General features: G+C 35.6%; 2 protein-coding genes across 4 annotated transcripts in view; one reads left to right on the plus strand and one right to left on the minus strand.

Moving 5' to 3' along the window:
* The window catches only part of LOC145668309 (uncharacterized), a 53,468-nt gene extending 32,925 nt beyond the window's left edge, over window positions 1-20,543 (plus strand). The window contains exons 13-15 of the mRNA XM_081736035.1: window positions 11,946-12,125; window positions 14,907-14,983; window positions 16,563-20,543. Coding sequence (XP_081592161.1) covers window positions 11,946-12,125; window positions 14,907-14,983; window positions 16,563-17,042 — 737 coding nt within the window. The 3' untranslated portion in view covers window positions 17,043-20,543. The remainder of the gene's footprint in view (window positions 1-11,945; window positions 12,126-14,906; window positions 14,984-16,562) is intronic.
* A 21,858-nt stretch (window positions 20,544-42,401) lies between these two features.
* On the minus strand, window positions 42,402-116,741 carry mor (SWI/SNF- related protein mor). 3 transcript variants are annotated; one of them, XM_081736036.1, is made up of 16 exons: window positions 116,556-116,741; window positions 102,981-103,100; window positions 99,297-99,401; window positions 89,761-89,929; window positions 88,704-88,903; window positions 78,295-78,393; window positions 77,744-77,856; window positions 73,637-73,666; window positions 68,544-68,671; window positions 66,706-66,830; window positions 62,686-63,012; window positions 61,587-61,798; window positions 59,695-59,915; window positions 53,443-53,600; window positions 49,996-50,091; window positions 42,402-43,915 (listed from the first exon to the last, which is right to left on the minus strand). In XM_081736036.1, the coding sequence occupies exons 1-16, from the start codon at window positions 116,667-116,669 to the stop codon at window positions 42,827-42,829; spliced, it is 3,306 nt and encodes a 1,101-aa protein (XP_081592162.1). In that variant the 5' UTR covers window positions 116,670-116,741; the 3' UTR covers window positions 42,402-42,826. The 3 variants fall into 3 exon arrangements, with proteins under 3 accessions (XP_081592162.1, XP_081592164.1, XP_081592163.1); XM_081736038.1 differs by lacking the exon at window positions 73,637-73,666 and having other exon boundaries at window positions 68,544-68,665; XM_081736037.1 differs by lacking the exon at window positions 73,637-73,666.
* Window positions 116,742-131,460: the final 14,719 nt, after the last annotated feature.

Raw genomic sequence — 131,460 nt, forward strand, 5'->3', positions numbered from 1 at the left:
TATACTCACACAGGTATATTGATTTACTCAATTGTAAATTTAAAAATTGCATTTCTTATATTAACATTTCCTATGTTAATTTAGCTTTATTTAATAGTGCCTGCGTTAATAATTTGTTTTATTTAGGTTATTTAATTTGATGTTGAGATTTTTTTCTTTTCCATTCCCTCATTTGACATATTTGTTATTAGATAGGTGGACAAGAAATAACATTCGTTTTGAGGTAGTTACAACCTATTATATTCAGAAATGTAAAAGTGTATGAAATTTACACGAAGTGTGTGTATATATTATAGTTTCTACGTAAGTGCAATGCATAATAATAAAAAGTTTCTACGTAAGTAAGCATAAACATACAATGAAATATACATCGGTTTGAAGGATATTTTATGCAGAATGCAAATTAAGTTACAGAAGTTATCTATATCGGCAACAATGGGATGATACTTTACGAAATGTTACGTAAATGAAACAAACCAGGCTTTCCGAATGTTCATTTCATGCTCAACCCGATCTAGCTTACTGTGACTTCCTCGCTCGACTATTTAATCCATCCATCAATCGTGCAGTACCATTCTTCTGTCCATTCTCGTTGTGCAGGTGGGTGTTCAGGATTACTCACATGGAGATTCAGGCATCCTTACACATTGACAAGAAGAAAATACATACTATGTTACATAGTCGCCTAAACATATGGAAACTTTCAAGTCGTTGGATTCCACACAACTTGACCGAAGCTCAAAAACAGCCTCTTGTCAAGCGGTGTAAAGAAATGCTCAAAAAATTAAACCGAGGTCAGTCAGATTTGGTGTACTACATCGTTACAGGGGACGAAACTTGAATTTATTCATACGAACCTGCAATTAAACAGCAGTTCACTGTTTGAGTGTTTCAAAGTGAGCCGAAACCAACAAAAGTTGGTGGTTCCAGAAGTGCTGCCAAGCAAATAATTGCTTGTTTTTTCGGTTATACCGAACATGCGGCACTATCATTTTAAAAGATCGAGGAGCCCTAAATAACTTGAGTGTTATAAATTTGTTTGTCAGAGTTGCATAAAGCAAACCCAAATTGTCGCATCATTCTTCACCACGAAAACGTCAGTTTCTATTCATCACACTAAACTTAATTTTTTGTCCAGTAAACATGTCGACTCTCCGAACTCACCTAATGACTTCTTTTTGTTCCCACACATGAAAAATAAGAAGCATAGTGAGCAATTTGTGTCGTCTGAAGCAGTTGTTGACGCATTCCAAACAGAGGTTTCTGAGATAGCAGCCCCAGAGTGGAGAAAATGTTTTCAAACTGGTTTGTGCATATGCGAAAGTGGATCGATCGATTACTGATTAATACTATTAGAATAAAAAAACTAAAACCATTTCCAAAATTTCACGTGTCTTTTTTTGTGTTGATCACAAGGACTTTTCTAGCAGGCTTCGTATCACGGAAGCAGTTCAAGCTCCCATAAATTTAGTGTATTTTTTAAAAATGCATAAGGTAGTAGAGTGTAGGCATGCATATCCTACATGAATAAGGAAAGTGTAGGCATGCGAACTATTGTTGATTCTATTTTAAGATGAATAGAACAATTATTAATATTATTGGGTGTAATTGCTAGAATATTACCAAACTAGGTTCGGGCTTCGTCTGTTTGCATTAATAATTTACCCCATGTCCTGCCCGGCCTTATGATTGAAAGTATTAATACACCGGAATATACTACAAGATATAGCCGATACTTGTTTTTATTATTATTATTATTATTATTATATTTATAGATTTTTTATTACTATTTTATTAGTTATTTGAATTGTATTTCAAAGCAGAAATATAGGTCTTAGTTTTCAGTGTGTAACATAATAATACATTGTAGGTTTGAAACCTTATTCGTGCACACGATGTCGGAGATTGTTCAGCCGAAAGTATCACTTGGAACGTCATATTATCCAGACAGGTTGTGACGGTACTCCTAAACCAGCCCACCCATGTCAGGTAAGTTGCGATTAAAATAATATATTTCTTGTAAACTATATTTGTCTTAAATATATTGATCATAATATGTAAGAAACTCAGTTTGGGGTATCTTATAAAATATAATTACACTTTCTTCAGGACGTAAATTAAACTTGCTTTGTTTGGTTTGGTCACTCGTTTGTGTCGACTTCATACTTTATCAGGAGATAGAATTAATGAAAATTCAAACAGTGAAAAATCGAACCCGGGCATCCGAAATACCATCACAGTATACTAAAAACTACTATGCCTTGTCCGCTTTTTCACACAACTACCTATTTCCTCTCATCGAGTTTGCTGGATACACGATGGAAATACGTGATTGGTTAGGGAGCAGACTGCCTTAGTAGTTAATGGATTTCCCAATCTAATCAAGCCTTTTTAATTTCTACAATATTTACTAAATTCACATCTATACTGTAAGCAAAATACCTGTTGATTCCTATAATTGCTATACAATTAATATCTAGATTTATTGTTTTTCTGACTGATATTATTAGAATTTTCTTTATTTCCTTATTACTAGGTGTGTGGACGAATGTTCAGTCGCAAGGACAATTTAAGAGAACATCTGAGAGCACATGCAGGCCAGGTGAAGAAAAAGAAGAAATTTTCTTGTGAATTTTGTGGTAAAGAATTCCACGGAACTTCACTATTGCAGGTTCATATCCGCACACATACAGGTTTGTTAATTTTAATGCTTTCTTTCATAAATTTTCTGCACTAAATACATAGTACATAGTTGCAATCATGATAGTAATGTTGAGGTATTTCTAATAACTTCCAATAATTGTTAACCTTGAACCTAATACTTCTGATACTTAAAGGGATAATACAAATCCGGAAATGAGGTAAAAACACATTGCTTAATTTCTTAAGAAATTTTATCAGATAATGAAATTTAGTTATTTAGATAGAACTTAATTTGTCGAATCGACTTCCTTGGTCCAGGATCGATATACGTTGCCTTAAAATCGAAGTTATTGCTCCAAACTTTATACAGGGTGTCCGAGAAGTCCTTCCCTGATTACAGAAATTGATAACTCAGGCTAGAAATAAGATAGAAATATGAAACTGGTGTTGAATTGTTTACAAACTATAAAAGTTTTGGTCACATCAGTACACTTCCACATGAGCACCCTTGGTAGCACATCTAGGCGATATTCAGTTTCCATCCACACATTAGCCAACATCAGTGGAGGGATCGATGCAACGACTGTGGTTATTCGTTGCTGCAGGGTTTCAAGATCTGGTACACGTGTTCGGTAGACCTCATCCTTGACATAACCCCATAAAAAGAAGTCTAATGGGGTTATGTCAGGAGAGCGTGGAGGCCAAGCTGTTGGTTCATCACGACCAATCCATCGCCCAGGAAATGTCCTATCGAGATAGGCACGGACGTCCAAACCCCAATGAGGTGGTGCACCGTCTTGCTGAAAAACGACATCGGGGCGATACTGAAGCAGCTGAGGAACAGCATACAGCTGCAACATATCCAGGTACACTGCAGATGTGATGGTATCCTCAGCGAAGAAGAATGGCCCGATAATTCGATCGTGCAATAACGCGCACCAAACATTCACCTTTGAACTGCCTCTGGTGAACTCCCTGACCTCCCTGGGGGGTTCTGAACCCCAAATGCGTACATTATGGCGATTCACTACTCCACTGACAAAGAATGTCGCTTCATCGGAAAAGGCAATTCGTCTGAGATAACCATTATCGTCCTCAATACGTGATAGCATTTCGACCGCAAAGTCATATCGACGTGTACCGTCGTCGGGCAACAAGGCCTGAACGAGTTCCACTTTGTAAGCACGAAACAATAAACGTTTGTGTAAAATGTCATGGATAGAGCTTTTTGGCATCTGTAATTCACGTGAGGCCCTGCGCACCGATTTCTTAGGACTTCTCAGAAAAGACTGCCGCACAGCCTCCACCGTGTCTGCTGAGGTTCTTGGTCGACCAGACCTCGGAAGGTCAGCAACCGACCCTGTGTTCTTGAACTTCTCATACCAGGCTTTAATGCTCTTGACATCAGGTGGAGTCCTCCCAAATGTTGTCTGGAACTGTCTCTGCACCATGGTTGGTGATCGTGTCTCATGGTACCACAGGACACACTGTGCCTTCTCCTGATTTGGTTGGCATGGCTTCTTGGGCTTCTTACTTACGTACTACAAACCTAAAACAAAAAAAATTGAGACTTGGTAAAACAGAACAAACCTAACACAGACAAAAACTTTTATAGTTTGTAAACAATTCAACATCAGTTTCATATTTCTATCTTATTTCTAGCCTGAGTTATCAATTTCTGTAATCAGGGAAGGACTTCTCGGACACCCTGTATCTGTGGAAGGATTAGTTTTTTTCTCCTGATTACTGGCTTTTTGTAAGAGTGTTTACCAATCTTCAGTCCATTTTTTAAGATTTTCCAAATATTGAGAAATTCAAAGAAAAGTTTCCTAGCAATAAACAATGAGGACTGAAAGTTTTATCATTATTGTGGATCCATGAATCAATGTAAATATTCCTTAATTAGCACGCACTGATGATGATGGCAAGCAGTCATCGAAACGTATACGAATAAATTAATAATACAGGTGCTTAAGTAGAGTTTGAGTAGTATTTCATTAAAAAGTATGTATCGTGACTGTTTATTTAATAAATGCTTTTTCATTTCATTTTTATTTTTTAGGAGAACGCCCCTTTATCTGTGAATTTTGTCAGAAGGGTTTTCCTTCTAGTGGTGCCGTGAAGAAGCATCGTCGAATGCATACTGGAGAAAGACCTTACGAGTGTAAAGAGGTAGGTGACAGCAACGTTCATTTTTAGTTAGTGTGAAAGGAGTGCATTCAGCAGTAAATTGCAGTATTTCCAGAAGTATTTATCAATAACGGCCTCTGAAAGTGTACCTGAAGTATAAACTAAAGTTGCATCTGACGTGCATATTCAAATATGCAGTTAAGGATAGTTATCAAAATAATGTAAACACCACGGACATCAATACGCAGTCTATATATTATATAGGTTAGCAACGCTATACATTTGTGCACTGACTATTACTGTTGCATGGGTAGTGGTGATAGTACTTGTTTGGTTTCTCTGTTCAATTTTTCTTTTTCTTTCAGTGTTTTACTCCCCTATCTGATGAAGTGTTTTAGCGATTTTTTTTTTTTTTTTTTTAAATAAAGTAATTCATTATATGTATGTGATCAAAATGGGCTGCTGCTATTTCTTGGTAATGCATAAAAGTAAAGAATATTGAATGCTAAAAAGAAAAAGTTACGAACGTACCACTCAAATTGACCAAATTGTCTTCACTAAGTTTAAAGACCCATCGTTTTATATTATTATTATTATTATTAGGGATAACAGGAAAGATAAAATCAATAGGAAAAAACAAAAACGCTGCCTAGACCTACAAATTCAGATACATTTTTCTCCTTCACCGTGTAAGACAGAGAATTTATTTTTTCCGTCTAAGCGATATCTTCGTGTTTCTACCTGGTAATTTTATCTTTCCTTTTCTTTATAACCAGCCCAAGGAGCCCAGTGTGCTGTGAAAATTAGTGGAGATAATTTGCCCAGTTTGAGAAGTAAGTTCGTAAATCCTTTTACTGCGAACAACTTTGTAATCAACCTCCAGTAGAGACGGAAATTATAAGAGCTTAGTGAGCGCATTGCTCTTTCAAAGCTAAGTTCACCTGAACGACTATTGAAAAGGATCTAGTAGCTTTGTAGGGTTTATTTAAAGTTTATTTTTCCTTTCATGGGTAGGAAATTATATTGAACTGAATTCCTTTCCGTATTAAGTAAAAATATTGTAATATGTATGATTTGTTTTCAGTGTTTCTCTAAATTTGCTGCCAAAGAAACCTTAAATAGGCATGTGAAGACGCACACAGGAGTAAAGCCTCATGTTTGTCAGTATTGTGGAAAAAGTTTCATTCAAGCCTCTCAACTTAGGGCTCATATATTTCATCATACAGGTAAGATAATTGTAATAACGTCTAAACCTGAAAGAGGCGATAACAGTTAATACTAACCTTGAAAATTTTGAAGAAAGAAAGGAAAAAAAAAAAAATCAGTGAATTGAATAAGACGATTAATCCAAAACATACATACTGTAGGAAGATAGTTATTTTTCATCGTATCCCTATGATGATTTAATTTTTCACATTTTTATTCTCGAATACTTTTAGAATTAAAATATTAAATAAGAAAACTAACTCGGAAACAAAAAAGCATTAACAAATTTTCAAGATTATTATTAATTATGATGTTGTAGTGTGAATAAATATTTATAATTGTTTCTGTACTTACGCGTTGAAGTTAATTCAGTTTCACAAGTGATAATGTAACTGAAGAAAAAACTGTTATGACCAAGGGTAGGATCTTTAGAGGATAATTTTCATAGGAAAAAAAAAAAAAGGGGGGAAAAGGTGCTAACTCCGTAATCTATTTAGCAATTACTCTTTTATCTAATAGAAAACAACAGAAACTACGTAATCCCTATATCATATATATCTATATAATGAGTAGACTTCACATCTATATTAGTTTTCACCACAGAAATATATGTACTTGACAACATTAAACACTTCCAAGGTGCCCTTCAGACTACGGGAGACGGATGATTAAGGCAACTGAATGATGATGGAAGAAGTATTGGAATGATAATGTGGGAGGAAACGGGAGCGCCCGAGAAAACCCATGGACACTGTTGTCCACCATAATCTTACTTGCCCGGGAATCGAATTAGGAACCCCAAACACCAGAGGTAAGCGCTCTACCACTGAGCTACCGTACCCCGATAAACACTAACAGTGAATGACTACAGACCAGAGTAAAATTTTGGAAAAAAGAGAGAGAGAGAGAGAATCGTTTTGAACCAAGAATAATGATAGGTAATATAAACAAATTGAAACTGAAAATAACAGTATCCTGCATAAGAGGTTTCTAGCGTCTATTATTGTGTTGCACACACAGAATAACACAAAATAAATTAACTAAAATAAAATTCGATTTCTAATGCAAATCATTGGAATAAAATTTTAAGAAATAGCAGAGAAAAGGAATTAGAGGCAGATTAAGGGGATAAAGGGGTAAAAGTCCCCCCCCCCCAAAAAAAAAATGGGATATGATCTAACTCCCTCGTAGCGTAATCGCTAACACTCGCCTTTAGTACGAGCAGTTCCGGATTCGATTCCCGGGGAGGACACAAGGTCGAAAATGTGTAAAATGTTTTTGCAGGCCAACCATCGGGAATGAAGTTCTCATTAAATCCAAGTAAATGCCGGGATGGTACCTAACAATTTTCACAGGGTGTTTTCTTCCTGTCCCATTCCTTTCTTCTTCCCCAAGTAGTGTGATCGCCGAGGGACGTCATTTCTCATATATGATGGGCTGATACCGAAAGCGCAGAAATCTCATTTGGAGGCAACATTTAGCACATTGGGTACTTTTAGAATACCCTTTTGAATTTAAAAGAAATAGAGCGTAATAAAAACCCTAATCTTAGTCATGACGAAATGTTACCTCTCTAACTCGAATGAGGGCTCAAAATTATTTTTGAGTAAACTATATCAAAATACACTTTTCCGTCGGTTTTACAAATCTTAATTGAATGGATATCGGAAACAACGAACAAAATCTGGAGCAGCCACTTCAGTTTAAAAGCTCAAATTTAAAACTAAAAATTTTAAATGTTGAGTAAAAATTGTTATATTTATAGTGTGTTCGTATTTTACACTATCAAATTGGATAGTGTGCTTAATTCAAAGTACATTACTGTATTATTTGTCTTCCTTTCGCAATGCAATTATGGATATTAGCCATTACAAACTCAGTGTCGGAACTTATGGATAATCGACATCGGACCACTATTATCCCCTTTTTTTCGTTAAAATAAGAGGGGGTGGAATCATTGCTTTTTTAATTTGCGCATATAAAATTCAATATACTTTAAGTGTTACTTACCTGAAATCGTTTTAAATGCATCACAATGAAACACTATCTTGTTATTCATTGCCAGTTGTTGTCTATTTGTTATTGTCAACTTTCAACATCAACTGTTTATCAGAATTTCGTGTTTTGACAATTTGTTAAGGTTTCGAATCAGGGAAGTTCGCGTCCTAACAAATTGCCAAAGGTAATCTTAGCAGCTTCTTAAGCACACCACACAGCAGCATAACATTTTCATAGTATTTTAATTCGAATGTATAAGGTTTGAGACCTAACTTCACTTCAGTTACGAAATTGTATTAAATGATTTGGTTAACAGTGTATCACATAGATTCAGTTAATTCAATTGTAGAGATTGATTATTTATATTGAGCCAAAATGAATGTAAAACTGTACCACGCATGCACAACAAATTGCCGTGAAATTGCCACGAGCCAAGCAACATTATCGTTAGTCGCTAAGTAGAGTATTGTAGTCAAGCGTAGTCCTGCAGTCGAAACTGAACAGATTATGGGAGTAGGTTCATTGTGACCCTTTCCAACACTAAGTTCACGGCGTCAGGCAACGTAGAAATGTATAAAATATGTAGTTTTTGTGTAAAAGTAGCACAATGAACCGTATTATACGGAAATATGCAGCACAGAGACCTGTGTCTACCAGATCTACGCGACTAGCTAGAAACCGGCGTCCGATGAAGAGTACCTCCCGCTATTGTACGTGAATTAGCATATGGTGACCTCCGAAAATTTCCCACACAGTGTGCTATGATCAGCAAATGCTGCACATCGTAGGCGACAATTGTGATGTTTGCTCTGCTTGGATTACCATCCTATGGAGTAAACATCACACAATCAGCTGCACCATTCACATGAATGTACACCTTACGATCGTTCGCAAGAGCAGTGTGCACGTCGTGATACCGTGCCACGTGGCAGAGCAAGAAAGGAACTGCAGATGGTTGTATGAACGTCTTCTTGCAGGTGATCGGTGGAAGTTTGTTGTTATTCTTTGTGAGGTGTGGATTTGTCTCACAGACTGCGGTAAAGTTGTGCCATTATACATAGACCTGTTGATGGCAAAGGCAGAAGCACGTTTTCCCGCCACTTCGCAAACTTTCACAACAGGGTTCTTGAGTATGGCCGACTTTAAGTTAATGGCCTTCAAAGCTATAAATAAAAGGCAACCTTTTAGGTCGCAATTTGAGTCTCCGAAAGGTAAAGCGAAACGTCAAAATCAATACTGCATACTACCAGATTCATAACAGAAATGTACCAGCATGAAATCTCAGCATTGTACAGATAATAAGTGAACCAGGTTGAACTGCACCAAGACAAGGCATTCAGCCACACGGCGAAAATATCGCTGTATGGAAGAGGAAACTGGAATTTCGGCATTTTCGTTCCGTAACGTCCCTGTCAAGAGTCCAGATGCCAGCCCAATGGACCATTCTGCTTTCGACTTCTCAAGCAGCGCCTCTCCCATCGTCGAGTCCGCACCATCTCCGGCCTGTGGAAAGCCTGTAAAGAGGAGTAGGATGCAATACCCATGGTGGCAAGGTGCAACACAATCCTCTGCAATGGAAACTGCGACAGCAGGCAATAGTCAATAGAGGTGGCTTGCAGATCGAACACAACCAATGGCGGAAACGTGGCATTTACTAAGTAAGTGACACATTCAAATTCGACTCAATATAAATGAATCAGCATCTGTGTAATCGCAATGTACTCAGGGTTATAAATATAAAGACTAATATCATACAATTTTATACTTACTTTCCATTGTAAATTGCGCCGAAAACGAGTTAATTCACGATTTTATCACACATCACCCAAATTTCATTTAAACATAACAGATTTTTACCTCAGTGTCCTAAATGTAAATTTATCCTTTTAACATCATCATAACATCACCAAATTTATTTAAACACATTTCTATGGTAACCGTTGAATTATACCAAGAAATATTCTCAACAATGTAACGTATATGTTTTGATTATTGATACTGAACTTAGTTAATATAGGTATAAAATATGCATTCAGTTACTTTAGTTAATATAGGTATAAAATATGCATTCAGTTACTAAGTTTCATAAAATTCGTTGAAATGTAAATGCCGATCGTTGAAATTTATGTGCCTTAATGTGAGGGAAGTCTTACGCGCCAATAACATCAATAAAACGCTGTATGAATTAATTTTTAAAAAATAATAAAATAACTCTGAAGTACTTAACTACGGCAATCTTTTATACCTTAAGGACTCACATATTTTCGTGATTTGATGTTGAGTGGTTTCTTTAAATGTTTGAAAATTTTAAGTAATCAATGGAAAGGGCTAGTTTTAAACTCAGTGATGAACACTGTTTCAGATGTAAACATATAGTGAATACTCTGTTTCACATTTCTGCTGTTTTTCTCTTCGTCAACGAGATAAAAATATACTGTTGCGAGAGCTACGGTGTAATATGAATTATGAAATCTTGTAATCGTTGTAATAAATTACTCTTGATAATTTATGATTATTATATCCATGTTCTGTTTTGGATCACCGTTATCTGTGTTCAGAGACACAATTTCTACGTATTTAGTATGATTCTTAAGAGTACTTTTCACTCTGTGATTTGAATTTGTGCAAGAATTCTATATCTTCAGTTATGTAGATCTATATAAGAGGATCTAAAAGCAACTGTTCACTGGTCAGCACAATCTACAAAACTAGTTATCACAATTTTTATTTTTTTTATTTTTTATTTATTTATTTTTTTGTTATGTTTTGCAGTAGCAAGAAGAAAATCTTACATAAGAAGAGTTGTTCGAGGATTTACATCAGATAGTGTTTTAACTTTTTATTTTATTGGAAATACGCAAAAAAAAAAAAAAAAAAAAGTGCAAGATGACACTGAGAAGTGACAAGTTTCGCGTTGGGTTCCCAGAGCTACCGAGGAAGGGGACAGGGATTGCCGAAACAGTATAATAGATGCATACAGCATATATATATATATATAAATGTAACCTATAAGGAACATGGAAGGATATTTGTAGAAAGATATAAGCAAAAGTTTCGATGTAAAGGCACCCGCAGATTAATTACAACCACATGAATTATACTATGACAAACTAGTTCATGATTCTTTAATGTTGGAAACTACAGAAGGTTGTGCTGTTCATATCCAACCTATTTAGCAGCGTTGCTTCACCTGTGTAGTTGTAAGCAGAAAGCGTAGCTTAAGGGTGCCGAAGTATCGTTTTGTGTTAATGAAATGCTGCCGAAAGTGAATTGTTATTGGAAGGGTATATTATGCCTTTTTCACGCACATTTTTTGTGTAAATTATGTAGATACCGTGAACTTAATACACTATGAACCACTTACATATCTAAAGCTTGTAGACTGTAACATGAAGTTACGATTGAAAAACATTGTATCTTGACAAGTTTTTGTATGTATCTAAAACATGTAATCATTTGATGTACAGTCATATTCAAATGGGTTTTATAACCATATATATATTTTCCCACACAGTTCATTATTTCTACTTTTTGCAATAATTAACATGCACTATTTACAATATAAATAATTACACAGTTGCTAGTATATCTTAAATATTCAATATATTATCAATATTTGCATTAAATATCACAGCAAACTTACATATATCCTTGTAGCCTGTCGTTCTAAATCTTATATCGTCGCTAACATAAATAAACAAGTACCTAGATACCATTCGTTGCCATAACAACCAGTAAGTACAGAACTCAACATACAATCTTGGAATTATCAACATACAAATCGATATTCATCAGTACATTTCAAGTAACTTTCTTTTTCTTATAGTTAGTGCGATATTTAAAAGCACTTCTGCCCTTAAGCTGGTTTTATACAAACGTTATCGTTGCAATTTCCTATGTGTAAGCTCTAATTTGCTTATTTACTGTTAGGATATAAATATCTGTATGTTGCAAAATTGTTTTTCTAGGTGAAAATGGCTTTACATGTGAATACTGCGGAAAGGCGTTCAATCGTCGAGCGAGGCTTCATATGCATGTGAAGTATGTTCATGAGGGAGCAAAACCATATGAATGCGAAAGATGTACAAAAACATTCGTTCGGAAAGAAGACCTTGCCAGACATTCGATCCTTCATTCAGGAGTCAAAGGTAAATGAATACTTGATGTTGGCCTCTTTTGATCTTAATCATTTAGGAGTGTGGCTCACTGATCATTACCTATGCTTTAGTTATAAAGCATCAGAAGCACAGAGAGCTGGACTCTCAATATATATATATATAGAGAGAGAGAGCTCGGGGTTCGAATTCCCATCATACAATCACTTTATTGTATTTAACACTTTTGATTGTTGTATTTGATCAGGATTCCCACAGAACTGGAAAATCAAGGAGTCAGCGAATTTGATTTTTGTCAGGGAAAAGCAGGGAAATTATTGAAAAGTTCTTTAATGACTGAGAAACCAAAGTAGTCGTTCTCGATAACGAAGGTAACTTTAAAATAATGTCATTTGGGATTTAGAGATCATACAATTCAACAATATAGGATAATATGACGCATTAAGTTATATCAAGGTCTGTTGTGCCATAATTTGTGGTTAGGTTCTTAACTCTGAAATCAGTTGAGGTACAGCATCTTGAATCCCTTAATGTGGACAGTGTGTGACATCTTTGATCTTCAGAACACTGAGATACATACATCTTTTTAACCAGAGAGAGACGATACGAGGTTCTCAATTTGACCCATATATATATATATATATATATATATATATATATATATATATATATATATATATATATATATATATCCAGGATCTGATGATCGTCATTGGAGCTAGACATGAAACTCCTCAACGGTTGATAGTGTTAATATCGTAATTAACTGAATTCATTGTGTCCATGCTCACGTATAACTCCAGTTCAAGATGTACTAATTTTGGTTATTGTTTTTCAGTTTAAAAGAGCGTGGGAGACCCGGGTTCGATTCCCGGCGGAGCTCATGTGGTTCGGATTCCACGTTAATCAGTAGGTCCACGTCTCATATAGCCTCGCTGCTGAAAGGGACGCTAAACTAAAATCAACTCAACTCAGTTTAAAAGAGTGTACTTTCTCTCAGATTCTATTTAAATTTTGTCAGCATCTAATAATAGTCCTTGGAGTTGGACTGTGAAATTCCTCAATAACTGACAGTTGTAATACCTTGTGTATGTTCACATATTATTCCGTATCGCGTAAACCAATTAAAAAATATATATATGGATTTGAACACGCATGTTTTCTAGACCGACCATTTTATAAGAAGTTAGTGCCCTATCTTTAGTTTAGGTATCTAACTTAACTAACGGGATTACGAAAAAGTGGAAAAATTAAACAAAGTTTTGTCGGGAAAAAATCAGGGAAAGTCAGGGAAAACAGTTTACAAAATCTGTGGGAACCCTGTTTATATAATTTGTAACGTACCACCGTTACAACTGTTCATTTTGTTTTATCGTTTGCAGTTTACTGATTTTTTGTTTGTTTGTTCTTATTACATGTTTATGTTAATTGTTTTCTAAACAAAATTTGTATCGATTACCTGTAATACTGTTTTCAGAATATTTCTTAAGTTCTAAAAGTATTGGAGATCCTTGTAACTTCTGATTTTCTGAATTTCCGTTCTGCAATTGTTGAAATCAATTTTAATCATAGAAGAAAAAAGGAAAGAATATATATACACAAAATATGCTATGATTGTTGCATCATAGGTGTGAGGAGAATCTTGTTTTCAAGAACTATGAATATCTGCATTATAATTGTATATTATTGTTTATTTAAAACAAAACTTATTAAATTTCTGGCTCCTAACTCGATATTTGTTTTGGTGTGTGTGGAAGTAGATAAACATGATGGAATTAAAGATTTCGTCGTAGCCTCTCGTAATTGTGATAATGCGTTAACCTTCCCAGTTTTAACTTAGTACAGATAATTTCCTTTCTGATAATATCAAAGTAGTATTTTTGTGATAGGTTATATAAAAATTTGAGTAATTTATTTAAGGAGAAGTAAGCTGTAGTTGTTAGGCCTGTCACTCATGTTGCTTTATAGTACTGTGGAAGTCGATAATATGTGCCAAAACAATCCATTGTTGGTCAATTATTTCTTGTAATGTTCTTCGTAATCAGTTCCTGGACTTCTGGTTGAAATTTTTAATAACCAATGTACATTGTTACACTCTGGACTACAGGAGAACCAATCAGTATTTATGAACATACCTATTTATTATAAAGTGAAATCATACTTATTATTGACTCATCCATAAGTCTGGATGAGTGACGTAACACACAATGTACAGTATATATAGTGATGCTTGTTGTTTGTGATTGCATCATAAGGAAACGGCTGAACAAAGGGCACATACTAAGGGGAATACTGGGGTTTCAAAATTGATGTAAAAAATTGCAATATGTCACGACCTCGTCAGGTTAGAAAGATGAAACTCGGTATATAAGCTCATTAAAAGTAAGGGGATACGTGTCCCAGCGTATTTGTTTCAAGGGGGATATTTTCTACAATTTCTTTCTTTACATTGAAAGCAGTGTTGCCCTTTATTTGCAATCGGATCACGGGGAAACGATTGAACAGTTTGAAATGAATTTTGGAATATTACTATCTATGTCAAGCTGGTTTTTACCATGTTGTATTGATTGAAGGGCGTATCCGAAAGGGGCTAGAAGAGGTTCAAAATTTCAGCCAAAAGGACAATATCTTACGTGGTGTTTGTTATTACTTTTTAGTTGGTATGCACATTCTAATAGGGAGAGAAGGCTAAAATATTTTCCATGTAAGTACTTTTTTATTTATATTTAATTTTCGATATATACATACTCACGTTGGAATTTTTTGTTCTAACTATATATATATTAGAACTGTATTTTCATTTGACACTTTCAGCTCACAAGTGTCCAATATGCGAGAAGGCATTCGCCATGAAATCATCTCTAAAAATCCATCTCTTAACTCATACAAAGGTAAGTTTTCACAATTCAATTTACATTTTTAGAAAAAAAGTAGCTGAACCTTGTAATGCAACGGAAATTGTATTTTGGGAAACACTTGGCAATATTCTGTTTTACGTTGTCTTTTTATTATTTATAAACATACTAGCCAAGATGTAAAACATAACATATTTTAGCATGGGTCGCCACTTCTTATAAAAAGAAGAAAAACTTATTAAGGAACTAATTTTACTTCACGTATTTAGGTTCGTTGCTTTTTTCAATACCTGCGCTTGGAGGGGCTTTCTCTGGCTACACCAATACTGCAAGTTCCCAGTGGGATCTCACGTAGTTCGGAAGGGACGCTAAACTTTGCATCAACCAACCAAACCAATTCTGCAAGTGTGTACATTAGAAGTAACCATTATTTTACTGAGCTGCATCATTATTTCCGATTTGCAACAACCATATAGGAGAATTATTTTCAGAGGTTTCCTACTTGCATGCCATTATATACTGTTTACGGTATGCAACACGTATAGTACGTTAAGTAATGCGCTACCATCTTTCGTCTGTGGGAAATACCGATATGTTTTATACTAAGCACGTTTCTTTATGATCTATCTTTTCATATATGCTCATTTGGACCGACCTACCTTACGATTCCCGAAAATTCCTTACTTCTTTAGGAGAATTTCATGCTCTGTGTTTCAAAGATCCTGAAAACTCCGCTACAGAACTTCAAAGTTTAGTTTTGCAAGATAGCTGATGTTCATAATTCTGACAAAAGGTCGCTTTTGGCGTTTGTACACATAAGACCGTTTTCTTTGTTTCCATACGTAGAATAATTTCATCAAACGCTGCAATAGGAATATCAGACCAACCCTGTATATTTATAAAATGATTCATCATTCGAAGTAGTGCACACAGATAGCGTTTGACAAACGATCGTAATCTCGGTTATGCGTAACATGTATCTAATCAACAATCAAAGAAACAAATCAGCATTGCTCCACTATAATAAAATATGCAAATATTGTATTTAAGTGAAATAAAATGCATAACAACCGTTTTCCAAATTTCCTTTATCTTTGGTTACATTTTACAAGTAACGTTAGAATAGACGGGCAGATTTGAGAAAGTCTTTTTTTGATATTCGTGTATCCCTCTGTGGCAAAGTAGCTAACCTATATTTTCTCTCGTCCGTGATACCGGCTTTAATTCCAAGTAATAGTACCGTGAATAATGATGGTTTGGTAGTGAATACTCTACAAATTGTTTCGATTATTCTGTTTGTGTGTTATTCTTACAGTATGTGGCCAACATCTCATAATTTAAGTACTATTTAATGTTAATCAATTACCCATAGTTATTTGAGTTTAGTATATTCATCGTATTTCATACTTGGAATGATTACGGTTTTCGAATATGTTTTCGCTGAAAATACATTGGCATTGTAAGCTTAGTCATGCCATATGGTTAAGAAAAACTTACCAGATGGTTTCTATATAAGAACCTTTATTTTTACGTTCTTTTGAGCATTTTTTAATTTGTTTTTATTTTAACGTCATGTGTATATGTACATATTATGTAATGCTTTTTATTTACGCAGGAACCTCCTCGATCGTGTGATGAGTGTGGCCGTGCATTCATTCGGCAAGATTGCTTATTACGACACATGAGAAGTAAACATCGGGATATGCTGGAAGAAATTTTGGCCGAAGCAGAGAAGAAAAAATTGCAACAACAATTATTGGCTGCAACAGCCACCCCAGGGGAAAGCGGAACAGCTATGGCAGAAGGTGCTTTGGCTGATTCTGTTCGAGAGCTCCTCACATTGCTTGTGGATGAGGCAACGCTGAAAGCCTTTGGTTGGCCTGACGCTCCCGTGGATCGCTTATTGGAAGCTGTAATTCGTCGTTGTGGTCATCAGCCTGTCAGCGCAGATGATTATGGTTACACAGACAGGTTACGTGAGAATGCTAAACTTTTGTTTACCGTAGTTATTGATGATTCTGCTGTAAAAACACTGCTGAATAACCAGACGGTTGATGAAGTAATTCTTCATGTACTACGTTTGGCCAAATCTTAACAGGGGTTTTGAGTTATTGGATATTAACACAATGAGGTAGCATTTAGTAAAGACATTAATTATGAAGATATTTGTAAAAGGAAGCAATAAGTTGTATTTATTGCGTGAGGAACATAAGAGTGTTTTATGACTGTTCCGTAACAATAAGAGAACTCATTATTCTTAAACTTTTCTTGTTACAGGCAATAACTTTCTACTGTTAAAAAAGTTAACTAGATAATTTAAGAGAACACTGAGTGTTCCTACTACTTTGTCTTCCGAATACGCTTTAAACTCTTAAGACAAACCGATGTAATATACACTTTGCAAATACTCGCTCTAAGCTATGAACAGCCCTAATTAGCCAATTTCGTTAAAAAGAAATTAATATACAACCATTAGTTTTAAGTAATGAAGAACAATTTTTGTTTCGTGAGAGTGTTGTGCGTGTCAAGAATGAGTTCCAGGATAAAATAATAGCACAACTTTTTTTTATTATTATTGTTTACTTAGAATTTTTGTTTTCAATTAAATCTTTTCGAAATTCTGGTGCCTTAATCTGAAATCTAATTTTGATATGCATATATAGGAATGTGTGCAGATTTATATTATATTATTATAATTAAGTGAAAAGAAAAATATTTTGATATTAAAATACAGGTACTTGAACTATTATACTTAATTTGGACGGAGTTTATATACTTTCATTTTTTTTAGCAGACCAGTGAAAAGAGTGTTACTGGAAAGAGGTCTTTGTTTTCTTTCTCTAATCTAAATCTTTTGCGTTTATATGCTTGTTAAATTTTCCTCAAACAGTGTGTTTCAAAATAGCTGGAGGAAAACATTAGCATGTAATGTCGATACTTGTTCAATTTACCTCAAAACAATGTATGTTTCAGAATGGTTTGGGGGAGAGGGATATTGAATATGTAATGCCGAAGAACTTTAAAAATGTTAACTAGAAGTAATTTAAACACAACATAATTAACTAGCAGTAATTTAAAGTATAGTGTAAATTACCTTTTTTCTAAGTACGTACATAGGGTGGATCATTTATCGTGATATCCCTTTGTAACCATTAAACTAATAGACAAAAAACGCTGACATTTTATACCATGCAAATATCGGCAGGGGGACATTGTTTGGTATACCCCATGAGACTACAAGGTTAACAGTGTTGTCAGTCCAACATAAAGTTATATTTTATTTAAAAGTTTCTGTCCAGTACAGATCTTTCTTAGTCCCTTCCTTTTGGCATAAAAATTATGCTTTTTAGTATCATTCCACCAAATGCAGTCTATTCCGCGTCTCCTGCGCTCTCTTTCTTTCTTTAATGTTCTGTCACATCTCAAATAAGTCAGTTTCTTCTTAATGTTCTAACCAATCTTTTTCTCTTTTTAATACTTCCAATAGTGCTTACTCTCCTAACACATCCTCATTGGTTTAACTACTTTATCAATAAAACTAGTAAATACAGTGTTTCGCTCATTTTTACCGGTGCATCCTGAATCATGGCGTTTTGAACATTTACTTTGTTCTGCGTATTAACGCTGGAACTGCATTTTGAAGACTTGTAGTTAAAAAGTCTCTAAAACAAAAACCTATAAGTTGTAAGATAAATATTATACTCACTTGTGTGTTGATTTCTCTATCATAGATTTTTTTATTATTATTATTTTAATGTATAAATATTTCTACAGTAGTGTTCATTATTTAGTTGTTAAATGTTTATGCCTTGTATTTGAATGAATACATTATTCTTCAGGTGCCCTAATTTAGAAACAGACAAAAAAAAAGTAATAAAATATTTTTCCGGTTCAAACCAAAGGTTTGGATTGCATATATGTTTGAATGTATTCTGTTAATAAAGAAAATAATTGTACAATATTGCTATTCGTTTAGTCTTTGGAAAGTGTGAAAAATAGACATGAATTGTTCCCTTGAACATTATTAAATAAGTATATCGGTACATCAAACCCAGTCAAGTGGATATGAGTGGGCAGTTTAAGTATACTTGACTTGAATTAAGTGGAAAGTTTCTTGAGACACGTGACTTTTTTAAATAGTGCAGGTGTATGAGTTTTAGATCATGTTGTATTATGGGGATTTTAGCTGGTAATAACAGCTGAATAGTAAATAAGACTTGATATAGAATGATAGATTGTTTGAAGTAGTTTACTGAATAATAAAAATTATAACTTGTTACTTTAATGCGTAGTGTTAATTATTCCAGCCAGTAATTTCGTCTTGCCGTCCTGCAGCGTTCTTCGGTGGATCTGTTTTTCGGATGCTAGTTGCTACTAAATTTCCTTTACAGCTTGAATTTTTGAATGATTTCTTAAAGTAGTTTGGTGTAAAACACAAATGCATTTTTGTGTACCTAAAAAGAATTTGGATCGTTTGAATTATGCAAAACTAATAGTTTTAAATCAGAATAAATTGCTTGCACACTTTTAACATCCAATAGCACAGGTAGCGACATTTATTAGCCTGACTTTGTTATTGAAATTAGCATGCAGCACAAACCTGAGGCGTTTGCGTTTAATTATTAGGATATACAAAAATATATGTTGCACTACACATTATGATAAAAAGTTACAAACTTTATTATTGCGTTTTGCGTAAAAAGCGTTCGGTAATGTGTTAGTTTAAGCTTCCATAGATGTAAATGATGTTGATACATACGAGTAAAAACAAACACAAAAAATCTGTTATAAATATTTCGATTCAATTTAGAGCAGCTCCACTAGCATTTTTCAGACAAAATGTTAAAGCAAGTTTAATTTGCTAAAGTTTGTATATTAGTTCTTGCAAGAATGTGATAATTCGTTTTTCCTTATTTTATGCAGTATACTAAAGATATTCGAAATAGCTTTTTTTCTCAAACTATTTCAAAGCTTCAACATAATCTCTGATTCATCTATTATTTCTGGGGAACTAAAGATAATATGAAAATATTTGTAATATATTGATATGTGTCTATACTGGAAATTCATCCTCTTCTAAATCATATTAATGTAGTTTTTTTTTTTTATTTGAGTTTATATACTTTCGGCAGGGTAAATAATCCCATATTTACGCAGAGTGTAAGCCTGATTTATTATACATTAACTTATAGAAATTAAGGATGGCTTTGGTTTCAAAATCGTCATTTAAATAAATTCGTAAGAATATTATCACATGTTAGTAACATTTCTTCTTCCTATGTTATGCATGTTTTTGATGTGATTGCGGGTAGGTGCACAGACGCAGACACGAAGTTTTTCGGTGTTGACAACAACTCTGAAACTGAATGAAACAACTCTGGTGATGCTTGAAGTAAGTATTAACAAATTCTGGTTTAGAAAGCTACAAATAGTTGTAATAGAGTTTATATCCGGATCCAAAAAAACAAGCGTCTTGTCAAGCCATTTTTGAGTTAATATACGGTGCTTAGTCATGTACAAAACATGCTGGTCAGTTTTCTAAAATTAAAACTAAATAATGTTTTTTTTTTTTTTTTTTTTTTTTTTTTTTTTTTAAGTTACATCAATACATCGAATAGTACTTTCCAAAGTTATCAATACAATTGATTATGTCAGCAGCAATGCATATTGTAAACGAGTTAATAAAGAAACATTTTGTCTGTTTTTATTACGCCTATTAAAATATGCACGAATATAAAATTTCCTCGTGGTATGGTTAGTGTACACGCTATTGGCGCAGGAGACCCGGGTTCCATTCCCGACGTCTCATATAGGCCTAACCTCGCTCTCGAATTCAACTCTATACGAACACAATTGTCATTCTTTGTAAGAAGAAAATGTTTCCAAAAAAATCAAGTGGGCTACGGCTATGGACTTACAAACACTGCGGAGCAAAGATACAATATTTTTCTGTTGCACATGTTAAGCAACACGCTGACTTTCAGAACTCCGCGTGAAAATAACCAAGAATATTGCTGTAAAATATCAGTATCAATGTAATTTTAAAATCCATTATTTGAAAACATCATAGGCAAACAAAGGACTAAAGCAAGAATTTAAAATTTAGTTGTCTTTGTACCAAACCTGTATTAAGTATTTCTTTAGATATACTTAATGAGTAAGTTTATAACATTTGTAAATAATTAGTGAATCAAATAGTATTTGTAAAATTTATGTCTGTATCAATACGTTGTTACACTGTGTAAAAAATACATCACGTTACTGTATTGTTTGTAAGACTACGATAAGTAGAAGCACATCTTTCAGTTACGTTACGCGACATTTGATGATAATATGTTTGTAGGATGCAATAATTTTTCTGAGTTTTAATGTATTGATAATACTATCATCCAAAACGCACATCAATACTTAAATTACAAAATAATAAGTCTGTCCATTATATGATAAATGTAGGTGTTGGAAAGTAATGCAACAATTTCATCACTTCAGATAGATTTAAAGTATTTTTTCCAACTTATTTTCCCATTATTCAGAGATAAACATGAAGTTATATTGATTACGATGTGCCTTAGTATTAATTCTAAGTTTCGAAAATATATATTCTCTAAGTATGTAATGCAGTATTGGAAAAGATCCTGTTAATGTAAAGTTACTGGCGTAAATGCATTTTCAGTGGGAAGATCACTCTTTTAGAAGTACATAGTTTATGTATATGTATGTTGCATACTGTAAAAGCAATATTTGATTAAATGAAATTGTTAAACTTTAATGATGAAAGCAACCAAGTTCCTGTGGTTTGTTAAGTATTGTGTTAATGCAATATCGTCAATATTAAAAGATAATAATATATATATTTCGTATAATATACCTTAAAAAGAGATAAAAAGTTGTACAAAATCTTCCATGTCAATACCAAAATGGAATGCTATTAAGTTTTATTAGTAGTATTGTTGTGTAAGCTATATTTTTTACTATACTAGGTTTGGTAAATAATAAGAAACTGTGCTAAAATATACCAATATATACCTTAAGTTATCACATGTACTTTTTGAATAAAGAGTTGCACAGGATATTTTTTTTTCTCTCTTTTAAACCTGTAAATGGAAGCACCAGTAAATCCCGTGGTTTCAGAAATGAATCCAAATGTCAGCATATGAACAACAAAATAATATTTGCTTTCCAAGTTACGTGAATAAAATACACAGAGTGCGCGGAATTAACTCGTTATAGAAAATTGTTTTTAACTTCTTTTAATACTAAACGAATTTTCCTAAAACGAAAAATAATTTGTTCCGTACAATGGTAAAATTTATTATATATCTCATTTGCGTTATTGCAGATAATAGTGGTGGACCATGGCATATAACGTTTAACCTTGTATGAGCGAGTTCACCTTGCATCTCGGTACGAACTATGACAGTCAGTGGTACAAAGATTATGTGAAGTGTGAAAGGACCTCGTGCCTCGGTAGATGCAAGTACCATAAAGAATTGCAATGCAAAGCTAATGGCACAGGTTCTATATCATTTATTAGGAGACGCGGTCGCCCTGAACATCTAGGACTGAGGAAAATGTACAACTGGTTTCAGGAAATCTTCACTCGAAGTGAATCACAAAGACATATATTTCGGAAAGTGGTTTAACCCGACACACAATTCGAACTGTTTTGGAGAAGAGTTGCATTTTCGTCCATGGAAACACATACTGACACACAATCATAGTCAAAGTCGTCCGAATAAAATCTGAAAAATAAACACATTGCTGAACAAGACTGCACTTATTGTATATAAAAACACATTTACACGTGACGTTTCGATCTTCTAGCCAAGACCCTCATCAGACGTGCAAAAACACGTGTAAATGTGTTTTTATATTAAGTAAGTGCAGTCTTGTTCAGCAGTGTGTTTATTTTTCGGAAACACATAATTGTCAGGAATTATCGCCGGTACAATTATTATTATTATCGGCCAGGATGGGATCCGAGGTTGAAAGTTGAAAAAAAAATCGCCTGAAGATCACAGTCTAGTGCAGCATGACATTCACGAAAGTTGTGGGTCCATTCGTCATTCGGGACACAATGAATGCAGAACGGTACCTTGCTATGTTTGAAGATTATGTCACGGTATTGCGTCAACATGGGCCAGTTACAAGGACCTAATCTTTATGCAAGATGAAACCCTGCCTCACTTCGTACGCCCTCTCTGTGCGTGATTCGACACCCATTTTCCAGGACCGCTGGTTGGGACGTCGTGGCTCCTTGAATGCCCAGCAAGGAATCCTGCGATTTCGTCGTCTGAGAGTGAGCGAAGGAGAAAGTTTAACGCACAAAACCAAAAATTCTTGACGAATTGGAGAAACGAATCCACTAAGTTCTTGCAAACGTACCGTTGGAATATCTGCAGAAGTCTGTCGCAAACATCTCCAAACTTATACGAAAACTGATAATGATTGTGTTTGTGGAATTTTAGCAATGCGTAACAATTCTACAATTTTAAGGAATAAAATGCTTTTGGTTTCACGAAAATTGCTTTAAGTATTCAAAAAATTATGAACAATTTTCAATAGGGAGTTGATTCCCGCCGACCCTGTCACAGACTTACAATGTCTTTGGTATTTGAAAAGTGCTGCTTATATTATAGTGTCCCGAAAATGTGCCCTTAAATTGTTTTAAGCAATGGTAGCCCGTGACTATATCGAGCATGATTGCGTGGCGCAAAATAAAGTAACTATTTTCCTAGAGGTTTCCAAGCTAATGATTTTCTGGTGAACAGCATGTCGTTGCTTTATTTGGATTGGGTTGCGGAAACTAATAATGGATATATATATTAATTTAATAGACAAACCTGAAAAAAGTGTAACCTGCCGGATTAATATGGCGTTAAACCATCTTTCGCTCGCAGAACACCTGATAGGACGCGGAGTGGAGTCTCAAAGATCGTGGATGGTAGCAAGTGCAATATTACATTAATTTCCGTGAGAGGCGAAATTTGCGCTGGCTTCATGTCTCCTCAATTATCTTCAGGTGCATTTTCCCCTGACTTTGTCGATTCTTCCAGTTTTATTTATGGCAGACGCGACGTGCTTCTGCCTTTTTCTGTCTCTGTTACTTTATAACTTCTATTCGGCTTCAACTACTGTTCGTAAAACTTCAGCATGGGAGGTGTTCAGCTTCATCCCAATGTTCCTCAAACCACGCCGCAAGAACTCCAGCTGTGTGAATGAACACATTGTTATCCTGGACTATGGCGTCATTACCGGAAATGTCTAGATCATACGATGTACATGGCCCCATAAAATGGTGACATATCAGGCAATGACGCGACAAGACCCACTAAAAACCGGGATATTGCGGTCCAAAAGTGTAATGATCCCTTATCAGCGCTTTTGCTCTTGCAGCTTGACTCCGTATGTTCACGTCAGCGGACTATAATTGTCCACAGAGGTTGTGGGAGGTGCTATTTGAGTTCCTCCGTCACTTGCACCGCAGTTGAACAACGGTTCTGACAAGTAAACCTTACGTTTGGGTGAATCGAGTTGCTGACTGAGACACATATGAGAAAGTAGTACTAAATGTGGTCAGTATTTCAGTGAAGTTTTAGGTGCGAAGCTCCAGGGGTTTAGGAGATACAGCTACCAGAACATCATATGGAAGTACAGAATAGTCTTCATACAGTTGGAGGTAAAAGCTCTGTAAGACCTCTTGTAACGACAAAAGGTGAATAACAAATATATGGGTACATATTAGGACTAGGGGGAAGTCATATAGTAAGGATATACCGGACGGCGGCCATCTTGAAATCCGCCATTTTGAATTAAGGTTAAGTTTTTAAAATAGGAATAGAGTCATGTGATACATAATTTAAGGCGCAAATTTAATAAGCAGAACAACGGTGACGTTAATTTTGATTTACGCCCAAATGGTAAAAAGTTACAGGGAAATATTATTGCAGTATGTGTATTAGTCCTTTACCCCACCTTGTAAATTTTGTGTTAATGATAATAACTAAATAAAAAGCAGGTGGATAAATATTAGGTCTATGGTAAAAGTTGCCTTGATGGCGGCCATGTTCAAATCCACCATTTTGAATCAGACAAAAGTTTTAAACAAAACGCATAACAGTGACACCTTATTAATAGCAAATTTTACCATAACTCCAACGGTATAACCATTTTTGCTTTATCATTAACCAGCATTTGTTATCGCATAAACAAGTTGCTAATTTAAGGAAAAATGACCAAAGTGGAATTGAGTCATAATTGAACTTGGGTCTTTCTTCCAGAAAATCCTCAATTAGTACAATCAGTATGTAATTCAGAAAAGAGTGCATGACTTGCACAAATGCTCTGCTCACAGTGAGCACACCTGACAAAGGCAATAGAGTTACACTTAACACATTTGTCGTTAACAATTCCGTAAGGAGCGATCCATTTAATTTTGTGCTGGTTAATGATAAAGCAAAAATGGTTATACCGTTGGAGTTATGATAAAATTTGCTATTAATAAGGTGTACTGTTATGCGTTTTGTTTAAAACTTTTGTCTGATTCAAAATGGCGGATTTGAATATGGTCACCATCAAGGCAACTCTTACCATACACCTAATATTTATCCACCTGCTTTTTATTTAATTATTATCATTAACACAAAATTTACAAGGTGGGGTAAAGGACTAATACATATGCTGCAATAATATTTAATTTCCCTGTAACTTTTTACCAATTGCGCGTAAATCAAAATTAACGTCACCATTGTTCTTCTGATTGAATTTGCACCTTAAATCATGTATCACATGACCCTATTCCTATTTTAAAAACTTAACCTTAATTCAAAATGGCGGATTTCAAGATGGCCGCCGTCCGGTATATCCTTACTATATGACTTCCCCTAGTCCTAATATGTACCCATATATTTGTTATTCACCTTTTTGTCGTTACAAGAGGTCTTACAGAGCTTTTACCTCCAACTGCATGATGACTATTCTGTACTTCCATGTGATGTTCTGGTAGCTGTATCTCCTAAACCCCTGGAGCTTCGCACCTAAAACTTCACTGAAATACTGACCACATTTAGTACTACTTTCTCATATGTGTCTCAGTCAGCAACTCGATTCACCCAAACGTAAGGTTTACTTGTGAGTACAATTTGCTTTAATTCTCAGCGAGGCATGTCGCTACGGGTTTTCTTCCGACTACTGTTCGTGTTTCCCGATGTGCTTTTTGTTATGAGTTTTGTAGGCTGTCATCTTGAACACACCCAACACACTTGTCACGTTCACATTACATAACCGAACGTCAACAACTTATCTTCTTTGGAAATCAGAAAAGTCGACCATTTTACACTAACATCATCCGCTTAGTTCACTGAACACTGCTTGCTATTCTGCTGCTTCTCACGTAGTACAGAATCCCAGCCGCTGCGATCGTCACCTACCCATTACCAATTCAAACTTCTGAAATTGTGTTTCCATTAAATAGATAAGTATCTGCCCTTTCATCTATTTTCGTGCCTAAGTAGACAAGACGTCAAAACACGATTTTCGCAAAATCTATTATAATGTCTTTAAACTCTGTCGCAAAGGGGTCCAAACAGCATGAAATATTTAGTGAAACTCTGTATCACATTTATAAGAAACGGTAATGAGAGCTAATATGCAGTACAGTGCAACGTTGGTTCCAAAAATTATGCCGTAGACATGCTTAGAAGATAAGAGCGGATACGAACGTTATTCAGTTTTCGTCACCAAAGCAGTTCAGTGGGAAACGATACGAGAAGTTGCAGAACAACTCAGCGTTGTAATCATTCGATCGTAGCAGGGCATTTGAGAAACTAAGAAAGGAGAAAAGATGGAGACCGAGAATCAAAGAAATGGGTATTTTATGTTTGATTTATTCTGTTGCTGATGTTGCACCATAAAAGTGATCCATTTACCGACTTATTCGTAGGTGCAAGAAAGACCGAATATTGTACAGCAATTAACAAATTCTACCAGTAATTAAACCATCTTCTTCTAAAACCTTTTTAGAACCGATGTATTTTAAGTTCATAGTGCTTGAGGTGCATTTAGCTACACTAACCCACTAAAGCTTACTCATTTCAGGCGAATCCATCCGGCCAAGAATTAAAAAAAAAAAAAAAAAAAAAAAGCGAATTGCACAAAAACTATCTAGGTCGGCCGTATTGGTGAGAAGGAAAGGTCTAATCGTGTTAACAACAATGTAGATAAATAACGTGGAGCTCGATCACAGACTACCATCATCTGGACATGCACTTGTAGGGACACGTCTTCAACAATTAAGGTGAAGATGCCTTGGAGGACTTCATCAGGATCAGAATCAGAAATTTTTATATCGGTATTCTAGTAGATAAAACTGTTGATTTATAATCTATTAATTCTGCCTAGCTTCAAGCAAGTCATGGCAATTCGAACTTGCGGTCCAAAATCCTATATTAATTTCGTAACAAGCCAAAGTATCAGGATTTCTGAACCCCTTTTAGTCTGGGACCTACGAGGGAACAGAAGAATAACGAAAATTCCTATGATATTCTAGAAATAAACATTTTTATATTGAGGAAATGAATGTGACTTCTTTGGGGGAAACTGTGATCAATGATTAGCTTAAATCTTAATTCTAAAAATGCATTAGGCTTTGTCTTCGTTGATCCCAAAACAAACTTATCTTGTATCACCCATCGCCCCTTTCAACCTTAAAAATTTTAAACTATATGAAAAAGTTAAGTAGAAGAATTTCGCTATCCACTGGTTCACTGCAGTGGCTCGTGACCCATAGATTGAAAATTGCTGCAATATACAGGGTGTCTGAAATGTCCCCTGACAGAGTAACTCTTATTATCAGAGTTACAACAAATTATAAGAGCCAAAACCGTCTCCAAATATGTTTGCAATCCAAAGCGAAGGAATTTTTCGACCATCCGTTTGGGCTGTACACTCTTTATGCGTCCAATGTTAAATAAAATGCAACGTTGCCATTTACCTGGACCCACAACGTAATTGAATGAAGTTATTGTTTGAAATGCGGGCTGGCAGACACATTAGCGTAAAAGAGAGTAATTTCATTCGCTTATGTTGAGGATCCAGGTAAATGGCAACGTCGCATTTTCATTTAACATTGGGCGCATAAAGAGTGTACAGCCCAAACGGCTCGTCTGATTTAAAAAGTACCTTCACTTTAGATTGAAATCATATTTGGAGACGGTTTTCCCCCTTACATTTTGTTGTAACTCTGGTAACAGTTACCCTAGGTAAGGGGACTTTTGAGATATTCTGTATATTAATTTGTCATATAAAAAGTATTACAAGTGAATTGCATGCTGCTCAAAAGAATAATTCCGTCAAGCAATTCTAAACCGAACTGAAAATCAACTTTAAAATTACACACACTTGGCTTTCTCATTTCGAATAACATGTATGTAATCAATTAATCCAGCTTTTTATTTATTTATTTAAATTTAATATCCCGTTTATGCACCGAAACTAACGGGGATGATGATTATGAGATGGGTGATAATGGTGGAATGACTAAAGTAGGAGGAAACGGAACAACGTCTAGAAAACCCACACACATGGTGTTTGTCCACCACATAACTTACTTGGCGGGAGCTGGGATCAAACCAGAGACCCCATGCGCCAGAAGTGAGCGCATTGCCACTGAGATCTTAGTATTATTTAAAGAGCGTTGAGCAAGACGTGTGTGAAAAGAATAAAATTATAGGCCTATAATATATATCCTATATATATATAAACTGACTCCGTGCTGTAGACTTCCCATATAATGATTGACAAAAGATAACGTAGCTAGAATGGTTAAAATTATATCGAATGACAATTTCATTTGCAATTGTGTTATTGTAATTGCTAGAGTTAACTAACAATACTTTTTAAGTTAAAGTGAAGAATTTGCATTAATGTGCAATCTGCAGAATGGCAAAAATCTACGAAGTTGAGCTCCAAGTTATTATTGTTGCTATGATAACCCGATCTACCACTTTCCAGGTCTGTACAACGTCTAAAACAAATTGCTATCATAAGCTGGAGAAAATAGCCATCATTGAGAATTAAATGGTGCCAGTGGTTATTTATTTTAATTTAAAAGAATAGCGTGTAGAATAAATAGATATTTTTCGTTTATATATATATAAGGTATTACGTATTAACTAAGGAAATTGTCTGTGAAAAGTGCTTTAAGGTACGCCCACTGGAAACGATCCCGCGCCATGTTTGTGCAAAAATGATGTAAGTAGTGCTCCAGAGCCTATCAGAAATCCAAGGACTTATTTGCATATTGAGCAAGTAGAGGGAGTTCGAAAAGTTTTTGAAATTGACGGCATCGTAAAACCACTATAATTTTCTTTCTACCAACTACGTTGAAGCAAAGTTACTCTCATCGTAAAAATTTTAATTATAGCAGCTATGATTGAATTGGGTGGGTTGTATAGGGTACACTAGTCTCTCCTTACTTTACGATTTCAGAGACAGGCTTAAATTCAAATATAATAGTTACTGAACATCCTTACTGTATGCAATCATTAATTATTCCAGATCCAAACTGTACACACAACGAATCGAATTTTTTACAAACGTTTTGCTAACAATTTAGCCTTGCACTACCACAGCGAATTTGTAAACTGCACATGGCAAATACATTATTTCGCTTTCATACTACGAACATCTTTCAAGTTTAAAATATATTTAAAATTTATATATTAAATTCTCGCGAAATCAACCAAATTCATGAATGAAACAGAAACAGATTTCCTTAACCACCAACATGTTACCACAAAGATTCGAAGTAAACAGCAGCGCAAATCTGTCTTCAACCTTGTGGGGAGGGGGACGGGTAAGACTGGATTTTTATTATTATTATTATTTAAAGCAATGTTCAAAATATTTATGAAGTTCAAAACCAATGCTGTGCAGGATCAGGAGAGCAGAGTTGTCTTCAACATTTGGAAGCGGGAGGGAAGGGAGAGACTCATATTACGGAAGATGAATCTGATTTCTGAGGTGAACCTGTTGTATATTATATATCAGGCGATGTAGATGAAGTTAGCAGTCGGGCAGAAATCACAGTTTCTTTCCAAAGATTACATTTCAAATTGGATTATTGGGGGAACAGTCCCCTCCAGTTCCAAGATTGAAGGGTACATGTCCCCATTATCTCTCCGGAATTTGCGCAAGTGGAAATAAATAACATCGATAATTACATATTAACTAATAACACGTATTTGAAGTTGTCTTGAAACAAATTCTTGTGTTTACATAATTCACTTACCTCTCCGTCTGTTCCCCTTTTATTTCAGCTAAAGTTGTTAAATAACAAATATATTATGAGTGTGAATGGTATAATAATGAAGTGAAAGCTTTAATAAAGATTTGGAGGAGGAAATATCTCTCGTTCTACAGCAGTGATAAACGAAGATCAATACAGTGGATGGTACAGTCCGCAGCAAAAACCTGCAACAAGAGCATGTAAGTTTATTGTGAAACTACACCTAACAGCCCAGGGAATCAACATAATGTCTAAGTGGCACGAATCACGCCAGGAGAAACTTCGGCGTCCTCCCCTGCACACTTATTTTGGAACAAAAGACTTCGTCGTTTTACAATCAACTTACATGCTCATGTTGCAGTTTTTTTGCTGTGGACTGTACGTACGTACTTTTGGTTTCGAAGTAATCTCCATCAACATCCAACATCTTTTGCCAACATTCCTGCAGCTGCACAATACCCTGGCGATAAAACTCGGCGATCGTGGATGCAAAGTAGTCCGTGAGTGCGTTCCGCAGGTCTTCTTCATTTGCAAAGGTGGTGGTTATAGAGGGAATGAAACAGGTGGTAACATGTTGGTGCAAGGTCCGATGAATATTGTGCATGACAGTGTCTCCCAGCCAAGTTGCAGAAGGGTCTCCCGGGTCCTCTTTGCCACATGCGGCTTGGCATTGTCGCGCACAAACAGCATACCCTTGCGATTCACCAATGCCGGATCCTTCTGCCGCAATGCACAGTGCACCCTTTGCAACTGCTGAGAGTAGAGATCTGTGTGGATGGAGCCCCAAAAGTGATTATACACGTTCAAATCTCCGACATCAATTCAGGAGGCTCTAGTTGATGGTAAAGCTGAAGTAGATCGATGCCGTAAATGATCGAGGAATGTATATCGAGCAAATCGTGATGGGCGAGGAAAGAATATTCTCCCGCAACCGCTTGCAAACTAAGAAATGAGATTAATTACGCTTGGAATGAAAGTGATTCGATCGGTACTTAAGGAAATGGCCGGGGTTTTCATGCGTCGCCTCAGCAGTAGACCATGAGCCCCCGGATACGTTTTTCTCGAAGAAACCCTGGGTAGTTTCTCAACCAGGCTAACTGTTTACCCTTGCAGTTCACACAGTAAGGTCTGGAAGTATCGCAAAGGTTCACACCGTAACTTTCCTTGCCACAATTCGTACGAAGAGATGTTGTGTTATTCGACGTACTAGTGTGGCCGAAATGCTTGCAGCGAACTAGAAAAACAGAGACGGTGGTATCTAGCTTTAACAAATTCCAGTAGCATTAGTGAACTGAAAGTAAGAATCAGTGATTGAGTTGCAAGCAGTTCACCTTACTTGTTACTTTTAATTCGAGTTACCTCTATGTCATGTTGGCTAGCTTAACTCTTCTTCAGTAGCGGTTAGATCCCGCCATGAAATAATCCTCGACTTACATTCAGTAAGCGGTGAGATTCTAGTAAGAAACTAAGTGGTCAAATGTTCTTTACCTTAAGGTTATTTTTCACGTCCAAATAGTTTGTGTCTCACACAGTAGATGGTGCCACCGTCACCAATGTTAACATTTACAACTAATAAAATAAAAACAATCAAAAATAAAATGAATAATTCAAAAACTAAGCAAAAACGGATACACTACGATTAATGGAAGTTACAAAATCTAGGGAATGGTGCATTTCAATTTTACATATTGTTGTTAGTTTCATTGTTGGAGGCTACCATTGTTAAATAAAAAATAAACTTTATCTGCCATATTTTCTCCTAGAAACTGACCAAACTTGGCACACCCATTGTATTACGATAGAAATATCTAAGGAATGGTACCTGTAAATTTCACATATTGTTAGTTTCATTGTTGGGATCACCACTGTTAAACAATCGTTGGAGGCCAGCATTGTTAAATTCAACTTCATCTGCAACACTTTCCACCAGAAACTAACCAAACTTGGTACTCCATTTACGATTAAAATTTATATGAAATGGTAAATGTCGATTTCATATATTGTTATCAGTTTCATTGTTGGGTGCCACCATTGTTAAATAAACAATCAACTTTATTTTCCATACTTTCTACCAGAAACTGGCCGAACTTTGCACATCCATTTACGAAATATGTAGGAAATGGTGTATGTCGATTTCACATATTATTGGTACTTTTTTTTTGACACTTGAAAAAATAATCAATTGTATCTCCCATACTTCCAACCAGAAACTGGCTATTGAAGGCCGCCATTGTTAAATAAACAAGCAACTTTATTTTTAATACTTCCTACCAGAAACTGACAATACTTGACACATTCATTTACGACTGAAGTGTCTAGGGAATGGTGCATCCCGATTTCACATATTGTTAGTTTCATTGTTAGGAGGCCACTATTGATAAATAAATAATCAACTTTATCTGCTATACCTTTTACCAGAAACTAACCAAACTTGGCACACCCATTTACAATTAAAATCTATAAGGAATGGTAAATGTCGATTTCACATATTGTTGTTAGTTTCATTGTTGGGGGTCACCATTGATAATCAACTGTATTTTCCATACTTTTTATTAGAAACTGGTCGAACTTTGCTCACCAATTTATGATTGAAATATCTATGGAATGGTACATGTCGATTTAACATGTAAATTTAAATGGTGGAGGCTAACATTGTTAAAGAAACAATTAACTTTATGTTCCACACTTTCTACCAGAAACTGATAAAAGTTTTGCACATCCAATTACGATTGAAATATCTAGGAAATAGTGCATGTGGATTTCACGTATTATTCCTACTTTCATTGTTCGACACTATTATTTTGAAAGAGATAATTAACTGTATCTCCCACACTTCCAACCGGAAACTGACCAAACTTTGCGAACCTATTTACAATTGAAATATCGAGGGATAGTACAAGTCGATTTCACATATTGTTAATAGTTTCATTGTTTGAGGCCACCATTTTTAAATAAACCAACTTTATCTGCCACACTTTTTATACCGGAAACTGACCGACTTTACACACCAATTTACAATTGAAATGTCGAGGGAATGGTACATGCCGATTTCACATTTGTTGTCAATTTTATTGCTGGAGGCCACCATTGTTAACTAATCAACTTTATCTGCCATACTTTCTACCAGTGTCGATTTTAGAAAGGCACAGAGCCCAAGCAAAAATATAGAAATTGATTATCGGAAGACATGAGTTTCATAAATATTGATTTGTCGTGAGATCGTGATTCATAAGCAAGAGTAATGCAAGTACGATACTCATTCTGGTGTGCTTAATACAGGGTGATTCAAAAAAACTCACGGATTTCATTTGGGCCTAGAATTTCTGACAGAAGTCCGATTTTCATGTGGTTTGTGGCAAATGTTCAAGGAAGGATGGGAGATTTATGGGAGCATGTTTACTGGTTTAATTCATCCGGGATAAAATCGGCCACGCCTCAAGAAAAACCGCAAATATTTGCCAATGTACCTTACAATTGGAATCAAGTGCGGTGCGGTGTGAAGATTTGAATTTTCTTCGTACATGGAAACCTCGCCAAGGTGAATAAGTATAGGAAACTGGGCCGTTGTATGAGAATTGCGCTGTATAATTCTGTGCTACTGTGTGAGTATAATTACGACACAGTGAGAATAGTGTACTCTTTGGAGCAACACGAGTTTATCGTTAAAAGTTTTTGATAAACGGAATCTGTTGTTGCTTCGCGAAGGTAATTTAGAAACAAATTTGCCTCACGTTCTGCTCCAGATAGTAACATAATATACCTATGGTCGCTAGTGAATAAATTGAAGAAACAAGATCGCTTCTGAGTGAGACAGGGAAGCAATGGACCCTGTAGGCAGCTCTTCTCCGTTGTTTGTCGCAGGAAATTGGATGTAGCTATTCGACATGGGATTTTTGGATGTTACCGCTAACACTTAACTTGTATTCTCACTAATACTTAATTTGTATTTTGCAATTTCACTCCAAAAATCCAAAACCTCATTCCAATTGCAAGGTACACTGGCGAATATTTGCTGTTTTTCTTCAGGCGTGGCCGATATTACCCCGGGTGAATTTAAACCAGTAAACATAGTCCCATAAATGTCCCATCCTTACCTGATCATTTGCCACAAACCGAACGAAAATTGGACCTGTCAAAAATTCTAGACCCAAATGAAACCCGTGATTTTTTTAAAAGAATCACTCTGTATAAGTGTTTTTGCACACAGAAGGAATGGAAAACAGCAAACTACTCTTCGTTTCAATTCATTTTTCTAATGAACTTCATAGAAAGACTTAATTACTATTAAAACCAAGTGCTAAAAATTCGCATAGAGTGCAGAATTTACCAAAATTACAGCTAATAGCTAATCAATTCTTTTTCTAGCTAATTAGCATGAGAAAATGTCTAAATTCGCAAATTATGTTGGCCTTGCGCCTTCCCTTTTTTTTTACTATTTATTATTTACTAGCTCGCGGCTAGTATATTGATCATGCGAAAAAAATATTTTCTTCTCATTTCTTTGTGATCACAAGAGATTAGGTAGATCGATTAGAGTTTAGTCTCTCAACATGGAGGCTATATGAGACGTGGACCTATAGCTTAACATGGAATCAGAACATGAGCTCTCCTCAGCAATCCACCGTGGATCTTGCACGTCGAACATGCATACGCTAACCAGATAGTTACGAGGAAGAATCACAAAAGAATGAGACAAGAAGAGAGAAAAAATGAAAAAAAAAATACATGATTGCTGTCCTAGCTTGTATCGTGTCGATTAGTAAATATCAGTATGAAAAGTCTGTTCCATTGTGATACATGTATTTTCACTCTACTTCAACTTGTGGCCTATCTAGGCGTTCCGCCCCCCTATCACTGATAATAGTGTACAAGAAAGAAAGATAGATACCATGACTGCTTACATCCCGGTCTTATTTTTGCCAGAATATCATTTCCTTTTATTGTAATTGGTCATCTACTGTGAGGAGCATCTTGGACATCGAAAGTTCCAGAATGAAAGTACCTAGCTATTCCAGAACTATTGTAATTGAAGATTTCATTAACTTAGGGAAGAAACCAGTTTTCCAGCATTTTACAGAAGGAACGTCCATTAACAGAGAAACAGGAAATTTCCAAGAGTTGTTGGTGCCGACGACTAATGATCTTAGTTGTGGGCCGATTAACCTCAAAATGGCGTCTATATGCACACTGCACAGCTATTACGAAATCAGTCCTGTGCAATTCCAGAGCAGAGAAATCTTTCTGTTGCAGAGTCGCCACTTACACAAGAGACCTTTCTTAATTAAACAAAACCGTTTGCACTCCATTTCAATGGAAATTTGGTGGCACTTATTAACTAAAAAAACTAACTCACTCACTCTATGGCGATATGCAGGGTTGCCACAAAATTTTCAAAATCATTTTCCATGACTTTCCAGCTGTTTTGTACTTATTTTCCATGACCGCTAGATGAAAAATTACAATAATACATATTTTTTTTGACTCCTTCCACCGTCCCCATAGCCGCCCAACGGACACCTTATTTATTTTCTTTCTTTTGTACACTTTACAAAATATATTTACATGCATATAACATTTGGATATAATATGTTTTGTGTGAGAGAAAGAAAACGATCACTATGCAGTCTAAATGATTCGTTAAGTATGTGTTTTAACATGCGTTTTAAGAATAACAATGATTTACCTTTCTGGATAAAATAAGTTTTGTGTGAAAGCAAGAAAAATTCTTGTCTTGAATGCTCACTATGAAGTCTGAATGATTCGTTGTGTGTTAACAAGTGATTTGTTATGAATAACAGTGGTTCACTTTTTCCCTTCATTCTCCAACCGTAGGATTTTCTCTGCAACTGCTTCCTCTTCTATCTGGGCTTTCATCCTAATGACCTTTCTCTCTTTTTGCAGTTTCTGTAGTTCCTTTGCAATCCTAAGTTTGCCATTTTTCTCTTTCTTCTTCTCTGTCTTCTGCTTTCGTGCCTCTTCCAAAAAAACTTTCATACCTCTGTCTTGCTGCTCGAACAGATCCCAACATTTTACTTGTAATGGTTACATGTTCTCTGCCACCGTGAAACTGGATGGCCTCTTAAACAATTCTCTGTGCTGTGATGCTGAACTCACTCTGATTCTCAACCATGAAGTCTTTGTTGATCGAAAATCCAGACTCTACAGATGCATTACCATGCGAAACAATCAACACTACCTTTACAACTTGTCACAGTTCAGCATACTTTTTATCCTGAAGAATACGTACATAGAAATAATCTAATCGCTATGGTTTATTAGCATGTTCTTCTAATATGTTCTTCAAACAACGATTTGCCTCAAAACATAGTTGAAAATATTGATGCTTTGCCTTCTCTGTAACATTTCCACTTATTCTGTTTAAACTGAAGACTCTCTTTAAGGAGAACATTTGCTCTATTATTTCTTCTGTCATCACTGGGTTGTTCGTATGTTGTAATTTCAAGACGACTTATTATTATTATTGTCACACAAACAAAAACTATGTACTACATCATTACTAAAATAGCCACTTATATCTGTGAAAAAGTATTAAAACAGCAAAATAATTTAAAACATACATCTTCATACAATTTTTCATTACTTTCATCCCTTTTGATCTTGTTTCCATGACTTTCCCTGACCACTTTCGAATTCCATTACCTTCCATGACTTTACAGGTCTGTAGCAACCCTGATATGGAACCCGGAGGTTCAATGCTACGTTCACGAAAGCTCTCCAATTGACTTCTATCCTTAGCCAGCTGGATCCAGTTTCTACTTTGTATTCCTATTTCTGCGAGATCCATCTTAATATTATCTTCCCATCTGCGCCTTGACTTCGAAAGCGTTCCTACTTTCTTCCATCCTGGCTACATGACATGCCCATCTGAGCCTCCTAGACTTGATGACCCTAACAATGTTTGGTTAACTGTATAAATTATGTAATTCCTCGTTATGAAGTTTCCGCCATTTCCCATTCCCATTCTTCTTAGGTCTATATTCGTTCGTCTCAGGATCTCGCTCTCAAATACTAGGGAGGTTCAATAATTATTGTCCCCGGCATATTTAAAATACTTGAGCTAGGATGGCTGATGGGGGATATTGTAGCCTAACGTCTTAGATGCCTATATGCTAAATTTCAGAACCGTAGCTGCTATATTCTTCTTCTTTTTTTGTCGTTTCAGGTGTGAGAGGTGGTACCTAGCATGAAAAATGGAGAAAACCGAACAACGAGCTGTCATCAAGTACCTCCAGAAAAAGGGGTTAAGCCCAAAGGAGATTCATGAGGACATGATCAGTGTGTTGGGTGATGGGGCTCCTTCCTACCAGATGGTAATGAACGGTGCCGCGACTTGCGTTGCGACAGGGAATACTGTCAACAGGCCCCTGGTGCCGGTCCTCCAACAACAGCATGCACCCCAGAAAACATTGATGCTGTGCATGATACGATTATAGCAGACATCATGCACATCTCTGTAGGCTCAGTGGAAACCATTGTGCACTGGGGAACACTTGGGATTCAGAAAGGTGTCAGCGCGATGGGTACCCAAAATGTTATCTTGTAAACATCAGAAAGACAGAGTTCGATGTTCAAGGGCTGGTTTGGAGGTTATGAGGGCAGACCTGAAACAGTTCTGTGATAGATTGACAGTGGATGAGAAGTGGCTCCATCACTATGATAGAGTCCAAACGACAGAGCATGGAGTGGCGGCACAGTAGTTCGCCTCCCCCACGCAAGTTCAAGGTGCAAGCATCAGCACCATGGTTATGGCCACAATTGTTTGGGATGCGAAGGGTATGCTCCTTATTGACTACCTGGAGGTTGAACACACTATCACGGGAGCCTATTATGCAGTCCTAATCCATAACTTACGCGAAGCAATCAAGGAAAAACTGCGCGAGATGTTGCAGCGAACAGTGATGTTCCACCAAGATAATGCTCCGGCCCACAAAAGCTATCTTACTGGTGCCGCAATCCATGCTGCTGGTTTTGATGTGTTGGTACATCCTCCCTACTCACCCGACCTCGCCCCTAGTGACTCATTTGTTCCCAAAGTTGAAGGAGCACCTCAAGTGGAAGAAATTTCATTCAAATGCAGCTGTTATTGAAGCTGTGGAGGAATGGTTCACGGCTCAGCCAGAGACTTTCTTTGAAGCTGGCATAGTGGCTTTACAGCATAGGTGGAAGAAGTGCATTACTACGAAAGGAGACTTTTTGGAAAAATAATACTGCTTATAGGTCAGGGACAATAATTATTGAACCACCCTCGTATTTTCAGTCTATGCTCTTCCCGCAGAGTAAGCGACCAGGTTTCGCAACTATACAGAACAGGCATGATTATCGTTTTGTATATTTTAACACGTTGACCGCCACTATATATTTTGACTTTTCTCATCTGTGCACCACGGGCAACAATCCGCCACTAATACTTTGTTTTAACCCCATAAATGTATAATTTTCTTTCTGTATGGTTTTGCATACACACCTATAGAACGAACGTGAAAAAGTGCAATATATATTTGTGTGTATGGAACACCATACACGAGGCGCTGCACGAAGGAGCCGTGTGTATGGAAATCCACACACATGGCAGCCAACGTATTAAGCTTCAAATTTCTCGACAGAACTCGCTACTTTTTTTTTAGTCGATATTTGATTTCTTCGTGAATATGGTTTTCGTCTGTTAATATTGATCATAGATATTTGAAAGTATCCACTTTATAAAAAGTATTATTCGATATTTTAACGCATCCATAATTTTCCGTATTACGATTCCGACAAACTCCCATGTATTTAGTTTTCTCTGCATTTACTTCTAAACCCATGTCCCTGCAAGCGTTTAATAAGACCTCTGCATTTCTTTCTATTGTTCTCCTATTATCCCCTATTAAATTGTATCATCAGAATACGCCATAACTTGAAAACCATTCAACTCTAGGCTCTGGTTGCTATCTTTGATTTTCCTTATAGTGTATCCCAGGACAAAGTTGAATAATAATGGCGACAACGTATCTCCTTGTTTCAGACCATTCTCGACGTGAAAGCTCCTGGACAAAAATTTTCCTATCTGGACATTACTTTGGGATTCATTTAAAACTATCTTTATTAATCTAATTAGCTTTTTCGGTATTCCAAATTCTGTAAGAATGTTGTATAATGTTTCTCTCCTAACCGAGTCGTAAGCCTTTCTAAAATCAATAAATAGTTGATGTACTGGGGTATTGTATTCTCACTTCTTTTCGAGTATTTGTCGAATGGTAAATATTTGGTCGATAGTTGATCGATTTTGTCTAAATCCGCACTGATAATCTCCAATTTCATCTGCGTGTGGGGTCAATCTTGTTAATAGAATGTTTGAAAGGATTTCATAGGATGTTGACAAAAGAGAGATGCCTCGATAATTATTAATCAGTTTTGTCGCCTTTCTTGTGAATTGGAACAGTGATTGATTCTTTCCACTTTCGTGGCAATTCTTCCTTGTTCCAGACAAGGAGAATGAGTTTGTGTATCTTGTTCTACAATTTTTCACCTCCAGCTAAAATTAACTCAGCCGGAATTTCGTCTATATCCGGAGATTTGTGTTTCTTTAATTTCTTCATAGCGATTTCTACTTCTATTCAGTTAGGTTCTAGAATATACGGTTCTGCGGTGTATTTCCCTTTCTCCACGCACATTACTTTTTGGCTGCGTGTTAAGCAAATCATTAAAAAGAAATCGCTCTATCTATTTAAGTATCTGTATCAGTGAGAACTGTTCCATCGACTTTCTTTAATTATATAAGCACGAGGTTGATACCCTTTCTTAAATTCGTTGATCCCCTTATACATGTCCCGAATGTCATTATTTTTACTATTATCTTCAAGTTTCTTAATTTTAGCTTTCAAAAAATCACGTTTCTTTGTTCTAAGAGTTCTAAGAGTTTCCTGCCTGATGTCTATGAAATTTTGTGTAGTTATTTCATTCGGATTTTGTAGCCAACGTAATTTTGCCTGCTTTCTCTTGTTAGTTTAATGCATTCCTGATCGAACCATGGTTTGTTCTTACGTATTTCCGCGTGTCCCAAGTTTTCTTTTGCTGAAATGTTAATGCTATCTCTAATTTCAATCCAAGTATCCTCAACAATAGTGTTCTAAAACCGAGAATCTATTTGAGACTTGAATTTGGTATTCCTCTCTTCTAATTTCTTTAAATTAAATCTCTCCGTTTTCAGACATTGAATATTTCCTTTATTCAACAATAATCTCTCTCTTATTATCGCTACTACCAGGTAGTGATCAGTGTAACAACCAGCCCCTCTAAATGACCGAACATCAATTATGTCAGATTGCCTTTTTATACCTACTAAACCGTGATCGATTTATGGGTTCTTCCGTCTGGTGAGGTCCAAGTGTATTTATGAACGTCGTGATGTGGGAATTTTGTACTCTTCACGATAAGGTTTTTGGATGTTGCATTGCAAAGTTCACGAGTCTAACACCGTTGTCATTACTTTTCTTATGCAGACTTTCGTTCCCTGTAATCGGTTTGAAAATATTCTCTCGTTCTACCTTCGTATTGAAATCCCCTAATAGTATTTTTATATGGTATCGCGGGAGTTGGTAAAATATCCGTTCTACCCAGGGTTGTGGAAGAGGTGGGATGAAGGTGGTGTGCGGTCAAGAGATAATGCAAACTATGACGAATTTCATACCCAGGGTTGTGGAACTGTCTGACCAACATTCGAGCAGTAAATTAAATCGCTGTTTTCCAGGAAGCGGTCACCTTTTGCCAGCATGCCTCATTCTGGGATTTCATTGAATCCCGCAACGCACGCAGCAGTGAAGTATAATGTATCCTGGTAATTGTGTTACACTTTGCCTCGAAAGCAAGTAGCAATACCCTATGCTGAACTCAAAAATAAACGTGAACGTCACTTTGATCGCTCAGAATTGAACACGGACTTCCTTAGAGGGTGGTATGTCGGTGTATTCAATTGCTAATTCTTTCTTTCTTTATGCATGTATTTATGCAAGGAAATGATTCAGGAAAGGGTTCGAAGCTCCAACTCCGGGGTCATATCGGTCTTTAAGGTAAGTCTAGGATTTGGGAAGGAATAGCCCTGGCCTTCTAGAAGATACCATCCCAGACTTCGCCTGGTGGAAGTGAAGAAACCAGGGAAAACCTAGTCAAACCAATGACAGTGTGCCGACGTACCACCACCAAAGGAAGTCCGTGTTCAACTCTGAGCGACCATGTGATGATCACGTTTATTTGGGATCAGCATGGGGTATTACTACTTACTTTCCAGAAAAAAGGTATCCACCTTCTGCAAAACAACGTACCTATTTACTGCTCGAATGTTGGCAAAACAGATGCACGACCCTGGATATGAAATTCATAGTTCGCGTTTCCTGTTTCCCGCACACCACCTTCATTCCACCTCTTCTCAACCTAGAGTCATTTCCTAGAGGCAAGTACTTCTGCGATGTTTCCACGCTATCTTCTGAGGTGCAGTAGTGGAGTTTGAACCACTACACCTTACTTCACTTTCGGACCTATAACACAGCAACAGTGCAGAGTTAAAAGCTGTACATTAGCACATTACCTACGTAGGTATGCAAGATTACACATGCAAAATTTCAGCGCTCTACGATATGCAGAAGTGGGGCAGGGTAAAAGTTTCTTGCGCACCTCTCGTTAACCGACAAATTTCAAAGAAATCACACATGTGCAAATTACTCAGAAACTATTGATTTGCGACCCCTGGTTTATAGGTGAAAATGTTCCAAAGTACTTGTAGAATATTTCCTCTCAAGGAATGCATCGAATTACCAGTCACCCTGTGTATATGCATGCTTTATTTTGACTTGTAGAATAATGCTCGGTCCATAGGCGTCATTTTTAGAACACCCGATATATATCCACTTATAAAATGAAGGATCAAGATTTAGAAACAAAATGGGATAAATTATGTATGAATATGATGGTACAGTCAAAATCAAACATTTACCTCCGGCAAGATTATTTCAAGTACGAATTACTGTATACGGTAAATGTCATCCAAGTGTTCAATGATAACGTAAATTATAACTAATCCAATATATCTTGAATTGGTTTGGATTTGAGCTTGATATATATTCTTTCCTTAAAGGAATTAGGTAGTGTCATAAGAATAATACTTCAAAAGAATTCATTTTAGAAGAGATCTTTATAGCATCAATGTCAAATTCAGAGCTGACAGACATTAAACGTAAGGCAGATTTTGTCTTCTGAAGTTCCCTTAGAATTAATTAAAGAAGCAAAACTGATTGACTTCGTTAATATTCTCCATTTGTTTCACACTTACAAAAAAATCTGCTCAGCTACTTAATTACACTTTCATGTTTCCTGTAACTAAGTCCAATAATTTTTACACTGTACCTTCAGCATGAAAACTGGTCTGTTACCTAATATTGCATGATGGAGACATAATTTACAACCACAACAAATAAACAAAACTAGACATAATATAAATGCACAGACATAGGTTTCTTCGAAAAGAGAGAAAGGATAAAATACTGTCCACTGATTATCGATATACTTACTAAGTATCAAAATATTTACACAACTTTTTCCTACGACGCAGGCTGAGGTGAAGGTTGTGTTGTTGAAGGTGGAGTGGGCACAGGAGACGTAGAGGATTGTGCATGGGGAGACGTAATCGAAGACATTTGAGGGCCGGCCACTAATCCACCGCTATGAGAACCAGACGTTGCAGATGGCACCGACTGAGGCGAGGGTGGAGTTGGAGTTGTGCTGGGAGTTTGGTCATTTTGGGAAGTTAGTGTATTCGATCCGGACTGTGACGCTTGACTGCCACCAGTGATGGTTGGATTATTAGTGTTCGATTGATTTGCTGAAGCACCAGTTTGGCCACCTTGCGCTGACGCAGGCGATGGAACTGATTGAGATTGTGACTGTGTCGCACTCTGAGATCCTTGCCAGCCTTGTTCGTTCATTAATCTTTGATGAGCTTGCTGCCTCGCTCGGAACTCTGCTGCCTTCAGTTGTTCCAAGTGGAACTGTTGTCTTTCTTGAATCAGCTGCTGTCGCTGGTATTCTAAGCCCTCCCTCTCCCTTTCCATCGTGGTCTCTAATTCCTCGAAGTGTCGCAATTTGATTTCCAGCTTCTTCATTTGAGTTTCTACTAAGAGAGCAACTAACGATTTGATTTTCCGTTCTTCTACGGCTGCCAAGTGTTTCGCCTTGACAGCTGCAGCTGCCAAAGCAGCCGCTGCAGCAGATTGAAGCTGAGCATCTTTCACTAATCGATCTTGTTCTGTTTCTGGTTTCTTTGGAGGCTCTTCCTCTTTTGGTTCCTCTTCTTCCATCTTTTCCTCCTTTTCCCCTTCTTCCCCTTTAGGCTCTTCCTTTGGTTCCTCTGTGGCCGGTTGGCTGTTGGTATCTCCTTCTTTCTTCTCCTCGCTGCTTTCCTCGGTCGCTGTAGCAGGAGTCTCTCCGCTGCTCGCCTCTTTCTCCTCTGGCTTCTTCTCTTCTTCCTCCTTTTTATCTACTTCCATTGGCTCTGATTTCTCCTTTGTTTCTTCCTTTTTCTGACTTTCTTCACTTGGTTTCTCTTCTTGACTTTCCTTCTCAGTTTCCTTCTTCTCTTTCTCACCTTCTCCTCCCTCTTCCTTTTCAGGTACCGTACCAGCAATGCCACTCTGTCAACGATACAAAATATCCATTATCTCACAATAAATATTGAAAACAGGTAACATACAAAGATTTTCGAAATATTTTCTAACTTCGTTCAACTACACGGTACATGGGTAATTGAAAATGATAAAGACTAGCCTGATTAGAGTAAAATTAAGTCAGATTAAAACGCATTTCATCCAAGTTGTGGAAGTTATGGTGCAGTGTAACACCGTTGATGGGGAAACTTCTTGCAAGGTAACTGCGTAGACAAATATCTTTCTCTTTACATATTACTTAATGATCTCGAATACTGTGTAATCAGAATCTACTGTCGTGAAAGTGAGTGCAGAGAAAAGAAAGGTAGTCTAACAAAAAGCTTGTGATAACCATCACCTTCCACAAATGGATTTATCCCTGGTTATGAATTGCATCAACACTAGCGTGGACTCTTACCTACTACGAGGGGAATACTGAAAGTAGTGAGCAACATGTTTTCACAACCGTAATCTTTAGTTGTAAGTGAAACCAAGTATATCATCTCAATCTACATACCTTTCTTTCTTTCTTTCCAAACGCTGACGCTGTTTGTTGCTAGCACGTGACCACAGGCAGGATTTCCAAAATGGCGGGCAGCAATGTTTCAGCGTGCTGTGATTGAATTCCTTGTTAAGGAGGCAGACTACTAAATATTTTTCAAAAGCTAACAATTTTTCTTTTGCCCGTTTTTCGTAAGTGAAAAGAGGTAATGAAATATAACTTACCACAATAATAGGTAATGTTATTCTACAACCGAAAATATGAATTTTCAGTATTGCCATCCATAGAAATTACAGTGTGACCAGAATTTGAATTACCCAAAAATCTAGGTTAAGGCAGCGACTAGAAAAATGAACTCAACGGTAATTGATGACTTATTATGTTGTCTTTGTTCCTTGTTAACTACTTTTTAAATAATATTTATATTTATTTTGTAATAACTTACATAAATTATTACAAACTAAATAAGTTATTACAAAATAAATACAAATATTATTTAAAAAGTAGTTAACAAGGAACAAAGACAACATAACAAGTCATCACTTACCGTTGAGTTCATTTTTCTAGCCGCTGCCTTAACCTAGATTTTTGGGTAATTCAAATTCTGGTCACTGTAATTTGAAATAAAATCTTTGTTTTACGCCCCACGGTTATGCCGGTGAGGCTAAACGAGACGGTGATTATGAGTAATAAATGAAATGGTGGAATGAAGAAAGTGGGAGGAAACGGGAGAACCCCGAGGAAACCCACGCACACGGTTTGTTCACCACAAAGTTCACTTGGCGGGGGCTGGGATCGAACCCGGGACCCCAAGCACCAGAGGTAAACGCTCTAACACGGAGCCACCGCGGCTCCTGGTCACACTGTAATTTCTATGGATGGCAACACTGAAAATTCTTCGGATTTATTTTCGTATGTAGAATAACATTACCTATTATTGTGGCAAGTTACATTTCATTATCTCTTTTCACTTACGAAAAACGGGCAAAAGAAAAATTGTTAGCTTTTGAAACATATTTAGTAGTCTGCCCCCTTAAAGAGGACCAATCTGCTTCTGAAATTCACCGCAGATTGCAGCGTGGCTACGGAGATGTGTGCATGAGTGTCAGCAGTGGAGTTAGGAGGTGGGTGAAACATTTTAAGGATGGAAACACGAGTATCGAAGATGAGCCTCGCAGCGGACGCCCTCGAACTGCCTCTACGGAACGCAATAAGGTAAGGGTTGATGAGCTGATTAGGAGAGAGAGGCGTATCACTGTGAATGAAATCGCTGTAAACCTTGGTGTTGGACATAGTGCGGTGCAAGAAATGATTCACAGTTTAAGTTATCGGAAGGTTTGTGCCCGTTGGGTCCCACATTTATTAACCGAGGACCACAAACGTCAGAGACTAATCATTGCCCAAACCCTTCTTCAGAGATTTCGATATGAAGGTGATGGCTTTTTGACGAGCATTGTGACTGGAGATGAAAGCTGGTTCCATCATTATGAACCTGAAACAAACAAACAAAGCATGGAATGACACCACTTGAATTCGCCACCGAAGAAAGCGAAGACAGTGCAATTGGTAGGGAAAGTTACGGGGAGCGTCTTCTGGGATGCACAGGGTTGCATTCTGGTTTACTTTCTTGAGTGTGGACAAACCATAAATTGTGCCCGCTACATCCAGACATTTTGAAGCTTCGTCGTGCTCTGCGTGATAAACGTCCTGGAAATATAATCCTTCAACAGGATAATGCGCGTTCGCATACCGCACGTCCCACTACGGAGATCAGGAGATTTGGGTGGGAAACACTTCTACATTCTCCCTACAGCCCCGACATGGCGCCCTCCGACTACCGCCTTTTCGGTTTTGTGAAGAAACAGATGCGAGGCCATCGCTACAAGGCACTGGAGGATATTCGACAAGCAGTGCGTCAATGTCTACGGGCAGCTGGAACGGAATTCTATCGCAACGGTATTTTCAACTTGCAGAACGATGGGGAAAATGTGTGTGTGGAAGGGGGGGGGGGGAAGGAGACTATGTGGAAAAGTGAAAAAAAAAAAACTCTGTAGATTGAGATTGTTTCACTTACAAACAAAGATTACGGTTGTGAAAAAATGTTGCTCGCGACTTTCAGTATGCCCCTCATATATCTATAGGTATTCTGTTTACGTATACAGATGTTACTGATTGCAATCATTAGTGATTAAAAACGGGCTGTCTCAGAAATAAAGTAACCATTTTTAATTGTGTTTTTCTCTTATTTATCTTAAATTGAAATCCGTGTTTCGCTTACATATTCTATGTAATGTTCATGGAGTTATCTGTGATTAAATAAATAAATTAAACGTATGGTGTTTCATCTGTATGTTATTTATTTTAACTGATATTTCAAACGCCCTGACTGTGTTTATCATCAGAACTGTGTTAATTTGAACGTTTATCATCAGAACTGTGTTAACTTTTACATGTTTCATTGTCCATTAAAATGTACTGAGAATGATTAGGCACCAAGAGGTTAGAAAGTTATCTGGCGCATTTCTAGTGCGGTCTTTGTACTCAGTACTTTGTTTGGACGCTTTTTGCTTTGATATGATCGATTATTGTTTTAATTCGCTGCATTGATTTTGAGAATACATAAATAAAATGATGATTAAACTAAGAAATCTTAGGTGCTTTACGAACCAACGAATGTCTATTCGTCGTCAAATTCCAAGAAAATTTTCCGACACCCGAGCACGACGAATTATTATTTTGTGAAACTGCATTGAAATCCCTTTTTTCATTGCATTATTTGTACAAAATATCAAGTTGCTGCACTAATTCGTGGCATGCTTGTTCATTATGATACGAAATTCGGCCGTAGTATTTCAACTACAGTTGTGTCGTTTTATAGAGTATCTACGGTTTCTAGTGATTACTTTATTTCTGAGGCAGTATTATCTCCTCCTCCCTACATTTTCGGAAGACCTAAATACATTTAGGTCTAACCACTATGTGAAACCACAATGTGATATAGCTGAATATTAAATACACAATGTTTAAAACGTGCATGATTAAGTTGGACAATTTTATAATTTTAAAATAAATAAATTACTGCAAGACGTATGAATATACGGTGTTTTAGAGTTAAATTTGGACGGGTAGATAAGATAACGCTTCAATTTAAATACAGTCATAAAAATTTCAACGCATTATTTGATAGATAGAGTACTAATGTAGGGTGTTCCAGAAAAGTACATAATCAACGTTCAACATGAGTAATTCTTGAACTGTAAATGATGGAAGTGAATTATGATTTGGGGTATGTAAACAGTTTAGAATAAACAGACATAGGAATCTGCAACAAAAGACATTCTGCATAAACGAAAAAAGTTAAGAACGGCGGGGGGAGGAATCACAAAGTAAAGTCACGTAAAGCATACAAATGTAAACTGACTTCGACAATTTTCAATGTGAATAGACTGGGTAAGTGGGTGTCTAATCGTACTAAAAAAGAAATAGCTCATTTTCACTTACTATTGATCATTTATTGCCTAAAGATGGAACTGAGTTCACCTACCAAGTAACACGTTTTCTTCTTATTATCATTATTATTTATTTATTTATTAAACCTTATAAACAACTTCACTGCTAATGTTCGATACTGTCGAAAGTTCACTTTTACTAATGCTAATGGGTTGTTGTTCTACACAGATCCTTTCAAATATTCCCGAAGTAAAGTCACAAGATATCAAGTCTGGCAAGCAAGAAGACTACAACTTTCTGTGATTACGAAAGACTTTCTGTGATTACAAAATAATGTTCTTAACACGTCTTAAGACTTTGGCAGCCATCCCTACTCTAACAAACTGTCCCATTCATTCACTTCCAAAATACCAATAAACTGTGTAACTAAATCAATATATACGATCTTCAACGATGGTACGACTGTTAACTGAAAAGTTCTAAACCTCACTATGAAGAGGGGTGGGGAGGGCGGTGAAATTGCACGCACAACTATTAATGCTTTGTAAATCTGTAGCATAACTCACATCTTCAACGGCTATAAAATCCTAACAGAGGCCTACTAGCTTCATACAAAAGCTGGGGGAAAATCACTAACCGAACTCACCCATTCTTCTCATAAAAAGAGAATTACATCGAGAGAGACGCCACTGAAAGTACTTTATAGACAGGTGTTCTTTCGTAATCCATTGTGAAAAATGGTCAGCAGCGAATTTAAATATGGAACGTGAAAAAAAGTCTGAATGACCCTGCGTAAGACGTCAGCACAGATCAACAGCAGAAGCCCCTGAAGATATGCCAAGAAGTGCAAGTAAGATTCTCGATATGTATGAAATGTAATTGCACTAGCTTCCAAGATTTGAAGTTATTTGAAGAGGATTCAGAAGTTTATCTCGAATTATTATAATTATTGATAATTCAAGAGTACTATTTTATACTCGAGTACAAAAGCAGTTTATACACCGGAAACAACCTATCCTTCCTTATCCACTCTAAAGGCAAAGGTCAACTGGAAAAAGTAATTCAACCCATATTTTCGGAATGGGCAGTCTTTTCTTACTGGACTTCTTCCCAAATACTTTCAGCCTGATTAACTGATTGTATGAACGTAGCTGATTATGCATAAACACAAAACGTACAGTAGCAGCCTTGATTGTGTAGCGTTGCAAATTGCAATTCGGAAAGAAGAAGTATGAATATAAAAGTTAATGACTCTACGCAGTTACGAAAAATCAAGACAGAGAGAGAGATAAAATACGAAAAAGAATTGAAACTAATTTTTGATTCCCGTCCAAACTATATCTCACTGAATTTGTATCTACAGAAGAATAGTAAGAGAAACCTTCATTTATCATAAAAACCTAACCTAATATATTATTGTTGCGTACACAAATTTCATCTTAGGCACAACAGCAAGTAACGCTTGCGTTTTGTTTATTCTTCAATTGTACTTGCACAATATGAAAAGGAATAAAAGCAAAATTTTAAGAGAAGTTTCTGCAAGTTTCATTATTTAAAAGATTCGTGGAAGCGAGGCTTTGAACGAGTTTTATTGGCATACATTTAAATCAATTTAAATATTATAAATTTTCAAGACTGACTGGCTTCCTTTGTTTGGTATAAACAAGAAAAATATGAACAAGAATCAAGGTCTTTTATTTGAAGAATTACCAATGTACTTGAATGAAGTTCCCGGATCCAGAATTTTCAGAAATGCATTTGTGTTGATTTTTAAAAACGAACTGATATTGTAGCTTTTACTGAATATGTAAGATATCCCTAAGATATACGACACAGAAGCATATCTAAACTAGTAAACTCCAAAGTAGTAGAGTAGTAGTGTTAGAACAGAATACGAAAGGTCTAATTCTCGTTACTACTTAAATGTAAATCATATTAAATTATATTATATTATATGATTGATTGATTGATTGATAGATATAGTACTTTTATAATACACAGATAAAAATTAACGAACTGACCGGTTTTTTTTTTTTTTTTTTTTTTTTTTTTTTTTTTTTTTTTTTTTTTCCCTTACCTATGGTTATTTTAATATATCTCTTTTGTAAAATCTTACCTGTGCTAAGCCTGCAGAAGGATCAAATTTTCCTTCTACTGCAGATGCTTCCACATTTTTCACATGTGCATCAAGTAATGCTGCTGGTACTTCGTCCTGCAAAGCAAATGTTGACTAGATAAGTAATTTGCATGAATTTCATGAAACTTAGTAACAATTACGAGATCAGGAATATATAACGAAGCCATGCTTTTCGCGAATATACAAAACTATAAGAAATGAAGAACTTAAACCCGTTCCTTAACCATAACTACTAGTATGCTTTCAATATTAAAAAAAGAAAAACGCAATTTACCATTTATAATAAACTTTCTTTTCCTTATGACGCGTAACAATATAAGGAGTTGATTTATAAACACACCCATTATAAATTTTTTTCTTTAAAAAAATCGCAGCATCTCGAACTCTAGCAATACTTAAACTTTTAATAACTGTTATTAACTGATCAATGATTGATTAACACTTTCGATTCTAAGCCCGAGCAGGACTCGGAGTAGCTTACTACAAACGAGCAAACCCCGAGTTGAATTGAGTTGATTTTGAGTTTAACGCTCCGTTCAGCAGCTAGGTTATATGAGACGTGGACGTACTGATTAACGTGGAATTCGAACCATGAGCTCCTGCCGGGAATCGAACCCGGGTCTCCCACGCCAAAAGCGCATACGCTAACCGCTTAGTCACGAAGGAGCTCTAAAGCAAAGCCCGAGTCTAGCTCTGTAATAATGCAGCTATTCCATCAAGCAATACATCAATAAAAGTTGAATTTATCTTAAAATACCAGGTGGGTGAAAAAATAACTTGATATTTTTAATACTCTATACAATGTCAGTGAGTTTCTATTACCGTGTGTTTTAATGTGACAAAAAATTTGTTTTTTTTACATATCCTAACCTTTTAACTATTTTAAAACCATCTTTAAGTCTACCACAGGCTGATGAAGGAAGTAGCATTTTCTGAAAGCGCTATCTGTTGCATGTAGAAGAAAATTCTGCTACTTTTTTTTTTTTTTTTTTTTTGAGTAATAGCCTTTTCCGCTTTTTCTCATTATATTATTACTGATTTTATGTTGGAAACAGTACTATAATATAAGGTAATTATTAAGATTACACACATTAGTTCAATCGCTGACCACTGAAAGCAGCACATGCAATGTAAACAAACATAGCGGACCACTTATTTGCTTATAAGCGAGCTCAGATCACTGCGCGTTATAAAGTATGGAAATCGATCGTTTTAGTGCAGAGGTGGTGGCGTACAGTGAGTGGAGTGAATGTTACAATTCGTCCAGAGACAATTAACTACTGTCATAGGCTCTGTAAAAGATGTAAGAAGTGGCCGCTCATCCACATCACGGTCGGAGGAAAATGTGGCAAGAGTTATTAACCGCAGCCTGACAAAATCAACAAGCCATGCAGTTCGTGAAAGTGGATTATCAACGCATGCACTATGTGTAGCTTCGTATAAAGAACTCAATCTTCTCCCATGGAAATCACATTAATGTTCAAAAGAAGAAATTCGAGGACTGTAACCGAAGAATGGAATTTGTATTCCATTTTGAGGTTTTGTCAATCGTCCGGGCATCACGTGATAATGATCCTCAAATGGCTGTTGAGAGGATACAAACTCTCCTCAAAAGGACTTTATGGTGCGGAATCACGGCTAAAAAGACTAGTTGGGTTATATCTTGCAAGATGGTGCACCACCTCACTTTGCACTAATTCTTCGCAAGTGATTGGACCAGAAATTTCCTGGACACTGGCTTTAACGGTGCGGATCTAACGAATGGCTAACAAGAAGTCCAGATCTCACTTTCTGTAAATTTTTTCTTAAGGGGCTACACTACGGAGGAGGTGTATAAGTGCAAACCTCGCACAGTGAAGGCATTGAGGGCATGGATTCAAAAGGTTACTGCCAATGTTCTAACCGATTTCTTTCGGACAAGTATAAAATGTTTATCTCTGGCCGTTTGAGAAAGCTAGTTAACAACGCACAAGTCTATGTTAAGATTTAACGTATTCTTTTGTTTTCTTACGTAATGAAGGACATGTACATGTTTTTCTAATAAATAAGAATAAAAAATACAGAATTTATAGCAGTTTTTACCTAGTTCTTTTTCCCCCCATCCGGTAGAATGTTTAAAGATTTATTAGCCATGTATTACACAAGCCTATCTTTTACCCACTACCTGATATACATCTTTGAAAATGCACTAAATTAATAGGAAGCTAGAATTTGTCATATACGCCCAGAAGTGAAAGTCTCAACTTGATGTTTGCCAAAACTTTCTAGTTTCATCTCATCCTATATAGTTTCGAAATTATATGCTACAAATTATGAGCTGACATTGTACAGAAGGTTAAGTCTACAAACGAAAGCAATATGTTTTTAACCCGTGGACGCCACCGGTACTTTGTAAGCACTTAACACCACCTTTTATTATTATGGGTGACACAGTGATATAAACAACACGCACATCTCGTGCAAATCATCCTTGGTCCGATCTCAGTTCATGTGAGTCTGCAATGAACAACATGGTGTCCATGCGTTTTCTCGGGGATCTCCTGTTTTCTTCCTCACTCTCATGTTTTAATTTCTATCGTAACACTTTTTCATTAATCATTCGTCTCCTTTACTCTATAGGGCATAGCGACAGGATGTAAAACTTAAGGATTTCACTTATATTATTATTATTATTATTATTATTATTATTATTATTATTATTATTATTATTATTTTAGAAGTTGTCATAATACGAACTTTCACAACACACTCTTAAATACTTAAAACAGTTGTTACCGTTTGACTGTAATGTATTTTCTCCGTGAAGTTAACTGTTCGTTAAAAATTGTTAATATTAACCGTTTGAAGAAATTCATATAAACTCAAAAAGTACTCACACTTTGCTCTTCCATGCCCTGTTAGGGTTTATTCAAAAAATAATATTAAAGATCAAATTTTCGGTGAGTTTTCAGTATAGGTAAGAAAAGGAGATTTATTGGAGATAGCATGGATGAATATTATTTAGCTAATAACTATAAACAGTAAGATATAAACAGTTGTAACACACACACACAAATCTTGAGGCACTATAACTCCTCGTACCTTTACTTTTCGATTTGATTTATGCATAATATATAGTTATTTGTGTGACCAAAAGAAGTAAATGTAAAAACTGAGAATATTACGATAAATATTCTCAGTATTTCGGCTAAGTTGTTATCTGAATGGATATTCTATAATTTATTAAGAATTTTTCACGTAAGGATCAATTATCGGAAGTGACACTTCACTTTTTTCTGAAATGAAAGTTTTTCATCAATGACAACAAACCTGAATTATATGGCAATAATGAGTTTTAAAATGCTTTGCTATCAAATAATCTGTCGCTTGGGTCATTCGTCAACAAGCAATGAATGATATATTCGAAAACTTGTAAAATTAAGGTACCTTTATATTTGCAAATTCCTCCATTGCAGCTTTAGCTGCTGATGCAGCAACTCGAGGATCAACAACAGATGCCAAAAATGCAACAGTTGACATTATAGGGTTCCCAGCTTTACTGAAAGGTATAGGTTGATATGCCAACGGTCCCAAAGCTCCTCCACCTAAAAGAGTAAATTCGATTGTTATACATACAAATTGAAAATGAGGCATTGTACGGAATTACACCCAACAAACCTCAAGCAAATATCTGAAAGAAAAAGTACTGTTATACATTTTAACATATCCAAATCTTATCGTAACCAGAAAAATAAAACTGTGTTGTTCAAGTATGAAAAATGAAATAAAACAGAAGACATATTCTTTCATTTCTAGATCTACTATTCAAAAAAATCTAGAGGAAAGGTTACTCAAGTATATATATATAACTCTTCGGAGGCGACTCCTGCCACGGAGACAAGAAAAAAAGTTCTCTTGAACTTTCGACTATCGGACATAGTTTCGGATCTACAAGGTGCCGAAAGCCTGGGAAAATGACTTTCGGACGCCAATAGTTCGGAAACTATCCAACGTAAAGAGGGCGGATAAAAAAATCATTTAAGAAGTCATACCTGCTGTATTGAATTGTGCATGTTTCACAATCTTACCATGCACGCGCAAGGGTTGAGTGGAGTTGACTGAGTTTTACGTCCCGTTCAGCAGCGAGGCTATATAAGACGTGGACCTCCTGATTAACGTGGAATCCAAACCACATGAGCTCCCGCCGGGAATCGAACCCAGGTCTCCCACGCCAAAGGCGCGTACGCTAACCGCTTAGCCATGAAGGAGCTCGCACGCGCAAGGGATTCCCCAAAGGAACGTAGGGAGTCCCGGATTATCTGTCAAATGAAAATTGGTCTAAATTGATATGAATTGATAGGGTTTCTACCAGATAACAATAATTCGTTTGTATTAAGTCGATATCTGGAACAAATACAAAATGGCGGACACTATGCCCGTTGTGTGTGGTTACATAATCGCCACATACGGATGCTGGTCAACAGTGACGTTCTGATTATTAAGTGAAGTGAATTTGTACTCAAATGCTCTAGAAAGACATCTGGAGTGTCGGTAGAGCACAACAGATGAAGCAGGGTGATTCACATGTGTGAAAACACGCAACGAAAAATGCCCAGAAATGCACTTATACTCAGTAAACGTGAGTTCGAAGCGTCGGAAATGTAAGGAATAGCATCAAGAACATGAAACCCATTGTCAATTCAAACCGATGTGTACAGTTGCATACCAATAAGGATGCAACTACTGAGGCCAAGTTAAAATTGTGCAAGGGGACACACTAAGAAACTGGGGAAACTAAAGGAATGTCACTAGCAGTATTGATGCTGAAATGAGGCCAGTGTGTGTGTGTATTGATATCAACATGTAACTAATGGACAAATGTCAACATGTCCCACTACTGCTGAGACACCGTCCCACGTGCGAAAAATAGGAAAATAACTACTCGGGTCTTGAATCTGAGGCCGTGGGCTCCCAGCAGGATTGAAAACTGCGACCACGCGCGCAAAAGTGAGCGCTCTAGCCGTGAGACTACGAGGAAGCCTCACTTTCTTTGTATTCATAAGGAGTACCCACTTTGTTTGGCAAGTGCTCTTGTACAGCTTCCCGACATGCTTGTGTGTTTCATTTTGGCATTCCTACTGCACGGTTGTAGACAATCAGAGCTTTAAGACGTTTTTTCCTATTTCTCATGTTGTTTTATTTTCCATATGTATGGTGTTCCAGCAGTAGTGTCACATGTGCCAAATTGGTTCATTTTCATCTTTGTCTTGGCATGTGCACTGTGTGTAAGATACGAATTTCTGGAGGTAATTTCCTATATTTCGAGTACGTCATATGTCCCAGAAGACGTGGGACATGATACAAGTTTGTTATTTTCACGCTCTATTAGAATTTTAACCATGGATTAAGATATTTCTTTTCATATGTGTCGACTGTGGGACAATGTCGCAAACAAAGAGGGAGATTGATACAATCGTGTTCTAGTTATGTTCTACCAAAAAATGCACCAGATGTAATAGCAGAATGTACAACGTTATTTTTCTATTTTCCGCACGTAGGACAGTGTCCCAGCAGTAGTGGGACATGTTGACATTTGCCCATTAGCTACATGTTGATATCAACACACACATTGGCCACATTTCAATATCGATCATGCGATCCCACTAGTGACATTCCTTTAGTTTCCCCAATTTCTGTGTGAGTCTCCTTGCACAATTTCAACTTGGCTTCAGTTGTTGCATTCTTATTGGTATGCAACCGTGCACATAATATTGCATCAGTTTGAGGGAATATTATTGGTGAATTGGCAATGGCTTTCATGTTCTTGATGCTATTCCTTACATTTCCGACGCTTTGAACTCGCGTTTACTGAGTATGAGTGCATTTCTGGACATTTTTCGTTACGTGTTTTCACACATGTGAATCACCCTGCTTCATCTGTTATGCTCTACCGACACTCCAGATGTCTTTCTAGAGCATTTGAGTACAAATTCACTACACTTAATACTCAGAACGTCACTGTTAGTTAGCATCCGTATGTGGCGATTATGCAAAAACACACAATGGGCGTGAAGGTGTCCGCCATTTTGTATTTGTTCCAGATATCGACTTAATACAAACGAATTATTGTTACCTGGTAGAAACCCTATCAATTCACATCAATTTAGACCAATTTCATTTAGCAAATTATCCGGCACTTCCTACGTTCCTTTGGGGAATCCCTTGCGCGTGCATGGTAAGATTGTGAAACATGCACAGTTGAATATAGCAGGTATGACTTCTTCAGTGAATTTTTAATCCGCCCTCTTTACGTTGGATAGTTTCCGACTATTGGCGTCCGAAAATCATTTTCCCAAGCTTTCGGCACCTTATAGATCCGAAACTATGTCCGATAGCCAAAAGTTCAAGAGAACTTTTTTCTTGTCTCCGTGGCAGGAGTCACCTCCCAAGAGTTGTAACCCTTATTTTGCAACACCCGATATATATATATATATATATATATATATATATATAGGGTGAGTCAAAAGTCCTTGGACACCTGCATAAGTTTGAAAATCGACGGGAAAAGTAAAAAGTGATGATGGGAACAGAGGTTTGATGAGGGGCCGCAGCTTTTGGAGTGTATGTCATTCATGGCTGCCATCTTGAAATCCACCATTTTGGATTCAAGTCATTTTTTTTTTTTTAATCGGAAGGGGAGTGTATGACATCAAATAACACTAGCTTGAACTCAGGAATTTAGTGGTGTAATTTGTTGTTTTTATTTATATCTTGTACAGTGTATAAGTTACTAATGTTCAAAGGTGGGAAATTACCTTGATACTGACCCAGTTCTCTCTTTGTTCCAGGTGATTTAAAATGGGTCTGACACGTGAACAGAAGAACGAAATCATCCTTATATCAGGGGTACGCAGCTACCGAACAATAGCAGCTGACTACAACAGACGGCACCCAGACAGAGAACCGGTATCGCACAGCACGGTGGCTCACGTGATCATCAAATTCCGGGAGACGGGCTCTGTTCAAGTAGGACACGAAGTGGGCGACCAAAGACTGCCACCAATGAGGAAACTGCAACGGCGGATGTTGCGTCGTTTGTGAAAAGTCCTAAACGAAGTACCCGTCGTGTGTCCCTAGCATGTCGTGAGTTTTGCATGTGGGCTACTGAACAACACGAACTGGATCCTGCGTTTGCCAAGGGCATACTGTTCAGCGACGAGGCGTATTTCACTTTGAACGGGGAGGTTAATCGACATAATTGTCGATACTGGTATGATGCAAATCCGAACTGGGTTGACCCGAGTCGAGAACATAGTCCAGCGAAGGTGATGGTGTAGTGTGGCGTATGGGACACCCGCATCATTGAGCCATTTTTCATATACAACATCTTAACTGCACCACAGTATCTGATGCTGCTGCAGGACCTTGTGTTCCCTGCCACACTGAACGCTGAGGGCATTTTTCCATCTTATTTTCAGCACGATGGACCCCCTCCACACTATGGACTTGGTGTCCGTGAATGGTTGGATGAATAACTGCCAGGGAAGTGGATTGGTCGCCGTGGTCCCGTGGAGTGGCGATCCCTTGACCCCATGACTTAACGCCCCTTGATTTTTATCTATGGGGACATTTTTAGCAGATAATGTATGCTGAGACAATCCGTGATTTCAGACACCTGGAGGAACGCATCCAACAAGCCTGTGACCAAATTTTAGGAGACATTCTCCTCCGTGTGCAGTCAGAGTGGTTGCGGCGACTACAGTTGTGCAGTGCACGGGGTGGACAACACGTAGAATGTGTGTTGTAGCATTTAATATCAAGGTAATTTCCCACCTTTGAACATTAATAACTTCTAAACTGTACAAGATAGAAAAAAAAACAAATTACACCACTAAATTCCTGAGCTCAAGCTAGTGTTATTTGATGTGTCATACACCCCCCTTCCGATTTAAAAAAAATGACTTGAATCCAAAATGGCGGATTTTAAGATGGCGGCCATGAATGACATACACTCCAAAAGTTGCGGCCCCTCATCAAACCTCTGTTCCCATCATCACTTTTTACTTTTCCCGTCGATTTTCAAACTTATGCATGTGTCCAAGGACTTTTGACTCGCCCTATATATATATATATATATATATATATATATATATATATATATGTACTACCGGCCAAACGTATTGCATCAGCCATGGAAATGCTATAAATGGAAATGCTATAAATGTGTACGTATTTTCATGCATATATGGTGTAATGTTATACATAAATCATCGTGATCAATACTGAGTTCAAAATGAGGCAAGACCTTATACGCACTGCAAAAACAAAAGTTCTTGACAACCAGGCGGATAATATTTTTTAGCTGGTGTAAATATTTACATGAATATTTGTTTGCATGCAACATAAAATGTCATTGTGAGTAAGAAACCATTAGGAATTGTGCTTAATTTTCTTTTCCTTTCCCTTTTAGGGACCAGTGGTCATCTAGAAAAGTGGCCAGCTAAAATATACTAAATGAGTGACTGTTTGTTCGACACACATGAACAGTATGGCTAAAGTTCGTGAACTTAGTAAAGAACAACATGCTGTGATTGTGAAATTGCATTAAGTTAAAGTATTCTACGCGACAGATCGCTAAAAGAATGAAAATAGATCAATCTACAGTTGTTCGCACTATTCAACGTTCGAAACTCAGTCAAATGCTAATCGTCGACGACCTGGAAGACCACGAGTAACTTCAAAGAATGAAGATCAGTTTATTGTGGTCACAAGCAAACGTCAGCCAACACTTACTGCCCCAGAAATTCGAGAACAAGTGAATGCCACCCGAGAAACAGCCATATCTGTTACAACAGTGAAACGCCGAATTCGAGAACACGGTTTAAGGGGATGCATTGCAACACAAAACCACTTCTGAGTAAACAAAACAAACGTAAACGATTGCAATGGGCTCAAAAACATAAGAATTGGTCATTACAGCAGTGGTATAAGGTGCTATTTAGTGACGAAAGTAAATTCGAAATTTTTGGAACTAAACGCAGAAAGTTTGTTCGTCGACTTCCTGGAGAACGCATGCTCGACCAATGCATTAATCCAATTGTAAAACATGGTGGTGGGTCTATCATGGTATGGGGTTGTTTCGCGGGTGAAAAGGTTGGTGATTTAGTGAAAATTGAGAGTACATTGAAAAAAGAAGATTATCACCGCATCCTGCAGAAACACGCTCTACCCAGTGGGAAAAAGCTTGTCGGTCAGGGATTTATTTTCCAACAAGACAATAACTCCACACACACATCGCAACTGTGTAGGCCGTATTTAGAAAAGAAAGAAAGACAAAACGAATTGGAAAAGAAAGAAAGACAAAACGAATTGGTCAACATGCGATGGCCACCGCAAAGCCCGGACTTAAATCCGATAATATCCGAAAGTATAGCATGCAGATTAGTTCGTGTGTTTTCTGGTGCGGAAAACAGTTCATGAAAAGAAAAAATAATCTTACGTTGACAGTAGAGATTATCTTTAACATTATACTAAGGATTACGAACTTTGAAATAGTCGTACAGTTTATTTAATAATAGAATATTTCAACTATCTTTTGACCCAAACTAAACCGACTGCTTAAGGAAAAATAAACACTCGACAAATATTCTCTCTTAAATTACCCAGCAGCTTGATTTTATACACAGTTCAGTAAATTACCTGCTTCGGGATCTTCCAAGTATGGATCTTCAATTGGCAACCGAAGAAAATGAAGTATACACTCGTCTTGCGTACGACTGCCAACATGTTCACATACTTTATTCCAATCGTCTTTATATAATTCTAATCCTTCCAGTAATAACAATGTTTCTTGCTCAGTCCATTCTCGGGTAAGACTTGCTGCTGTTTTATTTCTCAAGGCTGCTGGTTTGCGAGCATATCTATAATAATAGTATTAATAAAACTTTTACTCAATTGTATCTGGTGTTTCTCTACATCAAGAATTCTTTAATACATATGTGATATATTATATTGTTTTACTCAAGATATCCAAAGAAAAAACAACTTTCTCAACATTTAAATTTTACTATAGCTAAAGTAATATTGAATTTCAAAGAGCTTTGTGAACCTACTTACAAAAAAGTTTATATAAAAGAACGTTTGTGTATTAGGAATTCATCGACATATACAATGAATTATTTGCTAGAAGTACTAAAACCATAATCACAACACTAAAAGATCCACTATCCACTACATATGTATGACTATTTTCGATAGGAAGACTTAGCAGATAGGAAGGAAAAAGAAAAAAAACATTAAAGAACAGAAAAATCCTGGCGTGTAATGCAAAGTCACATGATAGTATTACCAGGCTAGGAGTTAATTAATTTTTTTACGGCATACATACTCTCTGTAAAGTGAGACAGGTATTTTTTGTGTGTGTCGCGGAACACCGGCGCCATCCATGAAGTGTATGCACTATGTAGTACCATCTATGAAGAATTATGTATTATGAAGCGACACATTTCGACTATCTTGCGTCAAAGTTATAAAGCGCTAGCAACGACGATCGATGAATAGGGATCTTGTGATTGACAGTACCTGCTGAACGTTGGTCGGGAAGGGAACAATGTGTCAACATTAAACTCTGTTTGAAATTGAGAAGAAGTACAACAGAGAGTTTCAAATGATTCAAGCTCCAGAATCATTGCAGCAGATGAATTTTGAGTTTAGCGTTCCTTTCAGCAGCGAGGCTACACGAGACGTACACCTACAGGTTGCCGTGGGACCCAAACCACGAGCTCCCACCGGGAATCAAACTCAGGCATCCCATGCCAAAGGCGCGTACGACAACCGATTAGCCACGGAGCAGCTCTGTTTACGGTAGTAAGGTATTGAGCTGTAAGAACGTGTTTAAGTGGTATGCAAGACTTCATAACGGTCGGGAGAAATTCAAGACGAAATCAGGAGAGATTCGAACCAGGGTTTACTTTTAATTTAAAATTCAGACCAGGACCAGCAATGAGTGTGCAAACTGAGGAAAATGTTCAAACAGTGGCGGAGAATATATGTAAAGATCGTTGTGCATCTGCAAGGCTCAATAAGATCTCACTGGAATTCTGAAATCTACTGTCAATTTTATTCTGATCGAAAATTTGGGCTAACGGAAGGTTTATGCCCAATTTGTGCCACACTCACTCAGTGACGAACAAAGTCATTGTAGAGTGGTACAATGCAGAGACATGAAACAAGCCGTTAACTTGGATCCAGGATTCATGTCAACCGTTATAATAGGTGATGGAAGATGGTGCTTTCAGCACGAATCACCTACAAAGCATCAGAGCTCTGAGTGGAAGAATCAAAGCTCTCCGACCAACATTCATCAGCTACTGTCATTCATAAGATCCGTACGCATCGACCGGCGCCGCTTGCGCTTTGCAACTTTGATGGAACATAGTCGAAATGTATCGCTACGCAGTACATATAGTTCACCATAAATAGTTTTGGTGGTTACGTGGCAAAAAATCAGTTACCTTTCCCACTGGACAAATTGTATATATTACGAATTGTATTATATGGAGCAGTTATTTATATTTAATTATCTTACTTACTGATCCACTTTCAATCCAAAATTAGAACCAGGATCTACTTCTGCCTTTTTAGTAGCATCTTTCTTATCGAGATCAAGTAATGTTTTTGCTGCAGAAGGCTGTGGAGTCTTAGGTGGATTAATAGGTTGTAATCCAGACGGCGTATCTGCCAGAACATGAAAATGAGACGTTGGAGGTGGTCCCATGGGAGTTGGTCGACTATCTGCATCCACCTAGAAAAAAAAAAATCACATATCATTTAAATTTCAGCCATCTGGCATAGTTTATTTGAGAATTCATGCATAACTATAATACACATCAGAAGCAGAAATTAATGGAAAAGCATTCATATGCTTACGAAAAGAGGGTCACTTCAACCATTATTATTCTTCAAAATAAAAACAAAAGTAATACTTAGCAACAACATTGTATTACCTAAATTAAGGGACTAACTTTACAGTGAGAACGTATTTATCTCAGTAAATATACTTTCGAAAGCCGTTATTACTTTCACTCTCGCTATTACTTTATGAATCTTTAAATAACTTTAAACAAAATGTAAATTATTCACTGTACGGTTAGTCATATTTTAGTTAAAAATGTGCTACAATGATTTCTACATTTCACTGTATTTAAAAGTTACGAAATACAAGTCTCGAGTTTCCAAAATACTACTTACTCTGTCTAAAAATTTATCATCTCAACCTATGTCATTAAGTCAGCAATACGTTGCATCTCATTCTCATTGTTTTGTTTTATTCTACCATACTCTTGAACATAAAATCCAAATTAACATCGATATACAAAAAGTGGAAGTATTACTAACTGTCTTTTCTTAAAACCTTTCCACTGTAAAGCTGGGAGACTAACACTATATGCAAAACAACAATATGAATGGCTGCAATATTTATGAAGAAAGGAAGGGCACAGATATTTCTTGAATATTTAATTACAAATTAAACTGTTACGAATTATTCGAAATAGTATGTGGATAAGCAATTGAACACTTAATCCAGACAAAATTAATGAACTTATTTAACGCCTGTTGTTAAGATTGTATTTAAGATTAGCTACTTGATATGTTGTTATAAAAGACGTTCTAAACATATCGTATACATACCTGATAATTTATAAGGCCCCACTGTTCCAGAAATGCATGTACACGCATTATAGCACAGACATCTCCAGCTAAATTACGACGACAAGCTGTACTCGTAAGATATTCAGTAGGATTCAGTCTATAGGTATCGATCATAAAGTTTCGGTATGCCAGGTAAATTTCCGGTGTTTTTGATTTATTTTTTCCGTTAAAGAATTCAGGTAGTGCTCGTTTTTCCACAGTATGAATTGAATTGTAATCAAACCATGCTGCATAACTCGGAATGATGATGTGGTGAGTCTGTTCCGTTACATTATCTTCTTGACTGTCATCTTTTGGTGTAAACTCCTACCAAAAAAACAAACAAAACTTAATAAAAATACAAAATGATACATTTTAGTATACAGTATACTAATCTATTTTAGAATCTAGCTCTATCCAAAAATTCATTCTATTTCAATGTTATTCTTCAACTATCATAAAATAAGGGAAAGATATCGAGCGAAATTTATAGTATCAGACAATGGTTGCTGCGACAATAAAATATATCAAGATCTGATCATAAAGAGAGAATGTAACTGGTAATGTTCCAACACATTACAACTTGTTAAGTTTTCCACTAAATCAGGTGCTAGTATTTTATCAGGTAATCTAAAATGTATTGCGCCTTTTGCGCACAAGATGGTGTTAGTGCTAAAATTTAGGGTATATGAGTCAATGTGGGTCAAGCCTAAAGTCACTTGACCGCTGAAGCTAGATGTGCTAGAAGTGCTGGAATTTTTATAATCAAAGTAATGTATTGAGCTGTGAAGACGAGTGAATTTTTCGCAAAACTGCGCAGAGCTTTGAAGAAGTTTGTGCTATTTATAGATATGTTATTAAAAGCAACAACTGCCTTTTAGTTCCTTTTGTTCTCGCAATTTTGATGTTCACAGAGCTCATATTGGTCTGGTCTCTTGTAAATAGTTGCAAAGTGACCAAAAGTACACGAAAAAGTGACCAAAAGCACACGAGAAAGTGACCAAAATCTCATCATACCCTTTTTTTTTCTTTGTCAATTTTTCCATCACCTCTCTCTTTGTTTCATCTTTTTTTTTTTTTTCACCTTTCTTAGGTTTTTTAAGTATGCTTTGTAGTTACGGTAAGCAGACTTAGCAGATGTAAGAAGCTTCTGAGTAAGTGGAACTAGTTCTGGCCAATATTTCCGAATTTCTTCATCTCAGACATAATATTTCTAACTTAGTTGAGAGTTCTAAAAGCAATATTCAAATTCATCACCTACTCTTAAGAACATCATACAAGAAGCATAATACAAGACGAACATGATGAACCACACAAACACGCACACAATGTTGAGCGGAGCGTTAACTATTGCGAAAGAAAACTAAAAGACTATTATGATAGAAGAAAGAATAGACACAGAAGGGTTCTCAACCCCACCTTGAGAGCTTAAGCATCCACCAACCACTGTACTGCTACTGTGCTTTAGAAAGAATAAAAGCTGAAGTGAGAATAAAGCTGACTGTTTCACATGTGGCAGCAAGTACTGAAGCTTTCAGAAGAGTAATGAGTAACAAGTTACTGCCTTTTTCCATTTATTTTTATATTTTTCTTAGAAAACTACCAATGCAGACCATAAATCACAAGAAAAAGTCCCTTTACCTCCCTAAAAGTAACTTTTAGTGATAAATTTGAAAGTAAAAAAGTAACTTTTAGTTTTTTTTTTTAAAAAAAAGTGACTCGCTATCAGCCCTGTGTTCAAGATGATACTTGGAGTGGGCGACCAATCATAGCAAAAAGGAAGCAAAACCAGCATGTAAGTAGTCATAACATCAATGACGTAACATGCACCATACGAACACTGTTAAACAATTAGGAGAAGGCTTGCTACCACAAAAAGAAGCTCGACGCTTGGGTGCCATATGATTTGATTGAAAAACATTCATTCATTCTGCAAATCTCTGCTGAAACGTAACGAACTACAGCCATTTCTGAAACGGTTGATCACGAGTGATGAAAAGTTTATAACCGACAACAACAATGTATGAAAAAGATCGAGGTCGAAGCAAGAAGCTCCAGTCTGTGGCAATGCCCACACTGACGCTCAGAAAGGTTATGTTGTGCATTTGATGGTATTGGAAGGGTATCGTGTATCACAAACTGATGTTGCCTGGCAGAATGAAAGACTCGCACTTACTACGTCGATAATTAGCGCGAGTGCACCAAGCAAGCCATAAGAAACGACTGAAACTGGTCAAGAGAAAAGATGTATACAACGCTAAGAGCGCCAGACCGCATACATCTTTAATGACACGTTATAAATTGAGATAACTCGACTAAGAGGTTTTGATGCATCCACCGTACAGCCAGGACCTGGCACCGTCAGACTATCATTTGATTCGGTCTCTCCAGAATTCCTTTAATCGTGTTTAGTTAGATTCAAAACCACGTGTCACAGTTTTTTGACCAGAAATATTTTTTACACAAATACTACAACCACTGGATTATATGTTGCAGAAAAAGTGGAAGGTCATTGAAAAAAATATAATGAAATACAATCTTTCGGTTTAACGTCCCATGATTATGTCGTTTGGGCTAAAGGAGACTATGATTAAGGCAAGTGAATGATAATGGAAGAATTCGTGGAATGAGAATGTGGAGGGAACGGAAGTACCCGAAAAAAAACCCGGGCACGATGTTGTCCACCACAAACTTACTTGGCTGGGAATCAAATCAGGAACTCGACACACTAAAGGTAAGCGTTTTACTACTGAGCCAACGTGTCTCCCTCAAAGAAAATAATCCATATGTGATTTCATAACGTTACATGAAAATCACAATAAATGTATTCTCATGTTTGAGCTTCAAAGTCTCAATACTTTTTAGACAACCAGGTAGAAGCTGAAGTAAATGGCGTTTCCCGGAAAGACTAGGTTTATAGAAAATATCTGAAAGGTAGATCTGAACCCCTCTATCCATTCTTAGGATGCGTATTTAAATCGAAATAAAATTATAAAAACCCAGCTCCACTCATGCACTAAATATGTTCAAAACTTCCATTTCAAATGGTGCAGCCGTTATTCTTTGTGAAAAGTTGATAGCCAAAAGTTACCGAAAATTCGGGTAAACAAGTAAAAGAAGACGTACTCAGGTAAATATTTTATTTTACTTATTATATAATAATATACAAGTCCGTAAACTAAAATGAATTCTTTAACGTTTTACCTTGTAATACTTCGTCGGATTAATTTGCCTATTTTCAAAATTTAAGAATGCTAACATGTTAGAAGCCAAAAACTGTAAGTTTAGATAACATAGCAGAAAAAAAATGTATAAGTTTAACAAATGCGGTTCAAGACAACTGGGAAAACATTTTAAGACTTGAGGTTTAAATCCAGTATGTGGGACCTGGGCTATGGTATTTTCTTTCTCATTTTAATTTATTTTTCATTTAGTTGTGTTACTTTATCATGCAACAATAATTTATAAGATCTGATCTGTGAAGTTCTCACGTAGTGCTTAATATGCGAGTAATTCTACGAGAAAGGAGAGGGAGAGAGGAGGTAAATACAATACAGAATATACAGGGTGTCTCAGCAATCCCCTGACATAGGGTAATTTATTATCAGAGTTACAGTAACTGTCAGTAAATGACAGTAACTTCATTCACTTACGTTGTGGGACCAGGTAAATGGCAACGTTGCATTTTCATTTAACGTTGGGCGTATAAAGAGTGTACAGCCCAAACGGCTGATCCGATTTAAAAAATTCCTTCACTTTAGATTGAAAACATCATATTTGGAGACAGTTTTCCTTTCTTACATTTTGTTTTAACTCTGATAATAACAGTTATCCTATGTTAGGGGACTTTTCAGACACCCTGTATAAAATAAATGAGGTAATAACACTCGAACCAATCACAAATTAGGAAAAAAAGCATATTAAGGACTTCGATGCCTTTAACTGTTTCGAATGCTTATGTTAATGGCAAGTACATAGTTCTATTAAAAATAATAATACCAAATTTCCCCGACACTTTACCTGTGTATTTGCATCAGATCCCTTTCCAGTTTGGCTATCTTCGCCTTTGTCTGCTTCTTCATCTAAGTCTGCTAGAGTACCTCCTTTGATAGGCTGCAGGTCATTGTCCTTTTTGGATGATGAGCCTGGAGATAAGGAATATACAAGAATAAACAACAACTTATCATTTCATCTTTTAATAATGTGCATTCAGCAAACATGTAAAATGTGTCTCAATACAATACTATAATTACAAAATTGTCACTATTAAGAGAAATTAATAAAAAGAATGTGATTCTCTTTGTAGAACTCAACAATCATATACGGTTACCGCGCTTCCATGACTATATTCAGCGACAAAACAATCTCCGCGATCATAATACTAAGATACTTCTAGAACAGAATTTACCGGTACTTAAAACAGTGCTGATGAAAGCTGTGTAGCTTCTGTGACGGAAAATTAATTCTCCTTCCGTCTATGATGCTTCTTTTCCTCTCCGTTGTTACTCTAGCCATACTTAAGAAATATAAGATTCTATGTTTTTTATCCATCACCCATTTATTCACCATATTATATTTGTTCATTGTGCTTTTCGCAATACCAAGGCTGTACAGACACTATCATAATTACTGGCGTAATATTAACCATTACTTCTTCCCAGGATTTTGAGCCTCCAACAGGACTGAAACCGACAATAGGTGTAACAGACATGTGTGTTAGTCATTCCAGTACTGAACAACATATACATTCAAATAAAAGACATAGTAAATTTAAAGAAAATATCTGATTAACAGATTTTGATTAATATCTCTGCTGTATAAAAATTAAAAATTACGTAACACAACTCTGCTTCAAGGAATAAAATCTTTAACATATTGTCTAGGAAAGCACATAATCAAAAAACTTTTTTCTTTTTTTTTTTTTTTTTTAAACAAGATATTGTATAAGAATTCAAAATACTGCTTTTAAAGACATACTAGCTGAAATATCAGTTTTCCACACGGGGAAGAAAAGGTGTATGGGAAATACTTGAATTCTCTTCCCCTTGCAATACCCGTTTCAGTGAAACTGTAATAATAATACTCATAAGATACTTTACTTTTGGCACAAACTTTGAAACACCCTACCCTCATGGAATACTAACTTTAAACGAAGTGATATGATAAAAACCCACTTTGGTGTAGATACTATCTTCCAAAAGTTATTTCAAACGGGTCAGCTGTTTCCTCGACCGAGAAAACTATGGATTTGCTCATTTTGGATACATTATTTTTCACTTCACTCTTTCTCACCTACCTTGCCAATGGGGTCTGAGCGTCGACTTAAACAGTCTTGAGTGTCGGGTTCACCTTAGCATTCCGACAACTATGAATTCCACAATAATATGTGTCATTTTCGATTATTTTTACATGTCACCCCTTTCTGACCCAACCCAGGGGGTGTTAGGGGTATCTTACCTACACTGAAGATTGAACTTTGCCTTAACGGTGTCGGAAGCGTCAAGATTCATATCAGTGACTCCGAAAACTATTTATTCGACAGTAACAACTGTCGTTTTCAATTATTTTTATCTCACCCCTATACAAATAACGAAAAGCGACGTCTTCGGCGTTGCCCCTACCACAAAGTAAATACCGAGCAGAATAAATAACGACTGTTCAGCGCACTTTAGTATAGATGATCAAAGCGTATTTCTTTAATTTTTAAATTAAACTCAATTCAGGGCTGAATGTGTCGCAGAAAGATCTGCAAATTTATTTTAAAGTGTGTTTCATTTGACTAAAAGCACGAAAATCTAAAACTGAATAATGTATTATGTTGACATTACGTTCTGACGAAAAGAAATTGAAAATAATACCTGGTTTAGGGACAGCAACCTCCTGAATATTAGGTTCCGCTGGTGGCTCCTCCATATCCTTTGTTAGATCATCACCTTCTTCTTCACCTTTATGCTTTTTGGTGCTTCCAACAGCAGGACTTCTACCACTGGAAAATGGAATGGGGATAAAAAGCATTACATAGCACTGGACAGTAAATATAGCACTGAAGTCATGCTTTGAAGGTAGAATAAAAAAATTAGATTCACCTGTCGAATCTATCGTTAAACAGTATGGAGAGAGTCAATAAATATAGCCTCTTTTTGTCTTTGGTGTTAAACGGAAGGTGGAATAATAAAAACTGAATACACATGTTATGCGTTAGTTCTTTATGTGTGTGTAACGCTGTGCTCCCATCTCTCTTAATTTCGTGTCACCGCTGAGAAAGATGTCTTCTTCATAATATCGCCCACGCGCGAGGAACAAAGAAAAAATGTTAGATCTTTGTTTGCAAAGGAAATGAACAGACTGGATTCCACAGTGATGGCAAGAAGTTAATGAGGACGGTTGATAGACTAGTGTGAAAGTGGTACAAGATGTTTTAGGAGAAATGCACACATCTGACAACAAAAAAGATGTGATCGCCCTTCGTCTGATACCATTCCATATGCAACTGCAAGCATTAGTAAGACAATCGCCAGCAGCCTACGTCTGACCCTGGCAGATGTTTTTTATCTTTCGCGGAACTGTGAATGACCTGGTGAACAACTGTTGGGCTACGCAAGATTTGTCCCCGCTTGATTCCGAAACATTGGCTGAGAAATAGAAAGTACAATGAAAGATAGTTTGTCTGAATCATATGTAAGTACAGTCACAAAGGATAGGAGTTCTTTACGTGTACAGTGACGTGAGACGAAGCCTAAGTATATCACTACACCTCGAGTCCACGACTGCAAGCACAAGGTAGCAGCATTCCTCCTCTCCAGTTCGCAAGAAGTCATACGAGTCCCGTCAGCACGGTAGATGATGACTACTGTTTTCTAGAACGTAATGGGTGTACATTGCTTGTTTTTTGAGGTTTTACGCCCCGGGTCTACAGTTGCTGCCAAGACACGCTGCGACACACCTTAACCAAGTTACGCCCTGCTATACGAGACAAGCGATATTGAGTTGAGTTGAGTTTGAGTTTAACGTCCTTTTCAGCAGCGAGGCTATATGAGACGGAACTACTGATTAACGTGGAATCCGAACCACATGAGCTCTCACCGGAAATCGAACCCGGGTCTCCCACGCCAAAGGCGCGTACGCTAACCTCCTAGCCACGAAGGAGCTCGAGACAAGCGATCTGAACGGATTCCAAGTGACGTCCAATTATTTCACAGCAACGGTAGACCACATCGTGATCCAATTGTTATTGGCAAAGTAGCAAGGTTTTGATAGGACTTACTGCAGCATCCACCACGCAGTATTCCATCTCTTGAAGTTCCTTGCAAGAATGAAGTTAAAACTGCGTCGACGAGGTGCAATATGCAACGCACTTTTGGATGTACTCGCAAAAGTTGTTCTAGGAAGGAATTTCGAATCTGGTGCACTGCTGGAGCAAATAGCTGAATCCCTACGGATCTTATGTTGAAAAATGAGAATGCGTGAACGTTATTTTTCACTTTCTTTGTATGGTTTAGTGCAAGATTTCTAAAACTTTAGAGTCTTTCTCGTACATTTTTCGCATGGAAAAATTAATGAATAAACGTCAGCAAATGGTTTTGCAATTAAATATAACACAAGTGAATAATCCCATGCAATTTCTAATATTACATGAAATCTTCGTGAAAAATCCTTGCACTTAAAAAAAAAATCAATTTGTTCACATTTAAAAATCTGTTAAATCTGCAGGTTAGTGATAAGGAACTTAAGTACATATTTTTATTAATCATTATACTCAATGAGTAGTGAAGCTGAATTTTAACAAAACTGTTATCATTCCTTTTGCACCATTTTAGCAATTCAGAAAATATGTCCAGTTATATCTCGAAAACAATGATTGAGATATATATATGTAGAATATGTGCTCAGTTCCCGCAAGTCGAATAACAGATACGAAAATTTTGTTTCGAAAAGAAACTGCACACATGCAGATAACAGTGAATACGTTGTATTATCAGATTATATTTGCAGGTAGTACAATAATCAGAAAAGAGCATAATTTAAATGCATATGACTAGTCAATACGTTAACTATCAACTGCACTGTGAATATTAGAACTTTGTCGTACATTTTTACATTATTCAAAATATTGCAAGTATTCAAATTTCATATGTACTTTCATACGAGGGCCTTCCGAAAAGTAAAGAATGATACAAAACCGAAAGATATCAAAACACATCTACATTCACAACACTACTACACCTAACACAGCCTTTCAACATAATGCCCATTGTTATTGAGGCACTGACTACATCAAGACAAGTTTTTCAGTGCTGGTATCATATTCATCTGCTGTCAAGCCATGAAGCTAATGCCAGGAAGTAAAGAACGATTGCGCACTACACTGCACGCAGACCTCTCACCATGGTGACTGCATGTTAACCGGTTAGCTCCCCTCCATGCTTCACTCTGAGCTGAGTCTCGTTCGTTTCCCGCCAAGCGTGAAATTCGCAGTGTTATTTTTCAAACTCTCAAAATCTTCAGCCTATAGAAATTTATAGCAAATCAAACAAGTGTATGGTAAAAATGCAATGAATGAGTCTTCTGTTTAAAAAAAAATGGTTTATCATGTCCAACGAAGAAAGAGGACACGTGCACGACGAATATTGCAGCGCCCGACCATCACTCGTTACGAACGACTTGGAAGAAAAAGTTGAAAGAAAATTTCAGAACAGGCGCTTTACCTTGGAGTCTTTACACGAAACTTACCTAGAAATTGAGATCTCTTCTGTGTGAAGTGATCACAGTTTACCTAGACTACACGATACGCTAGGTTCCGTAACTGACAGAAATCTAAACGACAAAACACGTGGGAACAGCTCTGGATTTCCTTAGCCGATAGAGAAAGACTGTGACGTATTTCAAGTTTGCATTGTTACGGGAGATGAGACACCTGAATCCAAGCGTCAGGTATCACACCAATTCTCTCTCTATATATAAAAAGCAAACTCTGATTACTAAAAACGTGATTAGCAACAGTCTTTTGGGACCACAAGGGCTTACTTCTAATAGAATTCATACCAAAAGGGAAAACAATAACTGCATCGGCCTACTGTGAGACTCTTCTACGGCATCGGTGAGCTATCCAAAACAAAAGATGTGGAATGTTGTCTGCAGGACTTTTGTTGATACCTGACAACGCTCGGCCTCATGCAGCTGCGGTAATACAAGAATTGCAATGTTTCAGGTAAGAAGTTTTTGACTATTCTTCTCACAGCCCTGACCTGGCGCCGAGTTACTTTCAGTTTTTACCAAAAATGATTTTTTTTTTCTTTTCTTTCGGTGGAACATATTTCCAAAGTAATGATGTACATAAAGAAGCAGTAACTTCATGGCTTCAATCATTCGTAGTAGATGAGTATAACATCAGCATGTGCATCAATAACAATGGTATTACGTAGAAAAGCGGTATTAGGTTTAGTATTGATGTAAATGAATGTTGTTTTGATTTGTTGTTGCTGAGATACACAAAATCATTCTTTACTTTCTGGACGACCCTCGTAATGTTTATAAAACTGGATAAATGAAAGAAAACAAAGAAACTTTTTCTTTCATCAGAAATAGGATACTAAATTTTCGAGCCAATTCTTCACCCCTTCCCAAAAAATTTAAAAAGTTAATATATGGTTCGAAGTGCAGCCTCAAGTATTATTCTTTCAACTTTACATGAAATTATTAGTATATTATCCTTAAATACTACATCTGTTTGTTACATTAATCTATTGTTCAATATAACAAATAATGAATGAAATCATTACGTATCTAGCCATCTAAATTTCAAATTAATGTGTCTTACATTTCACACGCTACATAACCAAAATGAAAATCATATAACCTGCAGTTCTTTTACCCAGGTTCGATCACTGTCGGGTATTTTCTAAAATTTCCCTGAGCACTAATTGTGTCTGCTGAAAGAGAATACTGAATGCACAACAATAAGTTATTAACGTTCCCTAGTTCAAGTTATTGGAATTTTCATACAGCGCGTCATCTATTTTGAAGAATTCGCTTTGACACACTTGAAGTCTTGAAGTTCTATATCTCATGCGAATCTTTAATGAATCCTAATCGTTATTTTCGATTAATTTAAATACCTGTTTTACCCAATGAGAAAGAAAAAAAAATCTGCTATCATGTAGAGTGTAATCATAGAGTACTGACTTGCATAATAACTTTCTTAAATTACTTAGGATGAGAAAGAATAAAGACCACATATGGTTTGCTTAGTTCTCGGATGTAGTTCAAGTAGCTAGAATTTAATACAGCGCGTTGTCTATTTATGAGTTCGCTTTGACACACTAGAAATCTTGAAGTTCTATGTCTCATGCGAATCTTTAATGAACAAGCAAGCCGAAGAAAACAACAGAATATAAAGGTTCTATGAGGTTTGGAATTGATATAGCTGGAAGTAAACCTCAACGTGGAGATTTAGTAACAACGCAACGATTCGATCAGAAACGATGCCAAAACGGACATAACTAGGTACACGAGTACCAGCATTCTCCTTTAGCAGCTAATAATCACACTTAAAGATTTGACAGAATGACTCTGTATTCTTTATGAGAAACTCAATATTTTATTAGTACCTATAGCAATTTATATTTTACTTAAACCTGATATTACTGAACATAGCTTCGAACTCTACAAAGGTATTTTCACAAGCGCTATTTATATAATTACACTTGCAACATTTTAGCAATTCTACTCGCATCTACAATACTTTTCATCTTCACACCTACGAAACAACTTTCCTAATCATTGTTCAGAAGAAATCATTCAGTATTGTTACTTTCGAAAGGAAGGATACGCTTAGGTACTATTCGTATTCATCGATCAAAATTACAAAGTTCAACACTCAAGCAAATTACGCAGCTCGAGTATTGCTTCACCATACTTTTCTTACTCCTTGCAAACATGGAACGTTACTTACGTCTGACAACACGCACATGAATTACTGAACCTATAAAAGATAAGCCAAATTTCGAGAACTTAAATGTTGCAAATTTCGAGAACTTAAGTGTTTAGCATATTATCAGTAGCTAATTTTTAAATTAATAAGAAGATTCTAATAAGAATAAAATGAACCAGAAAATGTTTAATTTAGAAATTAGAAGCTAAAAATTGATGGTTTAAAATGAATGGATATATAATCGTAAAATAAACGCAATTAGAAAAAATTTTATTAATCGAATCTAATGTAGTTAAATTATTTCAAGAGAGTGAACTCTTCGAAAGATCAATATTAATACAATAATCTACTATATAACGAATCCCTTAAGTAAAAATAAGTGGAAACGTATTTCAGCGTTTTTCCAAATATTCAAGTTTTATGGAGGAAGAGGCAGTTTCTACAGTTTTTACTCCACATTTAAATCAACGGTCTGTGTCATCAATATTTAAAAACAGCTGAGCCATTTGAAATTAATTTTCTGTCTACTATACTGTATTCGGTACTCGGATTTATTAACAATATGCAAAAAGAAAGTTTTCTGTGCTAAATATGTGTGATTTGAGAATTGTTCCTGTTCATTACGAAAAGGTAAAATAACATGTTAGCAACATGTTACGCGCGAGGGGAAGGGGGGAGAATACTATCCGTGTCCATATTTGAGCGCGAAATAGAGGGATATATCCCGTAATAATACATATATTCTTGCCGGGACAAAAAAATCTGTTCATATTATGAAGATGTCCGATAATAGTATAAACAGCTTATTTTATATATATATATATATATATATATATATGTATATATATATATATATATATATATATATATATATATTAAAGTGTGTAAATATACCCTTCACTTCAGCTAATGCTAGCAAGTTTGAAAATATTGTATTCTGTGTTCTACATTTGACTGTGTCCTGCTTTGGAATCGTTTTAGTTTAAATAAAATAGCTTTCTACATCTGCGTAAAAAACTGGTTACATGTCGTACATTACTAGTAAATTATGCGTAATTTACATTCAAAAACGTAAGAATTTTGTCAACACTGGTTTTAGTGTGTATCAGACAAAACATTATGGCACTATTTGTGTCTAAGTGCTTAAAATGAAAAAAGCTTCAGTTCCGTTACAATAAAGTTACTAATCGAACAGCATTAGTAAATTAAAAGATTATTAAATTTATTCTCGTACTGAGTTTGACTTTTTATCCTTGTTTTCGATATATCTGTTAACTTAAATATCTGTTTTATTCAATAAGAAAAGAAAAATCTGCAATCATGTAAAGTGTAATAATGGAGTACTGACAACATTATTGCATAGCAACTTTCTCAATCCACTTAGGAAGAGAAAGAATAAAGATATATATATATATATACATATATGGTTTGCTTAGTAGTATTTTGTATTTATTACTATTTGACTCTGTAACGTTTTGAAAAACGTGGGGATAGGACTGATGAGCAAACCAGCTTCAATATGACATTTATTTATAAAGCAAAAGAGAATTATATATATTTTATTTCTGCTTTATTAGACAAAAATTATGCAGGGCCAGTGGCGTGATCTTGCAACTGAGCTCTCAGAAGCAATACAAAATATGGTGGAGAATGGCCTACGTATACTATCAAGATTGATCTCGCACGATTGTCTGTGCACCCACAGGCTAACTGCACCAGATTAAAGGCCCACTTATGGTACGCAGCCCACATTAATAGTAGGCTTCATCCTTCATAACCTCGGTGTTGCAGGACTCAAAGCATGAACTCAAATATTCCAAGAACAGTGAATTTATATGCCTATGTATGATACGTGTTTTACTAGATTATTTTACAATACACATTTATTTGCAATGCATAACAAACTAACTATTCCGTAATCTTATGTATCAGAATAATCCATCATAAAATTTCTTCCAGCACTATAGGGCAATTGAAGAGCTACTTGAATTGGGAGATACTGAACTCTGTCTAAAAACCCAGAAATAAATTATCATAAAATCCAATTAGCCGGCCGTAGCTCATCGAGGCTGTAGTTCCATGAAGTTAGTTACATTAGAATATCACGCACAAACATTATTTTTTAAAAAAAATACAAATAGTATTATTGTTCATAAATTAAAGAAACAACTTCATTTTACTATGCCTCATGATGTCCTTTAGGCAAAAAGAGGTAGAATGAGAATGTATGAGGAAACAGGAATTCCCAAGAACCAGATGTACAGGATGTTTTCTGCATGGCCTAGGGCCAACTGCCAGGCATTATACATACATTACATTTCAATACACAAAGAGTCATTACATTTTATGCCGACTTATGTAACTTTTTCTCCCAAGACTTTTGCTGATATTTTCGTTGCGTATTCCTTTATACACTAAAATTACCCTTTTCGTCTTGTATCACTTGGCACACTTGGAACTTGCACATTAATCTTTGATATTCTTTTATACTTGATGAGAGATAAAACAACAGTCTTTCATAACACAGTAATTGGTTCAGAAGAGATTCTTTTAAGCAACAATCAAGAGTTATCAATGGATTTATCAAATATCATGAAGATTACCTGCCCAATACTATTTGTTGCTCGAGATGGTCGATACCTAAAAACAAGCTAAAAATGAAGATAAATTCCTTTCTGTGTGCATGTAGTATCATATAAGATTTGGTGCGTATGCTCCTGAGTTTGATTTCAGATGGGTATGTATTCAATGATTTCAGTTCTTAATTTGCACTCACTTGCTCAACTCCCCCCCCCCACACACACACACACACTTTCTTCGAGAGTGTGCCAACAATTTAGGATTAACGTTAATTAATTCTGTCCTCTGCTTAACATAATTTACTACATAGAAGCTAATCACCGAGTAGCAAAAGTTTACAGTTGCGCCGTGGTGTTATTACTAAAGATAGTAAACGTACATCCTCATGGGAGAAAGTGGAAAATAGCCCCGAAACTTTATTCTGACCCGCGGTGAGTTGGAAATTGGACATTGGTCATCATTAGAGTTGGTACTGGTGCGGGCCGTCAAAGACGGTGACAAGTTGAGAATAGGAGCTTTCAGAGTCACTGCTGACCCTAGTACATGATAAAGCAATATACATTCAACAGTTAACGAAAGGAGTTAAAATCAAATACATATATTACAACTTAGATTTAGATAATTATGCTCCTTAAGAACTTACTGTCACTTTATGACAATCAAATTCTTTTAATGATTGGGCAAAGCAATGAATAAAAGGAAGTGACACTACACGTATTGTTCATATTTCCAATTCTTTTCAAGAGCATTTTATTATAGCTTACAATATAATTATCTTTCTCTCATATATTTTATCTTGATCTTTTAACATTTAACGCAACGAAATAAGAAAAAACTTTTTATCTACTGTAATATACAACGATTTATTTGATAACAAAAGAATTTTAGAAATTCTTGAATTAGTATTTTAATATTCTAAAAACTATAGATTCTTATGAATCTATCACTTTACTTAAGATGAAAAGTCATAAATCGATCTGTATCTAAATGGGCTATTCTTTCTTTCAATTTTTGTCTTAGGTCAGTCATATTTTAATTTTCTCCCACTAATAACTTCTAATTTTACAAGGAACAGAGTCCGAAGTAAGACAACTCAAATCTCCCGATTTTAATAAACAAAATTTTATTGATTAGAAATAAGCCTCTGACAGAGTGAAACAGAATGCTGTTCTCACTTAACATTGTATTGGAAGGATATTTTAAGTTGCCTACTTAAAAGCTTTCAATACATTTTATGATCTTGATTTCAAATTTGATTATTATTATTTTATTCTTTAAAACTAATTTGAAATATGTATACACCTTAACACATTTACTGTTTGTCATTTCTTTTCGAATTGTTATAATATTCGAAATGAGCAACCTCTGTAGGCATCTACTAAATAATTAATGAAAGAGTAGTGATCACATTAGGAATCAAAATCCCTTGAAATTTAGTAATTTTAAATTCATGACAGTGCGACATCCATTAGGTACATTTCGAAATATTGGTATCGAGCTAGTTTTGTTATCAAGTTACCCAAGTGTAAATTAATATTAGTAATATACCTTTTTCGTTTCCCCAATTTTGGTGGTGGTGATGGAGATCGTTTCCTCTTCGGCTTTTTCTTGGTCTTATCCGGATCTGACTGGCTCATAAGATCTTCAACAGACAATCGGTGCTGCAACATCAAAATATGCACTTTGTATCTTGCAATCATCAGTACAAGTGATTGGGAACCAAATAATATGTATCAAATACTATATATATATATCGAATCACGTACTAACAACAAATTGCTAACCAGAAACTATGGAAAACATGATGTCAGTCAATACTAAAGTACAAAAACTTGAACACAAATACGAATAAAAACAAACATAAGCGCTTTCACTAAAGGGTTCATTAGATAGAAAGGAGAAGAAAAAGCAACGATCATCTTTCCATTATGAATACTTCCTCTGACGATGCTCAATAAAGCAAGTGAGTGGAACATGATGATTTATAAAATAAATAAAGATGCAAAAGTTACGTAAAACAATTGTTTTCTTTATTATACATAATTTGTGTAAACAACATAAAAACCTTAACCTACTATACTTCCAAAAAGTTTACGAACCTTGTGAATTTTTTTCTTCCCAGCCTCGTCTACTTCATAATCTTCTTCTGTCATCCATTCATTATACTGCTCTAAATCCAATACCCACATGGCTGCTACCTATTAAATATTAAAATACATAAGTAGATAGATTATAACACCTTTTAAAACATGATTGTTCACATTGCTCATTGCAGACAATCTACACAAATATGTAATTACTTTTTAATTTAATTCTAACACGCAGCTAGGTAATAAGAAGTAATAACTACCAGAAGTAAAACCAATATTTCTTTAAAATACGTTAGAATAACAACAATGACAACATATTTTCAAATAACAAAGTTGAAGATTTCTGAATGCTAAAATTGATGAAAATCATACTTACAAAAAGGTATTTTACTATGCTTCTACGCCATTATATTAATACTTTTTGGTAGATATAGTTACAAGTTCTCGGTATTACATAATTTTATACAGTGCTGCAAACTTTACCTGTGTTCACCATATCTCCAGAATGGTTTGAGATATTGAATTTCTGTAAAGGGCATTATGATTTTCATATCTATTGAAAACCATCAATGCAATTGGATAGTTACTTATTTAAGTAGTTTTTCAAAATAAAGGTTTTTGAAATAAAAATCTCATTTTCAATCCTTTGTAATTCTGTTCCTATCCGCCGTTATCATGATCATAGCTTTAGACTCTTGAAGTACTCTGGATGTACACTGCCCCGTGTAATTATTGCTATACAGGAGACCAAAATTTGGATATTTGTGATACTGTAGCATTCTTAATTTACAATATTGGATCACAAACGAGATATTGCAAGATATTGCAACATACATATTTGAAACTTGTAATAACCTAACGTAGTGCCATTTGAAAAACTATAACTTTATGTTGGACTCTCAACACTGTTAAACTGGTGGTATCACAAAGCATGTCAAACAATGTTTCCCTGCCGATATTAGAATGGTACAAAATTTCAGTGATTTTTGACTAGTAGTTTAAAAGTTACAAGGGTGTATCAAGATAAATGGTTCATGCACATATAAAGTTTGAACGTACACTTTCAATATATTTCGTTATTATTCAATGTCACTATCAACCACGTATGCGCTCTCTAAAGTCATCTCTACCTACTCTGAAGAAGGTTCAAAGTAATGCAAGAGCAAACAAGAACGAGTGACACCATATAACAGTGTTACTAACCAAGGACGCTCTTCACTTCTTGCATCCCTTATGTGTTCTCTAATCCTCGTCTTGTTATCCCTTTCAATCATCCCTATGTAGTGTTTCTCGCAAGTGCAAAAAGCTGTGTAAATCCTTGCAGAATCAACAGATCTATCTAATAATTTTTGTAAGCAGAAAACAAATTTTCAAAACTAATTGACTGAAAATTTATTACCAAAATTGTATATTTTCGTCGTTTCAGAAATTTCCTGCCAAAGGGGTAACGAGACTCATTTATATTTTCTTTTACTCTTGTTTTCTGGTCATTCATATTGTTTCAATTTTTCATTTTTTATTTTATTTTATTTTTTTTAAGAGAGAGAGTATAATGATCCAATCCGTTTTCCTTTCCCAGAACTGTCCAAACATCCTCACACTCCAGGTCCATCCAGACAGAATCGAAGTCTTATACTTTCGCTCCAACAACATTGATAAGAATGTTTTTGAACCTTTCATTTTTCAAAAAGATCTGAATGGAACTTGGAAAGCAAAAACATAAATCATCGGTGGAACATTGTAATAAATCAACTTAATATAAGTACTTTTTATTTTATCACCTTTTTAAGTGTAATGTACAGGTAATATATATATATATATATATATATATATATATATATATATATATATATATATATATATATATATATATATATATTTTCACACAGGGCAAATATCAACATTGAAGTGGCAACAATGATCTTTATAACCAGCACGGAAGCCATAATTTGGGGAAGAGGATTTCGGGGGGGAAAATGGAAAAGGAATTATAATTAGTGCAATTTTAAACTAAAATATGAAGTTAGAACAAAATCCAACAATGTCCATGTTAAAATGAAAATTAAATATTTGTTAATGTCCCACATTTATGACCTTTAGGCTTAGGGATACGATGATTAAGGCAGATGAATGAAGATGGAAGAATTGGTGGAATGAGAAAGTAGGAAGAAACGGAATTGCACAAAGATAGTTTCAAAGATAAAAGTTGCTGAACTGACATTTTCAGCGCTCTAAGCGCACGCAGGGTAAGTGACATTTACTTCACTCTTTTACCGCGGAACACTTGGTACCGATTTTTCTATTTAGAGGTCTTGAAGGGATATAATAATGCAAAAAAAAAAAAAAAAATCCGGCTAGCATGACGTCTGCGCTTGTGAATGATTCCAGAGAAGATCGAAATACTGTGAGGATAATGATTTAAAAACGAATGAAAGTTAGGGGTACAAGTTGAGATTCTGAACTTTAAACTATGTACCCAAGAGCACAATTTAGTCAACTAAAGATTTTTTAAAATAAATACGGAGAGATATTAAGAAGGAAGATGATAGATGTAGTACCTTTAACATACCGTCATTCTTTCCTGATAAGAGATCAAAAGTTTTCACCCCACCACCACGCTCACGCACGGGTGGTCTGATAAATGTGAATTTTGGTGTTCCTCTTTCCACAATCTACAAGATAACCAACGAAGTTCCTGCCGTATTTGACGCCCCATTAATCATGCGCTCACAGAGAGGAAACGAAACGACGCATGTGCCTGTGTGCCTGCCAAGCGATCGGGATAGTAGGGTAGAACTCTTCGAGAAAGTGAAAAAATATTTCAGAACTGGTTACCAACATTCTATTTGGCATGTAGTTAATTTTGAATGTTTGAACCTAAAACATCCGAGACACAAATTTTTCCGGCCCTCTTATCATCGAGTGATGACGTCATCAGAATTACGTCACAAAACTGTAAATAATAAATAAAATGATAACTAAAGATGCGAAAATCAGCATCTTTGTTTTCAAATAAACAAATATTAAAGTATAAATATATTCGGTGTAAAGATAAAGCTTACTCTAAACCAGTGGTGGGTCCAGGAATAAGGCGCGAGGGGTGCCCCCCAGGAAAATATTTTATTATTTTATTACAATATTATTTATCTCAGATGAAGCTTCGATTTGTTTCCGGACAAATCTAATTTATCTTTAGATTGATTATCTAATTTATCATTGATAACATTTAGCAATGAGTGGTAAATATGGTAAATTGATTCCCAAAATGTAGGGTACATTCAATGGGAAAATATAAGAAAAAGAGTCTTTAATCTGTTTCTGGGACCTACACCAGCTCACGAAAATCTTTGATCCATACCTTCTCAAGAATCTTCCTCCACATCAATATGGACCATTAATGTCGAAATTGAATGCATTAGTACATATAGGTATACTATGAAGTCAATGGAAGTTGAGAAAAATATGATTAAGTGACGATGTTGTATCAAAACATTGGCTATTACTGCATATGCGACTTTAATCAACCGAAGTATACATAGAAGCATATTACTAAACATTTTGAAATAGTCTAACAGTTAGTTTTGATTTTATAAAGCACCACCCTCAATCCTATCATGTTAACATATAAATATTTATAACATTTAAATATATATTGAAATTAAAAAAAAAAAAAAAAAAATCTTCAGAGTTTAATTTACAGTATAACTTTGAAATCATACTAACATGAGGCTAAATATGCACCTTGTGTAGGAGGAATATTTTCAATTGTACGATTCCTTTTAGTAAATAACACTCGCCTGCATTCGTTGACACTTGTAAGAGTTGAGCAGCGATCATACATAAGAACAACAAACTTTTCTACCAAATATAACACACGATCCTCTAGGGAAGCTTCATTCATATGCAGCTGATCAGATGCAGTACTAGCACCTCTGAAAGACGTTCGTACATCCCAGTGTTTTCGATTTTCAATGCTGTAAAAGCTTGATACTGTGTCACATCCTGTAAATGAGTGAAAAGCCAACAGGTTTATTTGTAAATCAGTGGCCAACTTGTTACAGAATTCATGAACGGGAAAAAAATTGTTTATTTCTTTCCCATACCATACTCAATCCATATTTCTGATGTATTCTGAATTTTTCCAAAAGCTGCAATGGATAAAACAATTACATCGGAGTCTATAGTTCTTATAATTGTTTTTGAATGCCCATCGTCTGCAGCATGCTTTGTATGAAGTAGTCGCGTATCAGCTTCTTCGTGGGAGCACTGAATTACATCACTCACATCAATGTCTTTTGGTATTGTTTTAACAAATTCATCATAGGTACACAGAAGTTACTTTCCTTGAAACTTACATTTCACAAATTCTTCTGCCAACAGGTGAAAAAGCTGCTGTTTGTTTTCATTCAAAAGCAGGAATTTGTTGAAACGTTTGGGAATGATTGTAGGCACAATTGCCTTAATATGAGTACCGTTTTTGCTGCCACGGAATTCTCGTGTATCATTTTTCAAACTATCCTTAAAATACCGATCGAACACATCAACTCTTATGAACTTTGCTGAAAAGATAATCAATGGGTTTCTTGAAACGTTTTCAACATAATCTGCAAAACATCTGGCAATTCCTGGTTTCAATATATGAACCATAACTAATCCATCGATTATGTATGCAGAAGCATCCAAGTTATTGCTTGTCTCTTCCATTGAAGTGGAACAGTCACATATAAATAAGATACATTTCAATATATATGATTTGTTACCTGTCTTCCTAAGTATTTAATTCTCAGAAATGGATGATATATTAGGTAGACTTGATTTTCGTGTGAGAAAAATGCAGTTACATAACTTTTCCTGTTTTGACAAGAGACATACATTCTACAAAATAAACTAGATCATCCTGTAAACTTTTAATTTTTGACAGAAGTGTAAAATTAGAGGTATGGATACTGAACACAAGTTGTAAGAGCAGTAATTCTAATTCCATAACCATATTCTAATATCGAAACATCACCGACTCAACAGCTCTTTCTTTGATCCAAGATTCAATGTCTTTTGTTGTACCACAGAAGACGTACCACAATAATTCTGGTACCGGTATGCTTTCTTTTGCGAACAAAACAATGCACAAAGGGTAACTTCATTAGCATATCTTGCTCTCTTAACATTACCTCCGGACAGATATGATTCTGCAATACCATAGCTTTCACTTATCATTACTTCAGTCCAACCACTTTTATTCAGCAATTTTCCAAGACTCTTGAGTACGATCATTTCAATGTGTAGGGTTCCCATCATATGCACTTTTGTTTATCGTATTTTTCTGCATGTCGCCACTGCAGCTATTTTCCTATTGCATACACAGGTTGATCAGCAGTTATAACAGGTGTTTTATCTTTCTTTAATTTAGATATTGCCTTAATAATATCCATTAAGTGACTTACCATTGCTGGAGATGTTATTTCTTCTTTCAAAAGTGAAAGTAATGTAGAGTGAAGTGACACCTTTCCTTGACAGTGGAATTATTCTTCCCGTGAAACGAAGCTAATGAAACATACATTTCCGTCGTGCCCTGATTTTCATTATGTGCTAATTCAAGAGCTTCCAACCATGGAACAAACAGTTCTCTTGGTTTGAGTGCTGGACCTCCATCGTAATGATGTAGATTAACCGTTGGCAGTAATGGATCACTTTTCATTTTGATCACTGAAGAGAGTTGTGTAGGATTGAGGTAAATAGTAGGAAGCAATATTACTGTCCCAATCTTTAATGTTCAGTTGGATAGATTTATCAACTTTACAATCTTCCAATACTGGATACTGTATGATAGTTACACTGGACCTATGGGAAGAAGACGATGTGGCTCTTGTTGATGGATGCAGTGACGAAAACGTAATTTCCGAAAACAGGAGGGCAGAAAACGTAATTTTCGATAATTTTTTTACACGTAATATTTGGAACAGTCGCAGAAATTTCTTGTATTCGATCATGTGATACCGACGAACCTAGTTCAACAATTTCCTTTTTCCTAGTAACACTGTGGAGCATAAAGCCAAGATATAATAGCAGAGGAGTTCCTTTGAAATGAATTACTCTTTATACATTATAGTTTCTGTTGCACTTAATACTATTGAATCTAATAAGCTTAACTGTCGATAGTGCTGCAATTTCTGATTTATCTTCTTGCAATAGATCATTATTAACATTTGGTCCTTCAAGTAATATTCCTACAAAATTATTAGATCTATTTTAGAAAACTAATTAGTTCTACACTATATATTGTAATTTGCTTAGCGCGTGATTTACTTTCTCAATAACAGACATAATGGCTGCCGTATTCACGTGTAACTGTTGTGGGGTACAACAATCAAAAAATATTTCACATCTGAATGTTTACTTCTTATTAATACTAACTTCGGAACTTTACAAAAATAACATTAGGGATAAAATTTGCTCGTATGTTTTAGCACATAATTTTTATTATCAGGTAGCCATATTGAATTTTATAGACGATTGTGTGGGAATCTGTGTCATTGTCACATTAAATTTCGTAATCAATTATGTTTATATCTCATTGTGGATTACATGAAAGGAAAATACGCTGGAATTCATATTATAAGTAATTACATCTTTTTTTTTTTTTTTTTTTTTTTTTTTTTTTTTTTTTTTTTTTTTATACAGCCATTCTGATTATGCCATACAGGAGGTAGGAGGCGTAGAAAAAATTGTGTCTCGGGCTTTTCAGGTTCAAGTATTCATATACTAACTATATTCCAAAGGGCATGTTGGTAGCCAGATGTGAAATATTTTCTGACTGTTCTACCCCACTAGGAGTTAGTGTGACCATCGAGCTTCAGTACTACAGACACGTTGTGCACATATAGCAGTCACAGTTCGTCCAGTGTTGGAGAAATGGAGGTATTGAAGCAGCTTGTTCGCGTGTGTTTGTTGTATGACTTTACAATGGGCCTATCAGATGAGGCATATGCCAGGGATTTGGGGAGAATGCCCCGAACGAACGTACAGCAGGCATTGGTTCCAGAAATTCCGTTCGAGAGATGTGAACCTTTCGGATGAACCTCATAGTAGACGACCACATATGTTGAATGACGAGGCCCTGAAAGCAGCCATCGAGGAGGACAGTGGTCTAACGTATGATGAACGTGCAGAAAGGTTCCGTGTTTCCGATAAAACTGACAGACTACACCTGCATGAGGTAGATAAGTCATACAAGTTAAGCAAGTGGGCATCCCCACATTGTCAGCAGCGAACAAAAACAATGAGTGAGAGTCTGTTTGTCCTTGCTTACTCGGCACCTGAACACAGTGGGCCCTCTTCTATGACACTCCCAAGAGTATCAGATATTGGTTGTCGGCACATGACCTGGTTCCGCACACCTCACGACTACCTCTTCACCTACGAAAGGTTATATATGGTGGAATTGTTGGCAAGTGGTGCATTACGAGCTTCTTCTACCTGGTCAGACCAACACTGCTGACCATGGACGCACGAAGAAAATTTTCTAGGGGGGAGGGGGAAGCTCAAATCCCTGGTTGCTATACTATGTTTGGTATTTGTTATTTGTATTAAAAAGAAATTTAATACATTTTCGTGAGCCAGGGAGGGGGACTCGGGCCCCTCCTGCCCTCCCCTTCGGGCGCCCATGCTGCTAACCTCTACTTTCAGCAGTTGCGAAGGATGCACCGTACATTTAAGCAGAAGGAACCGGCATTGGTTAATCGCAAGGGTATGCTTTTCATGCACGACAATGTGAAGCCACATGTGGCAAAAAGAACCCTGGAGACCCTTCAGCAATTTGGCTGGGATATAGTACCATGTACCATATTCACCCGACCGAAGATCCTTTGCAAATGAGGGAGACCTGCGGAATGCACTCAAAGACTTCTTTGCATCCACGACTGACAAATTTTATCACCAGGGTATTGTGCAACTGCAGGAACGTTGGCAAAAGGTGTTAGATGTTTATTGAGAATACTTCGAAATCTAAAGATACGTTATGTATTGTCCACTGTATTGCTCTTCGTTTATTACTGCCCTGGCATAATACGAATTTTTTGTTACTTTATACATCCGCATACAAAGGTAGAAAATGTAGTATCTAAATATGTCTAGAAAACTAATTATAACATTCGTAATAGCACTTTCAAAATACTTTATTGCATTAATCTATACTAGCGAGATAAGATTAGTAAAAGTGTACATTAATGGAAAAATTTCATTAATCTGGTTGTCTTTGGTTCTGAGATAATGTTGTAATAGCAACCGATAACAGAGTTGGGAATTTACAAGCTATTTCCATACTTATATGATAATTTCTCCTTAACTTGTAAATGCAAATACAGTATGTATATCAAAGCGTCAACATGATAACGGTTGAACTTGTGAACTTCCAAATGACTAAAGAAAAATGTCTCGTGCGATCCTATAATAAATTAATATTTTCACATTAAACTTTTTTTTTTTTTTTTATTTGACTGTAGGACTGTGCAAGACATTATGAACTGTCGTTTCCTGAGAAATAAATATGCACTATAATATGTAACAAATAATATATATCCTATTCGTTACAATCGATTATTCTACGGTATAGAAAAAGTACCTTCTTTAAATTTCAAATAAAGGCAGAATTTGGCATGATGGGTTTGCCTTACTATCTCCTCGACTCTCAAACGAAAGAATCATTGGAATTAACTTTATGACAACTATTTCTAGTAAATCCATTTAAAATGTGATTAAAATCAATCTTTAATACATAAATAATGATCAATCCTTCTTTTAAGAGTGAAAAAATAAATATACTGTTGTTACTGTTTGTAGGCTGTTGATAGGGCTCTAAAGAAAGCAATGATGTGAAGAAGATAGAGATTTGACCGATTCTGTATTATAATTATTAAAAAAAAAAAAGAAAAAAAACTGATGTGGAGGTTCATTCTATAATGGTATTATTATATTTGAATAATCGGCAATTGCTTTTTCTATATTTTGCGTTGCGTCGGGTTCCGCAAATTTTTCGAATGCTGATACGAAGTGAGCCTTATGATCAGCTACTTCTCTTTTGCAGTGGCAAAAAAGGGAGGAGGTAGTAGAGAAATTTGTTTATAGTGATCTTATGAACTAATTATTAGGATATTCACTTTATTTTGTGCAATGCACTTAAAGAAGTGCAGTTAGTTTCATTTCTGTATTTTCTTTCTTTTTACATTATAATGCACTCTTTGTTCACTTTTGAACCTCACCCGTGACAACTATTCTGATAATGTATTCTCACATACCTTTTTTATAAGTCATGATAATGCTCCATCTAATGAGAGTACATGTGCAGACGACATGAATAAAAATTCGTATGTTATGAGGGGTCTGAGACTTCATTTTACGCCTGGGTTACACACCCATGGGCGGGACTTCGTAAGAGAAGTGGGAAGAGCGATACTTTATTTGAGAAGATGGTGGTTTAACGCACTGACCTGCGTTGTGTGTCCTTTCTATTTCTTGTTATTAATTTTTTCCATTCATTTTTTTTAAACCTTCGTGAATGCAGAAAGCTAAGAATATGAATAATACAAGTATAGTAAATTAGACCATGTGTGTGTATTTGATTCAGGACTTTTCCTCTATATATGTTACGTGCATAGTTCGTCATAGTATGTTTTATCTACCTTCTAATATAGGGTTTACTGCAGTTGTTTGTGGTGAGGTTGGAACAAAACTTCGTTTTGTTTGAATCGCATCACAATTTGCAAGAAAACAGCAAGAAAACACAATTTGCATACAGATAGTTTTGTATGCATTCAGGTTGACATCGGCGAAGCTGTCAATGCACAGGTGCTGAAAGGATTCCAAGTCCGATTCCTCAGCTTGATTATCCTGTTGGGTTCTTTTGCCAACCGCAGTAATCATCATATGTTGATTGTCTATCAGGTTATGTGCAATGAAAAACTGCCAATAACCAATTAGTCTTCATTTTATTTCTAGGTTCTAGCCATAACTACTCGATATTTATTTTCTACTTCTAACAAAAATGCAAAAGCAAGAGACACTACTATACATTTTGTCGCGTTCTTATGCATTCCTTCTTGATGCGTTTATATACCACACCTTTAACCGTCAACGGCGCACGGCAGAGCTGATAAATGTACTGATCCTTTCTATCTAACTCATCCGGTACAATTATATTGGAAATGGCAACACTATTGGAGTCACTATAATCGCGTTGGTGAAGTTCTTCCAGCTTCGTTACACGAAAGCTGAAAGTTCTCCCAGCTGAGTTCGGTCGCAAGTGACTATGCCTAATCTATGTAATAAATATAATTCAAAATATCTGCTTCTTAATCGCTACGAGCACTTTATATATATATAAAAATATTATTTATTTTCAAGTTTACATATTTTATCTAACTTACTCTCCATGGTCCAGTATGTGGTTGTGGAGACTCCGGAAGATCCATACTTAAATCAAGGGGAACCCACGAATCATGACTGTCAGGAAAATAATACCAATGAAGTAATGCCATACGATCACGCTTCAAGGTTGGACGAGCATATTCTTCTTCCAGCGGATCACAGGGTGGGTAAATGATGTGCGTTGCTTCATCTTCATTGTCTAGAACGAAAAATTTGACCTTTGCAATATTACAAACGTATTACTAAATGTTCCATATTAACATCCTTATTGACCATCGGGATTATCTTCCATCAAACATGTGAAAAAGCTTTGAATTAATCAGTTTGACAAAAGAATTTGTACTGAAAAGCATAATATTTCTAGCATTCAATCCGATATTGAGTTGTTTAACACTGGCTAACAGGGACTTGAATAATTTGGATTGGATTGGATTTGGCGTCCCTTAAAACAGCGAATCTATATGAGACGTGGACCTACAGCTTAACATGAGATCCGAACTACACGAGCTCCAGCCGGGAACCGAACCAGTCTTCAGCGCCGAAATCAATGTTTTTCTAACGTATTTTTCGAGTGATTCGACATTAAAACACAAATATCAATTGCATTACATAAAATATTTGATATGTTAAAAAATATAAATGCATGGACGACGACATTATACATTGTTAATTACAAAAGAAAACAACTACATACTTAATGTATTCCCCACGAGTTTGCCAAGTACTAATCATATGAATTTCTTTTTTTTTTTTAATCATACCGCATAGAGGGAAGCACTGTAGAAACCAAATGATTGGCAGGACGCCGATGCCAACGGCACAAACTAGTAAAAACTTGTGTGAAACACCAATAACCCACTTGGGAGTGAGAATGTTTTATTAATAAGAATAATACGTTAGTATGAACAAAATTAACATTACATATATCCAAAATTCGAAATTGCTCTTCATAAGTATACTTGTTTATTGCTGCAACTTTTTAAGATTTAAAGAACCTATACACAGTATAGAGAACAAATTTGAAATTAATGACACAAATAAAATAGCATTACGTACCTGTTATGGATCCTTGATGCCGTTTAATAATATCTTTTATTTTTGATGCTATGCTCTTTTCAACATCTGACTTGATATAAACAATAGGCATAATTAAACATTTGTTCTGGATCAAGGTCTTCTCCACATTCATGAACATTTCAACGTTGCGATCCATTCGAGACGGTGACTGTAAGGAAGAACGAAACCATACAGAAACAAAGGAAAAGAAAGAAGAAAAAAATACTATCTTTAGCAATGTGAATTTATCTGTACTAACTTATATTCTTCTGTACATCAACTGGCGAAAAGAGCCGTGGACCTTTGAAATTATTTCGAATATAAAGTCTACAGGTACAGTACAACACTGGTAATACAACAATACGCTATTTAATCATACATAACATGAGCCAGATTCACCCGAAATTACACCATGCTAAAATATCTAGTGCTGAGTAGAAATGCAAAAGAGCCGGCTTTTTTGAATCGATGGTTTTTTGCACATAAAAAACCGGCTTTTTTAGGGAGGTGGGGAACGAGAATTTTGGAAATTTTGGCTTTTTTCATTTTCATGATTTTTCTGTTGAAATAGCTTTCTTATAGTGTACTCTAAAGTTAAATAAGATTCCATGACCTAAATGCCATATTTCGCTCTGGAATTCACCATCATGATGGATGGAGCATAAAGTACGTAGTATTTGAGGGCAATTTTAGAAGCTATTTAACTTTATTTTAACTTCTGAATTATCGACATTTTTTCTTCTCTAGATCATTTCTTTTTAGTCATCCGTGTTTCACTTCTTAGAGCTTAGTACTCTAGCTTCTAGCACATAATTAAACTTATGTTTTTCAATATATCCATCAGAGCGTACGTTTTTCAATATATCTGTCAGAGCGTACTTCCACATTTCCGTTATACTGTAGCTGTGCAATGATTTAACAATAATCTTCCGGACACAACCTTGAATACCATTTGACAGAAATAATCAGTATCGGATTTAGAAAAATATTTGGGAGGGTTTTTTCTGAATAATGTTTGTTTTTTCTAAAAATTCCTAACTTTTATTTAAGAGGAGCTTAAGTTTATGAGTACAGGCATAACAAATATTTCGTTTCGATTGTATATTCAGCTATAATCTTCCAGATACAACCTTGAAGACCATTTTATACTGATAATCAGTGGCGGATTGGAAAAGTATCTTGGGAGGGGTTTTTCCTATTAATGCTTAGCTTTACTAAAAATTCCTAATTTTTTATTTGAGGACAGCTTGAAGTTTATGAGTAAAGGCAAAAATAATATTTAGTTTGTTTTAGAAATTCCGTAATTTCGGGGTAGAGGCTTCAATCCGAAAGACATCCCCACCCTAACACTCTTCGCAAATCCATCACTGCTGGTAATTAGTAATAACAAATATTTAAAAACGATTAGAAAGGAAGTCGGCCAGGACTCACAGTACACGCACTATCTCTACATTCACAAATGGAATTAAGAAAAACTTTTGTCAAAATGGTCGAATGCGGGGTTGAATCCCGAACTTCACGATAGACGCGCGAAAGCTAACCACTGACTCATGTTTCTTGTGCAGTTGAGCTTAACTTAAATGTATTCTCTCTCTCTCTCTTTCTCTATGGCCACAAAAGCTCTCCACTGACTTCTGTCCTTATCCAATTTAATCCAGTTTCTACTCTGTATTCCTATTTCTGCTAGATCCATCTTAATATTGTGCTCCCACCTGGGCCTAGGTTTTCTTAATGGACGTTTCCCGATTGGATTTCCAGTTAAAACTTTGAAAGCGTTCCTACTTTCTTCCATTCTGGCTACATGACCTGCTCACCTGAGCCTCCTAGACTTGATGACTCTAACGATGTCTGGTAAACCTTATAAATTATGTAGTTCCTCCTTATGAAGTTTCCGCCATTCCACATTCCCGTTCCTCTTGAGTCCAAATATTCATCTTAGAATTTTATTCTCAAATAATTTCAGTCTGCGTTCTTCCCTCAGCGTAAGCGACAATGTTCCACAACCATAAAGCATAACAGGCATGATTATAATTTTATATATTTTAAGCTTTAAATTCCTTGACAGATTTCGCGACGACAAAACTTTTTGAAATGAATGAATAATAACAAGAATTTCCTGATTTCAGTCTACATTTAATTTCTTTGTGGGTATGATTTTGGTCTGATCCAAGATATTTGAAAGTATCCACTATGTCGAAAGTATTAATTGATATTTTAAAGCATTCATAATTTGCCGCATCATTGTGAACTTCCTTGTATTTAGATTTCTCTGTATTTACTCATGTCCCTGCAAGCGTTTAATAAGACCTCTATATTTCTTTCGATTCTTCTCCTATCAGATTTACATCATCAGCATACACCATATCATACCATTCAACTCTAGGCCCTGGTTCCTATCTTTGATTTTTCTTATAGCGTACTCCGGAACAAAGCTGAATAATAACGGTGATAACGCATATCCTTGTTTCAGGCCGATCTCGACGTGGAAGCTCGCATTTTTCTACTCGGACTTTACTCTGGGATTCATTTAAACACTTAATAAATCTAGCTTTTTCGGTATTCCAAATTCTGTAAGAATGTTGTACAATGTTTCCTTCCTAACCGAGTTGTAAGCCTTTCTAAAATCAATAAACAGTTGATGTAATAGGTAATACACTCCCATTTCTTTTCGAGTATTTGTCGAATGGTAAATATCTGGTCGATTTCGACTAAATCCACACTGATAATCTAAAATAATTTCATCAACATATGGGGTCAATCTTATTAATAGAAAGTTAAGAGAAATGTCTCGATAATTATTACAATAAATTTTGTCGTCTTTCTTGTGAATTGGAACAGTGATTGATTCTTCCACTCTTTTTAAATGTATTCCATAGTTTTTTTTTTTTGTGTGTGTGTGTGTGTAAAAAAAAAAAAAAAAGTTGAGTTTTCTTGTTAATAATTCAGGAACTTTCAGGACTGGGTAAACCGTGATGCTGGTTATATATTCTATAGCATAGGAAACCATACGCTCAGATGAACTGTCTATTACGTATATGATCCTTGAACAAAAAATTTCGATACTTTCCCGATTCTGAACAAGCTTAAGGAACAGTCAGTGCATTACAGAATTTGGAGCTTTACCGATTTTGCAGATCCAAAGCACCTGATAAGTGGTAACAGATTATTACGTATATATATACACTTTGCTCCAAAAAAAGGGTGTGTGATATTTTGAAGTAAAAATACTACATACAATTTTGCTAGTTATTTGTGTACCATTTTTTTAAAGTACTTATTGTATATAAGAGGTTAAAATTTTATTACATATATTGGCTAATCCTTTGGAATTCATCATGTAAATATGTTACATATTTTAAAAAATCTTTTTGAAATTCATGGTTTATTTTCGAGGTTTCATATTATTATCTGCATCAACAATTAAAATTAAATGAGTTTTTTGTTGTAGAGAAGCGAAACAAAGTCTGTTTTATCAGTTTAAAGCAAAATTTTCAAAAAAGCCCAAAATTTCCCAAGCAAAAAAGCGAAGCAGAAAAAAACGAGTTTTTTCCCCAAAAAAGACGGGTTTCTTCCGAGCACTTGTATCTCTAGTGCTGAGTACTATTCTTTGATGGAAAGCCGAATATTTTTAATACGGGTAACATAATACTCTTACTGATTTTCATGTGTGTCTCACGAATAACTATAGTAAGGAAATTACCCAGTGTCAGTTTATTAATTCAGTTCAACCCAGCCCCGTCGTCTTAATCATATGCTTACTCAGATTATATCAATCTTTCCTAGTTTACTACAAATGAACATTGTAATCCATATTCAAACATGCTATGCAAATTTATTGAAACCTCCACAACCTCCCAGTTTACTCATGTGGGCAATTGGTGAGGCATCTGAAGGAAAAAACAGCAAACCAGCGATGTACTAAGCACATACACACTAATTTCAAAGCAAAAGCTTGGTGGTTTACGCTGTTTGAAACTTTCTGCCAGGAAATTTGAAAAGGAAATGATCTGTACATTACAGGACTAATGATTTCTTTTTCCCATGTCTATCTTCCCTTTTCTTTCATCATTTTACCATCAATTTTATCCTTAAAACGTCGACTATAAATTCGCGAAAATCTGAAGTTTTTTCATGTTATCAAGTGAGAAAGCTCTGAGATAGAAAATCAATATTTATTTACAGACGTGTTCAAATTGTTAGACTCAACATTCAGTTTCTGAATATTTTACTGTTCTTACAATATTATTTGGTCTAGGAATTAATTCGTGCGGGTGGACAAGAGATGGCGCAACGAACGGAGCGTCCCACAGTTCCGTGTATCCACACATGTGTTGCAAACTCCTGTCATCGCGTATCGTTCTTAGTATAGGGCAGTGGATTAAAGCGTCAACAACACCAGTTTGTAGTTAAGTGAACATGGAGCAATTTGTGCCTGATGAAGTGTTTTTGCGGGGTGTCCTGCTGCATTACTTTAACATGCAGAAAAGTGCGACTGAAATCATCGTATTTTGGTGGAAGTGTATGGTGACATGCTCTAGCTGAGCGAACGTGTCAGAAGTGGTTTGCACGGTTTAGAAGTGGTGATTTCGGCTTGGCAGACCAAGAGCGAGCTGGACAGCCAAAAAAATTTCAAGACGAAGAATTGACAGCATTGCTCGAGCAGGATTCGTGTCAAACGCAGGAACAACTTGCAGCAGCATTAGGCGTTGATCAAACAACAGTCTCCAAACGCTTGAAAGCCATGGGAATGATTCAAAAGATGTCACATTGGGTTCCACATGAATTGAAAGACAGAGACGTTGAAAGACGAAAAACCATTTGCGAATTGCTGCTTCAACGACAGAGCAGAAAGGGGTTTCTGCATCGAATTATTAGGGGTGATGAGAAGTGGATCCATTACGAGAACCCTAAACGAAAAAAGGCCTGGGTGAAACCAGGTGAACCAGGTCCATCACAACCAAAACGAGATATTCATTGTGCAAAGGTTATGCTGTGCATATGGTGGGATATGAAAGGTGTGGTGTACTATGAGCTGCTGCAACCGGGTGAAACTATGAATGGAGAACTTTATCGACGACAATTAATGCGTTTGAAGCAAGCTCTGGCCAGAACACGACCAGAATGAGAGAACAGACATGATAAACTTATTGTTCAACATGATAACGCTCGCCCACATGTCGCAAAACCGGTCAAAACCTATTTAGAAAATGTCGGATGGGAAGTTTTACCCCACCCGCCGTATTCACCAGACGTTGCTCCTTCGGACTACTACTTGTTCGATTGCATGAACAACGATTTGATTGGACAGCGGTTTACTTCTTCAGAAGATATCGAAACATGGGTCTCTGACTGGATCGCTTCCAAGGATGAGGACTTCTTTCGCCACGGAATCCGTACATTGCCTGACAGATGGGCGAAAGTGGTGGCTAGCGATGGACAATATTTTTCTTAAGGTATTTATGTATTTTGTGTTTGTACTACAGCTTCAATGTGTGCGTACCAACCGCACGAATTAATTCCTAGACCAAATACGTGAGCAATACGTTCGAACTTAGTCCAAATTACTACCTTGTAACTGTCTTAATTTCTAGTGGGTGGGTGCATATGCTTTTCAATATCAATAAAACAAATGCGTACATGATATTAAAATATAATTACTATACAGTATGTATATTCAAATTGGAAACAAAAAGTGAAATGGAATACTCTCTCTCACACAAAGCTTAATATTTTGTATGAAATCCCTTAGTCTTTATTGACATCCTATGTACGAGTTTAGCACATTTTGCCTTTAATTCAGCATCATGATACCACAAATTGTTGATCTCCTCGATCAATTGATGTTTGGTTGTAGTGTTCTTCTTCTTTAGCTTTTCCTTCATTAAACTCCAAAGGGTTTCAATCGGTTCATATCAGGGCTAGTGTCCGGCCACGGAAGAACACTAATTTCGTTGTTCTGGAAGAATTTTGTCACAGCTTTGGCACGGTGGCATGGGGCTTCATCATGCATAAAGATGAACTGTACATCATCAAACCAGACTGCAGTCTGAGAAAGCAGTTTTCTTGAAGAACTTGTAGGTATTGGTCGTGCTTTATTGTCCCCTCTACTATATACAATCTTCCAGACCCGAAGACAGAGATCACATCCCAGACCATGAGTAAAGTAGGATGCTTCACGGTTTATTTAAAACATTCCAACTTGAATTCCTCCCAGGTCGACGTCGCACATATTGTGAAAATTCATCAGACACGAAGACACACGATTCATCACTGAAACACGCTATTCTCCAATCGTCAGCAGTCCAATATTCTAAGTCTCGTGCCCATTCGAGGCGCATTTTTGACATGATTGGAATAGATTCTAATTTCTGTTTTCTTTCTTGACCACGTGCTTTTATTCCCTCGGCACAAAGAATTCTTAGAACACTTTCAGGCCAAATGTCTGCGGCATACTTAGCCATTTTTATGCTTTAAGTCTCTTAAAAGTTGCACTTCTTTTTCCCAGAGCCAATCATTTTAGTTTTCTGATACCTCTTAGCTATAGCTTTGGTTTTCGTCCACACTTCCCAACCCTATTTTGGCTCTTGTTCATTCCAACAGAGATTCTACTCATAGACTTCTGTTCTATCCCAACTCTACTAGCAATGTGTCACCGTGTATATCTTCCTTCCAGAAGTATTTTGTTAACTTCCACTTTGCGCGGAGAATGATCCTTTTGCTTTTTCCATTATGCTGCAATTACAGGACTTCACAGAATAAAAGATTGATTCACGAAACACGTCATGATCATTTTAAACTGGCCCATTCGAACTGCTAAGCGCTTTGAATGTTTAACTTCTTACAACAGCAACCACAACACTGCAGACTGGAACTTGTTGATAGGAAGCACAATAGCTACCTACAACTGAAACAACACTCACTATTTCCCACTAATGCCATCTGCTGTTCAACAGTGATATCACCACTTCAACTGTACAGTAAAAAAATGAAGGATCCCATATTGGTAGTTTAACCATTAAATTATATGTTCTAGAACTCTGAAATTAGGACTCCTACATCAACTTTGCATTTTTCGAGACAGTCTAATAATTTGAACACATCTGTACTTTCTTCCTCTTGCACAACAAAATTCTTTACTTGTATTAAATTTAATCAACTTCCCTCTGAAAACGGAGGCAGAATCCTATGAATATATGGAAAAATAGTTGTTTTTATGATGAAAGTGAAAGGACCAATAAATGTGTGCATCATTTTGTTGTTGAGAAATTTGTGTTCCAACAAAACATGACTGAATCTTAAAAATAAACAAATAAATTTTAAAAAGTTGTTATGTAACGTATATCATTGTGCTACAATTTCAGATAATTTAGAAGTAAACAAGTTTCGGCTTAAATTGTTAAAAATTTCATAAAAAGATTAACTTAATTGAACCTATAAATGATAGGTAAAATAAACTACATGTAAGGGGGCTCTCACTAAGATAAAGCCGTTCTCAACTAACTTTATCCTTATTAACTGAGGAAGATGCGTGATAGTGTGTTAAGTATATGAAGTGCTCTGCATGCTAGATACGTCATACGCACAAGTTTGTTGTTGGTCGGTTGGATATATATATATATATATATATATATAAAATTGTACGAATGTAGTTGTGCAATAACGAACGATTATAGCAATTGGCATTTGGGCATTTACCTTAATAGGGAAGTAGCGTAATGAAAAAAAATCTAAGAAAACTTCAACTATCCAGCTACTTATCACAAGTTCTCACTTTAAGTATGATACATCTTATTTCCTTTGTTACCATGGTTACTTACCGATTTATAGATTACCATTCGTTGTGAGGAAAGAACAAACATAACTGTGTTTATAAATCTCAATGAAAGAGGAACAATTAAACTGTTGTGCTATTTACTTTTTTAAATTAACAATGCTATTCTTTCCCTTTCCCAGTTTATTAATTTCACAATAAACTGTTGATTTAGAAAACAATAGGTTTCAAACTTTAAATTACGAGTTATTAACAAGAGAAAGATTTCTTAAGTGACAGTATAAATTCAGTGTAATGAAGGATTACTGAATGAGTTCCAGGTTATCTGATCTCTCACGTCCCAGATTAATTCCTGAAGTTAGCCTTACTTGCATTATTTACGTTTAAATATGTGAATTCTTTTTAAAAAATAGTTAAGCGATGTGTTAAAACGTGCCAATAAACGATGAGCCACTGTTAAGCTAAGCATTATCACTGATTCATTGAGCGTGATAAAAGTATAAGGGAGACCATAAGATTTTAAACAAGGATTACCTTACCTTATCTTTAATACATAGTGATATGCATAACACAGTTAAGTTTGCCAGTACTCACAATTACAATACTATTACAGGTTAGCTATGATGCTACCTTGGAAAGCAAGACAAATGTAGAACCGGAAGTGACCCTTTCCACCCTAGCTCATTACAAATTTTCTACAAAGACACAATACAGCCCAGTGAATACTCCCGCTACAAAGTAAAGATATTATCCCCCAATATCATAAATATGGTTACACTGTAGTGCACAGCTGGGAGCAACACACAAATATACTAAATACCCTTAATAATGTAGAATGCTTTATACTGTTACGAGAAAGTTTCAGCAACATGAGTTTATTAAATTACAAGCTTCCGAAAACACTATTCTATAAATATAAGAAATACTAGAAAATAATCAACTTTTGACTAAGATTTTTGAATAATTTTCAAACTAATTACATATTCCACACAAACGTAATGCTTAACAATAACTTCAACTTTTAGAATTTGTATTGTGTCGTTTTATTGTGTGTGATTATATTTTTAATCTGGCAACCAATAGTAAGCAAAATGTTCACTTTAACAAAACCTAATTCTACTACGTAACGTAAGAATTTTCACTGAATTTTTCCACCTCTCATCGGAGTTCGAAACAACGACATCCTTTAAGATTCGCTGCCATCTTCGTACAAAGAAAAAGTGGCACGTACCAAATTGTGCAACAAGTTGCAGGCTCACTCTAATCGGTTCATTTTGAAAAGTGGAACTATCCAATAATTTTCTTGTTGATTTGTGCAACTATAATGCATTGAATAAATCTATAGTATTACTCGTATAAATAATTACTATTTATTTATTGTATTTCGAAGAATTAATTTACGTGCATTCAAAATCGCAAAATATTCCGGAAATCTCTTCTCACCTGCCATCTATTTTCCGTGGACGGAATGAAGCGATTACCCACTAGCATTGCCATAGATTAAAGCGAGCTAGACCTGTCACAGAGTTGCGGAAAACAGTCATGTTGAATTCAAAAGCAGATATAGATATTTGGGGGGCACAACTGAGTATGAAATAAATAATGTAACAAAAACAGTTCGTCATTCGTCATATGGACTAGACTTAAACGTTCCTTTCAACACTGAGGTTATATGAAACCTGGGACCCCGCATACTAGACTAGCGTAGAGGACATAAATTTATTGACTAAAGGAATTAACAAGAAAAAAATGAATAAGAACAAACCTGGAAATCAAATCTTCTCCAGCCTTGGTCACTTTTGAACTTGTAAACAGTTGCAAGAATGTGACACAGAGCTCCTCCAGGTTTAAAATCGAGGAAACATCGCATCTAAAAGTAAAAAGAAATCAAAGTGAGAATTATGTGACAAAACAGACATACTTCACACACATTGTCGCTAGAATATAATGAATTCAATCTCAGGATAATTTCAAGAAGAATGCTCGGAAACTTGAGTAATTGAAAACTGTCAGATCTGACAATTGATCTGTAAGTTGCATATTAAAATTTTAACAGATCGTCCGATAAACGACAGTATAATTGTTTTTATATATATATATATATATATATATATATATATATATATATATATCTGATGATAGGCTCTTTAAATGGAATCATGTTCAGCTTAGGCAACATTTCCAGTCTCCATCAGTTACCTTCGATATTTACTAGAATTATTTAACTTACCTGATTTTATCCTGAATGGGAATTCTTTAAACGCAGATTTTGTAAAACAGGTGAAGTATGTGCTTAATTACAATTACCGAGTCATTTCTAACACAAATTAAAATTAGTATTTTAGATACACCCTGTCTCAAAAAGAATATACGTATTACGAAGAATTATTTTGTCCAAACTATTGATCGCTGCGCCTCGGCTTGGCTATTGGAGAAACGAATACACAGTCTAGTTTATATTAATAGCCGCTAGATGTCAATTGTCTTCTGTTTTGCTTGGTAACCGTCATATGTTTAAAATGGCTACTCCGCACCAGAAATCATTTTGTGTTCTCTCAGGTTGAGGTACCAAAGTGATCCTCCGAATGGGTTGTTACGGAACGTAGATGGTATAGACAGTTTGTAGATACAGGATGTGTTTGTAAAGGAAAGAGTTCTGGCCGCCCTCGTGTTCCTGAAGAAAATGTTGCACGAATTCAAACTGTTTTCCAACGTAGTCCTTCACAATCAACTCATCGTGCCAGTCAGGAGTTACGAGTGCCGACAACAACAATTTGGCGTGTTTTGAGACATCGGTTGGTTATGAAGCCGTACAAGTTATAGCTGTTACAAGCTCTGCATCCTGATGACGCCAACGCAAACGTGTGGCATTTTGTAACGATATTCTGGATGCTATTGACAATGATAACACTTTTGCACAACGCATCGTGTTCAGTGATGAAGCGACTTTCCGTGTTAGTGGTCAGGTAAACAAACAAAGTTTCGAATTTGGGGCCTACAGAACCCACATGCAGTCATTGAACATGTGCGAGATTCGCCCAAAGTCCATGTGTTTTGTGCGATATCCCGATCAACTGTTTACGACCCATTCTTCTTTAATGGAAACACGGTTAACAGTCAGCAGTATCTCGCTATGTTACAAAACTGGTCGTTTCCAAGGCTGCACGAAGACAACTTCATATTTCAACAAGACGGGGCATCCCCTCACTGGAGTCACCAAGTGCGTGAATATCTGAATGAAACTCTACCGAACCGTTGGATTGGTCGTCAAGGAGCTGGCGACTTAGCATGTCTCAGCTGGCCTCTACGGTCACTGGATTTAGCACCCGGTGACTTCTTCCTGTGGGGTTTTGTTAAAGACAATGTTTATGTATCACCACTCTCACAGAACCTGGAAGAGTTGAAGAACCGGATCCGCACTGGCATAACATCAGTGACGCAGGACATGCTTACCAGAGTATGGGAGGAATTTGAGTATCGATGTGATATTGCTCGTGTCGTTGAACATCTGTAATTTGAACTTGAGAGGTTCGTAAATATGTGTGTAAAATTTCATATTCGTTTGACTTAAAGTTTAATAAATATATGCATTCGAAATATGTATATTCTTTTTGAAACAGGGTGTATTTACGTGTGGTGTTTCAACTTATTAGTCAGAAGATTTCTCTACGAACTTATGGATGTATACTCGCAAAGTTGTAATATTTTAGATACTACAATCGAATTGGATTTATTTGAATATAACGTCTCTTTCCAGAAAGCTAGGTACATATATATTATATAGCAAATACGCGAGTTAAAAAGATTAAAAAAAAAAAAGATGCTTATATAAGAGTACAGAGAAAATAAAACACGTAACAAATAGGAGTCCATCAGCCAAGAGTGCATCAATTCTCAATATTCACAACAAAATACAACTTGACGTGAGGAAACTACGGCAAGGGCCTACAATTTTTATGTATTTCAGTTTTATAACTCAAATCAGTGTATGTGTTATTTCGCGTAACACTATATGAGCCAAGCGCAATTAGAAAAAAAAAATGTTTCTGTAGTTATACGTCATAAAAAATACTGCTTCCATCAACAGCACGGGGATTTCTTAACACTTTGCCAAGCGTTAATTTTTAAGCAGCGATTTTTAAAAATATTTTTAGTGATGTACGTAGTTTTAGCATGTTTCAAAGCACTATAAAAAATAATCAAATAAATGATACAATTTACCAGGAATAGGAGGGCTGTAATTGCCCCATTTTGTTATGTTATAAGTCAATTACGGCAGCATTCTCTTTTAGCAAGAATACAAAATTTGAAGAAGAAAATGTATCAAAACAATACTTATTGGTACACTGTTTAAGGTCTGGTGAATTTGGATGTCTTTGCAAATATCTGTGACATAAAAGATACCTACATTACACCTTAAGAAATTTCTTTTCGATATTAATGTAGTGAAGTGAATTTTGTTTCATCCTCTTACCCTAAATGGACATAAATCATTTACAGTACAAGACAGTGAAATGGCAGGGAAAATGTACAAATGAGTTTATAGGTAAGCTTTTCCAATAGAACCGGACTCAGATTTTGACTGAGAAGTCGCTAGTTACGTTGTGTCCTTAGTAAGTCTCTTAATGCAGTTGACCATAAAAGCTATTTACATTTTCCAAAATATGCAAAGACTGTAAATATTTAAATAAATTGAAGCCTAAGAGTTTTAAAATCTATTTGTCAGTTTTCATAGTTAAATTGTTCTTATTTGTTTCTGCAAAATAAGCAAATTGTAGGTTGTTTTTACTGTCTGGAGTTTTAATTCATAGTTGCAGTATAAGCAGTGCTATAGAACATTTAAAAACACAATTTTAAAGGGCGAAACCAGGCCCATGCCAGGCGTTATGACTGCCAAAGTCAGTGCAATATAAATATGATAAGTCAGGAAACTATGTCATTATTACACTCCAGTTTGGGGCACTTCTGGCAGCTGGGGAAATCTCGAATTTCTTTTATGGGGTTTTAATATTTTTCTTCTTATTCACACAAATATAGAAGTAGCATAGAATTATTATGTTATTTGTCAGAATTGAAATAAAATATATTTTGGAATATAAGCAGTATGTACACATAATTGCGATACATCACCATACCCTATCAAGACTTGAACTGGGATACAGGAAAAAACGGAATTTAAGGATAATTATTTGAATTTGCCTCTTAGTATCAAAAAATATTAGAAGAAAAAAATAACTCAAGATGAAAATTATCAAATCTCTAACATTTGATGCGCAACAATAGAGAATATTTTCAAATTACACACTATAGAAATCCACGTTTCATAAAAATGTTTATCTATTATATATTGTTCCCAACAAATCTACAATGTATGAGACATATAATACGTACTTTACTAGTCCGTACTTACTGACAGATAGCTTTTGTACCAAAATACTTTTATACTTACAGGTAATCTTGTAAGAGGAGGTTTGCTGACATTTTTTCCCAAATTGTCTTCCTGAAACTGTATCAACTGAATTACTAATGAAGCTAATCCTTTGCTCGTTGGTGGATCAGTTTGTATGTACTGAAATAAAATAAATAATAATAATCAGATAAATTCTAGTGTTTGTGTTACCGGCTGCCGTAGGATCACATCCATAATTAAATAAATCCAAACATTATTGATCAATTCCAAATGATCCTAAGATCTTCAAACATTTCAAGAAAATAATCTTCAAGGATGAATATGAAAGTAAAGAAGAGCAACTAGACGTAGCAGAAAGGGCCGAATTATACATAGGAATGATCATTTTAGGAGACAAGGTGAATGCTGTACTTTAAATGTTAGTTAGGTTAATGACAATGAGCTACGTTAATCACTACGCCACCCAGTCCGCTCGGTATATGGACACAGGATTGTCCAATCACAGCAGGGGTCTGTGGTATAACCCACGTGGTCCGAGATGAGAGCACTGACCACGAGTGAGTGCCTGCTGTGGCAAGCGGACTGGGTGATGTAGTGGTTAAACGCATCGGCACGGTATGCCGGAGGTCCTGGGTTTGAGTCCCGGTCCAGTCAGTTATTTTTTTCACTCTTTGTGTGTTATACTGTAAACTAGTTGTTCCCTCCAAGCCTTCGGTTCGCTCTACACTACAAGTTAAAGTTGAAACTATACAGTTTATCATTCTACTTAGAGACTTCTGTAATTCCTGACTACTATTTCTACTTCTGAGCTTTCGACTCTCCCCTGGAGTTTTGGTCACGGAGGATAAAACAGTAAGAATGAAAATAAAAACATCACCGGAATAAAATGGAATGGACCTACCAAGAGAAGAATGAACCGAAAAACACTTTGTCAAGTACAACGGTTGAATTTCAAACGGTAGTGATGCAAGCCGAAAAATGGCGGAGTCGACATATGCGCCCTTTTGTTCTTTACGGAAAGGTTGCCAGCTCGTACTATATTTTCGTTGTTATGCTAATACTACGCGAATTTTCTAATTACGGCTTTCCATTTATCACTTAACCATTTCTTTTCCAAATATAACTTTTTTTCTTTTAAATGAATAAATACATTCTCAAATACGAATCTCTATTTCACTTCTAAACTTCTGGTCCCCATGCAGCAGACCTAACACCAGGCTTTCCGCTTTTGAATCCCTGATATGCGCCTTGATACGGCCGTGCAGATTTCTTTTGGTTTTGCCTATGTAATTCTCACGGGAACTGCATTTCACTTCATAAATACCTGATTTTTCATTAGGATCCGTGTAAAAACCCTTAAAGTAGGTAATTCTTTTCTAAGGTTTTGGAGGTTTTCAAAGCTGTAGGGAAACTAATGCATATAAATCTTATTCAATGCAGATTCATGTCTGAAAAAAAAAAAAAAAATATATACAATGCTACCCATTTTATGTCTTTATAGTGTCGGTTTTAGGTCTATCGGAACGTAAATTCATTTTAAACTGCTTATAGCAATTAATTAATAATGGGGCTGGGCACCCATTCATACTATCAAGTCTCAATAAATGGTCAATTTCAATCTGTACATCCGTTTTTAGAGAGGTGCGTCGAATTACACGAAAAAGAAAGGCTTCCAGATATTTGCTTTGGTACTTGCACAATGTGTAGATTTATATTGTATGTACTTGTACCGGCTGTAGGTTTGAGGTGGACTTCTTGTTATATCTTCTTAATAAATAAGTAAGTCTCCCTTGCTTTTCTCTCTCAACCGTAAATCTCAAATTACTACGAATATAGTTCAATTCATTCAGTAAAAAATCCACCTGTAAATTATCCTTGTACAAGAAAAGTACGTCGTCCCCATATCTATAATAGTGTACTGTACCCGGTTTAGTTCTTTTACAAACTTACTTTCAACCGAATGTAGTACCAGATTAGCCAATAATGGCTTTCCCATGGCTAGACATTCAACTTGGTGGTAAACATTACCTTCGGAGAAGAAGATATTATATTTTAAGGAACATTTTAGCAGAATGAGTATTTCGTTCTCTTCGAAAGTACTACGGTTCTTACTCTACAGGATAGTTGTACCTGATTCAAAAACTAATTGTAAAAGAATGGATGGGTACATGTCAAAATCTATTGACGCCATTTTAACGTTGTTGGCATTAACTAAATTTCATGTTTGTTGTTTTACTTCTAAGTTATCCTTCACACAATGAGTGAAGGAAATATTCGAACTCGTAAAATAGTTTGCAAGCCATTTAGCCGATTAATACGGAGGACTGAGATAATTGGTCTAACAGGGAGTTTGCTCTATGTACTTTTGGCAGGCCATAAAGTATATAGGTAGTCCAGGATCAGGTTATCTTCATGGCTTTGCTAGTGGAATCGTCTTAAATATGAGATTTGGAAATAGTTTTATTGGTATTCAACAATTTTTGCAGAGTTGGATTCTAATATAATGTATGAATTTCCTTCTAGTTTTCCAAAAAAAAAAAAAAAAATTTCTTGTACATTTCCTTTGGTATGATGACATATTTCTTTCCTTTGTCACCCTTTATACACCATTGGTGTGTTGTGACAACCATTTCTTGAAATCATTATACAGTTTAATTTGCAATTAAATCGTCACAATATACGACTGCAGAAATACTCAAATATTAATTGTTAAATCTAAATATGGCTACGGGCTTGTCCTGTTTTGAGTAGAGATGCAAGGGCTCGGAAAAAAAACGGCTTTTTTGAAAAAAAAAACTCGGTTTTTTCTGCTTCGCTTTTTTGCTTGGGAAATTTTGGGCTTTTTTCAAAATTCTGCTTTAAATTGATAAAGCAGACTTTGTTTCGCTTCTCTATAACACAAAAAGTCATTTAATTAGTGGTTGATGCCGATAATAATATAAAACCTCGAAAATAAACCATGAATTTCGAAAAGATATTTTAAACAATTTTACTTCAACATTTTTACATTATGAATTCCAAAGGATTAACCAATGTATATAATAAAAAAAAAAAACCTCCTATATACAAAAGTAAGCAGAGTTGGCAAGAACCATGGTTGTTTCTGAAAATGCCAAAAACCCGTTTTTGGGGGGCAGTTTAAACCAGGCTTTTTTGAGGTTTAAACCAGGTTTTTTGATTTAGATATTTTGCTTTATGTATTTATATTACATATTCACAGAAATAAGTTTGTTTCGCCTTGGTGTTATTATGCAACAACAGGGTTATGCTGGAAGAGGTCCCATAAACTTAAAGAAGTCCGGTCAGTAAATTTCTTAAATTGAGAAACTCCCGCCCTAGCCATCGGGAGAATCCCGTCATTCTCTTAAATGTAAAACAATAACGGGAAAATCCTGTTATTGCTTTCCATGTAAGATTTAAAGGTCAACGTATTATATTCAGTACGCTAAAACTGAGGTATTAAATTACAAATTTAGTATGTAGATATCATTGAAAGTCCGAACCAAGCTAATGTTGGAAGCTACGTAGGCAATCGATAAATGTTAACAATTTCAATCAATATATTTAAGCAACCTTGGCTTCTTTATAAAACAACAGGCATGCAGAAATATATAATTTGGTTTCGTTTCGTATGTTTAGGCTTAACATCCTTACCGAGGTTATCAAGGAGAAGACTTTCGCTTAAAGTGACATCCGAACCGCTACTTGGTTTACACATGGAAGAAGGGTTGTGGTTCGACCGAGAATTGAACATGGGATACCTTGATTAAAAGGTGAAAAGGAAATAAGACTAATGCAGATGGTTTGACATGTGGAAACGTCACCATGAAGTTCACACGATTCGCATTTTTGTTCTTTTTATTTTTTGTAGTTTAAACCAGTTATTTAAAAAAAAAAAAAAAAAAAAAAAACAGCTGGTGTAAACGAGCCAACCCTAAAAGTAAAAACTTATTTTGAAAAAATATACAAATAACTAGCAAAATTGTATGTAGTATTTTTACTGCAAAATATTCCATACCCTCTTTTTGAAACAAAATAAAATTAAAATAAAACATAAGAGAAATACTTAGATTTATATGATACAATTAAAGGCTGCACATCTGGAACTTTTGTTTCTGTATATTCTTGAAATTCTACAGCCAAGTTTTTTATAACCACCATCAAGGGCGCCCATCAGGAAGGGGGCAAGGGGGCGCTTACCCCCTTAGAGGAAAATGTACTTCAGAATATTGAAAATCCAATAGAATTTTTACATTAGTTACAGCAAAATTTTAAACTATTTTTGAAACATCGCTTATAATTGCCCCTCCTTAGAAACCACAACATGGGCGCCCTTGACCACATCACGGTTTACCCAGTCCTCTAGTTTTCTGATTTTTTAACAAGAGGGATTCAACATATCATTAGGGAACTCCCCCCAAAAAAAGGACTACGGAATATATTTAAGTTAAGCTAAATACAACTGCACAACAAACATGACTGAGTGGTTGGCTTTTGCGCTTCTATCGGGAAGTCCGGGATTCAACCCAGCATTCGACCATTCTGACAAAGCCTTCCTTCATTCCATCTGTGAATGTAGAAATAGTGCGTGTACTGGCCGACTAGGAGTGTAGGAGTTGGCCGACTTCCTTTCTTATTGTTTTTAAATCGTTATTATTACTAATTACCAGCAGTGACGGTTTTGCGAAGGTTAGGGGATCGGTCTTTCGGACTGAAGCCTGTTCCCCAAAGTTGCGGAATGTCTAAAACGAACGAAATATCTATTAGTTATGCCTTTTCTCATAAACTTTAAGCTCCCGTCAAATAAAAATTACGAATGTTTAGAAAAACTAAACATTAGTAGTAAGAAAACCCCTCCCAAAACACTTTTAAATTCGCCACTGATTCTCAGTATAAAATGATCTTCAAGGTTGTATCCGGAAGATTATTGCTAAACATATAAACGAAACGAAATATTAGTTATGCCTGTACTCATAAACTTCAAGCACCTCCCAAATAAAATTAGGACTTTTTAAAAAACGAAATAGAGAAACCCCTCCCAAAGTACTTTTCTAAATCCGCTAATTTGTATAAATTTGTATTCAAGGTTGTATCTGGAAAATTTTTGCTAAATCATTGCACAACTACAGTATAACAGAAATGTGGAAGTACGGTTTGACGGACATATTTAAAAACGTATACTTTGACGGATATATAGAAAAACGTTAAGTTTAACTTTTGTGCTAGAAGCTAGAATACTAAGCTCTTAGAAATGAAACACGGATGACAAACTAAAATGATCTAGAGAAGAAAAAAAATGTCGATAACTCAAAAGTTAAAATAAAGTTAAATAGCCTGTAAAATTGTCCTCAAATACTACATTCTTCATGTTAGTTTTAATTCGTAAAATATGTGCTCCATCCATCTTGATGGTGAATTACACAGCTAAATATGGCATTTAGGTCGTGGAATTCTTATCTAACTATAGAATATACTATAAGAAAGCTATTTGGATTGAAAAATCATGAAATGAAAAAAGCCAAAATTTCCAAAATTCTCGTTTTTTTCCCAAAAAAGCCGGCTTTTTTGCATCTCTAGTTTTGAGGTAATCCAGTTCTTAAGTTACAAGTAATTGGAAACCTTTCAAGAGAAAAAAAATAACGGAAATTCTTTTTGAAACACAGAAAGCAATGTACATGAAAACTTGATACTGATGTGTGGAATATGTATGTTCCTAATTGAATAAGGTCTTTGTTTTATGGTAGGCCTAATCATTAAAATACCCTTTTCCGATGCAATTCATTCCAAGATATTACAAGCTATTAAAAATTACAGTAATTTTAAGTTCTATACATTATCACAAATAAAAACGAATATCCTGTTCACATAGGTAATACTATAATGTACAAAACGTAGGTGAGAACTTTATATACAAATCTACGTATTCGACATACATTTCTTTCATAGAAGTTGATTTCGGGGCAAGTAGATGCGTAGTAATTCATTTGTGAAAGATCAATGAATGAAAATATACGTACTATTATTTTGCCCGTATTGGGTTAACTTTACAATGCCCATTCCAATTTGTATTCTTATGCAAGAAACGAACCATGGCAATACTTTCAATCGTGACAACACACATTCGCTAATGCGCCTGATCCGTACGGACGCATTCTCGCACGGCCACCTGCTTTGCAGTACCCTCAAGCGGATTAGATGTAGTATCAGCCTTTAGGGACCATTTACCACAGGTTAAGTGCTGTAAAGATACAACACAATCAGTTGCACAACACTTCTAAAACAGCCCTACGTTTCATGTCTGCGTAAGGATACCAACTGGTTCATTTAATTTCATGTTGAACCCAACGATAGAAAAAATACCAGTGACTCAGTAATTACTACAGCTCTATAAGTGTTCTCGTAACAGAGGTTTAAAAAAAAATAATAATTCCCTTTAAAAGCAAAAGGTACTAGAAGTTACCGAGCAGTAAAACTTGATTATAAGTATCAATGAAAACAAAAATATTCCATCTCGTCCTACTCGGAAATTTATCACATCAATAACATTACTGAATACTATAGGGCTTGCCTGTTAACACAACTATATGAGTAATTTTAAGGAAATTTACAATAGGTCCACATGTTTCTTTATAAAGTTATGCTACACACAATTTTGTAAACACGAATACTACCAACTCATGAATTACGGTAGAAGCCCAGTTTATGGGACCCTTTATGAATTCTTGAGTTGCACTTCTTCCTCCAGAAACTTGCCACCTCGAGCACACTTTTATACTGTTTCCTAGGACTTCCACTTCGGATTGAAGGTTCACTTTAGAAGGCGGTAAACACTATGGGTAGGGCTATATATACAGTGCGCTCACATATGCCATAAAACCGATAGTACAAAAAAACAACCAACCTGTGCTTGCTCATCACTATAAACAACTGTATCTAACCCGCGAAACTAGCAACTTCGCACGGGAGTGCGCATGTAGAAAACAGTCGCCTCAGCAACAGTTTTACCCATGTAAACAAAGATAGCGAAAACACATTATGCTTCACGTATTACTCGAGGCCTTACCTGTCGGAGTACGGATCATGACTTAGCACATTGCACTCACATACCAATTCAGTTCAACATGGCCTCTTTATGGACTATTTTATAGTCAGAAGAATACAGGGAATGTTCTAGAACGCAAGTTCCCCATATAGGGTAATAGTCATGTTACCTTTCTGTACCGCAGCTCAATTCACACAGTATTGACGAGCGAGTGACAGCGAATGAATGTGGGTTAAAAGCCACGCAGGGCACGGTTTTCTACCTTTATTACAACTTGATGGAGAGGGGGACCAGTGTACTAGAACTCGGATTAACTGCTGTATCACCGGACCAATTTTAGAAAATTTACCACATGAATTGGAGAATCTATTTTGGTTTGTGAAGAAGAGAGTGAAAATCAGGTGAGGGGAATAGTTGAAGTTAAGAAAATACTTGGTATTGTTAGTGTTTTTGATGTAAGCAACACTATACTGAGAGGCGAAAGGGATTATTTGGCGAAGAAGTACACTTGTTATCATTTATGGGAAAGGTAATGTGGAAATGGTGGGTAAATGAAAAGATTGTCACATATCGTGTTTGAGTTTTATCGAGTTGTGGATCATTCCATGTTAAATCACCTAGGGTAATGTGTTTCAATGTCTTAAGATTCTATTCAAAACTTTTTCATACATAAATACCAATGAAGTTATGCTAAATTATTATTTTTTTCGCAGTTTATAGATGAGAAATGAGCAGGGGAGAAAATTTTGAGAAATGTGAATTTGGAGTCAATTTCGCTTTGCGGCACTCCGTATCATGGAACTAAAATTATCATAACTTCTTTATTTTTCCAAGTTATTGGGCTCATCTAGGTGTCAAATGAAAGCTAAATTTTCGCTTTTTCTGTAGATCCTAAGAAACCTTACAAAAGGTTACACTGTCAAATATTAAAATGGGCATATAAAGCAAATTTTAGGGTTTTTACAAATTGTACCAGTGCTTAAAAGTTACAAATATGGAACTTTTTTTAATACATTCATCTTGGCACGTACATGACATGCTTAAAAAAAATAAAAAGTGTTTTTCTTTTGTATTTTTGCAATTATTACTTTATTCATTTATATATTTATTTTTGTATTTTACATGTACGGAAATAGATAGTTTTAGTGTCGTCAACAGATTATGCCATTCCTCTGAAGTTACAACTGTCATACCTTGGAAATTTTTTCAAATAATCAGCTAAGTAGTAAATATTAGGTTTGGTTAAAAATAAAACTGACGCAGTTTGCAGTTTCGGTACTAATAACGTTGTCCCCATCTTACTATTTTATTTTATTTTACAGGGTTGGTTGTACTGAAAGGTCTCAGCAAGTGCAGACAAGTTCTCAAGTTCGTACTCATCACTTTTACCTCAGTCTTTGTTTGGAGTTCTATGAGAGAGAATGTCTTGAGAGCACTATGCGATTTGTAACTCTATTTATTAAGATTTTACAATTGTGTGTTTACTGCTGGTACATGAAAATGAATATGTGCTCAATTGGACTTAACTTAAAAGAAGACTGCCCAAGTATACAGGAAGAACACCCAAAATGTTACATATATTTCACAGAACTTAGTGAAATAGATAAAGAATTGTAGAAAATAATAAATGTCCAAATATTGAAAACATATGCCATCATCACATAAGCTCTTTACTGTCAAATTTCGAATGTTCCCAAAAAACGTACTGTCACTCATTTAATACACATCCAAAGGTTGTACGCAAGGGTCTCGAAATAGTTTATTTTTCATTTTATAAAAAAATATTACGAGTACACTGAACTGATGACTGGTAAAGAGTGCATATCCTGTAGGAAGTCTGTGGTGAAAAGAGAAACCAGTCATGAATATGACAATGAAAATGGAAGAAACTCTGCAGGAAGTAATCATAAGCCTGATTTATATTTTGGTTATGAGAAATTGAATGAAAATCGTAAGTTGATTGATTGTTTACCATTGAAAGTTACAAAAAGGAAGAGTGATGAGAAAGCAGCTTACTTTAGGAATAGAGCCTAGCATGTAACTGAAACGTTTACTACATTAGCAAGCCCTAAATATTTGAAATCTATCAAGTTCTGAAAGTAGTGATAAGAACCGTGCAAAATCCTGTGATGACTACACAGAATTGCACATTAAAGAGTGTGTAACCGTAAACAGTCGTGACATTCATTCAGTATCTGCACTAAGGTGGTTCATCAGCAATAGGTTTTATACAAAGTTCCAGCTACATAACGAGACATACGGTGCCTTACTTCCATTTGATATTTAGAGCCTGTGTGTGAAATATACACTCGATTAAGCATAATTTGGAACTCCACCCAAAACGTTTACTTAAGTTAATCTTTGAAATTATTATGTATATTCCATACTGGCCTTTTGCATGGATCTTTTATCAAAATTCTGTAAATGTTGGATAAGCAGGTATCCTGGATGGCCTGCCGTCATCACATTTTGAAAGTCATTCTGTCCTACATCTTCAATTACGAATCTAGTCGTTCGGAACCGAGCATCTCCCTGTTTCCTCGGTTCAAGCAGCAATGACATTCTCTTGACAACGATTCTGCACTCCATGATCCTGATCTGAGGGAAAGATTATCGGAATCGGGGACCTTAGAAGACCTGAAATCCCAAATGATGTAATTGATTTTCTGCACATCCACGTGACGATTACAAGGAATTTCTGGTTCCTTCATATGCCATCTTGGGTGAACAGCCTGAAGGAGGAGTTCGCATTAAAACCTCTGGCGCTTTCCACCATGCCAGCTGGATGACAAAGGCTATTTATACGATAAAAGATATTCCTCCTCTGGAAACAGCTGAATCTAACTACGAATAAACTTAAGGGAGTTACAAACGTCATTCTCTTCATGTCTTTTGTACTGTTTATACTGGCATGGGGCAACACTAGCTGCTCACGCTCCGAAAAATGATTTTGACTTCATGAAAGACCTTAAAGCTGGTCTCGGTCTTCCAGATCGGACCAGTGCCAAAGTGATTTTAAATGCTCTTAAGAGACATCTGTGGTAGCTCTCGGAGGACTTAGCAGGACTTGCCTTTCTTGAGGAATGAATCTATTACCAGGACGCAAGTAGTTACGTATCTGCATATAAGCTGTTTCAAAATTACTTTAAAGGTAAGAAAATCGCTTTTTGGGGGACCCCTAAATTTTGGATTAGGAAGATAAAATTTCGTAAGTGAAACTCTTTATAGTAAGTGGTACAAATTGAAGATGTCTTAATTAGAATACACGCTTTTGGAAAAATAAAACTCCCTAATCTGCAATCATCAAAATGTTAAACTTATGATGCAAAGCGTTAATCTCACAATTCCTTACCAAGAGCTACTCCAGAAGCTAGTATGTGACATATCCTCTGAAGAATGTATGCTTCACCGCTGTCCTAACTGTCCTGATCCATCTTTGTTCCATGATTATCTAATGCAGTTGGAATATTTTGAATTCAAACAATGGCTTCATACTGAATAGATCAACATTAGAAACATTAAACAAATACGTAGATTACTTTGTCGATAAGCTGTCTGAGAAACTAGGACACATTATTTTGAATGTAAATGTGTGTAATTCTGAGAAGTATTACTGTATGTATGTTTACTGTTTTCATTTAATACATTAATCTATTATTTCTTATTTTTGTTGATATGTTTTTGTAATAATCACTCAACCTCTTACACTGCTAGGTCTACATTATCCATTCACAAAATCACAAAATTATTACCAAAAAAAAAAAAATTGTTATTTAACTATACCACGTAAATACAAACTAATGCAAACAAAAGTTACAAAAGTTTGATAGTTAACTTGTAAACAATGGTACAATTGAAAAAAAAAAAAAGATACAGTTAAAATAGACAAAACTACACACTACACCAGCTTTATTTTTAACCACAACTAATATTTACTAAGATAATTCTTTGAAAAATTTTCGAAGTGTGACAGTTGTCACTTCAGAGGAATGACAATCTGTCAACGATTCTAAAACTGTATATTTCCGTACATGTAAAATAATAATTTAAAAAATACAAAAAAAAAAACCTTTATTTTTTAACCATATCATGTATGAGCTAAAATGATTCTATAAAAAATTTTTCAAAAGTTTAATAGTTGCAACTTATGAGCAATGACAAAATTTGTAACAAAACCTAAAAATGTATATTTCCGTACATGTAAAATACAATAAAAATAATAATAGTTACAAAAAACACACTTTATTTTTTAACATCATGTACGTGCTAAGATAAATTTAAAAAGTTTCATACTTGTAACTTTTGAGCAATGGCACACTTTGTAAAATACGGTACCCTAAAATTTCCTTTGTATGACCATTAATGTTTCACAGTGTAACATTAATGGTCTTGGAAGGTTTCTTAGAATCTCCTGAAAAAGCAAAAATCTAGCTTTCATTTGACACATGGATGACCTCAATAACTTGGAAAAATAAAGAAGTTATGTTAATTTTAATTTCATGATGCTGAGTGCTGGAAAGTGAAATTGGCGTAAATTCACATTCATCACATTCATCAAACATCTCTCCCCGGCCCACTTCTCATCTAAACAACATGAAAAAATTAACTTAGCATAATACCATTGGTACCTATGGCATTACTCGAGCAGACAGTTCTACCAAATTTTCACACATTTATTGCATTTTAATGCTTCTATTTGCAGAACATGCACTAAATGAGGAGCTAGTGCATAAACCACGAACCAACTTGTGCTAGGTGGCCACTAAAAGCACGAGCACACCCCGAGCGGAGCGAGGGGGTGCGTCCGTCGGGAGCAGGGGCGTCAGTCACGGGGGGCATAAACATAAGCGAGGATAGTGGATGCATACATAAAATATCCGTAATAATCTTCACCTTCAAAAACACTATAAACAATCGTAATAATTCTAACCTTTAAAATGGCTTCACTGGTTTCCCGGGCATAAATTGCCCACTGCGAAGAGAAATTTGTCGGTTTTTAATTCCTACTTCTTTTCCACACTTCGCACAGTTGATTTTAGGTTTCAACATATCATGACGATCTTTATACACAAATCTTTGTAATAAAATCGTATGATTGCATTATATCCATCTCAAACGTCCATTGCTAACACGAACAGAACATTCCCGCCGTTTATTTCCACTTTCTTCGTATTATTGTATTCTTCTGCTTCAGTAAATAGTTACAGTTAGAATTCGTTCACTACCATTCAAAATGTATTTTAATATGATATCTAATGACAAAAATTACTCAGACTCCACTTCTTTTATGAAAAGTTTTCCACACCGTATTTTACCTATAAATTTTGTTTTCAGTAGAATCGTCTGCTCGAGAGAAACCGTATTTACTTATACCTAGGTATTAAAAAAAAAAAAATAGAATACGAGAATTTGATGTACGGTCGTATTTTGTGGACATGGACATTCGACCCTTGTCCAAAAATAAGGAATGTCAGTTGTTGAAATTGTATGAAAGGCATAGTCTACTAAACAGGTGAACGTCTGTCGTAAGTGTAGAAACGAAATGAAACTACAAAAAAGAAGAGGCAGACCTAACCAAACCTTATATAATCCTACCTAATTTTGTGCATTTTGTCACTTTTCTGGATGGCATTTAGTATACACTTCGAAGCTGTGCACCGCACAAATCATGCATTTTATTGCATATGAAGTGTCTTCCTAGTATCCTCTTTAATATTTTCTATAAGTAGAAGCTTTGCTTTGTATATACTTAAACACTCAAACTATTTGCTGAGCAAAACAATATATTCACATAAAAACTACATGCGTGTTAGCTGGCGTAACACGTATGTAGTTTTTATGTGAATATATTGTTTTGCTCAGCAAATAGTTTGTGTTCTAGTATCCTCGTATATGCGCACACTCATCGCCGCTGACGCGCCTGCTCCCTACGGACGCACTACCTTGCTACCACACGCCCCTACTGCTGCACTCCAGCCCTGACTCGGTTAGGTACCATTCATTTACGGGTCACCTAACACAAGTTGGTTCGTGCTTTATGCACTAGTTTTTATGCAATATGGTCCACACTGTAATTCCAACAATAATCACTAGAAGTGTGACAGGGTCACGACCTAGTATTTTGGGGAAAAACTAAATATCACTTTCGATTTTGGTGTGGTCCGGAATGCCAATTCCCGTAAATATATATTCATCTTTTAAAGTAATACTATGTATTTCTTCTGTAAATTTTGCAAATCTATGGTCTATGGCATCTGAATTACGTACACAGGAAAATTTAATTCATTGCGCATAGGCCCACTTGGCTTTTGACAGCTCACTAGACCAACAAACAAGGTTAGGAGTAATAGAATAATAGCTACTAGTTTTTATGCATATTGTACGCCGTATTTGTAAAAGAAGATAGAAAGTGGTGCTCTTCTTAATATATTTTTTGTTACACATAGCCACAGCTTCCTGTACCAATGAATTTTTATATGTTTGAGTAACAACTAATAACAAATGACAATCGAAACAAATAGCCGGATGGCCTTTATGCGAAAGTACTCACAAAATATATAAACTGAACTTACCTTCTTGCAGTTCTTCTGTAACCATGACTTAATACCATCAAATAATGAGATAGTTTCTGGAGATTCAAAGAATTTTGTATTTGGTCCTCCGTCTTTCTTAGGTGCAAAAGCCATTTTGAACACCTATTACAAACGCCGACGCCTCAACCTCGCAACATTAACTCAATATGGCTTAAATGCGCATGTGATATGTGCTTTGTGAACGCTTTTCGTTAGTGGAAGGATACCATCCCTTTTATATTTTATTTCTTTTTTAAAAAATGAAATTGGTAAGTTTTTTCATTAATTCAATAGGAGAAATTCAAATAACCCTTTTTTCCCGGAAAAAGAAATAAGATTACTTATTTTCTTCAAAAAATTCGTCAATTTATACATACTTAATTTTCCGATAAAAGTTATTTTTCTTGGTTTAAAAAATATTATTCTATTATGCAAAGTAAGGAAAGAAATTTGGTTGTCTTAATATTCGTTACCCTATCCCTGATACATTCCTTGACGATTTGAATCAAAGCAATGCCTTGCGTTACGTTCTGCAATGTTTGCGTACGCTGGTAGTACATGGAATGTGTAAAACTAACAAATTTATTTGGGGGGGTTTGAGCCCGATAGCCCCCTAAATATGCCACTGGTACAGTACAGGGGTATTTTCCTGTGAGTAAAAGATAAATAAAGCTGACATCGTCACTGTCTGCTGATTCTCTAGGAATAACTTTATTTCTAACTCTATCCACAATTTCAGGTTCTTCGTCCTTCAGTAATACAGAGATAAGTATCTGGCCACCACATTCCGTCTCAATAGTTGTTAATCTCCGTCTACCTGGTTAACAGGGTTGAAAAAAAAAACATGATTTAAAAAAAACAAAAAGAACGTTTTTTATGTTTAAATCATGTTTTTTTTTTGTTTAAAACGTTTTTAACGTTTCAAACAAAGTACTTTGTTTTAAACAAAAAAACGTTTAAAATGTTTATTTTTTTAAAACAATAATCTAAATAGGCATATATATTACATTTTTGCACTCTTAGGCATTGCTTGTCATCTACATTCAACCGCTACATCAAATTTCGGGAACTTCCCTAATTTCGATCCGCCCAAATGTTCATTTCCGGAGAAAGAAATCGGGAATTTCCCAATCTCCGTTCACAGAATATGTAGTTTAGTTTCTTTGTGTTACGTTCTATCAGGGCTTTAAACCTCAATGGCTCAGTCTTAAACCTCAAATTAAGGCTGGAAGATGGTTTTGGTACCAATTTATTCCTGAAAGATGCAGCTTTGCTGATGTACATTTTATGTATGTGGAAGGAGGGTAAATATCGTGTTTTTTTTTGAACAGTTTTTTGGGGGCCATTCCCCCTCTTGGGGGATAGATTCATAAAAATTGTTACGTGGTGAAGCAATGAAGTAGGCCACTACATGGTAATATCGTGTATTTGGACTTCTTACTTATATGGGGTAGCAGGAAGGGGGCAAAATTAGCCAATTTTTGGAGTTTTTTTATTTTTTTATTTTTACGTAAATTATATTTATTTTTACAACAAACATCAATAGCTCAGTCCTTAATTAAGCTAGAAAGGTGATTTGCTACCAAAGTATTTTTGAGGGATGAAGCTTTCCGTCAGTTGCATTTTATGTATATAGGGGGTACGTATGTACGGCCGAGAGAGGGAGGATGAAGTTTTTTTTTAATTTTTCATCAGGTTTTGGCGGGTATTTCTCACCCCTTTGTGGTACATTCCTAAAAATTGGTATGTGAAGCAATGAAGTAGTCCCCTACATGATAGTAACCTGTATGTGTACTTGTTGTTTATAGAGGAAGAGGGGGCAAATTTGGTTAATTTACATTTATTTTCGGGACTGTCCCATATAACACAAGATATATTTCATTGAAGTGATCTAGAAGCATAATTCTTGTTCGTATACATGATGTGTGCAGCAAAAATGATTTACAACAATTACTGAATGGACGTGGTACTATAGTGGGGGAGGGGAGAGAATGTCTAATTCAATGAATCTTTTTCTACGCATATTTTTTTTTTAAATATTTCCTACATAAAACGAATTCATTACGCAATGGCAGCAATGGCTACCATTTCTTATATTATTGTCACAAGTATGTGACCTACACATTAGCATCATTTTGTCAGCGTAGGGAGACTGCAAGGGTTGCCAGGGACCCGCAAAGTCAATATTTTCATATTTGTAACGATTTTTTATGTCTGTTCTTTTTCTACGAATACGGCGGGAATTTCACGAATGTTACCTCGTTGGAATTTGTGGTCTATAAGCTTTCCAATGGTCTATAATTCATGACTCTGTGATAATTATGGGGACCAGAGCCCCGAACATGAGAGTCTACCGTTTTGTTAAAATCCCTGGCGGGTGTCTAGAGTTAATTGTGTTGTTATGCCGTAGACACTAATCATTATTAGCTACCCATGTTGCAGATAGAGATGTATCTTGAAAACTGTTTAGTTAAAATGCCATTTGCTCCTTGTAGGCTAGTCACTGCTCTTTTCTATGAGTTGTATTGTATTTGTCAGAGTTTCTTCTAACTTATGATGTGAGAACTGTTCATTATTATGGAAATGATAGTGATAAAAAATACCCAAGTTTTGAATTTGTGAATTTGGATCTTAGAATAGTGTATAGTGTGTTTAACCTCCATTATTCTTGGAAATTAAGAAATGTTCAAATACTTCACTTGAATTTCTGTTGGTTTAGTTATACGCACATTGATGTGCAGAATTTCGTTCAGTAATTGCTGTTATGATAAGAATATAACTCTGCTTGTAATTTACTCCATGCACAAATCCTGCGGAGGATGGGTTGTTTGTTAGAAAATTAAATTAGCTTCTTCGATCTGATATTTTAGTTGTTTTAAACATGTCCAACCAGCATCGAAAAAAAAACACGTTTAAAACAATTTGTTTAAAACGTTTAAAACAAACTGAATAAAACAACAGCCCTCGTTTTAAACACGTTTTAAACACTTGTTTTAAACATTTTGTTATAAACATATCAACCCTGCTGGTTAGTCACTGGTAACCTGCATACGGACGAAACACTGAAATATTCCCTCAACGTGTTTCATAAATTAGCCAATAGATGGTAGCCGCTGCTCCGATATCACTAAACGATACCATTCCCTTTTTTAACAAGAGTGTTAGGCGATGGCAGAGTTATTGTTATTACATTGTAGAGGGAGTAAATGGAAGTTATATGAGTAATAACTAGAGCAACCCAAAAGCATATTACACATATGGTTGGTACCCAGAAGAAACTAATTTTAAAAGTATAATAAAGCATAATTTTAGAAAATAAAGCATAATTTAGAATACATAGCACAATTCTTGGAAAATTCTGTTTACTACAAGTTTAACATACTGTATTAATATCTTTTAAAACCAATATTTACAATGCAAAATCATTGACAACATAACAATGCAACAATGGAAAGTTTATTTTCATTTCTATAAACTTTTCGGTGTAATCTTTAGATGTGGAAAAAAGAAAAAGAAAATTTTCCGCCAACAATGACTAGTACACAAGAACTCAACACTATATTGTTATGTGTACCTCTTGAGCTTGAGCACTTTCTGTACTTTGTGGTGGGATCTTTTACTTTCCCTTTCTGTATATATGCACCTCTAATACTCTATATACATTGTATATGCACCTCTAAGGCGCACATAAGTGATAGAAAAAACTGACTCGAGTAAAGCATATCTCTTTACAAGGCATTAACTAGAAAGTTCATTAAATATGAAAGAAACCGGTTGCATAAAATATTAATAAATAGATCAAGAAATTTAGAATATTTAATGTATAGTAAATATTATACATTATATACGATTAATGTAAAATAATGATTGAAATTAACAATAAAGCATAATAAAGCATAATTTGGAAGAAAATGAAGCATAGTGTGGGTTGCTCTAGTAATAACCTAGCAGTCCTATTGAGGATATCTGAGAATTATTACGGACACTTTAATTAGCTAAAATCCGCGTCAGCCGAACTGGCGGATGGCGTCAACCAATGAACACACAGCACGCTGTTGCCAAACCTTCGGTGAGAAAACCAGCTTTCAGCGGGCGAATGTTGCATATAGTAAAGATACTCTGGTTTCATTAAGAACACCCACTACGTTATAACCACAAAAACATAATACTGTATTAATAACATCATCATAGTATGTCTGTAATTGATAATGTTATTTTCCGTTTTAAATGTGGTATAAACAATATATTTCGTTTGGTTTGAAAGTTAACGAGACAAATTAATATCCTGTATATTTGTTAGCGATTGTTTATAACCATATTAAGATCCATGCGAGGATCGAACTTAGAACACCTCAAACCGAAAGTCAATGCCCAATATTTTGTTTTTTAATCGCGAGACAAAGAAAATCCCGCAGAACAAAACAATTATGTTGTGCACAATTTATGAAATATGAATACGGAATACAGAGTGGTCCAGTGATAGAACACTCACTTCTGATGCTAGGTGTCGATTCAAATTATCATAAGCTTGTAATGGAAACGTGTTCATGTTTTTTTTTCTTTCGTGGGAGTCTCATTAGAGTGGTCAGAAGGCAATGATTGTAAACCTTTTCCCCACATTTATGACATTTCAATTCATTAACTGCGTTTAAGCATAGTTGGCTCAAGTAAGCTGGGAAAGCTACAGTACATTTACAATTCTTACCTCCTTGATAATTCCCTGCTCCTTGAGAATGGACGCTTGTTCTGTAAGAATTCTTTAAATATGTCACTGCACGTTCTATTCTCCCTTTTCCTTTAAAGGTGAAACGAACTTGAAGTTCGGACTTAAGAGGGAGAAGGAGTGCGCCACAGCGGCCGGAAGATTGGTGTTCAATTTAACATGGGATCTCAACCATTTTTTAGGCAAATCATGGTTTCATTTCGTTCTTTCGCAAAAATGTCTCAATAGCTCACTCAATATGATGCATCTCATTTTAAAGGTGCAATTTGAACGCTGTGCGTTATATTTTCTTCTTATAAATACAGATAATTATAATCCAAATTCCCATAAGAAAATGATCAAAATTAGAGGGAAAAGTCTTCTGTTTTTTTACAGTAAGGAAAAGAGCTAAAAACTTAGGACTTTTTTGACAATGGAGTACTATCTTTGTATTTGTGCGCTACTGTACTATTTTTTCGCTGTTTCCAATGACATTCATTACACAATCGATGAGAAATTATATCCTTCATTATTGAATCTACAGAAATCAGAAATCAGATTTTTTCGTGTTCACGTACTTGGCCGTCTAACTGCTAGATGGCACTATAGTCATTCCTCATCCCACTTTCCTTCTCAGCGGGAGCCAGTCCTTTTGAAAACCTACTTTGAACTTCTTAACAGGGGCGGGAGGAAGGAAGTCGTTGTGAAGAACGGGAACTTCAAACACGAGGAATGGCAAAATTTATGACCTCTTTAGTTGATGGTTTCTGTTTCAGCAGTACAGTGTATTTGTAGATGGTTTCTATGAGAAGAAGTAATTTGTGTTGGTAGCGATAAAGTCAACCTTTCGACATAGATTTGTGAAGGAGAAGCCGAACCAAAGTCTTCGTTTATCTATTCCAAGAAAGAAATGAAAGCTTCCTGCAGGACTGAGAATATACATACAAGAGAAAAAATAAAATACATTATTATAATCTTATTATAATAATCGAGTAGATTAATCCCCGAAATATTCTTTGTTTACCTGTCAAAAAATCAAGAATAATATAAAGCTCTTTCATCAGCTTCCATCGTACAACATACTAAACACAAACATTATATATATATATATATATATATATATATATATATATATATATATATATATATATATATATAGTGGCGGATCCAGGATATGATCAAGGGAGGAGCTAAACCATAGTTTGTCTCTTTATCCAGAGTAAACAGGATTGAAGCCCATTTTATCCAGTGTATACCTGAACGTCAAGGGGGGGGGGCTATAGCCTCTATAGCCACCTTTGGATCCGCGCCTGTATGTGTATACTGTTTACAGTGCCGGATTTACGTATAAGCTAAACAAGCTATAGCTTAGGGCCCTGCTCTCTTGGGGCCCAAAAATCTAAAGAAAAACTGGATATACATTTCTAAAATATAAGAAAATTAAAAAATAAAATAAAATGTATATATACGTAGCAACAATGCTTCCTGCTGTGTAGCCTACGTTCATGTAATTAATGGAGCTCCTTCTGCTAGTCTGCTTCCTAAATTATCTCTAGTTTGTTCATATCTGTATGTAGGGTGCCTATGTTCATCTGGACACATAAAGGACCCCATTACCTTAAACAGCTTGGGGCCCCACGAAACCTAAATCCGACTCTGACTATCTATTTATGCATGTTTGCTCCCTCTCTTTTCGAAGCAGTTTCTTTGATATTGCTTCAGATTCCGGCAGGTTTTACCAAGGAGGGAAGAGTCCTTACTCATTCCAGGCATTCAAACTAGGGACTGGACTACTTGCTTCCAACATTCTGTCCCCCATGTATCCTGGTCTGAATCAATTGCCTAAAGCCCATAAAACATTCAAATTCAAATGTAGATGTTGTTCGTCAGTGTCGACACCGAAATATTTCTCAATCAATGGTAGGGGTGTTTGGTATCCTCAATCTGTCTCCCTCTTATTAGCGGAGAAATACTCTATATTCGGTAGTAATTTTTATTTATTTATTTATTTTTTTTAAAAGTGCTGTTTAATGTATCGCATAGGAAACTAAATTTTTATATACCCTAGTAGTATAGAAACGCACCATACGGTACCTTACAAAATAAACATCCTATGCCAAGGATGCAAACATTAACAATAATAATAGAAAAACATACTAATAAACATTTTAAAGACATTCTTTCATTAATCAAGTCGCACTTAAAAGTAGAAAACAATTTTGGTTATGCATGACTTAAAAAAAAAAAAATGGGATGCGCTCTAATATAGGCTTACATACAGTTACTTTATAAATTCTTAAAATGACGCGCCCCATTCTTTTTATTTAGGCTTGCATAAATAAAATTATTTTTAACTTTTTAGTGCGAATTGATTAACAAAAGAATGTCTTTAAAAGGTGTTTTATCATTTTTTTTTATTCGTTGGACACATTTTCCAAATCCTAAAGTGATATGCAACCAGGGAAATAAGGGCTGGTTAAAGGCTAGTATTTATTTTAGGATAAAATAGTTGAAAATAAAAACATTAAAATTTGCTTTTAAAATAAATAGATATATTGCAAAGTATGAAAGTAAAAATGAAATATTGTATTGTCGCCGGACTTACGTCGCTCTGTGACAGTTCTTAGTTCTGTGACGTCAGGAAATAAGTTCAATGTATACGAACACTTATTCAATGTTTGAAACAAACACCTGTTACGTCCTTGTACACTCATCTCCAAAATGATTGTCGCATATCTATAACTGTCTCCATGTAAGAATATAATGTAATACTGAATTTGCTGGGTACTTTTAATACTGATACTATGTGTATAATCGGGAAATGAATATATGGTAAATTTCATAGGAAAATATTTATAAATACGAAAATTAGAATGAGTAAATCATAATGTTGCTAAATGGTCACGGAAGTTTTATTTTCGTTTTATTGTTCTTATTTACTCCTCTTCTGACATGAAACTTGCATACATGTCTCTGCCGATTGTACACATACTAACATTATAAGAAATACCGGGTGAATTCGTTATCAAATTATATTCCTACACAACAACAAATTTATAGACATGCGACAATAATTTTGGACATGAGTGTACCTTCCTGAAGAATGTGACCATCTTTTAATTCTATTGTTAATGAAGTGGTCTATTTTCCCAAATAAAAACCAATACCAAGCAGAGCATATGCTCCCTCCTGTCCTTCTAAGCCGGTACCCAAGGCTAAATGTAACATTGCGCCCCTTTCCTGTTGTAATAGGAAAAATTCAGGATGGTCAGCTACTGGTATCGATCCCAGGACCATTCGAATGTGAAGGCGAGACAGAGGGTAAATCTGGTGATCATATTTTGAAAAGAAAATACAGAAATGGATTCCACTAAAAAAGAGTCACATTGCCAATACATTTCAGATCTTTGTCTGGGTTTTCTGCCTTTCAATTCCAAGTTTTTTTTTTTTTAAACCACGAAGGCCCAAAATAAATTAGAATATTGACTCTCCCGTTTTTTTTTTTTTTTTTTTTTTTTTTTAATATTTGCATGGTTCTTCATTTTATATCAGACTCTTCCTGCACTATTCCCGCGTTATTTACCATAGGTAGAATCCTTTGAGAAAGAGACAGGCGACAAGTGCTTTAGTTCTCTATGGTATGTTTGTGACCGTTGTAGATATTTCAGTGGCTCTCTAGACACGGAGCTGACTGCTGATATAATGTTGGTCCCTCTTATTTCTTTTTTTTCTTCAGTTCTGTTCCTTCTTTTCTCTTAGCCAAAAGAAAAGAATTTCACTTTTCTGTCCCATTTACATCCGTAACCATCCCCCTCCTGCGCTGTCCAACTTTGACCACATGCAGGGGAAAACGAAGGAAAAGGAGGGGTGCCGTTTGCTTTGATGGCATTTCAGCAACAACCCCATCTGTTGCCAAAATAAGGAAACACTTTGCACTGCGATATCTTCGATTTGTCAAGGTCACTTGACTCCTTCCGACTCTTAACTGTGGAGATAGTAGGGATATGGCTGGATCTATCCAACGTGTGTGGCAATAGAACAATAGATTGCCGACAATTAGCTTTTGTAATCGTAGCAGATGCTTCTTTTGAAGCTGTCACGTATTTTCATCATTGTGTCAATTAAGGAAGTAAGAAAATTGTCAATTTAATGTGACATATGGATGTTGCACAATACTTGAACCGTAGGAGGTGAGAAAGACATGTGAAATGAGTTTTAGAAAAACATGGGAAACTCTGGATAAAGCATAGCTATATGTTAGGTAAGAATGGTGTAGGAGGGAGGGAGCCCTTTGATGTCTACTAAAGAACGAAAGAAACATATACACAGGTGTGCTATATTTTTGGGTGGTCCAGGTTTTTTGGAGGTGGAGGGAGCGAACTGTGCTTTTCTCTGGACATTGCTTAATGGGGGGCCTGTGATTTCTACTGCATGGAAACTCAAAAATATGTGAAAAAAAGAAAGAAATAGGAATCATTATTTTAACGACAGAGAATTTAAGAATGAGATAGGTACGTGTCACTTTTTAAAAGTTAATGTATTGCTTCCCCATACGGAAAGACCACACATAAGATGGAGGGGTGAAGTGTGTTTTTTGTTTTGTGAGCAAAGGATCACTTTAAACGGGTGTTTGACTTCTTACGCATATTGTTAAGACCTTGCCACGTACGTAGAGGGGGAAAAAAAGAGGGAGCGTTCCTACCTGAGTTGCAAAGAGGAAAAAAAGAGTGAATGAATGTGTACGCAAGACAACTTTCCCTTTTGTGCTTTTGGAAGAAGTGTTGAAGGAAGATTTCTGTAGGTATTTCAGCATAAATAATTTTATCCTTTTAAAAACTAGAGTAATGAATTAATTATTTATGAATATTAATGAAATGATAATGAATATTAATGAGATGCTAAAGAAAAGGATTACAAAGAATGGATTTTACTGTTTTTTTGTATATTTAGAGGCATTTTGCGGATATATGTAATATACAGCACTGCGTATTGTACATAAATGTATGAGATAATGTGGAAGGAAATGCGCGCAACTCTAAGAAACATATTTTATGTAATGATATTGTATTTTCAGTAGCTGATATGTGATTTTAGCATAGAATATCATCTTTTGGATACTGCATGGGTCTAATGGGGTACGAAGCTTAGACGAATGACAAATTGCATGTATTTGTGATTAGTTTGTAAGTGGGGGTACATGTATGTAGCTGATATGTGATTTTAGCATAGAATATCATCTTTTGGATACTGCATGGGTCTAATGGGGTACGAAGCTTAGACGAATGACAAATTGCATGTATATATGAATAGTTTGTAAGCGGGGTACATGTATGTGTAGGTGATATGGGATTTTATCATAGAATATCATCTTTTGGATACTGCATGGGTCTAATGGAGTACGAAGCTTAGACGAATGACAAATTGCATGTATATATGATTAGTTTGTAAGCGGAGTACAGGTATGTGTAGGTGATATTGGATTTTAGCATAGAATATCATCTTTTGGATACTGTATTGATGTAATGGGGTACGAAGCTTAGACGAATGACAAATTGCATGTATATATGAATAGTTTGTAAGCGGGGTACATGTATGTGTAGGTGATATGGGATTTTATCATAGAATATCATCTTTTGAATACTGTAAGGGTCTAATGGTGTACGAAGCTTAGACGAATGACAAATTGCATGTATTTGTGATTAGTTTGTAAGCGGGGGTACATGTATGTGTAGGTGATATGTGATTTTAGCATAGAATATTATGTTTTGGATACTGTAAGGGTCTAATGGTGTACGAAGCTTAAACAAATGACAAATTGCATGTATATATGATTAGTTTGTAAGTGGGTAGATGTATGTATGTATGTATGTATATTGGTTTGATATCGGACAGGAATATATGTATCATATTGTAGACATATTATCTTTCGTTTGCATGTAAGTGTTTTAAGCATGTGTTGTTGGTTGCGTAGTTTTAGAGGCTATACTAGGATGGATGCAAACACCTAAAGTGTTTCTATTGTAGCCTTATTTATTGTATTGTAGAGCTGTATATGTTGTTGTGGTGATACGGTATGTGAATGCAAACACATGAACTGATTCCTTATGTATATAGATTACCTTGAATACCATGTTAGAATGTATATATTGTGATTTTTACATACGTAGATGCTTGCCAAAGATGTTCTAGGGGGTATTTCAAGCACAAAGGATATCACTGTGTTATAACCCATTTACATATAGATATCTTTTCACTACAGTATTCTAATGTGTTATATTTATACCTTTACTGACTTCTAAGATGCTTGTTCATCGTATAGTAGACATTATGACAACAATATGGTTTCGAACTTACGATCATTTATTGTAAGAACATAAAATACGTATAAATAACCTTATATGAAGCATAGGTATTGTTCCTTTATCTTATATAGAATACAGATACTTCGTATTATATGAATATTTGTTTGGAGGAATAAAACATAGTATTATAAATTGTAACGCTTTATTGTATTTATATACTCTACAATAATGTATTTTGCAATATTGGCATATTGATATACATATATAGATATATTTAAATAAGATATTTACTATACTTAGAATATTCTTAATAACTTATTGACATATTTACATTATATATACGTACAAGTACCAACAGATAGGAAAACTTATGGACATATTTGATGATATTATGACATTATAGTACCTTTAGACAGTCTACTATTTACATATATACAGAATACCAATCATTTCACGCACTTAATACTTTGATAACCATATGGCAATGTTCTATAGTCAGTAATACTGTTATGATTTAATCGTCGTCTTTTATTTTGAACTTTCTGATGTGTTTTAGTTTCAGACTTGGATACAATGACAAACCCAGGCTTACGAACAATTCTTCCTGGATTGTGTAACTGTTTTTTGTCAGCTTTATCTTGAACTAGTTGATAAAAATGATCAAAGTTAATTTCTTGTCGTGTACGATGATTTAAAGTAATTCCTCTAATTTTAAATACATAATCTACTTTCCCTGTTTGAAGTTCTTTCATCCTATAGGCATAATTTTTTGGCCCTAAGCCTATAAAGGCATCAATTTCCCACCCATCAGGAACTTCATTAGTTAACTCACCTAAATAGGAACCCAAAGAAAGTGGAGGCTTTTCATTACGTTGTTGCACAAACATAATACTATCAGTGTCGCAGTACAATACACGCTCAGGATCTATAACTGTTAGTAACTCATAAAGTTTTAGACGTGCCCAAGAGGTGATGAAGGCTGCAAGGACAACATTGGAAAATTTCCATGGCTTGTTTTTGTTTTCAATGTTTTTATATGATACAATGAGATGCCGCTCTCCAATAGGCAATACAGTTTGTACCTCATATTGTGGTGCCCATAGATAACTTAAAAATTTTTCTGGAGTATCTACAATTACAGATTGAGATAAATCTGTTCTTTGTCCCCATTTCCCATACAAGGAATTGAGAAATATTTTGGAAATATATCTTAGACCTGGATTTGATTCAATGTTATTTTCCGTTAACTGAATGCATTCATGTTCATAATAGTCTGCAATATATTTTTCTTGATCTTGTTTAGTTTTGCACCAGCTAGGAAATCCTGAAGACTCCTGCTTCATTTTTAAGAAGGAATTGACATAATCTTTAAACAGATTATTTTCTGATCCGGATAATTTGAATTCCCAAATTTCGATAATTTGTAGAATTTTGTATCCGAGATCTAAAGCCACATGAAGTTCAGGAGTACAGTATGTACCAGTAAGGACACGCTCGGCATCATTATGGATGCAATTGTTGTCACTTTGTTCCATACACGTACGGCATAACCCAAACAAAAGGCGATCATTACATGTATATGGTAAAATTGGAAAATATAAGTCTTTGGGAGGCAAGATACTACATTTTACTAATCCATGAATACTTTGCACTTGTGGAAAGTCATGTCCCTTGTATATTATAGGTTTACGTGCCATTACCCAGGGGTAAAGACTGGTAACATCATAATATGACACAAACTCTTCGCTGGTACATTCGTACAAGGCATTAAAACATTCTGTACGCCCACCATGAAAACTATCTTTAGGTACCAGATGATCAACAAGATCATGACACTGTGTTTGAATAAACTGTTGTAATTTCTTATCATTTTTTACCATGTGGTCCCATTCACATTCCCACATTTGAATGACATTAAGATTTAATTTTTTAAGAAATGCTATTTTTGTGGTGGTGTTTTCATACCGATCTTGTAGCGATGTACCTTGTTTAGAGGATGAATCTAGGGACACGTGTCGTAGTGTAGGATAGCAGTTTAAACACCCGTGATAGTAACATCCATGAAATTCGTAAACTGTATTTGTTTTACTTTCAAATCCATCAACCTTATACCTTCCAAATCGTTTTTCTAAACCATTTCCAGAATGAAGAATTTTATTACCAGTAGTACGTTCTAAGTATCGTAGCCAGTACATTGCCTTCAGACTTTGACGATCACGATGGTCAAACCCATAAGGTGGAATAATTGGAATAATTTCTTTGGGTAAATATAAGGTACGATATGTTAGTATTGCCAAACTAGCAATAGTTGACGCGACGATAAAACATTGAATACCATTTGTTTTGTCTTCAATTAAGTTTGAAAATTTAATGACAGCCTCTGCTAAAATTTTAACATCATTCCGACAATATTCAATCATTTCCTTTTGGAGATTATACTCCTCATTACTTGCAACACGTTCTTTGTGCCATATGATAAGTTGCTCTCGATCTTCACTGTTTCTTGAATCAGGATCAAAATATTTTAGATCAGGAATTTTGCCTATATAATTTTGGTTTTCTAATGTATTAAACAAGTACGGGAAATCTCCCTTTCGTAAATTTGCAGAAAGACCTAACGTCTTAGGTAATTTAGATAATTTAACTCCTATATACAGATATGTGTCACGGAAGTAAATCTTTTGTCCTAAACGCATTTCAATAATTTTTTGCCCTGACATTATTACTTCAGGTGTAAAATGATGGTTTATGATCAAAGTTTTAGCACAGAATTGCATATCATAATTACTGCCATTATGGGAAAGCACAATGATTTTTTTAAACATTGGTCGAGTTATTAATACATGATTAACAAATTCTTCAATGTTGTTGAAATCAAACGAACGGAACCCATTTTTATCACCGCATACAAAACATGTATCATCAAGGTTCATGTCCTTACACTTGTAACAAGCATGAATACAATTTACAAAATTTACATGATGTTCTTGTTCTCCCTGTTCATTTTTAGGAAGTAACATTGTTTCTACATCAAAGATAATGTACAAAAAGGTATCTACATGTTGCATCATAGCCGTTTGAACAAAACAAATATGGTCATCGGTTACATATGTGTAACATGTTTTACAATAACGTTCACCACATTCATGTTCAGACTTGCGTGAACGCATGTCAATTATAGTACCACAAAGGACACAAATTTTCTTTGTTTCGCATAAACTTTTTCCGCAAACATTTATCGCTTTATGATTAGCAAAACATTCTTCTGAAGAAAACAGTCTATGACAATCAAAGCATTCAACTTTAATATTATTATCATTATTAGAAACATTATGATACTTTTCGCACATTGGACATTTGAAGTTACACTTATGATTTTGTGTATGATGATAACCTTTCAAACAATACTGACAATATTTCCGTTTGTTTAATAGTGTTGTAATGTTGGTAATTAATTCGTAGTGTCCTTCACTGTACAAAATTAAAATTTTCTTTGATGCATGTATTCCAGGATAAATTACATTATAGTTTCGAGTTAATCCGTTCTTTTCGTAAACAACAATTTGATAATGAGGCGCTAGCTTATTTTGAAACTTTTTTACATCATTAATAGTACATCCATCATGGATTTCAATGTCAACTTTAGCACTGACACACAAATCCTTTGCTTGTTTCATCAATCGTTCAGAATGATTTTTCAATTCATATACGTAGTTATAACGATGATCAGCCCTACCCATTCCAAGAATAATACTCTTGGGAAGACAATACACATCCTTTTCTACAGGAATAGTACATTGTTCCAGGTGTGTTACAAGATCAACAAATTTTGATGAACCCCTTGTTCGTCCCCTACCTTTACGTGAATCAACAATATGAATTTTGAAATTTACTTTATCAC

This window comes from Thermobia domestica, chromosome 13 (assembly GCF_964235325.1).
Source record: "Thermobia domestica chromosome 13, izTheDome1.hap1.1, whole genome shotgun sequence".
Lineage (NCBI taxonomy): Eukaryota > Metazoa > Arthropoda > Insecta > Zygentoma > Lepismatidae > Thermobia > Thermobia domestica.

Coding starts and splice junctions, on each gene's coding strand:
- mor (XM_081736036.1), bottom strand. CDS start 116,669: ATGGCTTTTGCACCTAAGAAAGACGGAGGACCAAATACAAAATTCTTT. Junction 99,402..102,980: donor CTCCTCTTACAAGATTACCT/GTAAGTATAAAA, acceptor TTTTACTTTTAG/ATGCGATGTTTCCTCGATTT. Junction 89,930..99,296: donor GGAGAAGATTTGATTTCCAG/GTTTGTTCTTAT, acceptor TCTTCCTTACAG/TCACCGTCTCGAATGGATCG.